Source organism: Pelophylax lessonae (genome assembly GCF_965119305.1).
Source record: "Pelophylax lessonae genome assembly, chromosome: 3".
Taxonomy (NCBI): Eukaryota; Metazoa; Chordata; class Amphibia; order Anura; family Ranidae; genus Pelophylax; species Pelophylax lessonae.
The window spans coordinates 633,744,136-633,888,314 of NC_138770.1; positions in this window are offsets into that span (position 1 = coordinate 633,744,136).

The window sequence follows — 144,179 nt, forward strand, 5'->3', positions numbered from 1 at the left end:
GGGGGGGGGGGGGTAATTGTACTGAGGGAACTTAATGATCTGGGCAGATGGGAGATTGTGACAAGGACTTGTGCTGGGAGGGGAGGATTTGAGGGAGGGGAAAACAATTTGCATTGAGAGGGGGATTTTGGGGGGGGGGGGATATGTACTGTGATGGGGATTTGGGGGGGGGGTGGGGGGGGGGGAATACCAAGATTTGCACTGGGTGTTGGGGGGGGTGTGCTAGTAGGGGATTTTGAGGGCAGCGAGACAAAAAATTGCACTGAGAGTGGGATTTGTAGTGAGAGAATTTGTGCTGGGGGGAATTGATTTGTACTGGGGGTGGGGGGGGGTTAAAGCAGATCGGGGAGATTTGTAATGGAAAGAGATTGGGGGGGAAGAGATTTGTGCTGGGAGGGGGATTTGGGGGAGCCCAATATTTATACTAGGCGGAGAGATGGGAGGGAGGGGGATTTTTGCATTTTCATTTCTGTAGCATTTTGGTCTGCAGAAGGTACTTGTGTTAGGGGGGTCAGAGAGCAAGCGGATTAGTGCTGGATTTTTTTGGGGGGAGGGGAGGTTTTTGAATTCTCCTGACCCCTGACTCCTGCTCTACCTTTTTTTTTACTCCTGACACCTACACTCTATCCATTACTTACACCTGACCCCTGCACTTTGTGCATTAGACAGTCCTGACTCTTGCATGAAACTACGTTACACACACCTAACCACTGCACTCTGTGTGTTACTCATTCCTGACCCCAGCAGTTTGTACGTTATGAACTCTTAAACCGGGCACTGATCCCTGCACCCTTTGTGTTATATACTCCTGACCCTTGCATCTTGTGCCTTACAGACTCCTGCATTCTATACACTATATTGTGCATTACATACTTCTGACCAAAGTATTCATTCGTTGTTTCAGAATTTGCTGATTGCCACATTATTACTCTCCTTGGGGTACACAAAGGTGCCCCAGGTCTTTTACAACCCCTAGCAACACCCCTACCCAGTGCAATTCTAGGATGAACAATTGATGCATTTCCACATTTTGACTGGATTTGTTGGACTTCAGTAGAACGAATATAAAACTTAAAGCGGAGTTCCGGGCACGAAAACGTTTTTTTCAATAAACATACCCCGGTACAGTCAGGGCTAGTACATTCCACAATGGCTAGCCTCTGATCTGTCCCGAGTTCGCACTTACCTGCAAGAAGAAATACTCACTTCAAATTTCTTCTCCAGCGTTAACATCTCTGTTGTGGGCAGCTGAAGCCGGCGCGATCCTCTTCTGCGTCCTATTCCGTGTCTTCTTCTCCCAGAATGCGCCTGCACCGGCCCCTCTCGTCACTTCCGGTGCGGCGCCGCATTCCTACACAGCTTCTGGGCATGCCCAGAAGCTGTTTAGCAGGGAATGCGGCGTGGCCCCGGAAGTGACGAGCGGAACAGGTGCCGTCGCATTGATTCCTGGGAGCGATGACGTTCAGCTCCCAGGAATCACTGCAAGACAGGAAGTGACGGCGGAGCCGCGGCACAGAGGGAGGAAGTGGAGAATAGGTGAGTATTTTCTATCTACAATTACAAGGTGAGTAAAAAAAAAATATACCTAACTATCCAATTCCTTTTCAGGTGAAGAAGATCCAGCGGATGGGCACAAAATCGATTAGGTCGATTTTGTGCCCGGAACTCCGCTTTAAGTATGATTTGCCATTAAAATTGTCATATACTGGAAATTAGGGATAGACAGATATGTTTTTTTCAGGGCCGATACCGATACCGATATTTTGGTCACAATGTATCGGTATCGGCCGATATGGGACGATATTTTGTACATTTAAAGTCTTGAAAAATAAAGACAATTTTTGACACGAATCTGGTACTGAACATGTTAATTTTTGTTTAATGGTTGATGGCTGGCTTGCTGCCACCCTGTGGTGGGTGGCTGGCTGGCACAGGGGCTGTGGCTGGCAGGTACAGGGCCTGTGGGTGTGGGTGGGTGTATGGCTGTGATACACTCCTGCGAGACTAGTCCGGACTTCAGACGAGGCTGTCTAAGGCGAGGGAGTAGGCAGAATAACGTCACAAAAATATCGGCAATAGCGGCCAGTTCAGTGGCCGATACCAATATATCAGGGAAAGTGCATGTCGGCCTTGCCGATAATCGGTCTATCAATACTGGAAATATTACTAATAAATAATTTATTGATTTTATTTTTGGTATGGTATATAATGCATGGGTTATTGATTTTTTTATGGTATATAATATATGTGTTATAGCTTTTTGAATTGACCCCAGTGAGCCTTCTTAGTTTTGGTCAGACTCAGTCTTTATTAAGGCCTTATATAGCGGTCTACAACCTGGACTAAATGGCTGCAATAATATTTAGCTGTAGCTGTACCAACAGTTCTGGGTGGACAGTTGGCCCAGGGACAAAAAGAAATGATTTACATGGCTTTGCCCACTATCCTAAAAGGGCGAATATATCTCCTATTTCATGGATTTATGATGAAAGTAAAACGTACACATACTGCACATTTTGTTCCAAGAAGACACTACTGTGCTCCATACTGGTTTGGTGGACGGCTTATTGGTTCCTTTTAGCCCACCTCACTATAACCTGTCTGCTTATGCTTTCCCTTTAATAAATCATATCATATTTTATGCTCTCTACTGGCCTGTCTGTCATTAAATACATTGAGATCATATCATCTGTTAGTTTGAAAATGTTCTCCAATGGAATGCATAACAGTGATGGACATTGATGGACGAGTATTACCTCATACAGCCAACACGAACATAAGTTAATCTGCTTCTATTTTTATCTAAATAACAGTCAGAACATCTGTTTATAAAATGATCTTATTATGGATATACCTTGAAACATTATTATATTTGATATAATTACTCTAATTTTTATTTACCATTAAATTATTTAACATAAATGTTCTGTACATATAATACATACAGTATATACTTTTAAAGCTTTTTTTCATTTTACAAAGAAAAGTCAGCTTTTTTTTTTTTTTACATCTGTGTCTCAATGGGGGTATTTCCCTTCACTCCCTGTTCTGCAGACTCAACAGCAGATAAAAGTAGAGTATATCTTTCAAATTTGAGGATAACCACCTGTTAGGCTGGGTATACAGTACAATAGTAGATTTTCGAACGAAAGGTTGTAAGAATATTCGTACATACCCTGGATTACAAATTAGGTTATCTCCTGTACTAACTAGCTCTAAACAGGAGGGAGGATGAAACAGAGGAAACAAAAAATATGTACGTACCAGAGTGTAAACAAAACTGTGCCTAGCCAGTTGCCTACCGCCCTATAGCACTTCTACTGCTACAGGCCGGCTGTGCTGTGCAGGATCCCATTCAACACTTATTGGTATTGGGCGCATTTGTTCGCCGCCGCCGGCTCACTACCGAATCACAGAGGGAGCTGGTCAGCGGGACCTGCAGACCGGATGTCCGCCAGCACCCACGGATCAATCTGTACACAGGCAGAACGGCGATCTGCCTACGTAAACAAGGCAGATCATCGTTCTTTCAGTAAGGAAGGCATGGATCCTGTGTTCCTGCAAAGCAGGGACAAGGATCTATGCCTTCCATTAGTAAAAGCACTTCCCCCACTATACTGAAACACCAGCTAGGGACATGGTTAACCCTTTGATTGGTCTGTTGTTAACCCCATCCCAGCCAGTGTCATTAGTACAGTGACAGTGCTTATTTTTAGCACTGATCTCTGTATTGGTGTCACTGGATCCTAAAAAAGTGTAAAACATGTCAGTTTTAGTGTCCCATTTGCCCACTGCCATATCGCAGTCCCGCTATAGGTTGCTGATTGCTGCCATTACTAGTAAAGAAAAAATAAATAAACAAATAAATAAAAAAAAATTCCATAAATATATCCCATTGTTTGTATACGCTATAACTTTTGTGCAAACCATCAATATGCGCTTATTGGGATTTTTTTTAATGAAAAATGTGTAGCAGATTACATACTGACCTGAATTGATGAAGAAATTATATTTTTTACATTTTTTTATTGCATATGTTTTATAGCAGAAAGTAAAAAATATTGTGTTTTTTTCAAAATTGTTGTGTTTTTTTTGTTTATAGAGCAAAAAATAAAAAAACTCAATGGTGATCAAATACACCAACAGAAAATTGTATTTTTGACTTACCGTAAAATCCATTTCTCTGATGTTCATTGATGGACACAGCTCCTTATCGTCTTGACCATTGGGTTATACTGCCCCTACAGGTGTAGGACATTAGGCAGGAAAAAGCTTGACTACGCCTATGGGGCAGTCTCAGGGAGGATACTCCCACTCTCAGCTATAGGCACTCAGTTTTGTTACAAGCAGTGTTAGAAGATAGCCATTTCCACATAGTGCTGTGTCCGTCAATGAACATCAGAGAAATGGAGTTTATGGTAAGTCAAAAAATCCCATTTTCTCTTTCGTTCATTGGCGGACACAGCTCCTTATCTTCTGGACCATTGGGACGTCCCAAAGCAGTGTTAAACATGAGGGGTGGGAACAGCAAGAAAAAATTCCCAAGGCTAATTCGTAGCCAACCAGGTTACATGGAGCTCAACCATAAACAACTGGAGCTCACCTGAAAAAAACAATACACCCTCAAAGAGGACCAGGTCCTCTAAACAGCAGCCGGCAAAACCTTGAGGCCAAAAGAAGCATCCGCAGATGGCAACACATCCACCTTGTAAAACTTTGTGAAAGTATGCCCAGACGACCAGGTGGCTGCCTTGCAAACCTGCATCACTGACGCCTAATGACGGAAGGGCAAGGAGGCACTAAGCGCCCGAGAAGAGAGTGCCTTAACAGGGAAAGGAGGAACCTGAACCCTAATTGAATTGGCCTGAATCACTGTCTGTCTGATCCTTCTGGAAATGGTCACAGCAGAAGTGGCCAACCCTTTTCAAGGTCCATCTGTGATCTGTGATCAAATAATGAGTCTGACTTCCTAAAAGACTCCGTAGCTGCCGAGTTCACCCTGATCGCCTGTACCACATCCAGGGAATGCAAGCCGATTTCCTTAGGATGTTTAGGCCTGGGACAGGCAACACAATGTCTTCATTCAAATGGAAATCAGAGGTGACCTTTGTATGGAACGATGAACAGGGACGAAGAATCACCTTATCTCTGTGAACCACCAGGTAAGGTGAACGACAAGACAACGCCGCCAGCTCCAACACCCTGCGCGTAGCAGTAATAGCCACCCACCAAAAAAGGCCACCTTCTGGGACAATGTAAGCAGGGGAACCTCACGAATATTTCCAATAGGAGATTTATGGATAACTGACAATCATATTGAGGTCCCACGGTGGCAATAGAGACCGCACTGGAGGAGCCATGTGTCAAACTCCCTGGATAAAGGTACACACCGAGGAACGTGTGGCCAATGGACGTTGAAAGAAATAACTGCCAAAGTCTAAACCTGGTCCTTGATGGAACTCAAGGCCAGGCGCTGCGGTTGGAGGAAAGCCAAGATCCGTGCCACCAAAAAGGAGCGACATTGAACCCCAAGAAACTCACACCATGCAATGTACGTCTTCCAAGTATGATGGTAGATCTTCCTTGAAGTAGATTTTCTAGTCTTTAACAGGGTAGGAATCACAGATTCAGACAAACCTCTATCCTTCAGCACCTGGCTTTCAACAGCCAAGCCGTTAAAGCCAGCAACTGTAAAGCAGGATGGAAGATTGGCCCTTGGGACAGCAGATCTTACTGGACAGGAAGTCTCCGAGGAGCATTGGCAACCAGCTGTACCAGATCGGCATACCAAGAACGGCAAGGCCTGTCTGGAGCCACTAGAATGACAGGAATCCGTTCTGCCTCGATCCTGCACAGGAGTTTTGGCAGATGTTTGAGAGGGGGAAGGCGTTAAACAATACTGACTCCAAGGAGCCACTAATGCATTTGGGACATCGGCCAAAGGATCCCGAGATCGTGCCACAATCCTCTGCACCTTCAACGGCAAAGTGGAGGAAATACCCCTGATGTAGGGAGACCACTACCATGCAAATAGACTCCATTCAGAACTTCTCTACCCGCACAAAGCAGTTTAGTGCCTTGAGGTCCAGAAGTGGACATACTTTTCCTTCCTTCCTGGGAACTGTAAAAAGGTTGTAAAGAGCTTTGAGTAAAATCCCTGAAAACATTCCGAAGTCGGAACTGAAACAATCACCCCTTGAAGTAACAAGTCTTGCACTGCCCCAAAGAGACCCCGTAAATGATTTAGGGACAAGTGCAGGTTGGAAGGGAAGAACCTTTTCAGGGGATAACTGGACTGAATGACTTTGTGGACCCACTTGTCCTGTACCAGGAAAGGTCCACAGATCTGGAAACCAGTGAAGACGTCCTCCCACCTCAGATATGGATGAGGGCGCCCCTCCATGCAGAGGAAGCCTTGTCCACAGGTCTGGAAGAGCCCATTCGTGGCTTGCCAGACCATGTCCTCTTGGAACCTCCGGTGGAGGCCCTGAATGGCTTTGATCCCTTGTCTTGAGACCCTGAGAGACTAAAAGGCCTCTTAGGAGCCGAGAAGGCTGGCCTACGTCTACGATGGGGCTCCTTGCCCTTGGTAGCCTGCGGAAGAAGAGTACTTTTCCCCCCTGTGAGACCCTTAATGATGTCATCCAAGGAAGCTCCAAACAAACAATCTCCTACAAGGGGGAGATCAGATAAGGCCTTCTTAGAAATTTGGTCCGCAGACCAGCATTTCAGTCAGATAATACGCCGAAGGACCACTGCTGATACAGGCAGCCTAGAAATCAAAGGAGCCGCATCCAAAGAGGCATCACAGATAAACTGTAGCCCCTGGACCAACTGATCTGCCAGCTCCGCAAAGGCAGGGGGAAGTTGTTTCCCCTCCAGGTCCTGGCGTAAAAGTTTAACCCACTTGGTCAGAGTTTGCGACAACATGGCAATAATAAATACTGGCCTAAGTGCCGAATCAGCCACAGGGAACAATATGGTGGGCCAGAGCTCATCTGAGCACTCAGGGTGCGTGGACGCAGACCCTAGTACGGTGACTCGCGTCCACATCACCTGAAACATATACAGGATTTGATGAGACATATGGGACAAATGAGATAGAAGAGACAGATGAGACAGGGGAGGGTGGGGGGCTCTATATACTAAGCTCACTTGGAAAAATAACAAGCAGGGGAGGGCCACGCAAAGGGGACACCAACCAAGGGCCCAGGAATGGACCACCTACTGGACCCCGCAAAAAAAAAACGAGGGGGGTCACCCTCTTAGCCCTATAATAGGAAAAAGCCCCCTTAAAAGGGGGCCGCCCCCGCACGGCGGACGCGCAGGCAGGGTACCCTGATGGGCCCGCAGCGCTAAAAAGGGGCAGGTGCCCTACACAATAATGGCGGAATGGCTGCCATCAAAAAAATAAACCGCCCCCACAGTGCCATTCCTCCAAGGGAGGCGCCAAGCAGGCCTCATTGCGTAGTAGGCTGCAAGCGGCCTACAATTTTGTCGAGGCCCAGCCGCAAGTTCATGGATCTCAGCCAGGCAGGGGGCTTTAACCTCCCTGGCGGTATCATTGTTTCCGATTTTAGGTGCTGAAAGCGGTACTATTATTTTGCTAGTAATTCTTAACCACTTAAGCCCCGGAAGATTTTACCCCCTTCCTGACCAGGGCCTATTTTGCGATTTGGCACTGCATGACTTTTGCAGTGCAATTGCGCGGTAATGCGACATTGTACCAAAACGAATTTGATGTCCTTTTTTTCTCACAAACAGAGCTTTCTTTTGGTGGTATTTGATCACCTGTGCGATTTTTTGATCATGCGCTATAAACAAAAAAAGAGCGTCAATTTTGCAAAAATAACAATATTTTTCACATTTTATATGAAATGCCCAAAAAAAATGTAAAAATCAAAATTTTTTAACATTTTAGGCCAATTTGTTTTATGCTACATATTTTTGGTAAAAAAAAATCGTAAAAAGCGTATTTTGATTGGTTTGCGCAAAAGTTATTGCGTTTACTAACTAAGGGAAAATTTTTTGTCATTATTGTTGTTTTTTTTTTTTTTTTACGTGTAATGGCGGCGATCTGCGATTTTTTTTGCGGGACTGCGACATTGCGGCGGACAGATCGGACCCTTGACTGACATTTTTGACACTTTTGGGGTTACCAGTGACATTACTACAGTAATCAGTGCTATACATATGCACTGTTACTGTAAAATTACACTGGCAGTGAAGGGGTTAACTTTTTTTGTGTGAGTCCCTAGGGGCGTGATTCTAACTGTGATTGGCTGTGGCTTGAGGTGTAGGAACAGTGATCAACGGTCCTACATAGTAGAACCATATGATCACTGTTCTTACACAGGGGAGAATGACAGGCGGCTTGTTTACATCAGCCGCCTGCCTTTCTCCCGCTCTAACGGACGATCGCGAGTGCCCGGCGGACATCAGGTCCGCCGGGCACACGCGCGGGGGGGTCCGTGACCGAACGGGAGCGGGAGCGCGCCTCCGGCGGCGCAAGCTCGCTCCCCAGAGCCTCACAGGCTAGTGACGTACCCATACAACACTTTGCCTGTGAGGGGCTGACCGCCGCAGTATGTGTACTTGCGGCGGTTCGGCAAGTGGTTAAGGACGAGCAGCCCAAACCAACTATTTACATATGATTTTTTTTTACTGTGCGTTCTTCTTTATAACATCTCGGATATGATAAAGTTTGAAACACAAAATCATAAATTATAATATAATAAATAACTATAAATAAGTATATATGTATGTGTGTGTATACATATATATATATATATAGATATACGTGTATATCTATCTATATATATCTGTATCTATATGTATATATATATATATATATACACAGTGCCTTGCGAAAGTATTTGGCCCCCTTGAACTTTGCGACCTTTTGCCACATTTCAGGCTTCAAACATAAAGATATAAAACTGTAATTTTTTGTGAAGAATCAACAACAAGTGGGACACAATCATGAAGTGGAATGAAATTTATTGGATATTTCAAACTTTTTTAACAAATAAAAAACTGAAAAATTGGGCGTGCAAAATTTTTCAGCCCCTTTACTTTCAGTGCTGCAAACTCTCTCCAGAAGTTCAGTGAGGATCTCTAAATGATCCAATGTTGACCCAAATGACTAATGATGATAAATAGAATCCACCTGTGTGTAATCAAGTCTCCATATAATGCACCTGCACTGTGATAGTCTCAGAGGTCCGTTTAAAGCGCAGAGAGCATCATGAAGAACAAGGAACACACCAGGCAGGTCCGAGATACTGTTGTGGAGAAGTTTAAAGCTGGATTTGGATACAAAAAGATTTCCCAAGCTTTAAACATCCCAAGGAGCACTGTGCAAGCGATGATATTGAAATGGAAGGAGTATCAGACCACTGCAAATCTACGAAGACCTGGCCGTCCCTCTAATCTTTAAGCTCATACAAGGAGAAGACTGATCAGAGATGCAGCCAAGAGGCCCATGATCACTCTGGATGAACTTCAGAGATCTACAGCTGAGGTGGGAGACAACAATCCATAGGACAACAATCAGTCGTATACTGCACAAATCTGGCCTTTATGGAAGAGTGGCAAGAATTAAGCCATTTCTTAAAGATATCCATAAAAAGTGTAGTTTAAAGTTTGCCACAAGCCACCTGGGAGACACACCAAACATGTGGAAGAAGGTGCTCTGGTCAGATGAAAACCAAAATCGAACTTTTTGGCAACAATGCACAACGTTATGTTTGGCATAAAAGCAACACAGCTCATCACCCTGAACACACCATCCCCACTGTCAAACATGGTGGTGGCAGCATTATGGTTTGGGCCTGCTTTTCTTCAGCAGGGACAGGGAAGAGGGTTAGAATTGATGGTAAGATGGATGGAGCCAAATAAAGGACCATTCTGGAAGAAAACCTGATGAGGTGTTCAAAAGACCTGAGACTGGGACGGAGATTTGTCTTCCAACAAGACAATGATCCAAAACATAAAGCAAAATCTACAATGGAATGGTTCACAAATAAACATACCCAGGTGTTAGAATGGCCAAGTCAAAGTCCAGACCTGAATCCAATCGAGAATCTGTGGAAAGAACTGAAAACTGCTATTCACAAACGCTCTCCATCCAACCTCACTAAGCTCGAGCTGTTTTGCAAGGAGGAATGGGCAAAAATTTCAGTCTCTCAATGTGCAAAACTGATACAATATATCAGTGTGTTTGTGTGTTTTACTTTTCAAATTTGCCACCGGTTCCACCCCCCTGCAAGCATCACGTCGCATGGGACGGAAGCCAGGGCTCACAGCATCGGGCAGAAGAGCTGTATGCTGCAGGGACACATTGCGGGATCCTGGGGACAAGGTAAGTAACCTCTACCAGGATCCAGCGTTGCTCCCTGGCGGTACCCCGAGTGTGGCTCGGGGTTACCACTAATGGCACTAAAATTCCACCCCGAGCCACACTCTGGAATACCGTTAAGGAGGTTTACTAACCTCACTGGGGCCACGCCCCAACGGAGGCCCCCTCGTATGGCCGCATGGCCTAGTAGGCCACAGGCCACGGCCCAAATTTTTGTGGACGCCCAGCCGCTTGGACGTGAGCCCCAGCAGAGCCAACCACCCAAGGGTAATGGAGGGGAGGGCGGATGCCCAAACGGAGGGCAGTGGCTTCAGCCACCCTCACTGGGGCTGTCCCACATAGCTCCCGACCAGTAGGCCGCAAAGCCGCGGCCTAAACTTTCAGCTGGATCCGGCAGCGTGAGGTGTGGAGCCGCGGATGCTAAACCATCTGCTTATTCAGCCCAACAACTGCATCAGGGAGCCAAAAGGACATCCTGGCCTAGTCACTAACCCTCAGGGTGGCGAGGAACCCTGCTCAACCCCCCATTGCGCACCAGAAAAAATCTGGTCAGCAGCAACTCCAACAAGCCCCCCTTAAAAGCATGTGACAAAAGCTGGAAGACCCACAGTGACTACCAAAATTTTAGAGGGGCTGAGGGGAAGAAGGGGAACCCAGGGGTCCCACCGTCCTAGGGAGAGGCCCATGTCCACCCCAAAACCCTCCAGGGGAAGAGGGGGGACAGCTACTTACCTTACCAGGAACAGGGTGGGCACCGCTCCTGACATACCACCTCTCCATCAGAATGAGGGTGGCTGTCGGGCAGGGGGAACGCTGCGACTCAGGCCAAGGCCAGGTCATATGCGCCCTCGCGGGACGTTTAACTCACATGCCAGCCCTCGTCCAGTGGGGCTATGTCGCGGCGCACACATGCTGACCAGACAGGGGAGACCCTCTGGATCTAGATTATCCAATCCGTCGCCCAGTCCAGCAGTTGATTAAAGATTCTCACAGGAACAAAATAGCAAAGATAGGAAAAAATTATATTTAAAAGGAAAAAAAAAATTGCCAGGACCAGAGATCCCAGCAAGGAACTAGGTCCTTACTCCTGACTAGGCAGGAAAAAAACTGAGTGCCTGTAGCCAAGAGTGGGAGTATACTCCCTGGGACTGCCCCATAGGCGTAGTCAAGCATTTTCCTGCCTTGTGTCCTACTCCTGTAGGGGGCAGTATAACCCAATGGTCAAGAAGATGAGGAGCTGTGTCCTTCAATAAACAAAAAAAAAAATGCTCTGTTTGTGGGAAAAAAATGACATACATTTTATTTGTATACAATGTCGCACAACTGCAAACTTGTCAGTTAAAGTAGCGCAGTGCTGTAAAAAAAAGCCTTGTCATGAAGGGGGGTATATCCTCCGGAGGTCAAGTGGCTAGAATGCGTGCTCTGTGTGCTCCCAGCATTGTTACCTACAGCTAACAGAAAGCTCCTGATCTCTACTTGTGATTGGGAGCTTTCTGATCATGTGATTGCTGTGACAGCCAATCACTGCGGTCACATGATCATAAACCCCCTCCTGCCTCCCGGCAACTGAAACCTCTTAAAGGGCTAGGAGGAGCTTACGTAACGAGGTTTAGTAGGACAATCTATGAGAGCAAAAAAAAAAAAAACATTGGTACCAAGAAGAAGAAAGCAATCCAGGGGCTTGTCCTGAAATTTGAAATATTAGTGCAAAAAAGTATCACAGGTAGGGACAGGTAGTGAATTTGTTCCTTGATTGAAGCAGTTATTTTTTATTTTTTGTTGTGGAGTGTCCTTTTAACTAGTAGTCCAGAGACCTGACACCAGGCATTGTAGGAGAAGTGCGGTTTAACCTTACTAAACTGGAAAGCAGTCCTCAAACACGGCAAGGGCTTAGCAACAACATCAACACTATAAACCTCCTGACATGTGATCAGCGGTGTACGGGCAAGGTTACTTAAATATAGCAGCACTAGGTATTAGGACGTTTCTGAGACTCAACATCAAACACAAGACAGATGCTCCTGATTAAGGGAAGGCTTTGGGCCTTTATTTTTATATGTTAATGCCCGGTTAAATTTATCCCACAGATTTATCCGGCATTCCTTATATCCACCAGTATTCCAGTTATGTATTAGGGGTCTAGACACACTTTAGACCCCTACAGTGTGAGACTTCATTAATCCGTGTTTACTTCTCACCTCTCAGAAGAAATAGGGAGCTGTCATTAGTCGCTGTCGCGCAACGCAGACCAAGATTTATGGTAGCTTCTAACTTAAAGGAGATTTGATATTAGTCTATGTTTACATCAACATGACATCTTTAAGCTAGCCATACACTAGCAGAAGTTCATTCAAAGTTTTTACTTGTAAGAACGTTCATTCAGTTTTGTGATCCTTAGTGGGGTCAAACTGATGTCGTTTTATTAACCACAATAGTGTGAAAATTTTTTGTTCCAAAAAAGTTTTTGGTCATTGGGAAGAAATCACCTTTTACAGATAGTTAAATGATCATTGGTGTCAGTAGTTACTCATCGAAGAGGCAGAAGCTGCCTATTGCTCAAGAAACCCCTAGCAACCTCTGGAAGAACCCTAGGGTTTACTTGTTGAGTAAGGCTGATCTACATAGGTGTGCACAGGGAAGGGGGGAGGGGGGGGGGCATGTGTGCCTGGGCACACCCTAATCTTTTTGTGTGGTGCCGACTCCCCTACTCTATCACAAAGGGGTTGATGCCGCTCCAGGTGAGAGATAAGTGGATCTTCACCGCATCTGAAAACCAAAAACGCTATTTAATTCATTTTTATTGTTCAAAGCAAACTCCCCCATCCATCCATCCATTCACGTCTCCATGCTTTATTTTGCTGAGAAATTACTTTGAAAATCACCCCTCTAGCATTTCTGACCGTGACCATCTTAAGTAAGGGCAAATGATTCATGTAGCATTTACTTCTTGCCCTTAGCTCAAGTATGCATACAAGAGAGAGTGCTTAGCTGAGAAACCCCTGCTCCATCCCCTCCCCTCCCCTCGTGAAGACTCCTGGGATGTATGACACCATTTGCCTAGGCAAGAAACCAGGAAGTAACTGAAGAAATGTAAAAAAAAAAAAGTTTTAAACAAATAAATAAAATATACTTTCCTATCTATTTACTAATGCTAGCAGCATGAGGATTAAAAATAATTTTTGGGAGATTGAAGTTCCACTTTTCAAAGTGTCTTTTTTGCCTTTAGTAAATCAACCCAATTGTGTTCATTCATAACAGAAGCATAGTAAACTACACTACAATGCTTCAGTTTGTGAATGAATAGGAAGTCACTCAGCACAGAGCACTTCCCATTCATTCACTGTCCAGTGCAGCTGAGGCTGCAGAGAAAGGCGTGTGTGTTTGAGCTTCAGGTGCACACTCTAATGCAATAGGCGGCGCACACCTATATTGATCTATATAATATTATATGAAACTGTATATATATTTCACCCGAGTGCTTAGCTGTTTGCCTGGAGTTCCAGATCAACATTAATGAAAAGTATTTGCTGGAGTTCTACTATAATATACCCCACATTCCATTTGGCTCACTCATCTCTAATCACATTCACATAATTATGAAATTAGAAATTACCCAGTAAAATAAAAGATGAATTAGTGCAGTGAAAACTGGATTTTTGACTTACTGTAAAATCCTTTTCTCTGAAGTCCATTGACAGACTCAGCTCCATATTCTTTTTGACCATTGGGTTATGCTGCCCCCCACAGGAGAAGGACACTAGGCAGAAAAAAATTTACCATGCCTATGGGGCAGTCCCTGCAGGCATACACCCACTCACTCTGCTATAGGATTCAGTTTTGTTGCAAGCAGTGTTTAGAAGAAAAAACCCCATCCCGCTCAGAAATAGAGGGGCGGATGCTGCGTCTGTCAATGAACTTCAGAGAAAAGGATTTACGGTAAGTCAAAAATCCAGTTTTCTCTATCGTTCATTGACAGACGCAGCTCTATATTCTTCTTGACCATTGGGATGTCCCATAGCAGTATTTGCATGATTGGTGGGAAAACAACGCAGAAAAGAACGTAATTCCCCAAAGGCTAAACCTTTGCCAACCAGTGAACATGTAACTCAACCAGGAACAACTGGAGCTGCTCACCTAGTGTGTGTTTGAGCTTTGAAGTGCACACTCTAATGCAATAGGCAGCGCACACCTATGTTGATCTATACAATATTTTATATGAAACTGTATATATATTTCACCCGTGTGCTTAGCTGTTTGCCTGGAGTTCCAGATCAACATTAATGAAAAGTATTTGCTGGAGTTCTACTATAATCTACCCCACATTCCATTTGGCTCACTCATCTCTAATCACATTCACATAATTATGAAATTAGAAATTACCCAGTAAAATAAAAGATGAATTAGTGCAGTGAAAACTGGATTTTTGACTTACTGTAAAATCCTTTTCTCTGAAGTCCATTGACAGACTCAGCTCCATATTCTTTTTGACCATTGGGTTTTTGCTGCCCCCTACAGGAGAAGGACACTAGGCAGAAAAACATTTACCATGCCTATGGGGCAGTCCCTGCAGGCATACACCCACTCACTCTGCTATAGGATTCAGTTTTGTTGCAAGCAGTGTTTAGAAGAAAAAACCCCATCCCGCTCAGAAATAGAGGGGCGGATGCTGCGTCTGTCAATGAACTTCAGAGAAAAGGATTTACGGTAAGTCAAAAATCCAGTTTTCTCTATCGTTCATTGACAGACGCAGCTCTATATTCTTCTTGACCATTGGGATGTCCCATAGCAGTATTTGCATGAGTGGTGGGAAAACAACGCAGAAAAGAACGTAATTCCCCAAAGGCTAAACCTTTGCCAACCAGTGAACATGTAACTCAACCAGGAACAACTGGAGCTGCTCACCTAGTGTGTGTTTGAGCTTTGAAGTGCACACTCTAATGCAATAGGCAGCGCACACCTATGTTGATCTATACAATATTTTATATGAAACTGTATATATATTTCACCCGTGTGCTTAGCTGTTTGCCTGGAGTTCCAGATCAAAATTAATGAAAAGTATTTGCTGGAGTTCTACTATAATATACCCCACATTCCATTTGGCTCACTCATCTCTAATCACATTCACATAATTATGATACAGTGTTTCCGTTAGTATTTCATGTCACATTATTGACTTGGCTTTTTGGCTTCTTTTCTGATTGAACACTGTCCCTACTAGCAATCAGTGACGTTCCCATTCCTGGCCGCTATCACAGGGACCTTTCATCTCACATCTGGCTTATCTCTCCGATGTATATGACATCACTGCTCATGATCGCTTCTTCTGTGACCGACATAATATCCACTTTCCATCTTCTTTCAGACTTCCTAGAGTAACGAAAATAGCGTGTGCCCGATTCTAAAAGCAAGATCATCTAAAATTAAATCTGTTCACAATCCAGACTAATGAGAAAAGTTATACAGTAAATGTTTCACAAGTGTTTGTTTCATCTGAAGGTAAAAACTACTGTTTACATTAATTTAGGCTTTTACAGCAGATGACATTAAAGCGGAGTTCCACCCAAAAGTGGAACTTCCGCTTTAGGGAGTCCTGACCCCCCGACATGCCACATTTGGCATGTCATTTTTTGGGGGGGGGAGCGGGTACCTAGTTTTGACAGGTACCCGCTCCCACTTCCGCTCGGAGCGCCGCGGCGCCCTGAGCGGAAGTTCTCCTCTCCCCCTCCCTCCCTGCAATCTTCTGGGACACGTCAGAGGTCCCAGAAGATTGCCGGCCAATCACGGCGCGCAGCACGACTCGCGCATGCGCAGTGGGTACCTGGCTGTGAAGCCGCAAACTGTAACAGCCAGGTGCCCACAGCAGTGATGCCGGCGCCGAGGGAGAGGATCGAGGCTTCCGGCGGCCGCATCGCTGGACCGTTGGACAGGTGAGTAAATGGCTGGAACTCCGCTTTAAGTCTCCATTCACACTAGTACGACTTGTCAGATGACTTGGTCAGCCTGACAAGTCATGCACCGTCGCGGTCCATAGTGTAGTATATGAACGGTTCTAATAGGAGCGACACAAGTCGCTCCGACTTAGAAAAAGGGTCCTGTACTACTTCGGGGCGACCTGGAGCGACTTGCATAGACATTCATTTTATGAAGTCCGTGCAAGTCGCGCTGCACGCAACTTCACAGGTCGCCCCCGAAGTCGTGCCGCTTCAGTGTGAATGCGGTCTAAGAGGTGTATTTACAGTATGAAAAAATCCACAAGTGAAATGCGTGTACATTCCTTCTATACGAATAGGCCAAAAAAGCAAATGGTGATATGCAATCTCCTGAGCTGGACAAATGTTTTTCATTAAAGGAGATGTTTGGGGTTATAAATAAAAAAAAAAAAAAAAACACATACTCACCTCTGTCCGTCGCTGGCTGCCCCCATTCACACCTCAGCGTTTTGTAGCTTGAAGCTCGAAGCTCCAAAACGCTGGAGGAGAAAAAAATCAATTATGGAGACAGTTCACATTTCCACGCCAAGTTGCCTGCAGCTCAAAAATGTTCTGGAGCTTTTTTTGTAGCTCGAATCGGGCAGATGTGAGTGTTTGTGGCACATTTTTATTCCCATAGAAGTTAATAAAAACACGCATTTTTTGCACGATTTTGTGCTCAAATGCAAACATTTTAAAATTAAATAATAACAATATATGAATAAATAAATGTAAAATAAATACACAAATAATTAAAATGGTCATAAATAAATAAAATAAATTAATAATATGCAATAATACATAAGTAAATAATAATTACCCCTAACCTTAAAAAAATATTAAATAAATGCCTATTATTATTATTATTATTATTATTATTATTAATAATAATAATAATAATTTATTACATTTTTTTGGGGTTAAGGTGTTAAGTTATTTATTATTATTTTATTTTTAAGGGTTAGAGGTTAAAGTTAGGGGTTAGTTATGTATTTATTTATTTATTATTACTTTGTATTCATTTATTGAGTTTATTTATCATTTATTTATGATTATTTTTATTTATTTGTAAATTTTTTTACATTTATTATTATTATTAGTAGTAGAAGTAGTAGTAGTAGTAGTAGTAGTAGTAGTAGTAGTAGTAATAACACTCTAACCGTAACAAAAAATAAAAATAACCATAACCCCTAATCCTAACCCCAAATCCTAATCCTAACCCTAATTTAACCTTAACTCTAACTCCTTCCCCTAACAAAAATAATAATAAATTAATGATAAAAAAATTAATAAATAAAAGCTAATGGAAATGCTAAAAAAGCTGAAACACCTAGCAACAAATGATGCAACAGATGATCGTTTTCTCTATTGGCTAATAAAAAAAAACGGCAAAGCTCAAAAATGCTGTATAATCTCGCGCATTAAAATGCACCAAAATCATGCATAAAAACGCACAAAAAAACGCCAGAAAAAAGTACAAACACTCTACACTCAGGTGTGAATGCAGCCTAACCCCGAGAACTGAGTGATTACATAACTGCTGATCATTCAGCTTTCAGTCCACTTTGAGCAGAGAGTAGTAACTGTCAGTCACCGATCTCCGCTCTGCTCTTGCAGCACTCACTGGAGCAACGGGCTGGAGAGGGGGCGAGAGCAGCTGGTTGAGAGGCTGAGCTAGCTGCTGACCAGGCATCTGAGTGGATCTCAACATTATTGTCAGGAACCTTCCAAAGCCTGGAGTGGCTCTGTCACATCAGCTGACAGTTGGCTTTAGCCCGCTGTCGGCTAATTCTGTGTCACAGGAGAGCACAAGTTAGTGCACTCTTTTGACCCACAAGGGATGTATGACCAAAAAAGATTTGGCCAAAATCTCTTTTCATTTAAAATGATAAATAACACACTTGGCCACTAGATAGGAATTCATAGAAATTTCATATGATACTTCCCGTGCCATCTAATGGCCAAATGTGGTATTTTCTATTGGCAGTTGCAGAGAATGTGTGTGCAGCACCAGGTCAACCTGTATGCTATGTTTAGCTTCTTGGTTACCCTTAGCCAGTACAACCTCATGTACCACCTGTATCTCATGTTCTTATAACACATAATAAAAGCACCAACATTTTCCAATTCTCTTCAGGAAGTTCCAGAGGCCTACTTTACTTACAGCTTCCCAGGTATAAGCAAGCAGTGCAAAATAAAGAGAGTCCGGTTAATTTGTTTTCTTATTTATTTGCTAAATATTGAGGAAAATTGGAACATCTTTAGTGCCAAGCATGCTTTTAATACAGATCACTGTAAGTCATCACATTGCCACTCATATTTTGGGTGATGCCCCCTCAGTTGCCCTAAAGTAGGGGTGCCTCTTCTCTTCTGTCTCCCAGTCTGAGCCCAAAGGGAAGGCGGGTGTTCTGGGTGATCCTTAACCAGGGAAAATCCTGTTCATAAAAGCCTACACTGAAACTATAACGTTTCCCAAAGGGGCCAACTTTTATTTTCCTACTTCCTACCTAGTAGTACCCTACTACCCCCTAGCCTACTATCAGTGTTGGGGTAGTTACTCAAAAAATATACAGCCCTATATATATATATATATATACCCTCCATTTGCAGGGAAAAGGGAGCCCTCTTGTGGCCACACAGGGAATTACAATGGGAGCCACTTAACCCCTTCCTATAAATGTATAATGAAGAGGTGGGAAGAAATTACACAGTAAAATAAAAGGTGAACTAGTGCAGTGAAAACTGGATTTTTGACTTACCGTAAAATCCTTTTCTCTGAAGTCCATTGACAGACTCAGCTCCATATTCTTTTTGACCATTGGGTTATGCTGCCCCCTACAGGAGAAGGACACTAGGCAGAAAAAAAATTACCATGCCTATGGGGCAGTCCCTGCAGGCATACACTCACTCACTCTGCTATAGGATTCAGTTTTGTTGCAAGCAGTGTTTAGAAGAAAAAACCCCATCCCGCTCAGAAATAGAGGGGCGGATGCTGCATCTGTCAATGAACTTCAGAGAAGAGGATTTTACGGTAAGTCAAAAATCCAGTTTTCTCTATCATTCATTGACAGACGCAGCTCTATATTCTTCTTGACCATTGAGATGCCCCACAGCAGTATTTGCAAGAGGGGTGGGAAAACAACGCAGAAAAGAACGTAATTCCCCAAAGGCTAAACCTTTGCCAACCAGTGCACATGTAACTCAACCAGGAACAACTGGAGCTCACCTAGAAAACAAACACCCGCAAAGAGAATATTTTCTCTTTTAAGCAGCAGCCTGCAAAACCTTGCGGTCAAAAGAAGCATCCGAGGATGCCAACACATCTACTTTGTAGAATTTAGTGAACGTGTGCACAGACGACCAGGTTGCCGCTTTGCAAACTTATATCACTGACGCCTGATGGCGAAAAGCCCAAGAGGCACTCGGTGCTCTAGTAGAATGCACCTTCACAGGGAAAGGTGGAACCTGACCCCTCAGTGAATAAGCCTGTACCACTGTTTGCCTGATCCATCCGGATATGGTCGCAGCAGACGTGGCCAATCCCTTTCGAGGTCCTTCCGTTAGGACAAAAAGAGAGTCTGATTTCCTGAAGGATTCAGTAGCCACCAGGTAAAACCTAATTGCCCGAACCACCTCCAAAGAATGCAAGGCAATTTTCTTGGGATGCTTGGGCTTAGGACAGAGTGAAGGCAGCACAATGTCTTCATTCGAATGGAAATCAGAAACCACCTTAGGAAGAAACGACTGATTAGGTCGAAGGAACACCTTATCTCTGTGGACCACCAGATAAGGTGAGCGCCAGGATAGCGCCGCCAATTCAGATACTCTGCGAGTAGAGGTAATAGCCACCAAAAAAGGCAACCTTCTGTGACAGTGTAAGCAGAGGAATCTCCCTAATGTTCTCAAAGGGAGGTTTTTGAAGAACAGACAGTACCAAGTTAAGATCCTACTGAGGTAACAGGGATCGTAATCGGAGGAGCCATATGGCGAACCCCTTGAATAAAAGTGCGAACCAAAGCATGTGTAGCTAAAAGGTGTTGGAAAAACGCAGCCAAAGCTGACACTTGGCCTTTAATAGCCTTTAAAATAAAAAAGACAAGCTAAGACCGAAGTCCCAGCCGGGAACTAGGTCCTTCTCCTAAAATAGGCAGAAACAAACAGAATCCTATAGCAGAGTGAGTGGGTGTATTCCCCACAGGAACTGCCCCATAGGTGTGGTAAAGATTTTTCCTGCCTAGTGTCCTACTCCTGTAGGGGGCAGCATAACCCAATGGTCAAGAAGAATATGGAGCTGCGTCTGTCAATGAACAATAGAGAAATTGGTAATTTTATACTTCAGATACGGTTTGAACCTGTTACTTCTACACATCTAAACATGTCTTAAGACATTCTATTTGGAGACTGCCAGCTCAGCTAACTATGTTAGTGGTATGTCTGTCCATTGTGTAGACGTTCCTCTGAGATGCATTGCGGTTACAGCACATATAGTAGAGTAGCAGGAAAGTGATGAAGGGGAATTCCTTGGTAACTTGCATTAGTGGTCAGCATATGCTCAGCTTCCTATTATAGCATCAGGGCAATGCAGTCTCATTATGAAAGGTACTTTTTAGATGGCATTTGTTGTGTTGCTCAACTTCCTTCACACTCGACCCACTGAAATGTGTTGAAGATGGCTTTACACAAATGCTACGTGCAGCACATTACTTGCTGATAATGACCTAGTTTCGTAAATGATCTTTAAATGTAAGAATTGTAGAATTGAAGGCGCTCACATTCACAAAAAATAAAAATATACTTATTTACAAAGAAACTCACACATTTCCAAAATCAATAGAAACTGGACGTTTTTATGACAATATTTTTTTAGCCATTGTGGATATGACAGGGGGTGGGGGGCGGGGGTTTCTGTTCAGTCATTACAGTCTTAAGCTCATTCACTTTTATAGGAGAAAGAGACACAAGGGGTTTGATTTATTAAAACTGGAGAGTACAAAACCTGGTGCAGCTGTGCATGGCAGCCAATCAGCTTTCATTTTTTTTTTTTTTTTTTGTCAAAGCCTTATGGGTAACTCCCCTTTCGTGGGGAAAAAAAATAGCAAATAAATAAAAAACAATATTGCGTATACATTGCGACACAAATTATATTGTAATTGAATGTTATTAAAAATTACCTTTCCTTTTCAATCTGCAGGTGCTGTAATTTTCTGAAAATACAATCCAATATGGCTACCTGGAGCTGTTCTGTACACAGAATGTATACTGACCACACCCCAGAAACATCACTTCCTGCTTGTGTGATTGGCTCATCAATTTTCCCAGAAGTCTGCCTAAGATACAAGTCAGATTTCTGGCATCCCCTGCAACAAAAATGTCATTTTTGGTAAGATACTCCCAAAAGGAACACGTCTAAAGGGATGCAGGCCCAGCAGCTTTCCTCATTAGTGCTCTGCAGCTTCCACAGCTGACAGATAATTATTATTATTATATAGGATTTATATAGCACCAACAGTTTACGCAGCGCTTTGCAACTTGAGGGTAGACAGTACAAATACAACACACCTTAATACAGTAGGAATCAGAGGGCACTGCTCGTTAGAGCTTACAATCTAAGATAATTATGAATCGCCTCCCATTAGACCCCGTTCAGACAGGGGCGACACGACTTGGTGGGGGCGACTTGCACGGACTTCATATCATTAAAGTCAATGCAAGTCGCCTCCAGGTCGCCCCAAAGTAGTACAGGACCCTTTTTCTAAGTCGGAGCGACTTGTGTCGCTCCTATTAGAACGGGTCCTGTACTATTCAATGGCGAGCGACCCACCGCGACTTGTCAGGCGACCAAGTCGCCTGACAAGTCGCGCTAGTGTGAATGGACCCTTAGACCCACTCAGCACAGAGGAACAAACAATGATTTCTTCAGAATAACAAAAGGTAGGAATCTGCAACAAAGTTTGTTACAATCCCTGCAATGTACAGAGATCACCCAGAGGGGAATGTTTTTTCTCAAAAAAAGTGGAGTTACACTTTAATTGAACAAGCTGAAGTTAGAAGCTGATTGGCTACTATGCATAGCTGAACCAGATTTTGCACTCTCCAGTTTTAGTAAATCAACCCCATGAGGTCTTTTTATAAAAATTTCACCCGCCCCCACGTCACGGCATTTGATTGAAAGCAGCAGGAGCCAATGGCTGCCGCTCTTATCAATGTGCCAAATGAGGTGGGAGACAGCGGTGAGAGCCACTGCTCGTCGCTGGTTTGAATCAGGCTCCTGCAGCACAGAAGTTTTTTTACCTTTGCATAAGGCCCCTTTCACACAGGCGGACCGTTCAGATCCACCTGTCCGTTTTTTTGGCGGATCTGACGGTCCCCCCATGCATCTCTATGGGGGATCGGATGTCAGCGGAGACATGTCCGCCGACATCCGATCCGATCCGTCAAATCTGGATGGATGGAAACCCTATTTTCCATCCGTCCAGTGGATCAGATCGGATGGGATTGGATGAGAACGGACCGAGGGTCCGTTCCCATCCGATTTCCCCCATAGAGATGTATGGGGAACTGTCATTCTCCTGCTCAGCGGGGGATCGGCGGCTCGATCCCCCGCTGAGAAAAACGGAATCGGATCGGACAAACGGATAGTGTAAAAGGGCCTTAAGGTGAAAAAAACCTTGAGGCTTCACAACAACTTTAATATGATAGTTGTTGCTACTCCTCATTTCAGTTTGTTCAAAAAAGCTTTGACAATAAGGCCTCATGCACACTGGTGTTTTTGGCTTCAGATATATTTGTATTCTGCAGCCAATAAACTCCCCAGCATGTTATCCTATGTGTCCATGCACACACAGGCTGTTATCAGCAGTTCTTGGAAGAGTCGTTTTCTGGCTGGAAAAAAACCCCCAGAACTAGTGAGTTTTGAGAAGAGTTTTTGAGGTATAAAAACGCTCTAACTCTGATAAAAGCTTAAAAATGCTGAAAAATGTAGCTATTCGGCATTTATTAGTGGTTTTGGGCCATAAGCTTTTGTGGGAGTAAAGTTTTGCAAAAAAAAAAAAGCTAAAAAACATTACTGCAAAAATGCTGAAAAACTCCTTCTACAGCTATAGCTTTTTACTGGCATTTTGAGAACATCCATGGTGCATGAGGCCTAAAACCTGGAAGCTGATTGGTTATTATGCACAGCTGCACCAGATCTTGCAGGCTCCAGTTTTAATAAATTACCCCCTAAGAGTCTATGACAGTCTATAACTATCCTCTAATATGTACATAGAAATAATACATTACATTTAAAGGGCAACTCCACTTTCGTGGGGAAAAAAAAATAGCAAATAAAGAAAAAACAATATAGCTTTTACAATTGCGACACAAATCACATTGTAATTGAATGTTATTAAAAATGACCTTTCCTTTTCAATCTGCAGGTGCTGTAATTTTCTGAAAATACAATCCAATATGGCTACCTGGAGCTGTTCTGTACACAGAATGTATACTGACCACACCCCAGAAACATCATTTCCTGCTTGTGTGATTGGCTCACCAATTTTCCCAGAAGTCTGCCTAAGATACAAGTCAGATTTCTGACATCCCCTGCAACAAAAATGCCATTTTTGGTAAGATATTCCCAATAGGAACACGTCTAAGTGCCGGTTCACACTTATGCGATGCGGGAAGGCTGCGAATTCGCAGCCTGTTCCCGCATCGCACACGCACCCCAGGCAGTTCACACTGCCATATGCGATACGCTGGGGGTGTCAATGTAATCTTAACGACACCCCCAGTTTGATCGCATATCGCAGTGCGATCGTGCAGTTCGCACAGGATCGGATCGCACAAGTGTGAACCGCTGTGCGATCCGATCCTGATGCGGCTGCAAAAATGCCTCCTGTGCGTGTTTGCTGCGGGTGCGATGCAAATTTAGCCATACAAACTGTATGGCTAAACTCGCACCGCACAGCCGATCGCATGTAATGTCGGAGCAGTGCGCTCCGACATTACATGCGAACCCCGCACACGCAGAAGTGTGAACCGGGGCTAAAGGGATGCAGGCCCAGCAGCTTTCCTCATTAGTGCTCTGCAGCTGCCACAGCTGATAGATAATTATGAAACCACTCCCATTTGGCCCACTCAGCACAGAGGCACAGAGGAACAAACAATGATTTCTTCAGAATAACAAAAGGTAGGAATCTGCAACAAAGGTTGTTAAAATTAGGGATCAACCGATTATCTGCAAAGCTGAGATATTGAGGGCCGATATGCACTTTCCCCGATATATCGGAATCGGCCCCGGAGGTTACTGATATTGCCGATATTTTGGGAAAGTGCTGTACCGGAGTGATGCCTGCAGCTAGAGGCTTCACCCCGGTACCGGCGTCCATAGCCGACGGTCGGCTGTCTTGTAATGACAACCGATGTGGCTGAGAAGAGGCTTGACTGTCATTACAGGGAGCGGAAGGGGACGTCCCCCCCTCCCGCCGCTTTCCACGGCTCGCCCGGGTCTCCCATACCACCGGGAGACCTGGGCAACCAGCCTGCATGGCTGTGGAAGAGAAGACCTGATCAAAGCCGCATTTGGCTCTGGGTCTCCATGTAAAAACCCGGAAGTGATATCATGACATCACTTTCGGGTATTCGGCTCCAGATTAAAAAAAAATGACAGCATTTAAAATAGCCAAACTTGGCATTTTGAATGCTTTTAAGTGCAGAGGAGGGGTTCGGGGTCTTTTAGACCCCCAGATCCCTCCACAAGAGTACCTGTCAAGTGCAAAAAAGAAAAAAAAATGTTTTAAATGTACAAAAATATCGGCCAATATCGGCCGATACCGATATTCAATGGCCAGAATATCGGTATCGGCAACGAAAATCCGATATCAGTCGATCACTAGTTAAAATCCTTGTAATTTAAATTGGGGACCCAGAGGGGAATGTTTTTTTCTCAACAAAGTGGAGTTACGCTTTAAAAAAGGACATACCTCCCAGGCATCTGTTATGTGAAAAGTTCTTCCTTGAGGTTTAGTACTCAACAGAAAAACTCGAAAAAGCATGCTGGTACTTGAAATAAACAGCATTTACGGTCATTCTACTTCTGATATAGACCAATGTGGCTCTGCTTCAGCAGTGCCGTCCAGGAAAGGGAATTAAAAGGCCTGTAAACCAAGAAAAGGTCACACTGATCAGATTCACATCCACAATAACATTGGAGTCTTTGTCTGCAGAGAAAATCCTGCCCAAAGCTAGCAAGAGTCAGCCAAGAGTGAACGGTACTTTTGCAATTTGGCACCTCTGGAATATTCTGCTGAGGCTCTGCGTACACTGACATTTGATGATGAAATACGTTCCTGGGTCTCTGTTGCCTATCATAAGCACATCATATATTAGGTAACGTGTTTACCGAAGAATGTCAATAGATTCAATGAAATGTTTGGTTAACAAAGTCAAGTTTAAATGGAGTTCGTCATGAGAATTTGCTGGCTTGCAGGTTGAATGCTCTGAATGAATAAAACAATCTATCCCAGCTGGCTGGGTTTAAATGCTGCATTCGGCTCCTTATGACCTTGGGAAGTTTTCTAAAGCTCCATTGGTCATCAAATGTATTTATTTCATGCATTTTTATACAAATGACGATATGCCTCCTTAAAAGAGAAGGCATTTACATGTCACCACTTCCAATTCAAATACAAAAAAAACAAACATTCCTCATTTTAGGAGAGTTGATACCCATCTAGGATCCTTTTTTTTTTTTTTTTTAATTTCTTTATTAATTTTCTCAAAAAAAAGTAAAAAAATTAACAGATACAAATCCTGTAAAAAAAAACATCTCGTTTCATATATTGTTACCACATTTGAATATCCCCCCCCCCCCCCAACCCTATTCCTACCCACCCATCTAGGATCCAAAACAATTGGTGTGTACCACCCAGATAGCCCAAATTTGCAAAACCATTCCATCTTGAATACAGTTGCTTTAGGCTAAGTGGTACTCATTGTTACAAGGAATAAAATATATGACTTCATTTGGGGCTTAGAAAGGGGTTTCCAAATACAATAGCTTCTAGTCATTTTGTAATAAGAAGTGACTAAAACTTTTCTCTGAGCAAAGAGCACTATATGGTCTGAAACTCCAGTAGGAACTCTCCATTGGGGATTTAAGAAAACTTAAAGCAGAGTTCCCCCAAAAGTGGAACTCCGCTTATAGGCTTCCCCCACCCCCCTCCAGTGACACATTTGGCACCTTTCAGGGGGGAACGGGTACCTGTTTTTGACAGGTAACCTTCCCCACTTCCGGGAAACAGTGCCACGGTGCTGTCCCTCGGAAGTTCACCAACCCCCTCCTTTTTCCTCCGCCGCTGAGGCAGTTACAAAGCGCAGCACGCTTTGTGCATGCGCAGTAGGGAACCAGCCGAAAGTCTATATTGCTTGGTTGACAAGTCCAACCCAAACAAGCCGCTCGGGTGAGGCTATAGATCAGGTGCGAGTCGAATCCGCAGTCCAGGCAACACTCCAAGTAAAGATAGTGACCGCACTCCAATGTTACTGAAAAGATAAAAGTTTTATTCATCACCAAGAATACCATACATGACTGACACAACAGGACGGGTACATAGGTTGACGCGTTTCACGACACTATGATCGCTTACTCATAACCATAGTTTGGTTATGAGTAAGCGATCATAGTGTCCTGAAACGCGTCGACCTATGTACCCGTCCTGTTGTGTCAGTCATGTATGGTATTTGTGGTGATGAATAAAACTTCTACGTTTTTATTTACATTGGAGTGTGGTTCATTGCCGGGTTCCCTTACCCTGGATGGCGGTGGCAGCCCCCAAGAGCTGATACGAAAATCAACTTTGGGTGCCGACATCACGGGCCACCTGGACAGGTAAGTTCCACCATTTAAAAGTCAGCAGGTACAGTATTTGTAGCTGCTGACTTTTAATTTTTTTCTTTTCATTTTTTTCATGGGGGGCGGAACTCAGCTTTAAAGTGGTTGTAAATCTCCGAAATGAAACATCAACAAAGCATATCCTTCCATAGTGTGTACTTGCTTCTATCCAAAGCCCCTAAAGATGAGTTAAAGCCTGTAAAAAAAATAAATAAATAAAAGTCAGCAGCTATAAATAATGTAGCTGCTGACTTTTAATATAAGAATACTTCCCTGTCCAGGGATCCAGCAATGTCGGCATCCCAAGCCGATCCATCTATCAGCTCCAGGTGCAGGCGCCAGCATTTTCACTACATGAAACAGGAAGTGAAGCCTAGGGACTTTACAGCTTGTTTCCTACTGCGCATGCGCTTTCTAATTGGTGCCACTGCCTTCTGGGATCTGTGTGTCTGTCAGAAGACAGTGAGGACGAAGGAGAAGGGGCGGGAAATATCATAGATCGCCATACAACAATTGCGCCGATCTTACCCGGGAAGATGGAGTAGATACCCCCCCGGTTGGAGCTGGAGCTCCACTTTAGAGTGATTGTAAAAGATCTCCTGGTAAAATAACCCATTTAGTTTACAAAAGAAATGGAATGCAAAACATATGTGTATAGATAAAAAAAATATATAAATACCCTTTTTCCATTTTTTTTATAAGTGATCACATTCCCTCTGTTCTCAGCTAGATAAGAGCTGGCAGGAGGAGAAGCAGCAGCAGCACACTGAGCTTCCCAGTGAATGGCTGTGCAGCGGGGCATGTCAGAACACGTCTAATCATTGGAGGACAGCAGGCTTATTTCCCAGCAGAGCTAGAGAACTGGCCATGCCGTGATCTCCTGCTTAGTGTGGTCAGTTTTTGATAGAAAAGCAGAGGGGCTGGCAGGAATACCAGGGATTTCACACAAAGGAAGCAATACAAACAAGATACTTTCTCATACAAGTACATGGTACACCAGACACATATCAGGAATATAAAGTGTTAAGGTAAGAAGCGCTTTAATTTCTGTCTCCTCTCTCATTCCTCTGCTTCTGCATGAGTCACTTCTGACAGTCTATGCTAACACCAAGTAATTCTGGGAGTCAACCCTGCTCCCCCTCCAGTGCAGAGCGAGTGATTGATAGCCTGAGCTGTGCATGTTTCCCTAAGAGACTGTGTAGAGGGGGTCTATCACCTCCACTTAGGTCTCAGATTACACTTAGCACTCTGTCCTATGCTGTGCAGTGGGTGACATGAGTACTCTACCACCTACCTTCTGAAGCACAGAAATGCTATATAAATTCTGGATTTTAAACTTATGTAGAGCACAGAGGGTTGCAGATATGCAGGTACAACCTACAGTATGTAGAAAGATTTTTTAAAGCAATCTAAAAGCTTTATGTTTTAATTAAAATAACAAACATGGTAAACTTACCTGCTCTGTGCAAGGGTTTTGTTTGCACAGAGCAGCCCAAATCCTCCTCTTCTGGGGTCCCCCCCCTCGCGCTCCAGGCTCCTCCTCTTTGCCAAGTGCCCCCATGAAAATCTGCTTTCCATGGGGGCACCAGTGTGGGCTCTCTGACCAGGCCATTTTATGCGATACAGCACTGCGTTGTTTTAACTGACAATTGCACTGGCGTGCGCCACTGGACCCAATTAAAGTTTATGTCCTTTTTTCCCCACAAATAGAACTTTATTTTGGTGGTATTTGATCACCTCTGCTGTTTAAATTTTTGCGCTATAATCAAAAAAAGATCGACAATTTTGAAAAAGAAAAAAAACAATACAGTATTTTTTACTTTCTGCTCTAAAACACAGTGTATATTGATTGGTTTGCGCAAAAGTTATAGTGTCTACAAACTATGGGATCATTTATTGATTTTACTAGTAATGGCCCCGATCAGCGATTTTTAGCGGGACTGCGACATTGTTGCAGAGAGATCGGACACTAACTGACACTTTTGACACTTTTTTGGAACCAGTGACATCAATACAGTGATCAGTGCTAAAAAAAAATGCAGTTACTGTACTAATGACACTGGCAGGGAAGGACTAACATCAGTAGTGATCAAAGGGTTAAGTGTGTCCCTAAGGGGTGCTTATTAACAGTGGGGGGGTTGCACTGAATGGGGGAAGACAGAGATCCGGGTTCCTGTTTAGCAGGAACACAAGATCTCCATCTTGTCCCCTTGCAGAACGGCGATCTGCCTTGTTTACATCCTCTCCCGGAGATGATCACGGGTGGCCCACAGAGATCAGGTCCGCCAGATCAATTGATTGACATCGCCGCTAGCCAATCATGGCGCAATCGTGCCTTCGGTGGCGCAATGGCACCATCTAGGGGCTATTGAACAAAACAACGTACAGGTACATTGTTTCGTGCAATAGTGCCCCTTTGCCACAGTATATACATGGCGGCTGGTCAGGAACTGTTTAAAAAATCAGAGTCATGCCATGCCTGTCATTACTGAATCTGTCCCATGTCTTGACAGTAGGTTCAGGTTAAAGGAGCTATAACTATTTTGAAACTGTTAAAATAATTTTTCAGGTGTGATAAGTGTGATAAAACTGTATACAAATTTGTATGCCAAACATGCCGTTTGTCCAGAGGAACTCTTAAAAATATGCTCAGGCCCAGGGGACACTGCTTAAAATATTTATGCCTACAGTTTGTGGTATAGTGGTGTGAAAGTAAAATTATAGAACTATTTATTTAAATAATATTGCATACCTAGCATATTTGACATCCTGGGCATAAAAATGTTCACACCCTGTAGAGGAACAATAGTGGTCAGTGTAGAAGTGGCTAGTAGGGTCACTGATAAGGAGGTGGCACCTGCCTTCCTGTGCAAGGTCCAGGCCCCATAAGTTCAACAGGGGGGCCCAGAGCAGCAGTACTGGGTGCAATTACCAGAGCAAATCCCAGTGTGGCCCTCCCTGTTTTTACAATGCTTTAGTCTGTAAATGAACAGGGAGCCTCTGTACAGAGTGCTTCCTGTTCATTCACTCTGCAGCTGAGGCTGAAGAGAAAGGATTGAGGATCTGTGTCCTCAATCTCTTTTTCTGTCTCAAAATTGAGACATTGAGTGTTTGTTTAGGCTCCTGATTTTTCCCCAACCTCCACAAGGCTGTTAAAAAATGTAAAAAAAAAAAAAAAGTAAAGGGCTCATTCTCTTGGGTATTTTGGTTGCATGGATAAGTGGTTAGTTCATGTGGTTGGAGCTGCCTGTTAGGCTTTGTTCACTGTTCCTGTCAGCTAGTCTGTATGTGGCCCCATGACTTCTAACAGGAGCCTTGGTGGCTAGTGTGGGTTGGAGATTAAATCCTGATTGACCACTGCTCAAGGAACACCTAGCAACCTCAGAGGAACCTTGGTTGAGAAAGGCTACTCTGGGGTAAGTTTGAGTAGAGGTCAATCAAGACTTAACTCCAGAAAAAGTGTTACATTAACAGTTGCATTGCAATAAAACACAGCATAAAGCAGTATGTATTTCAAGGTCTTGCTATAACTAATTGTAGTTTGTCAAAAGAAAAATTGGGTAGGGGAATAGTCCCGCCTCTCATCAAGCCAAGGGCTACAGAGGAGATGTCCGGGCACTACCCTACCAAAGAGATGGGACTTTAAGGCAAATATATGGTGGATGAAAAAATTGAATATGGACCAACAATAGATAAAATATTGAATTTTATTAACAATAACAAAACATGGTATAAAATCAAAGATGCAGCATATACATCAATTGGACAGAAGGTACACAAAGGAGCCATAAAATGTAGAAAAGGAGTCACAGGGGTCCTACATGTTTCGCCGAAAGAAATGGCTTCTTCAGGGACCAATAGTGTGAGTGACCTTTTTAATGGTTCTGAGTAATAACACATAACACAATTAATTGGTAAACTATTATGGAAGTCAAATAACCCAAGCACATAATTATGCATAGTGGTAAAGACTCCCATGCAAACACATATATCTATAACATCCTGCTTACCATTTGTTTAGATAGAAAAACATATATCCATTGACACCGACAAAGCCCTGCAATGGAGGGCAACCACAGGCGATAAAACGGCATGGGTCAGGATATGACAGAAAGCCAAAATGCTTCCAAATGGTTAAGCACTGGACCAGACCGGGGCCAGCAGCAAATATGCAGTATCCCACAGCGAGGACAGGGAATTAACATCCAAGCCTCTAAAAATCAAAAATTAACAAAAATGAGAAACATATTTTATCTATTGTTGGTCCATATTCAATTTTTTCATCCACCATATATCCTTGCCTTAAAGTCCCATCTCTTTGGTAGGGTAGTGCCCGGATATCTCCTCTGTAGCCCTTGGCTTGATGAGAGGCAGGACTATTCCCCTACCCAATTTTTCTTTTACTTGTACTTAGGGATGTGGCAATGATATGTGGTTCTTTGTGAACCAGTGTATCCTGTTGTTCTATAATTGTAGTTTGTCATATTTAATTGAACTTTCTCTGGTATACTGAAGACATTTCTCTACTCCAAGTAGTTATCCAGGTTCTAGTGAACTTCACAACATTACAATTGAGGAAGCTCCTTGGATGAGTAACAAAACATCCTCAACATTACAGAACACATTCAGAATGTAACTAACTACTACTTGCTAAAATATGGGGAACTGTATTACCTACGAAAGGATTTGTAATTTTGCCAGTCATATGATCCAGATACCCCTGCCAGATGGGGTAACTAGGTCTTACACCACTCTGTATACAACATTACAGAAATACATCCAATTCAGAACCTGCCTCAGCATGTGACTGGAAAGTGAAGACGCACCAGGTCATCCCTGTACTCCTTGTAAGCATGTCCCCTGTGTTAGACTGATAGCACTGTACAAAAGAAGATGGTCTTAATCCTTCCTCTCTCATGTTGACTGATCTTTGGTGGAGATTATAGGAAGCTGATCTCAGGACGTTGTATCTTTTTTGCATCATTTAATAATTAATATAGTGTTATAGTAGTTGTATAGTATCTTTATTTTATACCTTTTAATAAATGTTTATTTTTTTTTATATTATATGGTATATAAGTAAAGATGTCAAAGGAATACAAGCTAATAAAGTCAATAGAGTCCAAAACTTTACAAATATCTTCGCAAAAATTAGTACATATTTATATATGGTGAGCATAGAATTGGATCCACAACCTTGCAACTCTGTCCAGACTGGGACATTCTTAGAGACACTGATAAATGAATCTAGCGTACTGACACAGTGTAAAACCCTCTATAAATTTTCTTCAAATAAATGTTTTGTACTCACAAAAGTACTCAGTGTATATTCATATCTCATAAAATCCATGAGATCCAAGGTCTGTCAGACTAATAGACACAAATCTCCATCTTCCAAACCCTTACCCTCAATGGTACAAAAATGATTTGTGCGTTTGAAGGGAATACTTTGTTCATCAGCACTCTAATTTTATGACATGCTTTTTCCCCAGGAACTTTTGTGAGTACAAGACATTTATTTGAATACAATTTATTGAGTATTTTACACTATGCCAGTACATTCTCTGTTTGTTTTTCATTATATATTATATATCTTTGTATCTATTTGTATCTTAATGTAGAATGCTTATGTTATAATAATTATATGCGCTTTACAGTTGGCAATTTTTATTTCCTTAGCCCATATCTACCCAATTTTGAACTCTGATAGCATTTTCTTCATTTTAGCCTTAATGAAGGGGGATGTTTAGAGTCTACCTTACAACACAAGTTGGCCTTTTATCCACTTGCCGACAGCATAACGACGTTAAATGGTGGCAAAGTGGCTCTCCTGTGGCCGATCACGTACCTAGTATGTGATCCGGCACTTCTGGGTAGGGGGAGCACGGCTTCTACTGTGATTAGTCACCACAGAAACTGATCAACGGGTGCCAGCCAATGGATGTCTGCCGGCATCCTCTGATTGGCGAGGAGAATGACAGCATAGAGCTCTGCCTATGTAAACAAGGCAGAGCTCTGTCCTGTCAGTGGGGATGTGCTAGATTTTGTTTTCCTGCTAAGCAGGGAATAAAATCCAGCACATCCCTTAGTAAAAGCACATAGTAAACACAAAAACACTGGTTAGGCACACATTTAACCCTTTGATTGCCCTAGATGTTTAACCCATTCCCAGCCAATGTCATTAGTACAGTGACAGTGCATGTTTTTAGCACTGATCACTGTATTGGTGTCACTGTTTCCCACAAAGTGTCAAAAGTGTCAGATTGTCTGCCGCAATATTGCAATTCCACTGTAAGTCGCTGTTCGCCGCTATTACTAGTATATAAAAAATAAATAAATAAAAAATCCAATATATATCCAATATTTTGTAGATGCTATAACTTTTTGCACAAACCAATCAATACACGCTTAATGGGACTTTCTTTTACCAAAACACGTAGGAGAATACATATTGGCCTAAATTTATGAAGACATTTGAGTTTTTAAATATTGTTATTAGATATGTTTTATAGCAGAAAGTAAAAAAAAAATGTTTTTTGTTAGTTTTTTTCAAATTGATCAGTTTTTCTTATAGTTTATAGTGCAAAAAATTTAAAACCCAGTGGTGATCAAATACAATTATATGCGTTTCTCACACAATCTGCTTGTGGCATCCTCCTGCTTGCATATCTAGACTTTACTTGAGAATACTACTAGGAGATCTTTCTCTCCTCATTATGAGAAACTCAACTGGGAACATCTGTTGAAATACATGACCCAGCACTCCACACCTTATATAGGAAAAGGGAATGCATGAGGATACATTGCCCATATAGTCAACTGGTGTCCTTCATCCATTCTTTGCACAATAAGATATTAGAGAGCAAATATTAGGAACTTGTTTTTTTGGGCAATTTACCATTAAAATTTAAATTTTATTTAGACCACAGGTGGACACATAACCCATTTTTGCAGCAAAATTGAATAATGTCCCAGTGGTTCTTCAAGACTAAAGGTAATTATCTTCCAAGCATGCAGTCTAATAATTGCTTTTGTTTTCAAGCAGTTAACACAGAATTCCTTTGCGGAACCTTCAGTATTGTTGTTTTGCTATGACTCAGTTCCATAAAGCTTTCCTGTGTAAGCCATGCACACATTACTTAGACCCAGAGCTCGTCTCCCGGGAATCTGACCTCCATTAATAAAAAGGAGTTGGCATGTTGAGTGGATTGCTGAGACAATAAGGGAGTACAGTGTGAGGTGAGAGGGGAAAGCCGATCCATTTGAAATGTGCATTGTTGACATGTTTTAAATTTCAAAGGTTGACTTGAATAGGATATACTAAAATAAAACCAAGGAGTGGGTAGGGTAGAGAGGCCTAATGTAAACCTGTCAAAAACCAGGACAATTCAAGCTGGTTACATGGTACAAAAATATAAAGGCAGATATTATCTTTAGTGACGTGTCAAATTAATCAGTATTTAAGAAATATAGGAATCTGAAAAATGCAAATCTAGACTTTTCTGGGCAAGCTTGCTCTGGCAGATACTTATGAGGGTGGTCAGTGAGGTTTCCCATTGCATTAAAGTCCAACTAAACTTTCAGTTAAAATCAGCTATATCCCATGTTGCAAACACAAGGCCCAAGGTTAAAATCCTGCCTGCCAGGCCATTGCTTGTGCTTCTGCTGCTGCAACTCCCCCCCTCATCTCCGCTCCCACGTTGTCTCAGCAGTCAGCGGCAGAGAGGAGGACAGAAGTACAAAAGTCCTGTGCCAGATCCTGTGCTTCTCTGTGCAGCACCGGAGAGGTTTGTCTGTGCCCCCTCCCCCCATCTCAGCAGTTGGCAAAATATAAGAGGACAGAACACCTCCTATAGATTCTGCGCCTCTCTGTGCAGCAGCAGCCCCCTTCCTCTCTGACTCCCCCGGTCTAAGCATACAGCTGACTCCGGCAGCTGACTCCAGCACTCCCCTGGTCCTCCTTCAGACCTTGCACTTTCTGCTTTCCAGCTTTGCCCCCAGCTTCTTCCTGGCAGCAGCACAAGGTAAAGGTGGGGGGGGGGGGGTGCACAGTGATGTGTAAGGGAAGGTGCGGGACTCTTGACTTCGGATGGTGAGGGAGCTCTTGATATCTGATATAAGGAGGTGGTTGCTCTGCACATCTAGTCTTACATATACAACCAGCCCTTTTCCAACCATAATGCTGAAGCAGCCCGCAAGTTTGAAGCCCCTGAGCTATATGCACTCCAGGTGCATCAAAGCAAAAGGTGTGCAAAGTCTTAAGCCTAGTACACATGCAGCGATAATCGGCCGACCGATCGTCCGTCTTTTGTCCAGAGTTGTGTTTTGTTGGTTGGAATGTGCGTAGACTGCACACCAATTTTCTCGCCCGACAAAATTCTACTTCAGAAGTGATGTCATGTGTTGGCTTGCTTTCTTTGTGTTCTTTCTTCTCTGAGCATGCCCAGACTTGCTCATTCGATTTTTCCCTGTCGAAATCTGTACTGACTGCACGAAAATCGGCCGTGTTTTGACGGCGGACAAAAATTTTATAGTCTGCACACCAGATTTTTTTCGGCCGAAAAGTCGGAGTCGGTTGTCGGAAGCATCATACTAACAAGCCGAAAATCGGCAGATCGGTCGTCGGACGAAAATTTCCTTTCGATTTTCGACGCGTGTGTACGAGGCTTTAGGCTGGGTTGACACTGATGCGAATTGGAAGGAGGTTTCCCTCCATCCAATTCACATGACAGGAGACTGTGACCGGCTCTCAATGAAACGGGTTCACACAGCTCCGGGGCAGCCGTGGCCCACATTGGAAATGAGTCCTGTGCTCCTTTGGCTCTGTTTTAGGTGTGAATTCAGGAACAAATTCAGACCTGATTTGAACCTGAATCAGAGAACAGGGGCGTACTGGACCCCCTGCTGTGACCCGCGGCCGCATCAGTGTAAACCCAGCCTAATAGTTTGTTTTCTTTCTAAAGCAGCCACAGCCTGGGCAGAAAAGTCTGTCCCCTACCAGAATGATGCAGGGAAGGACCCTCGGTCTCTGCTCAGAATTGGTCAACAGAGGTCCGATACTACCCCTACTGAGACAGAGCTAGTTCTCCGATCATCAATAAGCTTGGGCTTTGCTATATGAAGCGTTATAGGTCTGACTCAGCAGGAGGTGTGCTGGACGTCTACAGAGAGACCACTGCTTTCATACATAGTCTTCTTATCAGTGCCATTTTAAGAGTATTAAAGGGCCCCGGGCAATGCAGTGCTTTGGGGCCCTGCCTACACAATCACCGACGAGAATAAAAATGCAAATTATGTATAAGGCGATATTTATTGGTACAGCAATGCAAGGCTAATGACAGCTTCCAAGTTCGGCGGCTGGGTCCGGTGAACACACACATGGACGGAAGTCAGACTCTACTGTCCTGTGTGTGCCTGTTCCTGTGGAGGAGGACAGGCATTCTTGCAGTTGTGGGCTCACCCTCCACGGCCCAAGTAGCCTGACAGCAGCGCAGGGCCAACAAGTGCTTGCCAGGTGCACACAGGAATTGGGACTAAAGCTTGGCTGGGGCGCTGGGCAGGTGGGGCCCCCGGGCAACTGCCCAGCATGCCCATTCGGTAAGATGGCCCTGCTTCTTCTACAGAATACTGGCAGGGGACAGAGGTTCTACTTTTTTAGTGTAAGAAACTGTTACCTTTGAAACAGGTAAGTGCAGATCCCTTGCATCTTCTCACCCATTTTGGGGCTAAGGTATTACTTTTGCTCTTTATTTTTCTCTGTATCCATAGTAATTCTATTCATTCTCAGCTGTTATAAATAAAAAACGTGCAGTATCTGTCATTTAGAATACTCTTCTCCTATGCTCGTTATACCAAAATTATTTTTAATGCATTCACAGTATAATGAGAAAAAAAAAGGTGAATTTATTAGCAGCTAAAGCCGTGTTTACTTGTTGGCTGTAATTGAAGCATTGAATGCTCCCCCAGAGGTGACATCATACCTCTTAATTCACATTGCTTTCTCTCTGCTTATAATTTACTTAAAATATTCGTAAGCAAATATCAGCTTGAAATCCCCAAACTACTCATTAGGAAACAAAACCATCTTTACGCCTTATTTGTGCAGCAAAGTATTTGAAAGCTGTATCTGAAATAAAGCAGAGTCCTTCAGTGAATTATAAATAAACAATTAGAGCCAGCCTTGTGTCTTTGACTCCTCTTATGAAATACTAATACAAGCATTGCTGTTATACCCCAGGGAGGAGAAATGACTGCTAATTGCTAAATATATTCTCTAATCAATACATGATTTGAAAAGAACAGGCAAATTAAGCCAGCATAATGCATTCCAACAAGGAGAATGCAAACAGATTTCAGGACTTTTATTATTATTAAACGTGACCATTATCAGATGTACATAATTACACACACTTATCTGCAGCAGCCAATGCAGAGATCATCAAGTTCTCATTGAACACTCGTATGATGTTCTTAATGATCGTTTGAGAAATAGTCATCTCATTGCAAATGTCAAATTTCTCTTTCTACCAATCAGTCTTGATAACAGCATATCCATATTGCTAATTTATAAATCTCTCATGGCTAATTTTGAGAGTTCATCCATGTAGGACGGCAGCACTACCTGCAGAGGAGCCGCTGGTTGTGTTGGGTTCTTCTGTCCTCAAGAGGTTGACTTGCTGACACACCTTTGCAATCAAATTTAATGTCCAAATGTTGCCCAGAAGACTGGATAACCATCATGCTAAGTACAGCAGATGGTGAGTTTCAATTTAACTAGGCAACTCTAAGGAACACTTATGAATTTATAATAATATAATATAATAATAATTTATTCATAAACGACCTAGAGGAGGGGATATCAAGCACAATCTCTGTATTTGCGGACGATACTAAGCTAAGCAGACTAATACAGTGCCTTGCGAAAGTATTCGGCCCCCTTGAACTTTGCAAACTTTTGCCACATTTCAGGCTTCAAACATAAAGATATAAAACTGTAATTTTTTTGTGAAGAATCAACAACAAGTGGGACACAATCATGAAGTGGAACGAAATTTATTGGATATTTCAAACTTTTTTAACAAATAAAAAACTGAAAAATCCATCTTCCCATCAATTTTAACCATCTTCCCTGTCCCTGCTGAAGAAAAGCAGCCCAAACCATGATGCTGCCACCACCATGTTTGACAGTGGGGATGGTGTGTTCAGGGTGATGAGCTGTGTTGCTTTTACGCCAAACAAAACATTTTGCATTGTTGCCAAAAAGTTCGATTTTGGTTTCATCTGACCAGAGCACCTTCATCCACATGTTTGGTGTGTCTCCCAGGTGGCTTGTGGCAAACTTTAAACAACACATTTTATGGATATTTTTAAGAAATGGACACTCTTCCATAAAGGCCAGATTTGTGCAGTATACGACTGATTGTTGTCCTATGGACAGAGTCTCCCACCTCAGCTGTAGATCTCTGCAGTTCATCCAGAGTGATCATGGGCCTCTTGGCTGCATCTCTGATCAGTCTTCTCCTTGTATGAGCTGAAAGTTTAGAGGGACGGCCAGGTTTTCGTAGATTTGCAGTGGTCTGATACTCCTTCCATTTCAATATTATCGCTTGCACAGTGCTCCTTGGGATGTTTAGTGCCGGTTCACACTTCCGCGTTTGCGAAGATCGCATGTAATTCGGAGCGCACTGCTCCTAATTACATGCGATCTGATGTGCGGATGCGAGTTCAGCCATACACTTTGGTGTGGATACAGTGTGAATTCAGCCATATAAACACGCACATGAGGCTTTTTTTGAGCCGCAGTAGAATCGGATCGCACAGTGGTTCACACTTGTGCTATCCGATTCTGTGCGTACTTGCAGATCGCACTGCGATATGCGATCGCAACTGGGGGTGTCGTTAACTTTTAATTGACACCCCCCCTTGCGTACCGCATATGGCAGTGTGTATGCCAGATGTGCGGATGCAATGTGGGAACACGCTGCATATTCGCAGCATTCCCGCATCGCTGAAGTGTGAACCGGTACTTAAAGCTTGGGAAATCTTTTTGTATCCAAACCCGGCTTTAAACTTCTCCACAACAGTATCTCGGACCTGCCTGGTGTGTTCCTTGTTCTTCATGATGCTCTCTGCGCTTTAAACGGACCTCTGAGACTATCACAGTGCAGGTGCATTTATCCGGAGACTTGATTACACATAGGTGGATTCTATTTATCATCATTAGTCATTTAGGTCAACATTGGATCATTCAGAGATCCTCACTGAACTTCTGGAGAGAGTTTGCTGCACTGAAAGTAAAGGGGCTGAATAATTTTGCACGCCCAATTTTTCAGTTTTTTATTTGTTAACAAAGTTTGAAATATCCAATAAATTTCGTTCCACTTCATGATTGTGTCCCACTTGTTGTTGATTCTTCACAAAAAATTACAGTTTTATATCTTTATGTTTAAAGCCTGAAATGTGGCAAAAGGTCGCAAAGTTCAAGGGGGCCGAATACTTTCGCAAGGCACTGTATCTTCTATGCAGGATATGGTAACCTAACAAGCAGACCTGAACAAAATAACGGAGTGGGCAACTACATGGCAGATGAGGTTTAATGTTGAAAATGTAGGGTAATGCACTTGGGTGTCAGAACTACGTGCGCAAGTTACTCGCTAGGGGGAACCTCTGGGAGAGTCTAAGATGGAAAAGGACCTGGGGGTCCTAGTGGACAACATGCTTGGCAGTGGCATGCAATGCCAAACCGCTGCAAGCAAAGCGAGCGGAATACTGGCATGTATAAAAAAGAGATTCACTCCAGAAATAAAGAGATTATTCTCCCACTTTAGAAGACTCTGGTCTGGCCACATCTTGAATATGCCGTCCAGTTCTGGGCACCGATCCTCAGAAGGGATGTGCTGGAACTGGAGAGAGTCCAGAGTAGGGCAACAAAGATAATTAGGGGGATGGAGGATATCCGCTATAAGGGAAAGACTACAAGCATTTAACTTATTCTCTCTGGGGAAGAGATGCTTGAGAGGGGATATGATATCAAATTACAGATACTGTTCTGGTGACCATAGCATAAGGAACAAACTTTTCAGAGTAAGGGAATTCAATAGGACACGGGGCCACACACTAAAACTAGAAGAAAAATAGTTTAACCCTAAACTACGTAAGGGGTTCTTTACTGTCAGAGCGGTGAGGATGTGGAATTCTCTTCCACAAGCAGTGGTATCAGCAGGGAGCATCGATAGTTTCAAAAAAACTATTGGATGAGCAGCTCAAGAAGAACAACATACAGGGGTATACAATGTACGGTTAGCAGCTAACACACACACACACCTTGTGGTTGAACTGAATGGACTGGTGTCCTTTTTCGACCTCACTAACTATAATGTAACTATGTAACACAGTTTACAAATACATGGTACTGCAAGTGTACTGAAATGCTGAGCAAGCTAAAACTAAACTGAGCGCAACTAGTATGAAAGCTTTCTCCCTCTAGCACTGTTAGGATACTATAGAGTCTGCTGATGTTGGGGCCCTAAGAAGTTGGAGTTCTCTCTCTCCAACTGGGGAGATTTGTAATCCAACAAGAAACCTTCTTTCTCCCAAGCAGAATACAATGGTTAGCAACTTGGGCAAATAACATGAAAACTGGGTTAGCCAACAGGTCTTTCACCACTCACTACTCACTAAATGATGCTTTCAGCTCTGAAGTGTGTTACTTGTGATGTTGCTATGCCATGATGTTGTGTTATCTTTAAAATAGAATATTGCCCTGGCGGTCTCTGCCTAGCATATATAGTTTCCTGGTGTTGGGGGTGACTCACCTGGCTGGAGGTGTGGTAGAGATACATTGCATTATATAGAAATGGACAAAGTAGCCAGTACTTGCCAACATCCCTTAAACTGTAGAAGTATGGAGAGAAACCCTCATAATGGGACTTTTAATGGCAACACATAGTTAAACATAAGGAGTTGTGATTTTGAGTCAACTGTTAAAATTATACAAAATCTTTATTGTTGTAACAAAAATATAAAAAAATATACATACATTACTCAATATTAAAATGATTTCTAGATATACTCTAGTACACTCGTATTTCCAATTGATAGCACCAAACAGGAAATTCAAGTGATTGACACCCAACATGTTTCGAAATGTAATTTCTTTTTCTTTTCTTCTTCAGGGGTGCATAAATATATTTAGGAAAAGAGATAACTAGACATTTATGTGAATAATAAAAAGTCCTGATAGAACAAGTATCATTGTAAATTATTCTCCAGACGTCAGGCAGGTGGGAAGAGCAGAGGCCGGTGTCTGACCTGTGATTCACTGGGGTCAGGCAAGTCACAGCAAGCACATGTGAACTTGGTGTTGAGTTGTTCACTTTAAGGTCAACACAGAGGACAAGGGGGCACTCTTTACGTCTGTAGGAAAACAGATTTCGTCTCCAAATACGGAAAGGTGTCTTCAATGTAAGAGCTATGAAAATGAGGAATAGACTCCCTCCAGAGGCGGTTCTGGCTAACTCACTAGATTGCTTTATAAAAAGGCCTTGATTCTTTCCTGGGTGTACTTAATATAAGTGGGAACTAATATTTATAGGTAAAGTTGATCCAGAGAATGTCCGATTGACTCTTGGGGGATCCCCTGCTGTAGCAAATTGTATCATGCTTTGCTGGGGGTTTTTCGCCTTCCTCTGGATCAACTGCGGGTAAAGGGTTGTGTATATGGGATTGTATGGTTGAGATTTCATTACTGTTTTTTTTGTTTTTTATTGGTTGAGCCAGATGGACTTGTGTCATTTTTCAACCTGACTAACTATGTAACATGTTGTGTGTTATAATAATGTAAATGCCTATGAGGTGCAAGCAGTTTTCCAGCATCACTGGTTTCACAAATATTTAAATGTAACAAATTTGAAGTAGGATTGAGTAGTCAAAAATGTCCTCATAGATAAGGATGATCGAACTTTTGAAAAGTTCGGTTCGGCCAGAACATTCGAACTTCCCGAAAGTTCGGCCCGGATTTCAGAACCCCATTGAAATCAATGGGACCCGAACTTCGGTAATCAAAAAACACAATTTTTAAGCCCTAAAACCCAATAAACGCCCCTAAAAAGTGCCCAGGGTTCCGGGTCATGCCCCATTAACTATTAATCACACAAAAAAAAGTTCTTAAAAATTGTAATTTTTGATAAAAAAAGCCAATTATTGAAAAAAAAAAAAAAAAAGAGAGATTTTTTTATTTTGACTTTGGATTTAGTATCTGGGGGGTCTAAAAGGTGTGCATGTAAAGTTTCAGCTCTGTAGCATGTCCAGAACCATGAAAAAAAAAAAAGATAATTTTTCAGTAGAACAGGGATGTGGGTCGGGACCCTCCTTTAACTTTAACACCTATATGATCTTTTTTTCTGGTTCTGGACATGCTACAGAGCTGAAACTTCACAGGTACACCTTTTAGACCCCCCAGACACAAAATCACACAAAAACAGTTCTTAAAAATTGTCATTTTTGATAAAAAAGCCAATTATTGAAAAAATTAAAAAAAAAAGAGAGATTTTTTTGATTTTTACTTTGAATTTAGTATCTGGGGGGTCTAAAAGGTGTGCATGTGAAGTTTCAGCTCTGTAGCATGTCCAGAACCAGAAAAAAAAGATTGTTTGTATTAGAACACTTTCTTTCAGGACAGGTAGTTAGTTTCTCTCCCGGTTTAATAGCAGGCATTTTTTGGGATTCTTTGCAGTCAGGAAAAACATCTGAACTTGTGTATAGTGGTACTGTGCACAAGTTCTGATGTTTTGCCTGCCTCCAAAACCCCCCAAAAAATGGCAGCAAAAACACACCTGGGCATTTTTTTTTTGGACACTAGCGTTTTTTTTGCCATTTTTTTGGGTTCTTTGCAGTCAGGAAAAACATCTGAACTTGTGTATAGTGGTACTGTGCACAAGTTCAGATGTTTTGCCTGCCTCAAAAGAACCCAAAAAAATGCCAAAAAAAAAGCTAGCGTCAAAAAAAAAATGCCCAGGTGCGTTTTTGCTGGCATTTTTTGGGAGTTTGCGAGCCCAAAAAGTTCGGAATTCGGCAACCAGAACCGCCCAAAATGCAATGCTTCAGGAAATGGGCTTTAAAAGCCCGTGATTGGACCAGAACCATGAGCAAAAGCCAATTGAGGGGGCAGGAGAATGCTAGGAATGTGATTGGAGTGACTAGGGGGTCCCTAGACCAATCATTAGTGAATACGCCCCCCAGTATATAAGATCGCCCCCGCCTTATTCCTAGCATTGTTATACAGGACATGGAAGAGAATGGAAGCAGTTCTGTTAATTTTACTTTAAAAGTGTCATTTAGCTATTTTTAGTGTGAGGAAAGGGATATCTAGTGTAGTGCTCATTTACACTTAAGTTAACTTCAAAAATTGAGTTTCTGTAGGGAAAGTGTTAAGTGTAAGGGGGCCGTAGTGTAGTGTAGGGTTAACTGACAGTGACTGCTATGGAAGGGTGACAAAACCCTTCCATAGCAGGATGACCGCTATAGAGAAATGATCATTTCTCTGAGTTGCTTCGGGACAGGAATATGGCTTCTCACCAGCAAGCATTTTTCATGCTGCAGGGGTTGCCACTGCCAGTGCTTTTTTGAGGACATGTTTGATGTCAGACATGACATCTGAACATGTGTATAGGGGGTATATATACACATATATGTCTGTATATATACCCCTAGACATATATAGGTGTACATACAAACAATCCTTTTTTTTTTCTGGTTCTGGACATGCTACAGAGCTGAAACTTCACAGGTACACCTTTTAGACCCCCCAGATACGAAATCACACAAAAAAAAGTTCTTAAAAATTGTCATTTTTGATAAAAAAAAGCCAATTATTGAAAAAATTAAAAAAAAAAAGAGTTTTTTTCATTTTTACTTTGGATTTCAGATCTGGGGGGTCTAAAAAGTGTACATGTGAAGTTTCAGCTCTGTAGCATGTCCAGAACCATAAAAAAAGATTGTTTGTATTAGAACACTTTCAGCTCAGGGGGTTGGCTTCTCTTCTCGGTTTTCACACCTTGTCGGTTTAATAGAAGGCATTTTTTTGGGTTCTTTGCAGTCAGGAAAAACATCTGAACTTGTGTATAGTGGTACTGTGCACAAGTTCTGATGTTTTGCCTGCCTCCAAAAACTCCCAAAAAATGCCAGCAAAAACACACCTGGGCATTTTTTTTTTTTGACGCTAGCGTTTTTTTTGGAATTTTTTGGGGTTCTTTTGAGGCAGGCAAAACATCTGAACTTGTGTATAGTGGTATATATACACACATAATTATATGTATATAGACACCTAGCCATATATAGGTGTGATAGTAGCAGAAATATATTACTGTAAATGATTTAATTAGCGCAAGCATATATTTCTGCTACTATCACACCTATATATGTCTAGGTGTGTATATAAATATATGTATGTGTGTATATACACCACTATACACAAGTTCAGATGTTTTGCCTGCCTCAAAAGAACCCCAAAAAATGCCAAAAAAAAGCTAGCGTCAAAAAAAAAATTCCCAGGTGTGTTTTTGCTGGCATTTTTTGGGGGTTTTTGGAGGCAGGCAAAACATCAGAACTTGTGCACAGTACCACTATACACAAGTTCAGATGTTTTTCCTGACTGCAAAGAACCCCAAAAAATGCCTGCTATTAAACCGGGAGCGAAACTAACTACCTCTCCTGAAAGAAAGTGTTCTAATACAAACAAACTTTTTTTTTTTCTGGTTCTGGACATGCTACAGAGCTGAAACTTCACATGTACACCTTTTGGACCCCCCAGATACGAAATCCAAAGTAAAAATCAAAAAATCTCTTTTTTTTTTTTTTTTTTTCAATAATTGGCTTTTTTATCAAAAATGACAATTTTTAAGAACTTTTTTTGTGTGATTTGGTGTCTGGGGGGTCTAAAATGTGTACCTGTAAAGTTTCAGCTCTGTAGCATGTCCAGAACCAGAAAAAAAAAAGGATTGTTTGTATTAGAACACTTTAAACACAGGTAGTTAGCTTCTCTCCCGGTTTAATAGCAGGCATTTTTTGGGGGTCTTTGCAGTCACGAAAAACATCTGAACTTGTGTATAGTGGTACTGTGCACAAGTTCTGATGTTTTGCCTGCCTCCAAAACCCCCCAAAAAATGCCAGCAAAAACACACCTGGGCATTTTTTTTTTGATGCTAGCGTTTTTTTGGCATTTTTTTGGGTTCTTTTGAGGCAGGCAAAACATCTGAACATGTGTATAGGGGGTATATATAGACATATATGTCTGAATATATACCCCTAGACATATATAGGTGTGATAGTAGCAGAAATATATTCCTGTAAATGATTTCATTAGCGCAAGCATTTATTTCTGCTACTATCACACCTATATATGTCTAGGGGTATATATTCAGACATATATGTCTATATATACCCCCTATACACATGTTCAGATGTCATGTCTGACATCAAACATGTCCTCAAAAAAGCACTGGCAGTGGCAGCCCCTGCAGCATAAAAAATGCTTGGCTGGTGAGAAGCCATATTCCAGTTACGAAGCTATTCAGAGAAATGATAATTTCTCTATAGCGGTCACCCTGCTATGGAAGGGTTTTGTCACCCTGCCATAGCAGTCACTGCCAGTTAACCCTACACTACACTACGGTCCCCTTACACTTAACACTTTCCCTACAGAAACTCAATTTTTGAAGTTAACTTAAGTGTAAATGAGCACTCTAACTACACTAGATATCCCTTTCCTCACACTAAAAATAGCTAAATGACACTTTTAAAGTAAAATTAACAGAACTGCTTCCATTCTCTTCCATGTCCTGTATAACAATGCTAGGAATAAGGCGGGGGCGATCTTATATACTGGGGGGCGTATTCACTAATGATTGGTCTAGGGACCCCCTAGTCACTCCAATCACATTCCTAGCATTCTCCTGCCCCCTCAATTGGCTTTTGCTAATGGTTCTGGTCCAATCACGGGCTTTTAAAGCCCATTTCCTGAAGCATTGCATTTTGGGCGGTTCTGGTTGCCGAATTCCGAACTTTTTGGGCAAAAAGTTCTAAATTCGGCCGAACCTCGAACACCCAATGTTCGGGTCGAACCAATGGTGGACCCGAACCGTTCGATCATCCCTACTCATAGATAGGAGCAGCAAGCAATCTGCTTGGGAGTAGGGATGATCGAACGGTTCGGGTCCACCATCGGTTCGGCCCGAACATTGGGTGTTCGAGGTTCGGCCGAATTTAGAATTTTTTGCCCAAAAAGTTCAGAATTTGGAAACCAGAACCGACCAAAATGCAATGCTTCAGGAAATGGCCTTTAAAAGCCCGTGATTGGACCAGAACCATTAGCAAAAGCCAATTGAGGGGGCAGGAGAATGCTAGGAATGTGATTGGAGTGACTAGGGGGTCCCTAGACCAATCATTAGTGAATACGCCCCCCAGTATATAAGATCGCCCCCACCAAATTCCTAGCATTCTTGTATGGGACATGGAAGAGAGTGGAATGCTGTTCTGTTCTAATGTGTTACAAAGTGTCATTTAGCATTTATTAGTGTGAGGAAAGGGATATCTAGTGTAGTTAGAGTGCTCCTTTACACTTAAGTTAGCTTCAAAAATTTAGTTTCTGTAGGGAAAGTGTTAAGTGTAAGGGGGCCGTAGTGTAGTGTAGGGTTAACTGACAGTGACTGCTATGGAAGGGTGACAAAACCCTTCCATAGCAGGGTGACCGCTATAGAGAAATGATCATTTCTCTGTGTTGCTTCGGGAAAGGAATATGGCTTCTCACCAGCAAGCATTTTTCATGCTGCAGGGGTTGCCACTGCCAGTGCTTTTTTGAGGACATGTTTGATGTCAGACATGACATCTGAACATGTGTATAGGGGGTATATATACACATATATGTCTGTATATATACCCCTAGACATATATAGGTGTACATACAAACAATCCTTTTTTTTTTCTGGTTCTGGACATGCTACAGAGCTGAAACTTCACAGGTACACCTTTTAGACCCCCCAGATACGAAATCACACAAAAAAAGTTCTTAAAAATTGTCATTTTTGATAAAAAAAAGCCAATTCTTGAAAAAATTAAAAAAAAAAAGAGTTTTTTTGATTTTTACTTTGGATTTCAGATCTGGGTGGTCTAAAAAGTGTACATGTGAAGTTTCAGCTCTGTAGCATGTCCAGAACCATAAAAAAAGATTGTTTGTATTAGAACACTTTCAGCTCAGGGGGTTGGCTTCTCTTCTCGGTTTTCACACCTTGTCGGTTTAATAGAAGGCATTTTTTTGTGTTCTTTGCAGTCAGGAAAAACATCTGAACTTGTGTATAGTGGTACTGTGCACAAGTTCTGATGTTTTGCCTGCCTCCAAAAACTCCCAAAAAATGCCAGCAAAAACACACCTGGGCATTTTTTTTTTTTTGACGCTAGCGTTTTTTTTGGCATTTTTTGGGGTTCTTTTGAGGCAGGCAAAACATCTGAACTTGTGTATAGTGGTATATATACACACATAATTATATGTATATAGACACCTAGCCATATATAGGTGTGATAGTAGCAGAAATATATTACTGTAAATGATTTCATTAGCGCAAGCATATATTTCTGCTACTATCACACCTATATATGTCTAGGTGTGTATATAAATATATGTATGTGTGTATATACACCACTATACACAAGTTCAGATGTTTTGCCTGCCTCAAAAGAACCCCAAAAAATGCCAAAAAAAGCTAGCGTCAAAAAAAAAAATGCCCAGGTGTGTTTTTGCTGGCATTTTTTGGGGGTTTTTGGAGGCAGGCAAAACATCAGAACTTGTGCACAGTACCACTATACACAAGTTCAGATGTTTTTCCTGACTGCAAAGAACCCAAAAAAATTCCTGCTATTAAACCGGCAAGGTGTGAAAACCGAGAAGAGAAGCCAACCCCCTGAGCTGAAAGTGTTCTAATACAAACAATCCTTTTTTTTATGGTTCTGGACATGCTACAGAGCTGAAACTTCACATGTACACTTTTTAGACCCCCCAGATACGAAATCCAAAGTCAAAATCAAAAAATTTCTCTCTTTTTTTTTTTTTTTTAATAATTGGCTTTTTTATCAAAAATGACAATTTTTAAGAACTTTTTTTTGTGTGATTAATAGTTAATGGGGCATGACCCAGAACCCTAGGGACTTTTTAGGGGCATTTATTGGGTTTTAGGGCTTAAAAATTGTGTTTTTTGATTACCGAAGTTCGGGTCCCATTGATTTCAATGGGGTTCTGAAATCCGAGCCGAACTTTTGGGAAGTTCGGATGTTCTGGCCGAACCAAACTTTTCAAAAGTTCGATCATCCCTACTTGGGAGTAGAGCCTCCACTATCTCAGGTCTAGGAAACAGTGTGTGTCGATTCCTGCAAGGTCAGATGGTAACATTTTTTGACTACTCACTCCTACTTCAACTTTGTTACATTTAAATATTTGAATCAAACAACATATATGGTATAATCCTCATTCCACTTAAAGGGACATACCCTAAGATTTAATAACAGTGAAACCAGTGATGCTGAAAAACTGCTTGCACTTCATAGGCATTTACATTGTTATAACACACAACATGTGCTTGCTGTGACTTGCCCGACCTAAGTGAATCACAGGTCAGACGCCAGCCTCTATCTGACGTCTGGAGAATAATTTACAATGATACTTGTCCTACCAGCACTTTTGATTAATCACAAAAATGTCTAGTTACCTCTACACAGAAGATAACCTTTTTTCTAAATATTTTTATGCACCCCTGAAGAAGAAAAGAAAAAGAATATAAAGTTTGAAACACATTGGGTGTCTATCGCTTGAATTTCCTGTTTGGTGCTATCAATTGGAAATCCGAGTGTACTAGAGTATATCTAGGAATTGTGCAATAATCATTTTAATATTGAGTAATGTATATATATTTGTTATACTTGCATTATATAGTGGTAATAAATCCCTGAGAAAGAATTTATATGCAAAAAGCTTGAAACGCGTTGGGTACCCACTGGCTGAATGGACCTTGCAGTTTAAACTTCCTGATTGTGTGGACCTGTAAAATCAGCCTTTGGGAAAACCACTATGATTATTGAGTATCATGTAAAGATGAAAATCCTTGTTTATCCATTGTTTTTATATTTTTGTACATTTTGTAAATACTGATGAATTCTTTTTTAACGATGTGGAAATAAAATATGAAATAGTTTAAATATATTAGCAGTTGTATGGTTGCTCTAAAATCCCACCACAAGGGGTTTACAATTTGACGGTCTTTGACCATTTTGGAGTCCTTGTTGATCTCTCTAAGTCCCGGTGAGTGTTCACACCTCATGTTCGGAACTCTCCTCTCTCAAACCATTGGTGAAGAGTCCTGCAGTCATCTCCTATCTTGGAGTCCCAAATGGCAGACTCTCTATCTTTACTTGGTTGTCTGGCCCATACAGCCTGGAACAGCCTGTCTCTGGTACAGAAGTTGGAAACAGCAACTCTGGAACTGTAGCTGACCTCTGGAAGCACACCCGTTTACATTGTCTACTATGGAGTAAGTGCAATTTTACTAATAAAGAGTTTTAACAGTATGACTTCACACAATGGGCGGTTTGTTCTTTTACTTATGTATCGCATATTGTTGGTGGGTGACTGTGGGAAATAACTCTGGTGTCCTGGTGATTTCTTGCCGCATGGTATAGAGAAATTGGTGAATGCCAAGGAGGATATGAATGCCAAGGAGGATATTCAGTATATATAAGCTCTATTGACCGCTCTTAATACGAAGGTCAGTAGCATCTGGTAAACCTCTCTTGAACACTGTGTGATTGTTATCTATAGCAAATCCTCATTTAAGGAGTTTTTGTGGGAATTTTCCCATTCATCATCATATTTTACTTGGATTGAACTACGTTACGGACTCTCTATTTGAGCACATTAACCACTTGCCGACCAGTCACTGGGACTGTACTGCGGCAAAGTGGCTCGATTCCATCCAGCGACGTAGACCTACGTCGCTGGACTCCTCCTTTTGTGGGCGGCGCTCGCGCACCGCCGGAGGCTCGCTCCCGCTGTTTTCAGTCACAGCGGGAGTCGGGCCAGGGGAGGAGTGGCGGCGATCGCCGCCGCTCTTCCCCGATCGTCGGGGAATCGAGTCTAGCTGAACATGCAATCTGTCCCTGTGTCACTCAGTCACCTCCCCCCACACATGTCAGTAAGCACCAGGCATACATTAACCCCTCCCTCTCCAATAAAATTAACCCCTTCCCTGCCAGTGTCATTTTTACAGTAACAGTGCATATTTATAGCACTGATTACTGTAGAAATGTCACTGGTACCCCCAAAAGTGTCAAAAATGTCAGTCAAGGGTCCGATCTGTCCTCCACAATGTCGCAGTCCCGCAAAGAAAATCGCAGATTGCCGCCATTACTCGTTAAAAAAAAAAACACCAAAAAAGACAGAAATCTTTCCCTTAGTTAGTAAACGCAATAACTTTTGCGCAAACCAATCAAAATACGCTTATTGTGATTTTTTTTTTACCAAACATAGGTAGCAGAAAACAAATTGACCAAAAATTTTAAAAAACTTTGTATTTTTACATTTTTTGGGGGGAATTTCATATAAAAAAAATGTGAAAAATATTGTTATTTTTTCAAAATTTCGCTCTTTTTTTTGTTTATAGCGCAAAAAGTAAAAATCGCACAGATGATCAAATACCACCAAAAGAAAGCTCTGTTTGTGGGGAAAAAAAGGACGTAAAGGTCATTTGGGTACCGCATCGCACGACCGTGCAATTGTCAGTTAAAGTCGCACAGTGCCGAATCGTAAAAAGTGGCCCAGACGTAAGACAGTAAAATCCTCCGGTGGTAAAGTGGTTAACTTCTTGACTATTCTTTTATTATATTTTTTGGTTAAATTCATTTAGAAGTTTATGAACTTTGAATATTTAACACCTATTGGACTCTTGATCACATATCGACATTTGTATAATATTTATTCATAAGGTATTTGGGTGATTGGGTGATCTTTTCTTAACATATGTCTTATATGTGGACATTGTGCTAGCAGCTACAGAGGAATTCATTTTGGAATTTTTTTGGGAGGAGATTAAGTGTGGGTTTTTCTGTCTTATTATCTTTACTCTGAGTTCACTAAACAGGGCCTGGATAGTACTGTGCACTGTGTGTGGAGTACTTAGATAAACGATAGAAAGATAGAAAAAATTCTCATTTTAGAAGCCACAGACTACAATTACTCAGTCTCCATTCTCTGGACCAGGCAGTAACTCTCCACCAAGAGTAGCCATGTGGTTCTGGGCAGCTGTGTAATGTAATTCCTCCACCCTCTCCAGCTGCACGTCTCTCCTCCTGTTTTGTGGCTAGGGGTGGCCTGACTGTTACTAAACCCACAACAGTACTTTAAATGCAGTAAAGCATGCACGTTATGCTCACTGTGGAACCTAAGGGGTTAATCCTCTGCATTGTGTAAAAAGGTTGTTTGATCCTGTCTTCTCTAATCCTCCCTTTCTCCCACTGTCCCCAATTCATCTCCTGATAAGACAGAGCCTTTGGAGTAACTCTGCACATGCTCATTTTGATCTGTATTGCTAGAGAGATTTTTTTTTCTTGGGAAGGTGCTTGTGATCTGCACAGGGCCAATCAGCACTGTCCAGACAGAGGGTCAGGGGTCCTGCAGCCTCATAGGACTGTCAGAGGAGAATAAAAACTCCTACAAGTTTTAATCAAACACTAATAGAGGTTACAAGACTGCTATATACTGCTGATGAAAAAAGGTATTTAGCAGTTTATATTTAATAAAATAATTGCATTTCCATGTTCTGTGTACTGTGGGAGACCAGATATATTGAAGGCAGGGTCCTGGGTGTAGTAACACTTTAAGGCTGCAACAACAGCCAATCTAAGTCTTTCTTGTGCTTGGTGCCTAAAACCAATGGATGTCTGCAGCCCCTCCATATTTGGGAACATTTTCACTTTTAACACTGTAGTGGCCAGGCCAATACAAAGTGTTGGAAATCCTCCCTGTTGCATGTTTGTATTTATTTTATACGGTATAATGTAATATGATGAATAGGGCCTGGTTCACACATATGCAAGTTGCAGTTGATTTATATTCTAGGTGCATTTTGTGTTTTTCAATACACATTTTTGATCCATTGAAGTCTATGGAACCAAAAAGACAACCTACTGGTTTCTGATCCTTTCCATAAAATTCACGTGAACGTGACCCATAGGAAACCATATTAGATGGACTGTAATATGTTTCTGAAAAACTGAAAACGCACTAAAAAATACATAGATGTGAACCAGGCCTTAGAGGAGATCAAATAAAAAGTCAGACAAGAATACTCAAAAACTCCCAGGTAGACTGGAACATAGATGATAAATATGGCAGGGAGATTTGAAGTTGAAGTATCCAAAACTTAAAAAAAGCCAGGGTCGACTAAGCCCAATAGGCGCCACCTGTAATTATAAAAGTAGTCAAACTCCCAAGAAAGAAGAAGACATGCGGCGCATCAATAACCCCGTGTTGGTGAGGTATAGCCAGTGGAACATACACAATTCAAAAGCATTCATAAAAGTTCATAAAGTGCAATATGATCAAAACCAAAAGATGCTTGATAACATCTGCCGTCCACCCAGGGCTGCTAATAGGGGGGGACCACCAGCCCTCTTGTAGGGGGCCTGAGCACACAGGGGGGGCCCACACAGAGAGGGGGATTAGTGATGGACAACAAATGCAGAAATCTTACTCCAGCATCTGAATCTGATCTGTCCCCCTCCCTGCTATCAGATTGTATCTGCTGAGAAAGAGACAGTCATTCCTTCACTAATCCTCCTCCCTGTGTGGGCCCCCTTCCCAGCATTGGCTCTAATGTTATCTCTACTCAGGAGTTTATTTGTAACTTTGTTTCTCTCTCTCTGTCTCTCTGATCACTGAGTTCCAACTGCCAAGCCTGTATATTTTTCTCATCTCATCTTCATTTTTATTTAACATTTTTTAGATTTAGCAGGAATTATGTGAGTTATGTTATATTTGTGTCTGCTAATAGTGATTTTGTTGTAATTTTAGCTAAATATACCTTTAATATTTTCTTGGGGGGGGGGGCCTGCCAGGTAGTCTGTACGGGGCCCCGCGATTTCTAACAGCAGCCCTGCGTCCACCACACCGCGTGAGATAGTGCCACCACTCCCTTAAGGTAGTACACTTACCAGAAATCTGGCAAACAAATGCGTGTCCAGCCCACCAATATAAGGGCTGTATCAATAGCTTTCTCCAGGTTAACAGCAGCTTAATGAGCATCCATATAAAAAACAGAAAATGGAAAAGACCATATAGTAATACCGCAATCACACAAATTTATTAAAAGGATAAAGGTTCCACTCACATGTTAAAATATACAAGAAAGCATTTCAGACATCCTCCAATAGCGGAGACTGGATGTAGGTAATGGAGGACCGCCAGAAAAGCCGTCTCTACCACACGGTTCGTCAGTCCAGGGACCACAACGTCACTTCTGGTCGGACATCTAGCGTGTGTGATCAGTTCTCGTTGCCGTACAGCCTACGTCCCCACCTGTAATTAAATGATTATTTATGAATAAAAAGACATAGCAGACATCTTTAAAAGGCATAGCAAATTGTGGCTAAGTTCTTCATTTCATTGATATAATATGTGTACATGTTTAAAAAAAGCTGTAAACCACTCAAAAAAAAACCCTGATCCCTGAAACCAAACTGTGACCCCTGCTGTATTTTTATAATTATTATTATTATATAGGATTTATATAGCGCCAACAGTTTGCACAGCGCTTTACAATGTGAATACAGGAGGAACTAGAGGGCCCTGCCGTTAGAGCTTACAATCTTCACAGTTGAACTCTAGTATCACTTGATCATGAATCCATTCAACTCAGTTCTCTTGTATTCTGTTGTCAGTAAAATGTTTTTTACTTGGTAGCTTGCAGTTGTATATATAACTTTTAGCAGAACTACTAGATTAGACTGTCAGTCAAAGATTGACCTTCCATAGTAAAGGCTAGTCTTTACTTTGATAGCAAAGGTCAGGCTTTTGACACTACGATTAGACAAACCATGAAATGGTATCAACAGTTCCTGCTCTCCTGCCCCATGAATGAGCAGACTGAAATGGTATATGTAACTGGCTAATTGTATCACTGGAAAGACTTTTGTAAGGGTTACACATGGCAAATGACAACATACAGTCACAGTTCTTTATAGGGACTGAGTGGGCAAAATATAAGAACACTTCTTCAAAAAGTTCACTAAGAAATATAATGCAAGAGAATAAAAGAGTTTCGAAAAGAAACGAAGTGTAGAGAAGGAAGGAGCAAATAGAAAGGGTCAGAAAAGGAGTTTCAGGGAAAGGGTATGGCTTGGGGCCAGGAAATGGAATGACACCACCTTGTACCTTTTCGTAGGTCAGCCAAAAGGCTAATTATAGTAATGTTTGTAAATAGGCCAACAGGAACCAGTCAAAAGTGCAAATAAATACTTTGCTATTGATTACTGATAAGACTTTAACCACTTGCCGACTGCCGCACGACTATTTACGTCGGCAGTCAGCCCCTCACAGGCAGAGCGACGTAGTACTACGTCGCTAGCCTGTGAGGGTCTATGGAGCGTGGTCACGGACCCCCCCCCCCCTCGCGTGTGACCTGCAGACGGGATGTCCGCCGGTCACTCGGCGATCGTCGGTGCACAGGGAGAAAGGCAGGCGGCTGATGTAAACAAGCCGCCTGTCATTCTCCCTTGTGTAGGAATAGTGATCATACGGTTCTACTATGTAGGACCGTTGATCACTGTTCCTACACCTCAAGCCACAGCCAATCACAGTTAGAATCACGCCCCTACAGTTAGAATCACGCCACACATAACCCCTCCCTCTCAAAAAAGTTAACCCCTTCACTGCCAGTGTAATTTTACAGTAACAGTGCATATGTATAGCACTGATTACTGTAGAAATGTCACTGGTAACCCCAAAAGTGTCAAAAATTTCAGTCAAGGGTCCGATCTGTCCGCTGCAATGTCGCAGTACTGCAAAAAAAATCGCAGATCGCCGCGATTACGCGTTAAAAAAAAAAACAACAAAAATGACAAAAATCTTTCCCTTTGTTAGTAAACGCTTTAGTATAACTTTTGCGCAAACCAATCAAAATACGCTTTTTGCGATTTTTTTGGGTACACCTTTGCACGACCGCGCAATTGTCCGTTAAAGTCACGCAGTGCTGAATCGCAAAATAGGCCTTGGTCAGGAAGGGGGTAAAATCTTCCGGGGCTTAAGTGGTTAATGCCCAGTACACACGACCTGAAAATCGGACGACGCTCCGTCCGTTTTTTTTTTTTTTGGTTGCTAGGAACTCAATTATATTCGCAAACAGGAGAGGTTACTTACGATACGAATTTTCTCGGACGATGATTCAAAAGCTTCCGGTATGCGTAACCACGCTGTAGCGTGTGAGGGGAAATGATGTCTACTGCTCAAGCGCTGTCTACTGCTCACCATTTTTTTCGGACGAACAACATACTGATAATACGATTATCGTACGATGTGTTATAATACGATCAAAATTTTTATGCTTGCACGACCGGATAATATCGGGCGAACTGTCGTGATCGCCTCTCGTAAGCTGTGTACTAACGATCAGATTATCGTCCGATCTTTTCACAAGTGTTATTTTTCGCCCGATTTTCGGATCGTGTGTACGGGCCATAAAGGTGGTTATAGATATAAAGGGGATTATTTACTAAAGCTTGAGAGTGCAAAATCTGGCTCACTTCTACATAGAACCCTATCAGCTAATAACCTCAGCTTGTTCAATTAGGCTTTGACAGACAAAAATGATTGGTTTCTATGCAGAAGTGAGCCTAATTTTCCATTCTCCAGCTTTAGTAAATAAACCCCAAGGACAACCTTGCAATCCAGTAGACTTGAAGACCAACTCTGGGAACAATAACCCTACCAGAGTTAAATCAGTTACATTTGGTAATGTATTGGTGAAGTTGGTGTGGGGTTGCACAATCCCAAGAACTTCTGACAAGGTTCTATTGCTGATTTTTGCCCCACTGGGGAGATCTCACTGTTTTGTCACCAAAGCAAGAAATGAGGTGAAGCTTCTACAACAACGAAAAAGAAGGCAATGAAAACCTGAGCTATATTCTAACCCTTTTCTACTTCAAACAAGACGTAAAAAAAAAACTTTGGCTGGAGTTTGGCTTTATGATCTATGGTGTGGTATCTTGATTCCCAAAATATTGTTAAAAATTGCTTTTACTGTTAAACTTAGAGTTTCCATTGCCTGCCATCCATTCCATTGCAGTATATTTATGCTGGGGTGGGAATTGGAGTTAAATATAGATGCAATATCCGGGAATTTTATTTGTGTACAGCTTGTTTGCATTAAAAAGATTTACCATAAATTGAATACATATGTTTAAGATAAAACTGGAAACTGGGAGACAGAAGCTGACCTCATAGGCTATATCTAATATAGTTCTCCAGAGGAATTCAATCCCATAGTGCCTTTGTGTATACTTGTGAAGTTTTTTTTTTTCTCATCCTTAGGCCCTAAATATTGTTCTTGTCATGTTGGTCAAGCTACAAGAATGTATTTTTTAAATGCATACAACTATTAGTATTTTTTTACCATTTCTTTTTTAAATATCATTATATGAATATATAAATATATTTGATGAAGTTCATTCTTCTATCGATATGCTGTATTCTTTATGTTATGAATCTGGTAAAATACTATCACGTTACTAAAACAATTCCATCCAGAACTCATAAAACGTATATTCTGGATGGGCACCAGTAGACTGTGTCCTGCTGTGTAATGTTATATTTCTTGGAGACGCTGTAGGCCCCTTATAGTAAGTATAGCTGATGCTTTAAGAACAAAAAAGTTAAGGTATATGTAAACCTGATCCATACAATCTCAATTAAGGTTTATCAGTTAATGTTTATTTAAGTCTTTAAATTTGCAGGTTTAAATAAAAGAATCCCAGGTAATCCTGCCATGAAGGACTTTGTATAAGGTCTTGCTATAGGGTGAAAACGCTCTGTCCCTGACTTATTATTCTGCTTTTCCATTGGCATCCTCTCATACAGGCTTCTAAAGGAAACTAAAGCCTCGAACACACAATCAGATTATCGGATTAATTTTCGTCCATTTTTTGTTGCATGCTAGTCTAATATTGAAAGTGAAGAGGTTACTTTCATACGAAAATTCTCATACTACAGAATTCAACTTCAGAAGTGATGTCATGTGTTGAATTGTTTTGTATGTATTCTTTTGTTTCTGAGCATGCCTAGTCTTGCTCCTACGATTTTTTGAAAACTGTACTGACTAACCACTTGCCGACCAGCCGCCGCAGTTATACGGCGGCAGGTAGGCAGGTTCCCGCAACCACCCAAATACCACTCAGCAGCGGGGAAGCCGATCCACAAGACTGGCGGCTGCGATTACCCCTGGGCACCCGCGATTGCTCCCCATGAAGAGAGAATGGCGGTCTGCTGTTGTAAACACAGCTGACCGTTGTTCTCTCTGGAATCAATGCAGGAATTTAGGAACACAGGTCTCTGTATTGATTTCACAAGCCCACCCACCCCCCCAGTTATAAAACACCCCTCCCTAGGCTCACATTTAACGCTTTGATCACCCCTTGGTTAACCCCTTCCCTACCATTGATATTATTACAGTAACAGTATATATTTTTAGCACTGATTACTGTAGTACTGTCACTGGTCCCCCCAAAAGTGTCAAAAATGTCAGTTAGGTGTCCAATCTTGCAGTCCCGCTAAAAATCGCAGATCGCCACCATTACTAATAAAAAAAAAAATCCATACATTTTTCACCCAGTTTGTAGACACAATAACTTTTGTGCAAACCAATCAAATATGCTTATTGGGATTTTCTTTACCAACAATCTGTAGCAGAATACAAATTAGCCTAAAATGATGAAAAAATTTTGATTTTTAAATTTTTTTTTGGGGGGGGGGGGTTTAATAGCAGAATGTGAAAAATATTGTTTTTTTTTTTTCAGAATTGTCAGACTTTTTTGTTTATAGCGCAAAAAATAAAAATCACACAGGTGATCAAATACCACCAAAAGAAAGCTCTATTTGTGGAGAAAAAAGGACACACTTGTATTTGGGTACAGCATCACACAACCACGCAATTGTCTGTTAAAATAATGCAGTGCCGAATTGTAAAAAATAGACTGGTCATTAGGGGGGAAAATCTTCTGGTCCAGGAGTGGTTAAACAAAAATCAGACGTTGTTTTCACGTACAATAAAAATGTTATAGCCTTCACATCTAGTTTTTGTTGTACAAAAATTTGTAATCGGATGTCGAAAGCACTATACTAACAATCTGAAAATCGTGAAGTCCTTCATCGGACGAAATTTTACTTCCGATTTTCTTATTGCGTGTAAGGGCCTTAATGGTACACTTACATAACTGTCTAATTATTGTGAAAGTCCATTACTCCATAATTCAATTTAAATTGTGACATTTCCAGTCTTTATATTCAAATAAACAATTTAAAAATCAAAACTGAATAAAATAAAAAATAAAATATAAAATTCCAGTGCAAATAACAACACGGTCATCTCTATTGATCACTCGGCCTGGCTCAGATGATCAGCCTTCTCCTCTCCTCCACAGATCCAAACTGTTCTCCAATCTCCAATGTAATAGTACCTCCCAAATAGATTACATTGAAACAAAAAGGCAGATACATAGTGTTTTACATTTTTCCTCCTTTACGCCAAGGGGGTAAAAATGGGAAGCACTATGTACAGTGTCTGCCTTTCTGTTTCATGTATTCTATTTGGGAGATACCATTACATTGGAGATTGGAGATCAGTTTGGATCTGTGGAGGAGACGAAAAGGCTGATCATCTGAGCCAGGCCAAATAGAGATGAGCATGTTGTTATTTGCTTAGGATGAGCAGGTTTTTCACCTGGTGTGTGTTTTTTTTTTGAATAAGCCCAAACTGTATATCATTGGTATAAATACCCACATCCCAATTAATTTAGAAAGAAAGAAGGGAGGAGAAGCACAGTTCAGTCACTCCATTCAAGTGTGGAGGAGGGGGATTTTTCAGGGTATAATAACCAAATATACGTAACTGTTACAGACATGTTAGACAGAAAAAAATAAATTTTATAATATAATCTTTATTTTCATCAAAAAAACATCAAACAAAACCTTCTAACCATGGTCTCCTATCCAGCTGACTGGCGATATATTAAGTGGATTTTGGGAAAGATTTGGACTTTATTCACCAACCCCATTTCTATTCCTTTGTATTTCATACTGGCTCCCCACACCCATGTGTGTTCCAAAAGTGCATCTCCCTTTGGATTTGTAGTGTCTGTGACTTGTTAAGGTAGTTATTATAGCACTATATATACATACCTTGATATATTATAGAAAATATGGCCCTTATAGGTGGCAATATATATTGATGAACCTATTATTATTCTACTTTAAATAGGCTCTATACATAAAGAAGTGTCTACCTTTTCCCCTCTGTCTGCCTGGGTGGGGATTGATAAGGCCTGGGATTGATCCTTCCATATATATGCTCTCACCATATATGTATTAGTAAGTTTATTTGATGATGTTGTATCCAGATATTTAGTGGTCGATTCATAAATATTGTGCCTCACATTTTTTCTATATCTTCTTAGAGTAATTGTTATACATTCTCCTGAAGAAGCAGTTATTTCGGCGAAACATGTCGAGAAATATCAATGCTCAGATGATGGAATGGCATACATGCAGATAATTGTGATAGGTTTGTCCATTCAATTGTGTAGGGATTTTTTTTACTCTGCATACATAAGTATGTGCAGATACGTTTTACACTTTAACTTATTGTTGTTTTGTTTGATGTTCTTTTGATGAAAATAAAGATTTTATTTTTATAAAATTTATTTTTTTCTGTCTAACATGTCTGTAACAATGACGTATATTTGGTTATTATACCCTGAATTCCTGAAAAATCCCCCTCCTCCACATTTGAATGGAGTGACTGAACTGTGGTTCTCCTCCCTTCTTTCTTTCTACCTGTGTGTTGGTGCGCTGATCACTGGATGGAAAGGAAAGGAAAAAGAAATAGAAGCTCACTGGTTTTCTAAGGGGAGCACTGGACTTTTGTATTTTATTTTATTCAGTTTTGATTTGTTTATTTGAATATAAAGACTGGAAATATCACAATTCAGATTGAATTATGGAGTAATGGTCTTTCACAATGACACAGTTATATTTTTGTGCACTAATTATAAGGTTTCGCTGCACTAATTCAGTTGTGGACTTATGTTATAAGGTGTGGCGAGATCACTATATAGTGTTTAACTAGCAATCTACTCACAGATTAGAAATGTATTTATACATATTTCGTTTAATTGGATGTAAACCGTGGTAGTGCTGATTGATAGCTAGATAATAAAAGTGCACTTACCCTTTCAACAATTTTTTTGTAATTACTTTATACATACCTTGCATCCTGCAGTTTTCTGGCTGGTCACAAGACATTATTGGCCCTTCCTCTCCACTTTTAGCAGTGGCAGTGGGCAGTAGCTATTCCTACTTGAAACACTGTGCATGTAGTAAGCAGCATACTGCGTATGTGATGACACAGTCACAGAGAGTATGTTTATTATAGCCTGGGGGTACCTGAATTGAGTTTATTGACATTGAGGGTTGATTTACTAAAATCTGGGGCAGATGAGCATGGTAGTCAATCAGCTTCTATCTTCATTTTGTTCAATCAAGATTTGACAATAAAAGCTGGAAGCTGATTGGTTTCTAGGCAGAGCAGATTTTGCCCATTTTCCAGTTTTAGTATGCAGCACCCTCCTAGATAGGTGCTAGGTTAACAGCATTGTTGCTCCATTCTGCTTATCAGGGGAGCCTGATCTGTTAGTTATGCCTGTTACATGTGTCCAGGTGTGAGTCATTTGGTCTGAGGGAGTGTCCCCACTGTATCCAATAGGGGAGCCTGTTGGACAGTTGAGGAAACCTGGCCAGTGACAAACAGGCTTTTGTGGCAGTCCCAGTGGGAAGGCACCACTGCAGTGCATCCTGGGCTTGACTATAAAAGCCCAGGGCACGCGTGACAGGGCGTCTTTGGCGGGAGTCCCAGGAGGAGGGTGACAGCTGTCTCTCCTCCTGTTTGCTGAGGAAGGTGGTCATTGACAGTCAGCCTAGTGGACCAGGTGTGGAGCTGAGCCTAAAGGATCCTAGAAAGCTGACGGTGGAGTTGCGGGCAGATTCCTGTGGGAAAAACAGTGTCCGTGAGTACCAGGGGGCTTGCCAAGGGGTCCGCCTAGGAAAGGGGACCACTCCGGGGAAGTCAGAGGACAGACGGTCAGCTCACACGGTTAGCAAGAGTAAAAGGGGGTGCCAAACGTGACCCTGATGACTAAGGGCAAAGGGGGTAACAAGCGGGGCCCTGTAGAGTGATTCACTGTATAGTTTGCTTATCTTATACTTCAGTACTGTGGCAAGGTGAAGCAACGGCCTTGCCCCATTCAGCATAGCTAGAAGTCCTCAAGTTGTGCATAGTTCATCTAGTTGGAGTATCCCACTCATCCTTTCTCCCATCCCAAGTTCTACAATAAACAACAAAAAAACAAATCCCCTAGACTGTTTTCTGACTGAGCCAGGAACCTAAAGTACTAAGGATTTGCATGTTGTTGCTATGGGTAACCCAGGGGAACCAGCTTCAAGCAGCTCCCAAGGAAGTAGTGGTACAAGTAAATCAACCCCTATCTGTCATTCAGCTCAGTAGAGTGTCTAGTGAACAAGCAGAGTTTCTGAGTACAGCACCAAAGAAAATTGAGCATTGCAGCATTTATTAATGCTGGGTACTTGATTTCTTTTTAAATTAAAGTTGGGCTTTATGAGCCTCAATATTTTACTCAAATTACAGAAGAACATTTAAAAAAAAGTTGCACATTTACTGCTTGGTAATTCTAATTTTCAAAGTCAAAACCCCAATCTACCATAGTCACAATACCTAATAAGTGAGGCAAACAGGCCCTCGTCTTCTGTATCTTTCCTATTTTGGTAGAAGCCGGATCTCACAATCCACTTTATTTCCCTCAATTGATTCCAACTAATTGAGCCAAAATGATTTTGTGCTGTAATTACTGAGCAATCAGGGAGACGATAATGCAATTTTGGACAAATATGTAGTGCAGACTTCCATTTGGTCTAATGATGATTAAATACACCATACATTCATTCAGCGTATAAGTATGTGGGAATTTTTTATAGATATGACTGGAATGTCTCTCAATCTTTTAGCTGAAATAACAATATAAAGCGTGTAGCAATAAAAATAATCTAAGTGTGTGGGTTGCACAATTTTTTTTTTTTTTTCGAAGTGTGTGTCAAGTTGTCTCTCAACCTCTGTTTAAACCATCCACACCCTGTCTCTCTCAGGCATCTTGTGTACAAGATGTAATGTGTTCACGTTTTTTTCTTCTTCTTTACATTGTGCTTTGTGTCTTTGAAGGGCCTGCTTCTGCACGGAAATCTCTTGGCTTCCTGCCGAAACATCTTGGGGATCAGCATCAATGTCATTTTATTAATATACAGTCTGTGGCTTCGGGACAACAGTTGAGTCACAATAACAAAGAACAGTCAGTGTGACCCTTTGCCCTTTTTCGTCGGATGGTTAACCCTTCATCTCCATCAATGAGCAGGCTTGCTCTAAACAGAGTCTTTTGACATTCTAGTTTCTGTTTAGATTCTAGAGATTAAAGTGAAACTTTAAAAAAACTGCAGTAAGCGAATCTTGGGGTGGGATGGTTGGAAAAACTTAAAATCAGTAACTATGGAAATCAATAGCAAGGATTAATTAAAGCGGAGTTCCACCCATTGAACTTTTTTTTAAATAAAAATACCCCCGGGACAGTCAGGGCTAGTGAATTCTACAATGGCTAGCCTCTGATCTGTCCCGGGTTGCACTTACCTTTTAGAAGAAATACTTACCTTGAAAATGTATTCTCCAGCGCTGCCATCTCAGGTGTGGGCAGCTTGAAGCCAGCGCGATCCTCTTCTGTGTCCTCTTCCGTCTTCTTCCGTCCCACAATGCACTGCACCGGCCCCGCTGTCACTTCCGGTGTCGCAGCATCATCCCTGCACAGCTTCTGGGCATGCCCAGAAGCTGTTTTGCAAGGAATGACGGCGCCTGCACCGGAACTGAAATGTAAAAATCTAATTTTTTTTTACATTTTAGGCCAATTTGTTTTCTGCTACATATTCTTGGTAAAAAAATCACAATAAGCGTATTTTGATTGCTTTGCGCAAAAGTTATTGCGTCTACTAACTACGGGAAAGATTTATGTCATTTTATTGTTTTTTTTTTCTTACTAGTAATGGTGGTGATCTGCAATTTTTTGCGGGACTGCGGAGGACAGATCAGATCCCTAACTCACATTTTTGACACTTTTGGGGGTACTAGTGACATTACTACAGTAATCAGTGCTAAAAATATGCACTGTAATACTGACACTGGCAGGGAAGGGATTAACAGTATACGTGATCAAGGGGTTAAATGGGACCCTAGGGGAGTGATTCTAACTGTGGGGGGGCGTGGCTTCTGAGATGACCACAGAGACATGTGATCCTATATAGAAGGATCACATGAGCTCTGTGATCATTTCAGGGAGAAGGACAGTCGGCTGTGTTTACAACATCGTGGTGTCAGGCGGCAATCGGAGCTGCCTGACACATGCCTTGGCTTCCCCGCTGATGATCGGGGGCGGGAGCGCGCCACCGGTGGCGCACGCTCGCCCCCTAGTTCCTCCCAGGCGAGCGACATAGACTTACGTCATTCTGCCTGTATGAGCCAGCCTGCCGCAGTAAATATACAGGAGCTGGTTGGGAACTGGTTAAAGTGAATTTATGCTTTGACCATGCAGGGAAATTCAACAGGCTAATTTTAATGTCCCCCTCTCCATCAACATATTCTTGACTAACTTCCTTTTTTTCCCCTGCTGCTTCATTCAGCTGCCAGGAGCAAAATAAGAAAGTCCTGTGGAGAATCCCTCTAGTCAAAGCTTACACAGGGTTGAAACTCCCTCTACACCCCCCATGTGACAGCATTGGGCCAATCTCCAAGCCCTGGCCTATACCATGAGAGAAGGGGAATGCGTCAAATGTTCCTTCATACTCAAAATAATAGAGTGGTGGGGAGTGAAGGAAAGGTATGTGGGAAAGCAAAATGTCTTATTAGTTAGCACTGTGATCTTGCATCATTAGGGTCCTCGATTAGAATCCAAACCAAGACTCAACAAGAAGTTTCCATGTTCTACCTGTGCTTGCATGGGTTTCTCCTGGGTTCTCTGGTTTATTCCCATACTCCAAAAATGTTCTGGAGGGTTAATTGGCCCTAGTGTTTCTGTATGTATGCATATGAGCTAGGGATCCTAAACTGGGTACATATGGGACAAGAATTGGCCTAAAACGGTTGGTTTGGCAGGAACCAACTGACTTTCACCCCATGTGTACAGCTGACAGAAGCCGGTTTTACATCTGACTTTTGTCCAACAAGCATGCTGGAAAAGCAGCATCTGATCAGTGCTCGCAGCCATTAGCTGCAAATGCTGATCACTGTCACGAACCGGCAGGACTGGTAGTGGATCCTCTGGACCAGAGAGGCGATGGCGCGGGTTGTACTAGAGGACCGGTTCTAAGCAGTTACTGGTCTTCACCAGAGCCCGCCGCAAGGCGGGATGGATTTGCTGCAGCGGTAACTACCAGGTCGTGTCCCCTAGTAACAACTCGATCTCTCTGGCAGCTGATATGGCGTGGTACACAGGGAGTAGGCAAGAGCGTAGTCAGATGTAGCAGAGGTCAGGGCAGGCGGCAGAGGTTCAAAGGCGAGATGTCGGTAGCAACGGGTTCGGCAACAGGCAAAGCAAACAAACACAGAAGGGAACACTTTCAAAGAGGCACAAGGCACAAAGATCCGGAAGGAAGCTGTGTGAGGAGAAGGTATTAATGGGCAGTGCACAGGTGAAGCCTAATTAAGTCAGCACTGCCTTTCACAAACCTTAACCCTTAATAACCAGTTTGGACCAGGCACCCATTACCTGTGCACTGGTCCTTTAGATCTGAGAGTCCCGGTGCGTGTGCGCCCTAGAGAGCGTGGACGCACACGCCGAGACGCAGGAGCGCCGCCTGGGGACACACGCTGTGAGCGCTCCGAGGCCAGCAGGGGGACCGGAGCGCTGAGCGTAACAGTACCCCCCCCTTTGGTCTCCCCCTCTTTTTGGAACCCAAGAACTCGCGGATGAGGCTGCGGTCCAGGATGTTCTCCTCCGGCTCCCAAGATCTCTCCTCAGGACCGCAGCCCTCCCAATCGACCAAAAAAAATTTTTTCCCCCGGATGACTTTGGTCGCTAGGACTTCTTTGACTGAAAAAATATCAGAGGTACCAGCGACAGAGGTGGGAGAAAGAAGTTTAGGAGAGAAGCGGTTAAAGATAGCAGGTTTGAGAAGAGAGACATGGAAAGAGTTATGGATTCGGAGAGAGGGTGGAAGATGGAGCTGGTAGGACACCTGGTTAATGCGGCTCTTGATTTTAAAGGGACCCAAGTAACGAGGGCCCAACTTGTAACTTGGGACCTTAAATCTGATGAATTTCGAGGAGAGCCACACTTTGTCACCGGGACGGAATTCCGGAGGAGCTCTGCGACTTTTATCGGCCTGGAACACACGGGACGAGGCCTTGAGGAGGGCTGAGTGGGTCTCTCGCCAAATAGAAGAGAAGTCCTGAAGGAGGTCCTCTACAGCTGGTACAGAAGAGGGAGCGGAGGTCCGAGGCAGAGGTGGCAGAGGATGACGACCATAGACCACAATAAATGGAGACTTATTGGAGGCAGAAGATTGCTTGAAATTGTAAGAAAACTCTGCCCAAGGGAGTAAATCCGACCAATCATCTTGACGGGAGGACACAAAATGGCGTAGATAATCTCCCAGAATCTGGTTCACCCGTTCTACTTGTCCATTGGACTGAGGGTGATACGAGGAAGAAAAGTCCAACTTGACTCCGAGCTGACCACAGAGAGCCCTCCAAAATCTGGAAACAAACTGCACCCCACGGTCCGAGACGATGTGTCTGGGAAGGCCGTGGAGGCGGAAGATGTGTAGAAAAAACTGTTTGGCCAACTGAGGCACGGACGGGAGACCAGGCAGGGACACAAAGTGAGCCATCTTCGAAAATCGGTCCACCACGACCCAGATGACCGTCATACCATGGGAGGAGGGAAGATCAGTGATAAAGTCCATGGCGATGTGCGACCAAGGGGTCTCAGGAACAGGAAGAGGCAGAAGAAGACCCGCAGGTTTCTGACGAGGAGTTTTGTCACGAGCGCAGATCACACAGGACTGGACGAATTCTGTGACGTCTCTCTCCAGAGAGGGCCACCAATATCTTTGGGAAATTAATTGAAGAGATTTTTTAATTCCAGGATGACCGGCAAAAAGGGAAGCGTGGCCCCACTTGAGAATCTGTAACCGCTGACGAGGAGGAACGTAGGTCTTGCCGGGGGGAAGAAGACGCAGGTCCACAGGAGCAACCGAGATGAGACATTCTGGGGGGATAATGTGTTGAGGAGTGGGTATGTCGCCCACCACATCTGAAGAGTGAGAAAGGGCATCTGCTCTGATGTTCTTAGCAGCTGGGCAGAAATGAATCTGGAAATTGAAGCGGGCGAAGAAGATGGACCAACGGGCTTGCCGGGGATTTAGTCTTTGAGCTGACTGGAGGTAGGCTAAGTTCTTGTGGTCCGTAAAGATGATCACAGGGTGAGGAGCACCCTCCAGAAGATGTCTCCATTCCTCCAAGGCTAATTTAATTGCCAGCAGTTCTCTGTCCCCAATAGAGTAATTCTTCTCGGCGGAGGAAAAGGTTTTAGAGAAGAAGCCACAAGTTATGGTCTTGCCTCTGGATGACTTCTGAGTTAGCACAGCTCCGGCTCCCACTGAGGATGCATCCACTTCCAGATAGAATGGCTTGGAAGAATCTGGCCGGGACAGAACAGGTGCAGAAGCAAAGGCGGCTTTCAGGAACTGGAAGGCCTCTTCAGCGTGAGGAGGCCAGGTTTTGGGATTAGCACCTTTTCTAGTCAAGGCCACGATGGGGGCCACCAGGGTGGAATAATGAGGAATAAATTGTCTGTAGTAGTTGGCGAAACCCAGGAACCTCTGTATGGCTCGGAGGCCAGAGGGGCGTGGCCAGTCCAGAACCGCTGAGAGCTTGGCAGGATCCATTTGAAGTCCTTGGGCAGAGATGATATACCCCAGGAAGGGCAAGGAGGAAAGCTCAAACAGACACTTCTCAATCTTGGCATAGAGGCGATTACTCCTGAGACGGGTGAGAACTTGTTGGACATGGACTCGGTGTTGCTCCAAATTAGAGGAAAAAATAAGGATATCATCCAGGTATACTACTACACAAGTGTAAAGAAGGTCCCGGAAGATGTCGTTCACGAACTCCTGGAAGACTGCAGGAGCGTTACAGAGCCCAAAGGGCATCACTAAGTATTCAAAATGACCGTCCCTGGTGTTAAAAGCGGTCTTCCACTCGTCTCCCTTTCGAATGCGGATCAGGTTGTAGGCCCGCGGAGATCCAGCTTGGTGAAAATCTTGGCTCCTCGGAGACGGTCAAATAACTCAGAGATTAGAGGCAGCGGGTAACGGTTTTTAATGGTAATTTTATTGAGTCCTCTATAGTCAATGCAGGGGCGGAGAGAACCATCCTTTTTAGACACAAAGAAAAAACCGGCTCCAGCAGGGGAAGAAGACTTCCTAATAAACCCTTTCTGTAAGTTCTCACGTACATAGTCTGACATGGCCTGAGTCTCTGGAGGTGAGAGCGGATAAATTCTGCCCCGAGGTGGAGTAGAGCCAGGTAACAGGTCAATAGGACAATCATAAGGCCTGTGAGGAGGAAGAGTCTCAGCTTGCTTTTTACAGAAGACATCCGCAAAACGGTAGTAAGGCTTGGGGAGACCTGGTGGCGGAGGAATTAGCGGGTCCCGTTTGATAGGAGCAGGCTTTAGACACCGGTCAGAGCAGGAGGAACCCCAACGCAAAATCTCACCGGTGGACCAATTCAGGACAGGACAATGGCGTTGCAACCACGGTAGACCCAGCAGGATTTCGGAAGAGCAAAAGGGAAGAACAAAAAATTCCAGAGTCTCTGTGTGAAACACCCCAATGTCCATCCGCAGAGGCTGGGTGCGGTATTGTACCGTAGCAGAGAGTCTCTCCCCGTTGACCGTAGAAATGAGGATCGGCTTGGGAAGACGGATTATAGAAATTCGGTACTTGACGACCAAGGAGGCGTGAATGAAATTGCCGGCTGAACCGGAGTCCAAGAAGGCTGCAGCAGAAAAGAAGGACTTGGACGACAGGAACAACTGCACGGGTATGATGAGACGTGGAGAGGAAGAATCCACACCTAGTAATGCCTCTCCCACATTCACTAGGTGCGAGCGTTTCCCGAACGTCCTTAAGGAAGTGCTCGGTACTAGCGCAGTACAAACACAGGTTCTCGTCTCTACGACGGCTTCGTTCTTGCGGGGTCAGGCGAGACCAGTCCACCTGCATGGCCTCCACAGTGGAAGACCCAGAGACAAGTTGAGGTGGACGCTGGAACACAGGGGCCAGACGAGGATAGCGTTTAGGACGAGCTCTTTCCTTTTCAAGATGGAGTTCCTCTTGTCTCTCTTAGAAACGTTTATCGATCCTGGTGGCCAGCAAGATGAGGTATTAATGGGCAGTGCACAGGTGAAGCCTAATTAAGTCAGCACTGCCTTTCACAAACCTTAACCCTTAATAACCAGTTTGGACCAGGCACCCATTACCTGTGCACTGGTCCTTTAGATCTGAGAGTCCCGGTGCGTGTGCACCCTAGAGAGCGTGGACGCACACGCCGAGACGCAGGAGCGCCGCCTGGGGACACACGCTGTGAGCGCTCCGAGGCCAGCAGGGGGACCGGAGCGCTGAGCATAACAATCACTGTGTTCTAGCGGGGGCAGTCCCCCTGTCAGAACATAATAGGTCAGTAGGGATATTGATGTATGTCATGTACCTGGTCAGAGGCCGAAGTGCTGAGAGGGCTTCCTTTGCGGCTGAGTGCAGGGCACCCCTGAAGGTGGTGACCGTGAGTGCTATGCCCAAAGAAGCAAAGGTTGCCAGCTGCAACAAGCTAAGTGATAAGGAGATGTCTGCTGGATGGCGGCTGGACAAGCAGGATACACTGCCGGACGGGTGTCCCTAAGACGTACCAGATGAGACTTGGCAGAAGGGAAAGCCAGAAGCAGGGTCAGGAGCCAGGCCAGTGGTCATACACAGAATGTCAGCTAGGAGTAAGGCAGAAAGCAGAGTCAGCAGTCCAAGAGCAAGCCAAAAGTCATACACAGATCATCAAACCGAAGCGGAGTCAATTGAGCAAGCCAAGGGTCAAAGCCAGGAATGGAGACAAAACAGGTCAAAAGCAGGCTGGGTAGGTAACAGGAAATACAATAATATCAGAAACACAGGCACACACGGGGGAAGCTGAAGATCATTCAGCAACTAATGGATCAAGCTGCTGGCTTCAAATAGGCCACTGGGCACCAGAATCTGTCACGCATTGCGTGCATCTTGGAGCATGCGCGTGCACAGTTGCGCATTGATCTTAGCAGCAGTTCGTGTCCGTGCGCGCATTCACATTTACATTGGCAAATTTCTATGTACAAATCTGCAATTCTGTTGGGCGTTAGCAGATGTGACAGTTCTTTTGCGAACGGTTCCCTGGTGCTGTACTAACATCGGATGTGTTAGTACAGTGATTTGTATGGTATTTTTTTCCATTTGGTCAGCTGGGTTAAACGAAAAAAACTTTCCTTGTGTATCTAGAATTAGCTTGTAAGCTTCTTGTTCCCAAGGACTGAGTTGAATGTACGATATGGAAAGCACTGGGTAAATTGCAGGCACTATATAAATACCTATAATAAATAACTGCGCTTTTTGAAAGGGAGGGTATGAATGCCTTGTCCTACATAAACAACATACAGGTCGATTTCAACCTAACAAAAGATAATATTCCCTTACTAATGTGACTCGTCTAAAACAAATTGTGAAAAGAAATTAACAAACTTTGAAAAATCAGTAACCTACCTGCCTTCAAAAAGCCTTAAAAAAAAGCATAACCATCACCAATGTCTATGGAGACCAATGGAATGCTGCAGAATGGCCCATTGCCCTTCTTCAATGGAATTTTGTTTCATGGGTGGCAGATTCTGTAGGATAAATTAGTTGGATTGACCATGGTAGTGGACCTGCACATATCTATAAGCAATGGGAATTCCAATCCATATGCTTTTTTTTTGCCGGGCTGGCATTAATGGGTTACCATTTTTCATATCATTTTAATTAGATGTTATTTTTTCATGCCACTGTTATATATTTTAAAGAAACCATGAAACATCTAGTCTGAATAATTTCATGCTATAAGAGAACAGTAATTACAACACTCTTGGCAGCCTTACAATATTTTCACAGATAGCCATGCAAAGAAAATATTTGAAATGGTTTAAATAGTTTTTTAAATTCATTTCTATTTGTGATTATTTGTCAAGATAAGCAAAGCACTTTGGTAACTTGTATAGCGTTTCATTATTTATTCCATTGTCATTTTCAGACATTTAAAAATGAACCACTTAAAGTAAGAAGTATGAATTGCCTTTGGCAGTTGTCTGCATGTACATTGTCTTGTCATAATTTGGTTCTGGAGCCCCTTGGTAACCTCTAAACCTGTGCATGGTGCATTATTTCACAATATTCTGGCAATTTCTCAGATGCATGACTATTGTACAGTTGTAGTGCCTGAACTCCTGGGGAGTGCTTGAATTGGATTATGGCAAGGTCATACTGTACACTGTAGCTTGAGATGCCACCTAACACAAAGTGGGGCAGTCCCTAATGAGGGGGCCATATTACTGAAAATTGAAAAGTACAATTTAAAGTCAAATAAAATATTTGAAGGTAAACCCTAGGCAAAAATGTACATGATAACTGCTTTACCTGCCAAATCTTTTATTTTTTTCTTACCATTTAGCCCTGCAGGTGAGTGATTTGTTACTCAGGGGAAGACTGGCCTAATGAGCAAACACCAACCAACTAGCCTGTTTCATGGTAGGGTCAGATTTCTCTGAGCTAAAGAGAGTGTACCACACCATACCACAATGCCGCATTGATGGGTGGGCATGACAATAGGCGGATGTTCAAGACATGGTTTATTACGATACCTTCTTGCATCTTTCAGCATCAGTTCCTTTGCAGTTCTCAGCATTCAGTAGGGTTCTCAGCATCCAAGAGCCGCTAAGAAAGATGGTGCTGCAAGGCTTCTCTCTGCCAGATGCTGTAATAGTAAGTTTGAATGGGTAGCAAGTAGCTACTGTATATCATGCCTAGTATGTGTCACTTCTGACTACAGATCCTACTTTGGTAAATTTCTGGTCAAGTATCCTCACTCAGGACCACCAGCCGAAAATATCAAATTAGTATTGGCACTGATGTATAGTCATCCCCTACTGCAGTAAAACCAATATAACTTGGTCATCTCCCTTCCCCTGCCTATGATTGGACAATGAAGGATCAACAGCAGACTGGTGAGGTCATCTCTCTCCTTCCACCTATCAGCATGCTCACAGTCAGCACATGTGTATCCTGAGAGCGCTGCCTCCCCCCCTTTAAACTTCTGATACTGACCTGCAGTTTGGTTATATTGTTTTTGTAATTATTTAGATTGTCCTTTTGAATGATTATTTATTAATTGGAAACACATTTTATGATGTAATGAAAATGAGGCCGTGCATATATTTGATCAAATCGAAGAATAATGCACTTGGTAAAAATTTGTGAGATACACACAAGAGCAGAAGATATTTTTGTTTGAGAGAAGCATTATATTGCGAAAGCCTTTCTTAACCTTTTTTTTATCCCTGAGGGACCCATGAAATAATTTTTCAGTTTTCTGGGGAACACCTGTTAAAAAGCTTCTACCTACAGCTCATGGTACATAAGCATGATCAATAAGAAAGTTTTAAATAAAAAGATACATAATGTGGAGCGCTTGGCATATTTGACACTCAGGGTAGTTCATTTTGAGTATTATTCTTGGAATAAATATAAGGTGCCGCAAAGAAAGGCAGGCGGTACAAATTGTGATAACAGCTAACATTAGTAGTCAGTGTAGACGTGACATCTTACATTGGTGGTTAGTAGAAAATTACCCCCTTGCGTTTCTCAAGGAGCCCATAGGAACCTTAGGAGGAACCCTAGGGTTCCAGAGAACCCTGGTTGAGAAACACTGTATCATGGTAAGGTAAAAAAGGATTGTAACGAAAAAAAAAAAAAAAAATGTATTTCAGTTCATAATTTGTGTTTTTTACAAATTAATTTGCATGTATCCCTAAGGCTCCATTCACACCTGGGCGTTTTCAGCTTTAAAAACGCTCAAAAGAAACACTTCCAAAACGCCCAACAAGTAAAACCCCATTCATTTAAATGGCCCCTGTTCACATCTGAGCGTTTTGCAAAACGCCTGTAGCTGAAAAAAGTACATGAGCTTCTTTTTGGGCTGATTACCAGCGTTTTTGATAGATGTCAATGAAAAACGCCTGAAAATATCGCGGTAAAATCGCGGTAAAAATCGCGGTAAAAATCGCGGTAAAATCGCGGTAAAAAATGCTACGCTCAAGTGTGAATGCAGCCTTACATTGAATTTCTTTTATTTGCTCTTTTTCCTTTTAAGTAAACCATGAAATGGGGTTGATTTACGGACACTGAAGTGTGCAAAATTTGGTGCAGCAGTGCATGGTAGCCAATCAGATTCTAACTTCAGCTTGTTTAATTAAGCTCTGACAAAAAAACTGGAAGTTGTTTGGTTTCTATGCAGAGCTGTACCAGATTTTGTCCTCTCCAGTTTTATTTAATCAACCCCAATGTCTTTTGTAATATCTCTTCAATAATATCTGTTGATCACATTAGAAGTCCAGCCCTGTCCTGCAGAGGCGGCTCTAGGCTCTATGAGGCCTAAGGCAAAACTTGGACATGAGGCCCCACTCACGCCCATAATAGGAAAAATAATCCAAGCGATAAAAATTAACTGTATACATTGCATATATTAAGAGCCTTAACCTTTGTCCTATGAATTCACAGTTTCTAGAATTTTCTCTAACCAATTCTTCTTTAATCAAAGATCATTAAACATCAGGTATGTATGTATATTATATATGTCTGCTCTTACATCACAGTCCCCAGCATTTCCCTATAGGTCATGATTCCCCGAGTCCCTCCTTACATCAGAGTTCAGTGTCCCCCCCTTACATAAGAGTTCTCCTTTAAAACAGATTCTCCCCAGCATTTCCTCCTTACAAAAGAGTCCACATAATTCCTCTTTACATTAGAAACCCCCTCTTAAATCAAATTTCACAGAGCCCGCTTTACATCAGAGTCTCCAGGGTTTCCCCCTTATACTGTAAGAGGGAACTCTGAAGACTCTGATGTAAGAGGAGTTCTGGGAACTCTGATTTAGGGGGAATGTTGGGGACTCTGAAGTAAGGGGAGTTCTGGGAACCCTGATTTGAGGGGGGAAGCTGGGGACTCTGGTGTAAAAGGTAACTCTGTGGTCACCAAAGCTCCCCCTTGCATCAGAGTTTCCAGAGTCCCCCTTACACTTCCCTTCCTCAGTCCGCCACAGTCTAGGGCATGACAAGTCCCACTGCAGAAGGCTGCCATACCTGAGTCCCCACAGAGGGCACTGTAAATTCCAGTATAGTGCGCTATGCTTGGACTTGTACTGCTCTCTGTAGGGGACTGAGGAACTACAGCCTGCTATGCTAAGACTTGTTGTGCCCTCTGTGGGGACTAAGGCATGGCAGCCTGCTATTCTGGAACTTGTAGTGCCCTCTGTGAGGGACTGAGGATTCCTTAGTCCTCCACATTCTAGGGCACTATAAGTCCCAGCATAGTGGGCTGTCATTCCTCAGTCTCTCACAGCTGGGGGGGAAAACAACACAGAGTTAAACATCTAAAGGACCACTCCAACCAAAACTACCAATAATGTACAGAGTCCATATGCTATATAACGTCACAGCCCCGCTACCCCTCACCTTCCACCTCAGGTGCTGTCATTGTGTAGGGCAAAGGGCTCCAGCTCCACCATGTTTGGCTTTGATATGAGATATGCAGGACTGGCACAGCTCCACTCTCTTCCATGGCAACTGACTCTGGCGTCACGGGGGGCCTCTCCCCCACCCCAGCCACCCAAGGGCCTTCTTTTTCTTCCCCAGCCACCCAGGGGCCCTCTCCTTCTTCCCCAGCCACCCAGGGGCCCCTCTTCTTTTCCTCCAGCCCCCCAGGGGCCCTCTCCTCCAGCCACCCAGGGGCCCTCTCCTTCAGCCACCCAGGGGCCCTCTCCTTCAGCCACCCAGGGGCCCTCTCCTCCCTTAGTCACCGAGGTACCCTCTCCTTTTCCTTCAGCCACTCAGGAGCCCTCTCCTCTTCCCCTAGCCACCCAGGGGGCCCTCTCCTCTTCCCTTAGCCACCCAGGGGCCCTCTCCTTTCCCCTAGCCACCCAGGGGCCCTCTCCTTTTCACCTAGCCACCCAGGGGCCCTCTCCTTTTCCCCTAGCCACCTAGGGACCCTCTCCTTTTCTTCCAGCCACCCTCTCCTCCCCCAGCCACCCAGGGCCCTCTTCTTCTCCTCCTCCTCCACAAACCATTCTAAGACCCTCTCAACTTCCCTGGGGCTACTCACCCCCTTTGCGTAGTAGACAGCACAAATCTATGACCAGCCTGCAGAGTGACAAGTCGGGGCCTGGTTACATCTATGTTCCCGAGCCAGGGCAGAGCTCTCCTCCCAGAGCAACAACTGATGATAGCAGAGTGAGCTGACCGGGCAGTCACTTCCTACTAATGCAGGTACACGCCCACCGATTCCTCCACATCTTAGGATTACATGATCAGACGGCCAATCCCCAGGCAGAGAAGGCAGGGTAAGTGTCAACGGACAACAGACACCTGGCAGCTGCAGAAAAGCGACTGCACTTTTATATCCGAGAATTTAAAGCAATCTTTTACTTGGGAGATTTTCCTGACTGCGCCCTTCTAAATGTAGTTGCTCCGCCACTGGCCGCGAGGCCCCTGTAGGTGCGAGGCCTTAGGCGACCGCCTAATTTGCCTAATTAGAGAGCCGCCTATGCTGTCCTGTGTCTTGTGCACTTTACAGCATTATTTCGCCCAATGTATATCAACCCTGTCCAGGTCATCTCTGTGAACTACAGAACACCTTTCATTCTTTGTAAAGGAGAACAGAAGAGGATGTTCTGAAGTCCTTACACACTTCCTTTCTTCGGGTGACTCTTCCTCTATAGATACAGAATAGAAAGTGAGTGTTGTCATCCTAGGAGATGTAGCACCCTCCTGGTTTAGAGTAGGATTATAGGTACATTTAGGCAGAGGCGTAACTAGAACCTTCAGGGCCCTGATGCAAAAAACCATGAAGGGCCCCCCAGACCCCTGGCCGGGGCCCTTACCTTCAAGCCCAGGGCTCTTCCCACTAATCCTGGGGCTCTTTACACTCGTTGCATGGCCTTTTATTACGGTCCCACAGCAGGATTCTTTCACAAGTTCTGCAGTGGGCCCCCTTCCTGCAATCTTGTGGGCCCCCTTCCTGCAATCTTGGGGCCTCCCCACAGTGGTGCAATGCCAGGGTCCGGTCGCAAGTGTGACCTTTGCGATCCTGGAAGTTCACCCACTGGTTTGCTACCGGGCCCCCTGGAGCATGGGGCCCGGTAGCGATTGCAACCCCTGCAACCCCTGTAGTTACGCCCCTGCATTTAGGCCAGCTCCTCTGTAAATAGTGACTGTTATACAGGCTGCCGTTCTGCTACTTTCCCCTGTCTTCCAGAGACTTCTAGAAGGATAGTGGGAGGGAGAGCAGGACAGGCAGCCTGAATATTTATGGAACTCCAGCCAATCCCTGGGAAAATGTGCTCCGAAGGTGGAGGGAATATTCCTTAGGCTGGGCAGCTATAGTTCAGAGTTCCTTAGTCCAGCCTTCAGGAGGAGACCCCTTTACTGAGGGCTCTGCCCCTGGGGCCGAAAGGGAGACAGAGAGGAAGTTCAGGAGCCTTTGAAGACATCAAGGTCTCTGCTACGCTTAGCTGGGGCGCCTACCAAAGAGAGACTTTTATAGAGAATGAGAAAAGCCAGAAGAGAGTTGGTGTAACGGAGTCCAACCATTCTGAGTGAGTAGATCCTGCTATACAGAGAAAATGTGACTGTGGGGTAGTTTTGATCTCACAAACCAGTGCAGTGCAGCCAGGAGTTGTGCAAGAAGCCAGGTACGTGCAATACTGCTGAAAGTGTGCTCAGTACAGCCAGAGTTGTGCAATACAGCCTGCATTACAGTCCAGAGCAGCAAGAAGCCTAGCAGTCCTCAAATATTGGATTTCCACAGTTCCTGGGTATCCCACGCTCCCCATCCCTATCTAAGTTCCTGTCCCTCAAAAACCCAAAATAAAGAAATCCCCTTGACTGATTCTTGAGCCAAAGGAAGAGAGCCAGAAAATGGAGTGTGCCTGGCTTTGCATGCTGTGAGTTTGGGAAATAGTCCCAAACAACCAGTGGCTCCTGTAGGGGTAGCACTAAAGATCCAAAGTATGTTACTGCAGGATTACAAGGTTAAAAAAAGGAAAAAGTCTTAAAGTGGTTGTAAAGTCAGAACTGAAGGTTTTTATTTTTCTTAATGCACTCTATGCATTAAGATAAAAAATAAAACCTTATTTGTGCAGCAGCCCCCTCAGTCCCCTAATACTTTCCTGAGCCCCACCTTCCTCCAGCGAAGTCCACGAGTTGCTTGGCCGTCCGGGACTCTCCTCCTGATTGGCTGAGACACAGCAGTGGAGCCATTGGCTCCCATTGCTGTCAATCAAAATCAGTTAACCAATCAGGAGAGAAATGGGGCTCCATGTCTGAATGGACACAGGGAGCTGTGACTCGGCTCAGGTGCTCCCATAGCAAGCTGCTTGTTGTGGGGGCACTCAACAGGAGGGAGGGGCCAGGAGCAGCGAAGAGGGACCTGAGAAGAAGAGGACCTGGGCTGCTCTGTGCAAAACCAACTGTACAGAGGAGGTAAGTATAACATGTTTGTTATTTTAAGAGAAAAAAAATGGGACTCATGAGCTCCATTAAAGTAGATTGTTAGGGTTTATACGTACGTTGCAATTTGCCTATTGTTCCTGCTGCTGATTTTCATGTTAGTACAAGACACAGTAGTGACATGGACAGTGCTGCTGTTAGAAATCACGGGGCCCCGTACAGCCTACCTGGCAGGGCCAGGGCAATTGCCCCCTGGGCCACCCTGATGCCCCGTAAAAAGGCTGCACTGCTTCTGCCACAAACATGTCTAAAGCCCCCCCGAGCATGGATGGTGTAAACTGTGGCCAGCCCCGACCGAGCTGTCTCAATAGGTCGGGAACCTGGATTCAGCCGGTAAGTAGAGAGTATTTGAAGCAGCGCTTCAGTTTGGAATGGGGGTCAGGAGAAGGACGGGAAGAATGAGAGAGGGAGGGGGGCTGAGTGGCTGCGCCATGGGCCTCTGGTTTGTACTTGCCCCCTGGGCCGAAAGTTGCCAGTCTGCCCCTGGGCAGCCCCCCCCCCCCCCCCCAAATATATCAAGACAATATTTTCACCAAAAATACACTAAAATCATGGACATGGGGATTGGCAGGAAGAACCAATGAGTGATGCAGGGGACATTGGATATCGACACACCCGGATGTGTCAGTTTCTCCGCAGACCCTCAGGGAAGACTCTGAACAGAAGACAGAAGAAGTACACATTCTCATTCTTTTTTCCAGGTACACGGATTGTTAAGTTTTTCCTTACGTGACAAGTTTGGTTTAAAGCTTTGTAAGCAGAGCCTAATGTGTAATAGATCACTCACTAAACTTCTTATAGTTAGGGAGTAATTCAATCTCCTATACAGTAAAGTCTGCCTGTTGGTGCAATGGAAGGTCATATTTTCAAAAAATGCAAAGCAGCAAATAATCTACCTTGAAACAGATCCAGAAAATCTTTTAACATGACTGCGTACATTTCTCAGTGCACGTAATAAATAGTTGTCTGTTATTTCTATAGCTGCATCCTGTGTGAGAGGAAATGAAGCGAGGATAAGCAAATCCCTATTATATCAAACATTCTGGATTTTACAAGTGCTGTGTCCAATCTTTCCTAACAGACTAGACCTTTCACCTGCCATTCCTATTGGCTGATCCTTCATTACAAGGGACCTGAAAGTCTACATTGTTTTATTACTTTGCTAAAAAGTTCACGGAATCCTGGGCAAGATTAAAGAACAACTCCGAATCATAGACTCATGGAGGAGGATATGGAAAAAAGACAGCCAATGACAGCCTTGTAGTTGGGGAGATATTGGACCTGTCAGCTACTCCAGGATCTTGCAGACACCTGGACACAGCCAAGGTGAATGCCCACCATCAAAAAGCTAGGTAGAAGTTTGAAAGCACCCACACATCATACAATTGCATCTACACTATATTGTCAAAAGTATTGGGACACCTGTCTTTACATGCACATGAACTTTAAAGGAATCCCAGGCTTAGTCCGTAGGGTTCAATATTGCGTTTGCCCACCCTTTGCAGCTATAACAGCTTCAACTCTTCTGGGAAGGCTTTCCACGAGGTTTAGGAGTGTGTCTATGGGAATGTTTGACCATTCTACCTGAAGCGCATTTGTGAGGTTAGGAACTGATTTTGGATGAGAGGGCCTGGCTCGCAATCTCCAATCTAATTCATCCTAAAGGCGTTCTATTGGGTTGAGGACTCTGTGCAGTCCAGTCAAGTTCCTCCTTCCCAAACTTGCTCATTCATGTCTTTATGGACCTTGGTATGCTTTAACTGTAACTAAAGAGGCCAAGCCCAACCCCTGAAAAACAACCCCACACCATAATCCCCCCTCCCCCCCCCCCCCCCGATGATTTGGACCAGTGCACAAAGCAAGGTCCATAAATACATTGATGAGCAAGTTCGGGGTGAAAGCATACCAAGAGATTTTGGACAATTTCATGCTCCAAACTTTGTGGGAATAGTTTGGGGATGGCCTCTTCCTGTTCCAACATGACTGCGCACCAGTGGACAAAACAAGGTCCATAAAGACATGGATGAGTGAGTTTGGGGTGGAGGAACTTGACTGGCCTGCACAGAGTCCTGACCTCAACCCAATAGAACACCTCTGGGATGAATTATATCGGACTGTGAGCCAGGCCTTCCCCCACTTGATCCAATATACTACCATGGCTCTCCTAGTGTAATCTACCATGTGGATCCCGCTCTGAGTATGAGAAGCACAAACTATTCCTGTATCAATGAAGCTTGCAAACACTGTTTGCAGATTATATACATAAATAAATTGTAACAAAATTGTTACAGAGCAATTTTCTTACTATCTGTATGCAAAACAAACAGTTGCAGTTTTTTTTTTTTTTTTAATAAAGTTGTACCCTTACTATTATCATAATAAGCTCTTATTGACTCCACCCTCCTCTTTTTTCCTTACCTTTTCATTTGCTGAACATTTTTAACATTATAAACATTTTCTTGGTCTTTTATTTTTTGAATTTTGTAGTGCCATATTCAAAAATACCTTTATAAATAAATTGATAATGCTTTGATATGATCACCTTTGAGGGGGGTGAACTTTGACATCCGAGCCAAAAATTTGTTCTCCAACACTAAACAGAGTAGGGGAGTTCTTCTGTCTTTACTGTCTTTGTCCAATTAGACCGTCTCTCTATGGAGCCAGTTAACATATCTACAAAGCAAATTGCACAGGAGTCCTGTGTGCATTCTGGTCCATTTGAGGTCCGAATTCATCCAAAAGTTCAGACTGAAATTGGACCTGAAATGGTGAACAGGGACGCACCGGACCCCTGCTGTGAGCAGCACAGTGCGGCAGTATGAACCCAGCCTTAGGCCCCTTTCACACAAGGGAGTCCGTCGGTGGACTCTATTTATCTCAGCAGGGGATTGATCAGCCGATCCCCCGGTGAGCAGGTGGATGGCACATCTGTCTCCGCGCTGTGTACGGAGACAGAGCTGTCAGGTCCCTGCTGTTCTCTATGGGGGAATTGGATGGGAACGGACCGCCTGTCCGTTCTCATCCAATCCCATCTGATCTGCTGGACGGATGGAAAATAGTTGAAAGTCAAATGGCTTTGTGTGCCATTGAGAAGGTGATTAGATACACCTGATTGAGTTTACAAGTCATTTTTAGGAGGGCGATGATCCTTTTCCCAACTCAGTGATTCTGTTTTTGATATTTTTAATTTTTTTCTGACATGTCGGTGTTATATTGTTCACTTGGATGTTATAAGTTGCACTGATTAAATACAGCTGGACAAAAACAAAAACTATGTTCTGTCTTCAATTTAGGCTGCAAAGCAAAAATAAAAATGATTATTTTAAAGGAGGGGTGATTCTTTTCGCTACCCACTGTAACTCTTCCTCCATGGGTGCTCAACCTGTGGCCCTCCAGCTGTTGCAGAACTACAAGTCCCATGAGGCCTTGCAAGTTGCTGACAGTTACAAGCATGACTCCCAAAGGCAGAGGCATTATGGGACTTGTAGCTCTGCAACAGCTGGAGGGCCACAGTTTGAGAAGCCATGCTCTATAGTAACTTTTCTTCTTTTTCATTGCAGATAAATAATAAATTCCATGTAGAAGCACTGTGCTGTCATTAACCACTTTACCACTAGAGGATTTTGCTGTCTTACGTCTGGGCCATTTTTTGCGATTCGGCGCTGTGCGACTTTAACTGACAATTGCGCGGTCGTGCGACGCCATACCCAAACGAAATTTACGTCCTTTTTTTCCCACAAACAGAGCTTTCTTTTGGTGGTATTTTATCACCTGTGCGATTTTTACTTTTTGTGCTATAAACAAAAAAAGAGCATAAATTTTGAAAAAACAACAATTTTTTTCACATTCTTTTATATGAAATTCCCCCCAAAAAAATGTAAAAATCTAAATTTTTTAAAATTCTTGGCCAATTTGTTTTCTGCTACCTATGTTTGGTAAAAAAATTCACAATAAGCGTATTTTGATTGGTTTGCGCAAAAGCTATTGCGTTTACTAACAAAGGGAAAGATTTCTGTCATTTTTGGTGTTTTTTTTTAACGCGTAATGGCGGCGATCTGCGATTTTTTTTGCAGGACTGCGACATTGCGGCGGACAGATCGGACCCTTGACTGACATTTTTGACACTTTTGGGGGTACCAGTGACATTACTGCAGTAATCAGTGCTATATATATGCACTGTTACTGTAAAAATGACACTGGCAGGGAAGGGGTTAATTTTATTGGAGAGGGAGGGGTTAATGTATGCTTGGTGCTTACTGACGTGTGTGGGGGGAGGTGACTATGTGACACAAGGACAGATCCAGGGTTCAGCTATGCCTGCCTGTCACTTGGGAGATCCGCCCGCTTGTGTTTACACAAGCAGGCGGATCTCCACACTAGATCCCCGACGATCGGGGAAGAGCGGCGGCGATCGCCGCTGCTCCTCCCGTGGCCCGACTCCCGCTGTGACTGAATACAGCGGGAGCAAGCCTCCGGTGGCGCGCGTGCGCCGCCGAGAAAGGGGAGTGTCTGACGACGTAGTATTACGTCGTCACACGATAACGAGCCACTTTGCCGCAGTAGTACTACGGTACTCAGACGGCAAGTGGTTAAGTTATTGATAAAGGAGAGGTGCACACTGTCTGACAATCACAGAACGCGAAAATGGATGCACAACACCACGGAAACCAATGAAGAAAAGTTCCTTTATTCACAAGGTACAGCAGGGTAGGACAGTAGACGCGTTTCACACGACTGCTACGTGCTTGTTCACTACTAGTGAACAAGCACGTAGCAGTCATGTGAAACGCGTCTACTGTCCTACCCTGTTGCACATTGTACCACTTATGTGAATAAAGGAGCTTTTCGTCATTGGATTCCATGGTGGTGTGCAACCATTTTCTTCTTTTATGCTTCTCCTGGTGGCGAGCCGAGGTTCAGCACCCACCTTGAATCGTGGACTTTGACTAGCCTGAGCGGTGTTATCTTTCTTCATTAGTCACAGAAGGCTACAGAATGATTACGAAGATGACACCATTGACAAGAGTCACCAGTGACAAGACATTGACCTATGTAATTCATTAAAAAAAAGTTATGCCTATTTTTGCATTACTTTTAGTACAGCCCTCAAATAATTATTGCCTAAAAACAGCTTTTCCATTTTAGACTCAGTGTCCCCAATGAAGCATAGTTCTCATTTTTCGGAACAGTCAAGCATCTTGCAGACACAGGCACTGCCCCATCGATTTGTTGATTCCTATGTGAAAAATCTGTGGGAAGAAGTCCTTAAGGAGCTGTAAAATGACGAAGAGCTTCACTTATTAATCTGTGATGAAAAACATGCTTGTGTTGACGCAGTGGAAAAATAAGATAGTCGTTTTTTTTTTCTGTTCAATAGTTGGCTCACAAGGAAAAGAAGCTGGATAAAGATTTTTCAGCCTCCAAGTCTGCCAGCTCCTACAAAGATGGAGTTATGTAATGTTCTTCTATCAGGAATCTGAGCTCAAAAAAAAAAAAAGAAGCTTCATGAAAGCTCATGCTGTTCATGGCGGAGTAATTGTTCAAATAATGAAAGGGCCTGTATCAGCTCAATTCAGCTGTCACACTTCTTTTGACACAGCTACAATATATTCTGGTTTTTATGACATTTCCTGCCCATACTTGTTAGAACGGCTTGTTAGAGTTTGTGAGGGCTGAAAAGTTGGAAGGCAATTTTTTTTTCATAAATGCTTGGTCCTATGTTCATTCTCAGCGGGTCGTCTTGCATCAGGGAGTGTAAGAAATAATATGCCGAATGCAAATATGTCATTCACTTTGAGGTTTGGATCTTTGTGAATGAACTTTGTAAACCATAAATTATTCAGCCCTACGTGGTTGAAACGCATATCTGGAACACTAGATAAAGGGCATGGGGTAAAGTCGGTTTGGGATACGCTTCTTTACGATCCTCTTTTTAAATTCTTCCTGTATTCAGTTACTTTAACCACTTGACGACCGCCCAGTGCAGATTTACTGCAGCAGGCAGCCACTCCTGGTGCAAACCAACGTAGTACTACGTCCCTCGATTAGGAGACTCTAGGGGGCGAGCTTTTTTACATTTTTCGATATTAAAAGAGGCGTTTTTTTAAATTTATACTTACCCCGGTGGATGCTGCATCTGTCCCCCGGTGCCTCTGCACCAGAGTTATATAAAGTACTCAAAACCCATACTTGAGTAAAAGTACAAGTGCTCGATCAAAAAGTGACTTGAGTAGAAGTGGAAGTGCTCGATCAAAAAGTGACTTGAGTAGAAGTACTAAAGTATTCAACATTTTTTGTACTTAAGTATTGCAAGTAGTTTTTTTTGAAATTTTGCTACTCAAGTACTGAAAGTAAAAGTACAAGTACTGTTTTATGTAGTTATTAAAGAAAGAAGTCAAAAGTTTGAACATCATATTGTTTTTTATTATTTCAAATGCAGCTTTTATTTATACATACAGTAGCATTTATTTTCTTATGCGCTGATAATACACATGTTTTGAGCTTCATGAAACCTGCCATCTACTGTTCTGGCAGTGGTAATTTTTATAATAGTAACGAGTAACTATGCAGCACAAAAAAAAAATATCGGAGTAGAAGTATTGAAATCATCGAAAAAATGTAGTGAAGTAAAAGTGGAAGTAGGAGAAAAAAATTCTACTCTAGGAAAGTACAGATACCGCCTTTCGGTACTTAAGTACAGTAGTGAAGTAGTTCTACTTAGTTACTATACATCTCTGCGACCGCCCACCGCAGATTTACTGCGGCAGGCAGCGGCTCCTGAGCAAACCGATGTAGTACTACGCTGCTCGCTCAGGAGACTCTAGGGGGCAGGCTCCCGCCCCCGCTCGTCAGCCGGGGAGCCAGTGCATGTGACAGGCAGCTCCGATGGCTGCCGGCCACTTGCGATCTCCCCCCGCTGACAGAGAAGGACAGGCGGCTGATGTAAACACAGCCGTCTGTCATTCTCCCTGAAGTGATCACAGAGGCTATGTGATCCTGCTATATAGGATCACATGTCTCTGTGATGACTTCACAAGCCACCCCCCCCCCCCACAGTTAGGATCACTCCCCTAGAGACACATTTAACCCCTTGATCACCCATACTGTTAACCCCTTCCCTGCCAGTGTCATTTTTTTACAGTAACAGTGCATATTTTTAGCACTGATTACTGTAGAAATGTCACTGGTACCCCCAAAAGTGTCAAACATGTCAGTTAGGGGTCCGATCTGTCCGCCGAAATGTCGCAGTCCCGCAAAAAATCGCAGATCGCCGCCATTACTAGTAAAAAAGAAAAAACAATAAAAATGACATAAATCTTTCCCGTAGTTAGTAAACGCAGCAACTTTTGCGCAAACCAATCAAAATACGCTTATTGCGATTTTTTTTTACCAAAAATATGTAGCAGAAAACAAATTGGCCTAAAATGTTAAAAAAAAATAGATTTTTACATTCTTTTTTTTGAGAATTTTATATAAAAGAATGTGAAAAATATTATTTTTTCAAAATCGTCGCTCTTTTTTTGTTTATAGCACAAAAAAATCGCACAGGTGATCAAATACCACCAAAAGAAAGCTCTATTTGTGGGGAAAAAAAGGACGTCAATTTCGTTTGGGTACAGCATCGCACGATCGCGCAATTGTCTGTTAAAGTCACGCAGTGCCGAATCTCAAAATAGGGCCTGGTCATTGAGCAGCCAAATCCTCCGGGGCTAAAGTGGTTAAACATACATAGTTGCTAAGGTTGAATAAAGATACCTGTGCCTCCAACTTGAACTAAGTGTGTGTGTGTGACTACAATTTTCCATATCAATGCGTTCACTAAGAAACACATCTAATAGTTTCTTTTTAACTACTTCCAGTCTGGACCTTTTCTGGCACTTTTTGTTTACATGTAACATTGTATTTTTTGTTAGAAAAAACATGGAACCCCCAAATCTTATATATTTTTTTAAAGCAGAGACCCTAGAAAATAATCTAATGGGTTTTGCAATTTTTTTACGTCACATGGTATTTGCGCAATGGTTTTTCAAACGCAATTTTTTTTTTTAAAGTTACGCCAAATAAATAGATACCAAATATGTCATGCTTTAAAATTACACATGCTCATGCAATGGTGACAAATGATATAAATTTACTATCTATAGGTGACACTTTAAAAGCCTTTACAGATTGCCACTTTAGATTTGCAGGGGAGGTCTGGTGCTAGAATTACTGCCCATGATCTCATGTTCGTGGCGATACCTCACATGTGTGGGCTGATTGCTGTTTGCGTGCATGCGGGACCAAAGCACACTTTCGCATTTGTGTGCAAGCACAGGAGGACGAGGCACTTACATTTTTTTTCTTTTTTAATATGAATTCATTTATTTATTATTATTTTTACACTGTTAGTCCCCGTTCACACTAAGGCGACCTGTGAGGCGACCTGGTCGCCTCACAGGTCGCCGTAGGTCGCCTCCCATAGGGAAGCTGTGGACCCGTTCTAATAGGAGCGACACAAGTCGCTCCGACTTAGAAAAAGGGTCTGGAGCTTCTTTGGGGCGACCAGGAGGCGACAGCCATAGACTTCAATGTTATGAAGTCCGTGGCGGCCGCTCCGAGGTCGCAGCGCGCTGCTCGCTTGTATGTGAACGGGGCCTTACTTTCATTTTCTTTATCGCTTTTATTGCTGCCACAAGGAATGTAAGCATCCTTGTGACAGCAATAGGCACGTGACAGGTAGTCTTTATGGAGTGATCTGGGGTCTATAGGACCTCAAATTTCTCCTCTGCACTTAAAAGCATTCAAAACACCTGGATTGGTGTTCTGAATGCTTTTGATTTCCAGAAAATGGCACAGGTGGTTTTGGAGTAAACTGGAAGTGATGGCATGTCATTGCTTCTGGGTTACTATTACAAACAGCCAATCAAAGCTGATTCTGGCTGGTCTCTCAGGTCTCCCGGTGGGATGGAAGAGCCTGAGAGAGCTGTGGTGTAGCAGAAGGGGGAGGACGAACGCCCCCACCCACTGCTTGTAATAGCATTCAAACAGCTGCAGGCATCTTTCCGGTATACCACCGAAAACAGTACGTCACTGGACGGGAAGTGGTTAATTTATCTACACTACCCACTGACACCACCAACTGTGGCAGAGAGTTCCACATCCTTACTGCTCTAACACTAAAGACCCCCTTACACAGAGTAAGATTGAATTGCTTCTCGTCCAGTTTCATTGTGTGTCTTCTTTAGAGGCCTAAGATTAGTTTCCTTCCAATGCTAGAGTCACCATTTAAAGATTTGTGTATTGCGACCATATTCCCACTTTAGCGTCTCGTCTCCAGGGAAAAAAAGTTTCATGTTCATAGTCGTTTCTCGTAACTGAGGTCCTCCAGTCCCCTCATTCGTTTTGTTGCCCTTCTCTGGCCTCTCTCCAGTTGCAGCACTTCCTTTTGTGAGGATTGGTGACCAGAACTGGACGGCATATTCAAGACGTGGCCTAACCAGAGTTTTGTAAAGTGGTAGAATTATAATGATGTTGAGTAAATCCACTTTTTTAATGCATACTAATAGTCTACAAGCCTTGTTTACTGCAGCTTGGCAGTGTATGCTATTGCTGAGATCTACTAGAACCCCCAGATCCTTTCCCATCCTCGATTCCCCCAATGGTTCTCCCCCCTAGCGAGTAACTTGCATTCATATTTTTAGCCCCCAAGTGGATTACTTTACATTTTTCGATATTAAAAGAGAAGTTTTTTTTTTTTTTTTAATTTATACTTACCCCAGTGGATGCTGCATCTGTCCCCCGGTGCCTCTGCACTGCCTATCGCTCGGTTCTGACAGCTCCTCGCTGACAGTCACCGCTCTCTGCTCTGCCCCCTCCTCGCTCTCTGGAGAGCTGGATGGGAAGTGGAGTTCTCAGCACCTCAATGAGAGGCTGACCCGGGTGTTGGTCCAGGCACTTGGCGAATCCTGAATCCGTGGTCATGCTGACTTCTAAGACGTCAGCAGACAGCGGACTTCAGCCCGCTCTCTGCTGAAAACAGGTCACAGGAGTGCAGAACCAACTGCACTCCTGTGATCCATAGGAGATGTACAGCCAAACGAGCAGGAGGACTCACAAACATCTTGCATTGGAAGGAATTTTGCATGGTGAAGTGGTGAAACATGTCACAGAGATGATGTCATGGGTCTAGTGAGCAATTATATACCTACAAGAAGTCATTTCCGCTAAAGGGGACAATACCAGCTTCTGAAATCAAAGTCCACTGTACACCATTACCTTTATTGATAGTTTTGTTGAATAAATGATTAAAAATTAATTTTTTTCAGTTCATTTTTTTGTGTAATAATTATTTTTATATCACCTTCATCTATACGCACTACTGTATTTAATAAATATCTTATGTTTGCACTATTCATTATGTTGAAAAACTCAACAATTCCTATGGGATGTGCTACATTTTTCAAATGACTGTATATTCCTTTCCAGAATGCTTTCACCATCATTGTTTAGGCATTGGAGTTGATTTATTAAAGCGGAGTTCCGGCCAAAAATACATTTTTAAGATAAAAATACCCCTCTAATCCTAACATATAGCCAATTACAGTAACACTATTCCCACATTACATTACAGTACAGTATTTGAATGTAGATAATATCTTACCTTTAAAATTGATTGCAGAGCGCAGCCATCTCTGGCGTGGGCGTCTGAAGCTGCTGTGTTCCCTGCTGTGTCCCTCTTCCTGGTTCCTGGCTACCCAGAATGCCGATCAATGGCCGGCAATCAGAGGAGTGGCCGGCCATGCCCATTGCCTCCTGAGATTGATGACACACATCTCCCAGGACGCAATGCAAAACCGGAAGTGACGTCTGGGGCCGCGGCCGCATAAGAAGTGGGACAAAGAATCTTCTAAAATAAGGTAAATGATCCAAAAAAATTCCAATTCATTCTTAAAATGCATATCCCTACTGGAATCCGTTAAAATGAAAATGAGGGTGGAACTCCGCTTTAACTGTGCATGGTAGCCAATCAGCTTCTGACTTTAGCTTGTTCAATTAAAGTGGTTGTAAACCCTAAGGCATCATGTACACGGAATGTTTGGAAACCTCGCCTGAACACTGGAACTTGACAGCTAGTAACTGACGGTTAAAAACATCCGTTTTGCCGAGTTTACATGCCACGTTTAGAAGCATTTTTACATTTTAAAATGGTCAGAAATGTATCCCCATTGAAAACCTCTATAAACAAAATGCTTAATAGCGCAGAATACCGCATTTGGAAGCATTTGCACGCTGATACAAGCATTTGGCGTTTCAAATGCTAATCTCTGAGAGCGGATTGGAGGGAAGGGACACACCCCCTTCACATAGCACACAGGAACAGGGCTGAGGCTGTCAATCAGCTGGAGATCCCTCCCCTGTCACCATTTTTCTCTCGGTGTCAGGAAAACGTGTCAGAAGTAACTCATGTTGATAGCAGAGGACCTAAGCGGTAGACAGAAATGACACTTAGGGGTCTGGATTGAGACAAGTACACACTATAGGGGGATATGCTTTGTTCACATTTCATGTCTGCGGTTTACATCTACTTTAAAGTGGTTGTAAAGGCAGAAGGTTTTTTTTTTATTTTATTCCATTATATGCATTAAAATATAAAATTAACTTCTGTGTGCAGCAGCCCACCTAATACTTACCTGAGCCTGATCAAGCGATGTTGCAGGAATGTCTCAGCTGCCCAGGACTCCTCTCCTCATTGGCTGAGAAAGCAGCGTGGCGCAATTGGCTCCTGCTGCTGTCAATCAAAGTCAGTCAGCCAATCAGGAGAGAGAGCGGGTGGGCAGTGGCTCCTTGTCTAAATGGAGAAGGAGCTGTAATTCGGCTCGGGTGTCCCCATAGCAAGCTGCTTACTGTGGAGGCACCCAACATAAGGGAGGGGCCAGGAGCACAGAAGAGGGACCCGAGAAGAGGAGAATCAGGGCTTTTCTGTGCAAAGCCAACTGCACAGAGGAGGTAAGTATAACATGTTTGTTATTTAACCACTTCTGGACAGTAAGAGTTTACCCCTTAATGACAAAGCTATTTTTTGTGATTCGGCACTGCGGTCGTGCGACTTTGTACCCAAATAAAATTGATGTAATTTTTTCCCCCACAAATAGAGCTTTCTTTTGGTGGTATTTGATCACCTGTTTGAGTTTTATTTTTTGCGCTATAAACAAAACAAAAAATGACAATTCTGAAAAAAATAAACAATATTTATCACTTTCTGCTATATAACACCAGCTGAATCATTGTTTGTAGATTTGGCAGGCACAGTCAGATTTTAGCAATGGCCCTTTGCAGGCAGGAACTCGAAGCCCATTGTTGTGTAGCAGATTACATTGATCAGCTTGTATTACACCTCCTGGGGCTACTGGTCTCAGCACCACCTCTTCAGGCACTGCCAACCAATCTGGCTGCGGCTGCCCCTTTCACTAGCCCTCCCGGCTAACTTTCCTCCACAGTCCTCCTGACTGTCTCTCACCAGCCCACCCAGCTGACTCTGCAGGAGATCTCCCAGGGAAGGGATGAAGACTTGGCACAGCGCGGCCTTCAGGCAGAACTGGCTACATGTGGCAGTCTACCCCCTTGTAAGTCCCCAGTAGTGCAGCTCTACTCCCACTGTCCTCTCTCTTGCTCCAATGCCTCCAGGAAAGGCTTCCTCCGTGTGTTGTGGCAGGGTCATTCCAGCACCCCGGCCCAAGTTAACCCCCCCAGACTAGGGGGTACTCCAGAGGGCTACCGGCAATCTCCAAAGCACTCCATCTCCATCTTCCACCCGACTGCCCCTGCTGGAATGACTCTTGCCTATTTATGAGGTAAGCCTTGCCCCCTGCCAGCCCTTTACTGGGGATTGGCTGAGGCTCCCATAAATATTCCAAACAGCCGCTCCCAACCTCCACCCACCAGTTTTAGAAGTTTCTACAAATTTCTAGACCAGGGGGAGGCACCAGAGGAGCTCTCAAGAAGAGTCACCCAGCCCTGATTCACAGCTCAGGCTTAGTCCTGAGCCAAACTAACTTTTCCTACACTAACAAACCTACACTACAAAATCTATCTTACATCCAGCACACATTAGAGGATGCTACAAATACATTTTTAAATTTGCTTTTAGATACACATTAAGTTTTTAGATACATATGTGAGCATGATGATGTGTCTGATAAAATCTGGGTATATTCATGTGAGGGCAATATTTAGGATAAATGATTACATTAAAATCTAAATGCTTCTGGGATATGCATCCTAATCTTTCAACTAACAAGTGCATCAACATAGAATCGAATATATATATCATGGCACACAAAAGAGCGCTTTCAGTGATTACATATTTGAGGTTATTGCTGTAAAATTTATCTGTAACTATTCTGCGTCACTTTCACCCCTTTGCACTTTTGCTATGATATCCTTTTCCATGTTTGCATTTCTTACACTGACAGGAAGGTGCTCCCTCTAGTGGTAGTTTGTATATTAGGCGGTGAGAGCCCTCTGATTCCTCCTGTATTGAATTGTACTGTAACTGTATTGTCTTCCCCACTTTGTAAAGCGCTGCACAAACTGTTGGAGCTATATAAATTCTGTATAATAATAATAATAGTACCTAAAGAAAAAAATGCTGAGATAAATACGTATAAGCTACATACGGATCCTATTGTTCTCAGTTAAGCTGGATACACACTATACAACTTTTGTTGTTAGATTTCCTTTAGATTTACCTTCAACTATGTAGTGGAAGGGCCTACCTGACTGCATACAAATTGAAAGTGTTTAGATTTGACCTCATATTATATGGTTTTGTGAAAATCTATAGGAAAAAATCTAAAGACAATTGTATAGTGTGTATGGCCCATAAGTCTGAGCAAACTAATAAACTGTCACTCAGATGAATGGAGCACAATCACTGTACAGCATTGCTAAGCAGAGCCTAAAATTAGAGATCGACCGATTATTGGCAAAGCCGATATATCAAGGGCCAATCTGAACTTTCCCCGATATATCGGAATCGGCCCAGGAGGTTACGATACTACCGATATTTCGGAAAGTGTTTGTTTACCGGAGTGATGCCTACAGCTAGAGGCATCACCCGGGTACCGGCATCCATAGCCGATGGTCGGCTGTCTTGTAATGACAACCGATGTGGCTAAGAAGAACTCGCCCGGGTCACGGCTGCCCAAGACCTGATCAAAGTCGCATTCGGGTCTGATCAGGTCTCGATGTAAAAACCCGGAAGTGATTTCATGACATCACTTCCGGGTACTCTGCGCCAGATTCAAATAATGACAGCATTCAAAACAGCCAAACTTGGCGTTTTGAATGCTTTTAGATGCAGAGGAGGGGTTTGGGGTCTTTTAGATCCCCAGATCCCTGCACAAGAGTACCTGTCAAAGAAAAAAAAAAGAAAAAAATGTTTTTAAATGTGCAAAAATATCAGCCCATATCGGCCGATACCGATATGCATTGACCAAAATATCGGTATCGTTATAGGAAAACCGATAGGTTGATCACTACCTAAAATCTGCAAAAGTAATGGGCATATAAAACTGTGCCCCTGCAGTTAAAAAAGTTAAAGCGTATATATGGCCAAAATGTAAAGTCATATTCATTTCCACATTGTATTTCAATTATTTCTAGCCTACTCCTATTAATCTTAACTATTTGGAAACTTACTTTATGAAGATCCCAACACATTTCTTTCCTTGAATACTGTGACACGTAGTCACTATGCCCTGTGGGTAGGCACTTCTCTGTCACCCATTTCACAGAGCCTGTCTTCTGAGCTACAGAGGAGCTGAGAGGAGGAGCTTCAGGAGGCGGAGTCAGTACAGGAATATTTGCTTGCAGGCAGCAAGGTACCATGGGATGTGTAGTCCTTAGAAACTGAAAGTAAACAGCAGAGGAGAAGCTGTAATGCAGGGAATCCAGGAAGTTGTGGAAAGAGATGGTCAACACAAAAGGAACATTTTCAAGTCAGCGCATATTAGATTGTGAGAAATGACTATTCCTTTGTATTGTTATTACAATGCCGATGTCAATAAATTAAAGTCTATGCTGTGACCATAGATCTCCTTTAAATTATACAGGAATTCTTTTTAAACCAATGATAGTCTTAAAAATTGTGCCTGTGGATTATCTTTAATTTGCCTTTTTTCATTATGTCATAGGGGTTAATGGTCATCATCTGTCTTGTATTAAAAATTAAATTGCAGTGTACATGAATTCATTTTTTAAACACCAAAATAATGATTATATTCCAAAGGACGTCATTCCTGACCCTAATTCCAGCAATGTAAACAAATTGTAAACATTTGCCATTCGTGCAAATTAAGGCTGAGCACGGTGTTCTAAATCCTCTCTCTTGCATATACAAAAATATATTATCTGTAAAACAGGAATGTTCATTTTCCAAACTATAACAAAAAATATTTAACACTTCTGAACTTTTTTCTGAGATTTGTTATTTTTAAAGATCAAATTTAAATTGGAAATAGGAAAAAAAGCATGCCAGATATGTTTTCATCAACCAAAACCAGCAAACTAGCAACATGAAAAATCTGCAGGCTCATTGTCCATTGGTGGGGACCTCACAGGATCCAGAAGACTCCATCACTGTGACGACATCATGAAAAAATACAACAACAAGACCAAACAAGACCAACTGGTGGTGGACCATCCTGCACTGGAAGATCCAGGTCCTCATTACTGGAAGTGATGATGCAGAGTGTCATAACACTCAACATGAGTGTTGGAGAATAGGTGGAAGCGGGGGGGGGGGGGGGGGTGAGGAGTGTGATTTGGATTTGGTGTTCCAGGAGATGGGTTTTGAGAATGAATTATTTGTGTTGGATTTTAAGCAACATAGTGTTGGATTTCAAGATGAATGAGGGTTCGGCAAGTGCTTAATGGAAAGGATAGTTTACAGCATGGGAATTTTTAGGAGGAGCCAAAGGATTTATCCTTGTGACTGGTCAAGACCTGTTATATTGCTTTGGGCGCCACTCAAAGTAGAGGTGAAAGCATGTCAATGTGGCCCAGAGCATGGCGTGCAGGTTTGTCCTGATACCATTCCAGAGGGCTAATAAATGTAAAGAGGAAAGGATCCCTGCTGTTTCTGACAAGCCCAGGTGAATAATGGATAAGGAGCGGTCTGGGCTTCCAAGTCTCCACCAAATCACACACCTCAATGCATTTCATCATGCCCCCAGGGGCTTAGACATAGGCCCTATGACTAACCCCTAGTGGGCAGAATGTAATGCATTAGGGTGTGTGGTTTGGAAGAGACATGTAGGCTGAGGCTGTTTCTTATCGGTTTTTTTCACCTGAGCTGGTCAGGAGTGGCGGCGATGCTTTCCTCTTACCAATGTCAATATTTAAAGCTGAAATCCAGCTGTTAGCCAAAATCTACCCTTGCAGTGGGGACCCCTGCACTGTTTAACTGCTCCTTATGTCTAGGGTTGTATAAATAAGAAGAAATATCTTATTCCCCAGTCTGGTAGGCTCCCTTAAATTGTTAACAGTCTAGCATTGTGTTCTTCTAATGCATTCTAGGCTGAGGTCACAATCCAACCCCCTTTATGTAAAATGCAGGGTTAACAGATCTGCATTGTACATGATGATGCTAAAGGGCTGCCAACAGGCCACAGCTTCAGGGGGACAGGAAGGACAATGCTGGAGCCAACTGTAGTTGGGGAAGGGTAAGCAATACAACATCTTCATCAGTGCTTTAAGTGGCCCAAAAGAGGTGCCGGTACTCTATTATAGCCTATAAATTCCCCCCCCCCCCCACCCCACATCAGGGTCCCCACAGAGCACACCCCCTGGCCTTGGCTGGGACTCCGGAGCAGGGGGACTCACTGGTGGGGACTGGTCTGGCTCTGGAGTGGGAAATATTCTTGGGGGGGCAATTGAGGGTGCAGATGTCCAAAATGAGCGTACTGGTACGCTAAGGTGCACGGAGAGGTGGCATAATGCTCAAGAGCCATATTTGGAAGTGGTGGTACTAAGTACCAGTGCATACTGGCCCACTTAAAGCACTGGTCTTCATCTCCCTCCTAGATTTAAGGACCACAAAAAAACACATTTAGAACATTACACAACTTAAACCTCTACTGCTAATAAAGGGCGTAACTACAGCCATAGCAGCCCATGCACCTTCAATGGGGTCCAAGGGCAGGAGGCCTCCAATGTACATCTGAAAATAATTTGTAAAATAAATCAATTTGATTATGTGACTATTTTCATTACTTTACCCTCTCCTTGAAAGGTTTGGCCAGCTTTGTTTGGGTTAACCACACTACTGCTCTTCTTAGATACACACTGGGGGAGATTAACTAAAACTGGAGCACTTAGAATCTGGTGCAGCTGTGCATGGTAGTCATTATCTTCTAACTTTAGCTTGTTCTATTAAGTTTTGGTAATAAAATTTGGAAGTCAATTGGTTTCTGTGCAGAATTGCACCAGATTTAGCACTCTCCAGTTTTAGTAAATGACCCTCACAGAATAGGCACATCAGAGCTAGTTTAAGCCCTGCTTGCCCCGCGATGACTACAAAGGGATCTATTTAAATGCCTGGAAGCTATGTAATTGGCAAGTTAAAGTAGCCACCATAGAATTTGAGTCCAGTAGGGGTGTAATATATGTTGCCAAACTCAAACTACCAGTGTTAAGGGGGTGCAATACAGACAACCTACCATTGGAGGGGGGCCCCATTAAACAAATGTGCATCCACACATGGCCAAATATGGCCAGTAAAAGTAATATCATATATTGTATATAGCAATTGTTATTACTCCTGGAAGGTGGGTAGATTAGTTCATACACTACAGCTGCACACTATCGACTTACATGTAGAGTGAGCCAGTGGAAAGCTGTTGGATTCTGAATTTCAGTGGAAAGTAATACTATCGAAATATTGACACGTCTGGATGCACCCCCTGTGCTTTGCCATGTTACATAACCAAGCACAGATATGCAGTGAGTCATTGAACCAGGGCCGGGAGAAGGGGCGGGCAGGAGGGGCGGTTGCCCTGGGTGCAATGGTTTATTGCAGGGATGGGGGGGTGGGCTCGACCCTAACCCTAAGGGAAGGGGGGGGGGCGCAGTTTGGCATTCTTTCCCTGGGCGCTGGATGACCTTGTCCCGGTACTGCATTGAACCCTGCACTGAGCTTGTAAAATCCCTGCAATGCTCTATGTACTCTATGTATCATCTTACTGCAGGGCAGTAAAAGGTTGGGGTGGTGGTACAGTAAGGGCATGAGGGGTATAAAAATAGTGATGGGTAAAATATTAAGGCTAAGTTCCTAGAGGAGCTGGTTGTAGCTGCCTCCATTCTGACTACACTGGCAGAATCTTCCTAGAAGGGGATTGGAGTTGTCATAGAACCATTGTCTGAGCATTGCTCCTACATTCAAGTCTACATGGCCTGGCAGGCTGAAACAATGCCCAACAAAGTGAACTGCTGTGGTACATATGCTATTTGGGACTTGGTGGCCCTAAGTCTTCTGACATCTGTATTGTCATTGGACATAGTTTGCACCAAACCCAAATTTTCTGTAGCTGACTATAACTCCACTTTATCTTATAGAGGAAGTTTTTCGGCCAAAAATAAGTCTATTCTTTTCTATGGAATGTCAGCATGGGTTACAGAAGGGTTAACAGGCAATGGATATTATTATATATTTTGATCTGTACCAGAGAGGCCATCAGACAGAGCGCAAATGTATTTTCACACTCACTTTAGTCTGTAGGAGTTGCTGAATGAAAATGGAAAGATGAGTTATTGAGAGCCAGCCTTCATTTCCGCTTGGAAATTGCATCCCTGTACATCAATGAATAGAGGCCTCTGTGCTGCTCTTGTTTTATTAATTCCATCCAGATACGCACTGCTCTCAGGGGTACCGAATGCGACTGATCCAAGTGACGGGCGATGTAACAGAGACAGATCATACTGTACTGAATACCTGAACACCTGCAGCCTCTGTCATTCTGATCATATCTGCAATGTCCCTTCACTGTGCAACACATTGGGCAATTAGTGTGCCGCATGTTTTCTACGATCCCCCCCACTCGCTGTAGAGATGCCAACTGTGTCTCACTATCTGGGACAAGGCTTTTACATGTTTCTCTGGGAGAAGATTGTTTCCGCTCCTTGAGCAAGATATTCTAGTATGACTTATTCAGTACTGTATAAACTTACTATCTGCTTCTATTCCATAGACATACAAAGGGAGGCTATACTATGTCTCCAGTTTGCTGAAATTCTGCTTTAATAATGTAAAAACTTGTGTCAGTTAATTTCTAAATAATACTTCTCATTGCTTGCTGTTACATATTTTGATATATATTGTGTTTTATATAAAGGGTTGGGAATGGCCCTTCTAGTGTTCTTATTTCATAAAGAAATTTGAATATCTATCCTACTTAAAGTTTACCTCCACTTTTGTAGAGAAAGAAACAATCCCCTCTGAGTAATCTCTGTATAGTGCAGGGATTTCAACAAACTTTTTTTGCGGATTCCTACCTTTTGTTGCTCTGAATTAACAGCTGTTTATTTCACAATGTCCTTTGCAGACTAATTCTGAATGGGAAGGTCTGGTTCATTATAATCACCTGGTGCAGTCTCTGATACTTGCCGTGAAGAAGGAGCGCGGCTGCCCTCCCCCAGGCAGCAAGCACACTCGGAAACGCGTCGCATGCAGATGACATCATCCAGGTTCGACTATCCACCAAGCCTCGCTGTCAAGCAAATACACCGAGCCTACTTCCTGGTTCTAACCTTGCCGTACAAGCCGGCCACGGCGAATGGATTTCGGCTCCATCAGGACGGATGTCCATGACCGGATGATGTACACTTCTCCACACTGGAACCTTGTTTTATGGGCATGAATATTTGCTTACTAACGTGAGTGCATAATTTTATTCATTAAACCTGTTGCATAAAGTCTACACTTAGAGGCGCCTCTGTCTGTCTTTGTTTTAGCCCTGTGGAACCCCTGGCTTTTGGTTTCTGGATGGCTGCCCTACATGGTGGACTTTTTCTCCCCCTGTGCCATTAATGACTTTTAACTCCATGGACTTTTGGTTCGATATGTGATCAAGCGCCTGTTAACATTGTGTATTTCTGGTGAGGAAAGTTGCAGAGTCTGCATCCCTTTAGAACATACCTACCAACTTTTTGAGATGGGAACGAGGGACACCAATTAGCAAAAGTATGTAGGCATAGGAATGTTTTGATAATCTGCCAAAGATCTGGGGATAAAGGCTCCACATCCCAAGAATAGTCAAAATACTTACTTATGAGATTTTTAACCGGTTAACAGATATACTGCGGCAGGCAGTCGCTCCCATGAAAATTGCCGTACATGTACGACGCTTGCTCTCGGGAGGCTAGGGAGCGAGCGAGCGCCGCCGGCAGCATGCTCCCGCCCCCGCTCGCCAGCGGGAAAGCCGATGCAGTGGGCAGACGGCTCCGATTGCCGCCTGACACCCGCGATGAGAGAGAAGAACTGCCGGTTGTTGTAAACACAGCTGACCTTTCTTCTCCCTGGAATGATCACAGAGCTCATGTGATACTTCTATATAGGATCACATGTCTCTATGGTCATTTCAGAAGCCACCCCCCCCCCCCCCCCCAGTTAGAATCACTCCCGTAGGCTCACATTTAACCCCTTGATCACCCATAGGGTTAACCCCTTCCCTGCCAGTGTCATTATTACAGTAACAGTGCATATTTTTAGCACTGATTACTGTAGTAATGTCACTGGTACCCCCAAAAATGTCAAAAATGTCAGTTAGGGGTCCAATCTGTCCAAGGCAATGTCGCAGTCCGGCAAAAAATCGCAGATCGCCGCCATTACTAGTAAAAAAAAAAAAAAAAAACAATAAAAATGACATAAATCTTTCCCGTAGTTAGTAGACATAATAACTTTTGCGCAAAAACCAATCAAAATACGCTTATTGTGATTTTGTTAACCAAAAGCATGTAGCAGAAAACAAATTGGCCTAAAATGTTAAAACATTTAGATTTTTACATTTTTTTTTTTGGAGAATGTCATATAGCAGAATGTGAAAAATATATATTTTTTTTTTTTCAAAATTGTTGCTCTTATTTTTGTTTATAGCGCAAAAAAAAAAAAAATCGCACAGGTGATGAAATACCACCAAAAGAAAGCTATATTTGTGGGGACAAAAGGACATCAATTTTATTTGGTGTACAGCGTAGCACGACCGCGCAATTGTCCATTAAAATAATGCAGTGCCGAATCGCAAAATAGGGCCTGGTCATTAAGGGGGCAAATCCTTCCAGTCTTAAAGTGATTAAGCTGCTGAACGAAGCAATATAACAAGATATTGAAATTGTAAAATATACCAAAAATAAAAACAACTTTAATCATAAAAACCATCATAATGAACTTCAGGCGGTGGTAACATGTGTACAGTAGTTTTACAGCTACAGAGCAGCTGCGCTGCGCAGGATCACCTATATATACTTGACTCTGCACTCCCGGGTAGCGGGTGCCAGTGCACGCAGCAGACGGCTCGCTCAAAAAAAGCAACGGGAGCCGATCAGCAGGTCCTGCGGACTCGATGTCCACCGGCACCCACCGATCGTTCGGTACACAGGAAGAATGGCAGTCTTACTAGTCGATCATTCCACTAGAAAAAGCACCTCCAACACTACACTAAAACACCAGCTAGGCACACAGTTAACCTTTTGGAGGTTAAGGGTTCGTCATCAGATACAGTGAGGTGCACTCTTAAATGCAGGATAAATGCAGTACGAAAACAGGGGGCAGATTTGGACAGCAGAATTATCAGTGTGGGGGAGGCATGTGTTACACAGGTACTAGCACATTTAGATACACTAACAAATTGAAGCCAAACTCCAGCTCACATTTTATAAGCAATTACAGCAGTTTTTGTTGTCTCTTGGGTTAAAGATTTTACATAAATAAATAAACGCTGAATATTGGAAGCACCCCTCTCAGTGGCAAATGGTTTGACTCATCCCTCTAACTGTTACATCTGCATGCCTCCTTGTTCTGTTAAAAAACAACAGACTTTGCAAAATGTAGTTGCACTCTGCAAGAACATTTGCTCCAGAACATAGTAAATGAGGGGAAGCTCTGCTGACTTCCATCATCCAATTATGTGCAAGCAAAATTTATGTTATTTTTTACATTTTCCTTGCAAGTGATTGGGTATTATTTGCAAGGTGAAGCTTTACCTCATTTACTAAGCTCTGGTGCAACTGCACTTTGCAAAGTGCACAGTCTATTTGCATTTAGTAAATCAACCCCATACTGTCTGGAGCGCCAGGTGAAAATAAAGGAAAGAAAGTCTAAAAAAAAGGAAAACTAATGCGGTCATCACATCTAAGGATCAGTAAGCTGCAATAAAATAAATATTTACATTTGGGTTCAATACCACATTAAGCCGTGTATAGCATCAAGTCAATTAAATTACTGGGATAATGGTCAGTTAAGCAGCAGAGGTGGTTGTTCATCAGTTTCAGCTGCTTTGGTGTTAATGACGTTAACAACAGGTGCACTAGATGGGCAACAATGAGACGACCTCCAAAACAGAAATGGTTTTGCAGGTGGAGGGCACTGACATTTTGTTTCCCTACACTTTTCTCACTGTTTTTCGCTAGTTTTGAATTTGGCTTGGCTCAGTGTCACATACTGGTAGCATGAGGCCAAACTTGGACCATATAGAGGTTGCACAGGCAGTCCAACTCCTCCAGGATGGCACATCAATACATCAATATGTGTCATTGCCAGAAGGTTTGCTGCGTCTCCCAGCACAATCTCAAGAGCATGGGGAAGATTCCAGGAGACAGGCAGTTATTCTAGGAGAGCTGGACAGGGCCGTAGAAGGTCCTTAACCCAACAGGACTGGTATCTGCTCCTTGTGTAACGAGGAACAGGATGAGCACTGGCAGAGCTCTACAAAATGACCTCCAGCAGGTCACTGGTGTGAATGTCTCTGACCAAACAATCAGAAACCGACTTCATGAGGGTGGCCTAACGGGTCCGACCTCCCCTATTGGGCTCTGTGCCCTCTGCCTGGCACTGTGGAGCTTGATTGGCATTTGCCATTGAACACCAGACTTGTCAGGTCCGCCACTGGCACCCTGTGCTTTTCACAGATGAAAGCAGATTTACCCTGAGCACATGAGACAGATGTAAAAGGGTTTGGAGAAGCCGCGGAGAACGTTCTGCTGCCTGTAACATCGTTCACCATGACCGGTTTGATGGTGGGTCAGTGATGGTCTGGGGAGGAATATCCATGGAGGGACGCACAGACCTCTACAGGCTAGACAATGGAACCCTGACAGCCATTAGATATCGGGATGAAATCCTTGGACCTGTTGTCAGACCCTACGCTGGTGCAGTGGGCCGGGTGCACTACGATTCCCGGCCTTATGTGGCGAGAGCATGGAGCCAGTTCCTGGAGGATGAAGAAATTGGTAACATTGAATGGCCCCCGCGCTGATCTAGATCCAATAGAACACCTCTGGGACATTATGTTTCGATCTATTTAACACCATCTGGTTGCATCTCAGTCTGTTCAGGAGCTCAGTGATGCCCTGGTCCAGATCTTGGAGGAATTACCCCAGGACACCATCCACCATCTCATTAGGAGCATGCCCTGATGTTGTCAGGCATGCATACAAGCACGTGGGGGCCATACAAACTACTGAGTACCATTTTGAGTTGCTACAATGAAATTTCAGCAATGCTGCCTGCTGCATCATTTTTTCACTTTGATTTTCAGGGTGTCTTTGAATTCAGCCCTCTGTAGGTTGATCATTTTCATTTCCATCAAACGATGTGGCATCCTTTCCTTCCTAACACATTACCCAGTCCATACCAGTATAGATCCTAACACATTACCCAGTCCATATCAGTATAGATCCTAACACATTACCCAGTCCATACCAGTATAGATCCTAACACATTACCCAGTCCATACCAGTATAGATCCTAACACATTACCCAGTCCATACCAGTATAGATCCTAACACATTACCCAGTCCATATCAGTATAGATCCTAACACATTACCCAGTCCATACCAGTATAGATCCTAACACATTACCCAGTCCATATTAGTAAGATATCTAGCATGATATATTTCCCCATTGAGATCCGATGTGTTTTCAAAGTGTTCCTTATTTTTTTGAGCAGTGTATATGTCTATATATGAAATACAGGAAAAGAAACCCAGGCTGAAGGTTTATTTTGTCTTGGTATTGCCTCAGTCTTTCAAAACTTGAGGGATTTCTTGAACCTCGGAGAGGAGAACAGTCAAGAGTCAACAGCTGTGTCCGTTAAACCATGAAAACCACACAGTCTGTGTGCATGTGTGTGTGTGTGTGTGTGCGCCACACTTCCCCAAGATAGAATTTAACGGCTCAGTGCAGACACAGACAGAAGACAAGTTTAACCGAAATGATAAAGTACAATGTGGGATCAAATGACTGTTAATTGTACCGGACAAATGTAATGTGAAGTTGCACCGAGGGATGACTCGGAATAAATTCTGCAATGTGCTGTATCTTGTTACTTCACAAAGTTTTGACACTTTTCATAAACAACTTTCCTTTGTAACACTAACAGCAGAGATGGACGGTGCACAGATACACTGGAGGGTGATAGGAACAGGACTAAAGTTAAAGTCACACTAAACGCTCTCCTTATTCTCCAAAGAGAATCCATACACGTCCACTTCTTAATGGCCCGGTGATCTATTTTTTATTTTTTTAAGTAGTTACTTACTGTGATTGTCTGTCTCCTTGTAACATCCTCGGTTTATATGGGAGAACCTCAGTAGGGGTTCTTGCGATTAGCTGCGAAAGGCACACCCATTGAAAGCAATAGAAGGCTGCTGGCTCCCGCAGCTAATTGCATGTAACCGCAATGCAGTGATCACCAGCAAATGATTGGCCCTGTACACAGACAGTCTGCATGGTAATTACATAGAAGTGGCTGTGATTAGCTGCGGGAGGCGGCATCCTTCTATTACTTTCAATGAGGCTGCCTCCTGCAGCTGATCGCAGGAAGCCCCGCTGGAGTTCTCGCATGTAAATGCTTTCAAGCCCATTAGCAGGTGTGAATGAGGCCTAAATACTGTAGTTGCTGACTTTTAAAAATCAGGTATTTACCAGTGCTTGGAGTCCAGAGCTGTCTTCCCGCAGCTGGTTCTTCTTACCACTGAAGGTTATCCCCATCTTGGATGTGGGAGCCGGCTGTGGCTTCCTGAACTCGCCACTGCACATGCGCTTTGTGGATAACCCTGCAGCCTGCTAGGGTATGTGATGCGTGTCAGTGGGCTGCGGGAGGGGAGGCAGTGAGGCAAGGAGCATTATCCTCACCTAGGTGAGGTTTGTGTAAGGGAGACCAAGTACAGAAAAAAAATTGGTACTTGCCCCCCCCCCCCCCGAAAATAAAAATAAAAACTTAAGTCTGGGGGGAGGGAGGAAGCCACCAGGAGGAGTTATCTTTTTGTGTGCAGTTCTATTTTAAGATAAGAACTTCCCAGCCATGCCCCCTAACCTCAATGACTAAGCCCCGGGACGTAGTAACAGGCATCAGGGCCATGGCTGGGGAGGAGCTGAGGCTGAGGTTGTTCCTGGCTATTCCTTGAGATCAAGCTGCTGGGAGTGCAGCGATCTCACACTTGCACATACGAGCACTTCTATACATGGCAGCATTAGGCTGAGGAATTTGGTGTCAGCTGTCCTGAATGTACATGCTGACAATGAGGGAATAGTAGTCTGATGGGGTGCATACTATTTGCCCAGGTCAGCTGAGTAATAAGAGTAAATCATTTGAAGAAATGGTTACCCTAGCCCCCTAGGAGGGTGAGCTAAGCAGCCATGTGATCAGTTCTTGTTAGATCTGTCAGTTCTGTGTAGGGAAAGATATGGTTTTACTTATTTATTTTTAATGTTGGCACTGCTACATGTCTCCCAAGTCAGTGTCCAGCTCTCCATGCCCTTTGTTTGACAATAGCTTGCCTATTTACCCTACAAATGGCCAGAATTAAATAACAAGATTTTCCTCCCATCATAGATTTTATCGATAAGAAAGGGAGGCCCGGAGAAAAAAATAGACAGAGGGCCGGCATTAGGGGTTAGGTGGGTTTTTTTGCAGTTTGAAAATAAATAGGCAGCAAAGCTTATCTGATTGGGCCAAGGTCAGGGACAGTGGAGCTTCAGGGGGTTGTCTGGCAGTTGGTCTGGGGAAGTCTTCAGTCAGAGATCTGCCGAGTTGGGGAAAACTTCCCACCCTCCCGCCCTGCATGTGTTGGCCTTTTGGAGTTGGGAAGTTTCTTTTGTTGTGGTTCTCTTTTGTCATGCAGAAGGCCGGGTACAAGGTTAAGTTTAGTTTTAAGTTAGTATGAGCATAAAGGTACGTTGTAGGGACCCGTCTGAGATACGGCTCCCGGTCGTTGAGATGTGTATCTGCGAGTTGTCTCCGAGTCAGTGGTCTTGCAGCTGGAGGCCTGATTAAGTGATACCCAGGTACTTTCTTTCTCTTGATGCCTAATAGGGTCTTGGGGCTCTATTTTTTTAAATTGTGTTAATATGGTATTTACCTATTATTTATGTATTTTGGTTAATAAAAGACTGATATGGTCATTTATATCTAGCTTGTTTTGGTGTGGTTATTCTATAGGAGGTAATATGGGGTGATGGTCAGAGCAGAATATAGACAAGCCATATTAAATGCCCTAGTCAAGAACCAGTCCAGAGCAGAGGCCAGGCAACAAAAAATGGTTCTGATAAAACATATCAGGAGAGACTTCACGTACTTAATATGACCAGTTTTGAGGAAAGAAAGGAAACATGAGTGAAATCTTTAAACACATGAAATGTGGGCTGTATTTTTAATATGAAGCCAAGATCAAGAACAGGAGGACATGACCCCAAACTGCTTGAAATAGACTTCAATGAGAGGCAGTGAGTCACTCAACAGTAAGTGGATTCCAACATGCTTGGGACAAACATAGATCTATGCTAAGTTGAAAATAAAATTTCAAAAAAAAATCTTAAAAAAATATACAATTGGGCAATGAATAAAGTTGATGGGACATATTTACAATAAGAAGACAAGATCAAAGCACAGGGACATGACCTCAAACTTACAGGAGGAAAGTATTCATTTACTAAAAGGGTAGTTGATACCTGGACTAGACTTCCAACAGGTATTGAGTCAGTCAACAGTAAGTGATTCAAACATGCTTGGAACAAACCTACAGTACTATATAGTCAGTTAAAAAAAAAAAATCTAAAAAAAAAAAAGAAGGAGCAGTTCATGGGCAGCATTTTTAACCACTTTAAGATCGGAAGGATTTGCCCCCTTAATGACCAGGCCCTATTTTGCGATTCGGCACTGCGTTATTTTAACGGACAATTGCACAGTCGTGCGACGCTGTACCCAAATAAAATTGATGTCCTTTTTTTCTCACAAATAGAGCTTTCTTTTGGTGGTATTTGATCACCTGTGCAATTTTTATTTGTTGCGCTATAAACAAAAGAAGAGCGACAATTTTGAAAAAAAAAAAAAAAAAACAATATTGTTCACATTCTGCTATATGACATTCTCAAAAAAAAAAAACATTTAAAAATCAAAATTTTTTAACATTTTAGGCCAATTTGTTTTCTGCTACATAGTTTTGGTAAAATAAAATCGCAATAAACGTATTTTGATTGGTTTGCACAAAAGTTATCGCGTCTACTAACTATGGGAAAGATTTATGTCATTTTTATCGATTTTTTGCAGGACTGCGACATTGCGGCAGACAGATCGGACCCCTAACTGACATTTTTTGAACTTTTGGGGGTACCAGTGACATTACTACAGTAATCAGTGCTAAAAATATGCACTGTTCCTGTAATAATGACACTGGCAGGAAAGGGGTTAACACTGTGGTGATCAAGGGGTTAAATGTGAGCCTAGGGGAGTGATTCTAACTGTGGGGGGGGGGCGTGGCTTTTGAAATGACCATAGAGACAGGTGATCCTATATAGAAGGATCACAGGGGCTCTATAACCATTTCAGGGAGAAGAACGGTCAGCTGTGTTTACAACAGCTGACCGTTCTTCTCTCTCAGCGGGGAGCGATCGTGGGTGTCAGGCAGCATTCGGAGCCAAAAAAGATAAGTGCTATACAGCACCCCCTTTCCTGCGCTCGGAACCTGGTCCTCAGGCTGCCTCAATCCCGGAACTCGTGCTGATATTAGGCATCCATGATGGCTAGGCTTTGCTGCCCCTTACGACCAGGGCGGTCGACCAGACACTGAAAATACAAAGCAAAAAAAAAAAAGGGCGCACCAGCCTAGCGCATTATCCTCAGCGAGTTTATTTGGATAAAAATTTTTAAAATCAAATACTCACAAACAAACTCTGAGGAAGAGGCACGGCCTCGAAACGCGTCAGCCCTCTGCTTCCAGTAAAGACGTTGATCCTCTGGCAGGAGGCAGGTGTATGGAATTGATGTGCCTGAACTTCATGTTTGTTTGTGAGTATTTGATTTTAAAAAATGTTATCCAAATAAACTCGCTGAGGATAATGCGCTAGGCTGGTGCGCCCTTTTTTTTTTTTTTGCTTTGCATTTTCAGCATTCGGAGCCACCTGACCCGTGCATCGGAGTCCCCGCTGACGATCACCCCCTAGCTGCCACCAAGTGACCGACGTACCCATACGTTGGTTTGCCTAGGAGAGCCACTCTGCCGCAGTATATACGCGGTAAGCGGTCGGCAAGTGGTTAATATGAAGGTCAAGGACAGGGACAATGACCTCATACTACAAGGAGGAAAGTTCAAATACTTAGGACAAACATGGTTCTTAATTAAAAAAATAAAAATAATAATTAAAAATCTAAAAAAAAAAGAAAAAAATGGGGCATATTCGATGGACCACTTTTTTGTTCTATTGTGCTATTTTTCTATTCAGCAAACAAATTCGTTCCTCACTAATGACCAACATAGCCCTGTCTACAAGAAAAAAAAAATAACCAGAAATTATTTTAATTACACCCTTTTTTTCTATAAAGATACATGTAGCCACTGAAAAGAATGGTGGGTTTAGGGAGACCAGCATTAAAGGGCCTATTGATGACACATTATGAAAATCCAACCCTCTGTCTCTTCTCAATTGTCTTAAAAAGCTTTCCTATCCAATCTAGGCTTTGTTGGTTGGGATCTAAGTGCTTTGCGTTTCTCTTTAGCTTCTAAATGCTTAAATGCTGAATATGGCATTTTAATGAAATGTGTAGTCCTGGAGTGCTACTGATAATGGAACCTGCTGAAATGAAGAGTGAGGTTACAAGCTCCAAAGGAATCATACCATAGAAGTTTAGGTTTAAATCCACCATTAGAGGTTCCTTTCTGAACCCATTATTTTCCTACTATGAATTTCATTACACAAGTTGAGAACCGATGGAACAAAGAAAGAGAATTCTCCAGCAAGGATTTGGAGTGTATGGGTATACAGTATACACATGTGCACCAACACAAAACACGACCACTATCACCCCACCCCAAAACACACAGTATAAACAATAAAGTTATAACCAGACATGTGAATGGGAAAAAAGTTTTGGTCATAGAACTTGTCCCCTTCTCAACAGAAAGGCCGCAAACCACATATCCAGATAGAACTTCATTGTGGGTTCACACCATGAATGGCACAGGAACGGGCTGATGTGATCTGGGTCCAGTGCAATTTCAAATCACGCTGGACTGCACCAAAAGAAGTGCATGCACTACTTTTAAAAACACACTGCAACCGGATCGCATGGTACCTCCAATGGCTAGAGGGGCGGCAGACGGACTGCACCATACACCCCCCCCTGGCCCCTACCAGTCCGCACACCAGGACCCCGGATCCCCCCAGGACCCAGGACTCCAGACCCCCCACCGCTCACTCAACCTCAGTGGCGGCGGCAGCTTTAGCTTTGGCTTCTTCCCCCTCAGTAGAAGCGTCTCCTCCCCCATACCCGATGGCATGGCTTCTACTTTTGGCCAATCAGGAAACAGGTCTCAGGACCCGCTTCCTGATTGGCCAGGAGGCGGATCCGTGTGACAATAGCGAATATTCATTCGCTATTGTCACACGTGGGTGGGTTCGGGGCGCAGTGCTCTGCGCCCCGAGCCCACCCTTTTTTTTAGCCTGTGAGAGCCTCTGGCTCTAGTCACATGGTTAAAAAAAAAGAAGCTCCATGCGTTTGGCGCCCCGCATGTAGATTAGGGGGCCGGTTGCATGGATGGGGGGGGGGTGCTGCCCCTGCGCCCCCAATACACCAGCCTCCACTGCATGGTACTACTATTCCATGTGATCTGGTGCAGGAAAATGCATTGTGTTTTCAACCTGTGTTTGGGGTGTTGGTAAAGCGGTTGTAGCCTCGGTTCACATTAGAATGCAGTGTGGGAAACCTGCGATCTGTGCGTGTTTCCTGCACTGCTTTTAAAATTCACTACAGTTGCAAATATAAAAACCCCAGTGGTGAATAAATACCACCAAAATAAATCTCTATTTGTGTGAAAAAAAATGATAAACATTTCAAATGGGTACAGTGTTGCATGACTGAGTAATTGTCATCCAAACTGAAAGTTGAAAATTGGCCTGGGCTGGAAAGGGGTGAAAGTGCCCGATATTGAAGTGGTTTGTGCTGCTGTTAGAAACCATGGGGCCCCATACAGCCAACCTGACACAGGGCCCCATACAGCCAACCTGACATGGGGCCCCATACAGCCAACCTGACACGGGGCCCTATACAGCCAATGCTTCAGTTATGAATGACCACAGTGAGCGATCGGTACAGATCATTTATTGTTTTTGATCAGGAAAGGAAGGGGCTTCCCCCACTCTCAATTTCAAAGGATCCTATTGTGTGCTTGCAGCATCCGGCGGGAAGGAGAGGAGGGAAGCCGGCAGCACTGTGGGGGGTAGGGGGGCACACAGGGGGGGCTGGGCAGCAGGGGCAAATGTTCAGTGTGGAGGAGGGGCAATTACTGAAATCAATCCTTTGCATGGCTCTCCCTGCAGCAGCTGAAAGCCTACGGGAGGGAGAGGAGAAGAAGCCAACTTTCAGCTGCTGCAGAGAAAGTAATTCAAAGGATCGGTTCCCGTAATTGCTCCTCTGCCGCACTGATCACCTTACCTGCCAAAATCCGATTTACCCTGCTGCCTGGCCCCGCTGATGGCCAGGGCCCTGTAATGGAGGACTTGTTTACGGCCCTAGAAGTGGTTAAAGGATGTTTGTTACCATCAAAAGTTTATAAAAATACTAGTGCCCCGCTTCCAATGCCATGCAGCCTCTTTGCAACCACTTCCTGTCTACATGCACTCTAGCAATGCCTGCATGGCACTTTAGTTTCCCACTGCTATAACAGTGGACCATGTGTGTGGAAAAGAAAAAGTAGTGAAGATCAGCGCAAAACCCCTAAAGAAGCTGCTAGCAAAATGAAGTGCACAAAACCTCAAATAGGATCAAAATATAAAATTGCAGCACTTATCAATAAGTTAGCCAAGTGTTAGGTGATCAAAAAAAGTTCAAAGTCCATGTGAGACCATAATAAAGGTCCACCAAAGCTCTAAAAAAAGCTCTAAAAAAATTATTATGTATAAAAATATGTCCACCAAATATTCAGTCCATCAAAGCATATGGAATCCTATGGATATATTTTCAAACAGGTACCTGATGGTACTGGGCTCCTCAGGTGAATAAGAAAAAAAGAAAAACATTTGCCCTGGTGGGACTTTGAGCCCCCATTCACACTGGGGCGACGCTACTTCGCACCGCGACCTCCGAGGTCGCGGTGCGAGCAGCGAGCCGCTACCTCGGAGCGGCCGCCACGGACTTCGTAACATTGAAGTCTATGGCGGTCGCCTCCTGGTCGCCCCAAAGAAGCTCCGGACCCTTTTTCTGAGTCGGAGCGACTTGTGTCGCTCCTATCAGAACGGGTCCGCAGCTTCCCTATGGGAGGCGACCTGCGGCGACCTGTGAGGCGACCAGGTCGCCTCACAGGTCGCCCCAGTGTGAACGGGGGCTAATTGAGGTGAACGAAATAGTCACTTTGATAAGTAAAACTTTATTGTAAAACAACATGCAAAAGAAAACATGAGCATACAACATGCATAAAGTACATGACTAATATAACATACAGGCATCATTGCATTGCATATAAAGCATGATGGCAGGATGAAAATACCAGCATAACATATAAATTGTCAAATATAAAGTTTTTGAACTTGACGCGTTTCGTGGGTCGAATGCCCACTCATTAGGAGTAATGATGCATGAACGTGTCTAAAAAATAAGTATATATCAGTATGGAATAATAACATAGTGCTAAACAATGAGTGCGGAAACTCAATAAAATATGTAACCCATGTGGGGAGATCCACACTCACATATTGTTAGGCAAACCGATGGGCATGACGCTGCCATAGGGCGGAGACACCAGGTCCAACCCGGGAGCCGAAAGGGCCAGAATCTGCAGCAACCCCCTTTTATTTTCTTTGGTTTCCAAACACTGGCGTTGTTACCTATATATACATATACAACTATACTCTTTCTGTTATCACTAATGTGATGCAGCATATATTATAATATATTAACATACATATATACAATTTCTTTCAGCCAGTTCTATGGAAACCAATATTATACCATACTCTTCACATGTATGTTCTCGCCTGTCCCCCATTGAGTTGCTGCAGATTCTGACCAGGTTGGACCTGGTGCCTCCGCCCTATGGCAGCGTCATGCCCATCGGTTTGCCTAACAATATGTGAGTGTGGATCTCCCCACATGGGTTACATATTTTATTGCGTTTCTGCACTCATTGTTTAGCACTATGTTATCATTCCATACTGATATATATTTATTTTTTAGACACGTTCATGCATCATTACTCCTGATGAGTGGGCATTCGATTCCACGAAACGCGTTGAGTTCAAAAACTATATATTTGACAATTTATATGTTATGCTGGTATTTTCATCCTGACATCATGCTTTATATGCAATGCAATGATGCCTGTATGTAATATTAGTCATTTACCTTATGCATGTTGTATGGTCATGTATTTTATGCATGTTGTTTTACAATAAACTTTTACTTATCAAAGTGACTATTTCCTTCACCTCAATTAAAGTCCCACCAGGGCAAATGTTTTTCTTTTTTTGTATACAGTTAGGGATGGAGGTGAACGCAATGACAATGTCAGACCATTTTTATTTATTTTTGTCCTCAGGTGAATAAGAGTTTCTCCAAAAGGATATTAACCATGGATCAATATGCAGGAAGAAATTAGAAAACCAATCATGGTGCAGTACCTATACACTGAGATGTAGGAGGGTATCGCCAGGTATATATGGGGAGGGTATCACCAGTGATGGAAATGACTAAACCTCAAATGTGCATGGTTCCTTCACCTCAAATGCAATGCAAACTCACCAGAGCATATAAGTTTCAATCATCATCAATGAGAGGAACTCAGGATGACATCAGTGCACACCCCAAAATATGGACCTGTATCTTCTCATAACTCCAATAAAGTCACCATCATCAATGTAAATGGAAAAATCATTTTATTAAACTGATATAGAACACATGAACAAACAAAGTAGTCACCCACATTATAGATCAAACTGTCCTTCCAAATGGCTGGTAGTAGCAATATCCTCAGTGTGCGACCCTGCCCAACATGTTTCCGGCTAATACCTTTCGTCTGGGGATTTTTTTAGAGCTTTGGTGGACATTTATTAGGGTCTCATATGGACTTTGAACTTTTTTTGATCACCTAACACTTGGCAAACTGATTGATAAGCGCTGCAATTTTATATTTTGATCATGTGTGTGGAAAAGCTTCCATTGGAAGCTTTTATGACATGGTGACATTGCATAAGCAAAACTGAAAGATGGTGACAGTGTGTTGTCACCCTAAAAAGAAGTGCCTAAAAGCATTATGGTATAAAAATTTCCACTGGTTGCTCCCCCCCATCCCCTCTCCCTAAATACTTACCTGTACTTAGCAGCACTGGTCCTCTCTCTCCCCTCACACAGGCTCAGGAGCCATTGGTTCCTGCTGGTGTGGGCCCAAGCCAGACTGTGTGTGTCAATAGACAAACACAGCCTAACTCAGGAGTGAGACCACCATAGAAAGCGGCTTCCTACGAAGGCGTACTGAAAAGAGGAGCCAAGAGTGTCGGCGGGGGACCCCAAAAGAGGAATTCAGGCTGCTATGTGCAACACTGTTGCAAAGAGCAGGTAAATATAGCATGCTTGCAATTTAAAAAAAAAATAAAATATATATACCTTCACAAGCACTTCAAGTGCCTTAGATTGCCAGTCAAAATACTGTACATTGTGGTAACATGTTTTAAAAAGTGCACATTACTGCAATGCATAAGGCTCTGTTCACATTGGTGCGAATGGAAGACATTGCATGTGATTCGCACCATACTGCTATGCAAATCAAATGCAATGTCTGTGCGGTGCGAATTCAGCCATACAGATTGTATGGCTGAATTTGGATTGCATTTGGACCAAGGTTGTGCAGGACCCTTTTTTTGGTCCACACCAGAATCAGATCGCATGGGTGTTCACACCTATGTGATCCGATTCCTGTCTGAATTGACAGTTCGCACTGCGATATGCAAACTGATCTTGGGGTGTCATTAACTTTGTATTGACATCCCCAGTGGTTCGCATATGGCAGTGTGAACTGCCTGCGAGTCGGGTGTGATGTGGGAACGCAATGGATTCACAGGGTTTCCTTCATCGCACCAATGTGAACCAAGCCTCAGTGTAAAGTCAGCTTAAAGATTACTTTTAACCACTAGCCGACTGTCGCATAGCACAATTACTGCTACAAGGCAGCCACACACACACATATATATGTATATATATATATATATATATATATATATATATATACACATATACACACAATATCTCACAAAAGTTAGTACACCCCTCACATTTTTGTAAATATGTTATCATATCTTTTCATGTGACAACGCTGAAGCAATGACACTTTGCTACAATGTAAAGTAGTGAGTGTACAGCTTGTATAACAGTGTGAATTTGCTGTCCCCTCAAAATAACTCAACACACAGCCATTCATGTCTAAACCTCTGCCAACAAAAGTGAGTACACCCCTAAGTGTAAATGTCCAAATTGGACTCAATTAGTAATTTTCTCTCCCCGATGTCATGTGACTTGTTAGTGTTACAAGGTCTCAGGTGTGAATGGGGAGCAGGTGTGTTAAATTTGGTATCACTCTCACTCTCTCATACTGGTCACTGGAAGTTCAACATGGCACCTCATGGCAAAGAACTCTCTGAGGATCTGAAAAAAGAGTTGTTGTTCTACATAAAGATGGCATAGGCTATAAGAAGATTGCCAAGACCCTGAAACTGAGCTGCAGCACAGTGACCAACATCATACAGTGGTTTAACAGGACAGGTTCCACTCAGAACAGGCCACGCCATGGTTGACCAAAGAGGTTGAGTGCATGTGCTCAGCATCATATCCAGAGGTTGTCTTTGGGAAATAGATGTATGAGTGCTGCCAGTATTGCTGCTAAGGTTGAAGGGGTCGGGGGTCAGCCTGTCAGTGCTCAGACCATGCTGCATCAAATTAGTGTGCATGGCTATCGTCCCAAAAGGATGCCTCCTCTAAAGATAATGCACAAGAAAGCCCGCAAATAGTTTGCTGAAGACAAGCAGACTAAGGAGATGAATTACTGTAACCATGTCCTGTGGCCTGATGAGACCAAGATAAATTTATTTGATTCAGATGGTGTCAAGCATGTGTGGCAGCAACCAGGTGAGGAGTACAAAGACAAGTGTGTCTTGCCTACAGTCAAGGTGGGAGGAGTGTCATGGTCTGGGGCTGCATGAGTGTTGCTGACACTGGGGTGCTACAGTTCATAGTGAACCATGAATGCCAACATGTTCTGTGACATATTGAAGCAGAGCATGATCCCCTCCCTTAGGAGACTGGGCCACAGGGCAGTATTCCAACATAACCACCCCAAACACACCTCCTAGACTACCACTGCCTTGCTAAAGAAGCTGACGGTAAAGGCGATGGACTGACCAAGCATGTCTCCAGACCTAAACCCTATTGAGCATCTGTGGGGCATACTCAACCGGAAGGTGGAGGAGTGCAAGGTCTCTAACATCCACCAGCTCTGTGATATCATCATGGAGGAGTGGAAGAGGACACCAGAGGTAACCTGTGAAGCTCTGGTGAACTCCATACCCAAGAGGGTTAAGGCAGTGCTGGAAAATAATGGTGGCCACACAAAATATTGACACTTTGGACCCATTGTCTTTATAATGGGGGATTTTAACTACTTCCGGCCCGCGCTATAGCCGAAAGACGCTCTAATTTCCGGGAGGCCATCTTTAAACGGCCTCCCAGTGACAGGCTCCCCGCACGCTCCAGCAAGCGCGCAACGGGGAAAATCTGTGTCGGCCGTGTCCCTTGGACACAGCCAATCACAGATCGTGGTAAATGGCCAATCACAGCGGCCATTTACCACGTGATCGGACCATGCAATGAGAGATGATCTCATATGTAAACATATGAGATCATCTCTCATCGCCAGCTCTCCTTCCTCACACAGAGACTGCAGTGTGAGGAAGGAGCAGAGCCGATCAGCGCTTAGGGGACAAAGAAAAATGTAATCAGGGCACTGATCACCAGTGCCCTGATTACAAAAGAGGTAAATAAAATAACACAAGTGCCCACCATCAGTGCCCACAGTGCCCACTATCAGTGCCCCCCATCAGTGCCCACAATCAGTGCCCATAGTGCTGCCAGTCAGTTCCCATCAGTGCCTGCTCATCTAGGCACTGATGGGCACTGACTAGCAGCACTATGGGCACTGAGTGTGGGAACTGATGGTACTGCCCATCAGTGCTCATCAGTGCCGCCCATCAGTGCTCATCAGTGCCACCAGTCAGTGTCCATCAGTGCCACCCATCAGTGTCCAGCAGTGCCACCTCTCAGTGCCCAGCAGTGCCACCTCTCAGTGCCAAGCAGTGCCACCTCTCAGTGCCCAGCAGTGCCACCTATCAGTGCTCATCAGTGCCGCCTATCAGTGCCACCTATCAGTGCTCATCAGTGCGGCATATTAGTACCTCCTCATCAGTGCCACCTCATCAGTGCCCATAAGTGTCACCTCATCAGTGCCCATAAGTGCCACCTCATCAGTGCCCATCAGTGCAGCCTATCAGTGCCCATCAGTGCCGCCTCATCAGTGAAGGAGAAAAATGTATTTATTTTCAAAATTTACTCGCAGAAAATAAGAAAAACTTTTTTTTTTTCAAAATTTTCTGTCTTTTTTCTTTTTTTTTTGTAAGAAATAAAAAACCCAGAGATGATCAAATACCACCAAAAGAAAGCTCTATTTGTGTGAAAAAAATGATAAAAATTTCATATGGGTATAGTGTAGCATGACCGCGCAATTGTCATTCAAAGCGTGAGAGCGCTGAAAGCTGAAAATTGGCCTGGGCAGGAAGGGGGTGAAAGTGCCTGGTAGGCAAGTGGTTAATTATCCAGATATAGACTGGGCAGAAGGAACTGCACATTCGTCTAAGGCTCACCATTTCCTAATTGTTTTGCAGGGCAATTTCATGGGTCAGATAGGGAACGCACCAATGAGAAACAATGCTTTACTAGACCTACTGATTACTAACAATACAGACCTGATCGCGGATGTAGAAATATGGGGCAACTTAGGAAACAGTGACCATAGGTCAATTCGTTTCAGTATAAACCACAGAAATACACAAGGGTAATACAAGGACACCGAATTTCAAAAGAGCTAACTTCCTTAAACTGCGCTCTTTGCTAGATGATATTAAATAGGATAGAATCCTAGGAACCAAGAACACTGAAGAAAAATGGGAGTGCTTTAAGAACATACTAAATAAAGGTATTGGCCAGTGCATTCCAACTGGGAATAAGTTTAAAAGAGCTAAAATAAACCCTGGCCTGGGGTGCTAAACTCCCATGTAAAAATGCATATAAAAAGGAAAGAAAAGATCAAAAAATATAAGGTTGAGGGGTCATTGGCAGCATTCCAACATTACAAAGAATGCAATAAGAAATATAAGAGCACAATCAAGGTGGCTAAGATAGAATACGAAAGGCACATAGTGAAAGAGAGCAAAAAAAAGAAATTCTTTAAGTATATAAACAGTAAGAAAATGAGGCTAGAACATATTGGCCCCATAAAGGATGATGAAGGGAATCTGGCTATAAAGGACAGAGAGAAGGCAAAGGTTCTGAATGAATTATTCTCCTTAGTCTTCACAAAAGATATGGGGGGGGGGATACAGTAACCTAGACTTTATTGTTAATGTTAGTAACACGTCACAGGAAGCACTCTCATGGTTAACAGAAGACAGACTCAAAACTAGATTTGAAAAACGTAACAAGTATTTTTTTTTAGTATTTGCGGACAATACTAAATTAAGCAGGGCAATAACTTCTTCACAGGATGTTGAAACCTTACAAGAAGACCTGAAAAAAAAATAACGGGGTAAGCATCTACATGGCAAATGAGGTTTAATGCTGGAAAATGTATTTGGGTGCCAGAAATGCAAATGCAAGTTACTCATTAGGGGGAGAACTTTTGGGGGAATCTAAGATGGAAAAGGACCTGGGGGTCCTAGTAGACGACAAGCTCAGCAATGGCATCAACAAAAAGGGTGACTAAAAAACATCTTAAAGGGACAGCCTTTGTAAATATTTTTGGTCAATGAGTATAACTAGTAGAACGGGCGGCACAGTGGTGTAGTGGTTAGCACTTTCACCTAGCAGCAAGAGGGTCACAGGTTCAAATCCCAACCACAACACTACCTGCCTGGAGTTTGCATGTACTCTCTGTGCCTGCGTGGGTTTCCTCCGGGTACTCCGGTTTCCTCCCACACTCCAAAGACATGCTGGAAGGTTAATTGGATCCCGTATAGAAAAAATTGGCCCTACTTTGTATGCATGTGAATTAGGGACCTTAGATTGTAAGATCTTTGAGGGCAGGGACTGATGTGAATGTACAATGTATATGTAAAGCGCTGCATAAATTGACAGCACTATATAAGTACCTGAAATAAATAAATAAAATATGCAAATAATTATTATATATTGTTTTTAAGGTAATTTACTATATTTTCAAAAACTGTACTCAAGCAGGTGGCTTAACGGACAAATTACTGAAGTTTGAAGTGATAACTTCAGGCCAGTAATTTCATAGTAAATAGATAAATAATACATTATTATGTTATAACATATAGCATAATTATATATTATTTTGGTTGATTAAAAAAATTACCATTTTAGCAGCAGCAGATTCTCTCTCTTAACTGTATGAGAAAAACATGGGAGTATGGGTCAACCTTAAACCCATAAACCCATGTTCTCTTCTTGTAGTTAAGAGGGCTGGGCTGGAAGGAAGCATTTATCTTTTAGACAAATGCCCTCTTTCTATGACACTGCAGTGAGAGGAGAGCCTCCACTGTAGCATTTCTATTGGACAACTTGGACTAATGGTGCTTTACCATTGGTCCAAGGCTCCAAGCTGTCTACTGAGCTCAGTGCTTCTGACAAAAAGTCTTCCTCTTTTGCCCCTTTCACACTTGTGCAACTTCAAAGTTGCACGATTTTACCGCGATTTTGACGCAACTTTTTGCCGTGATTTTGATGCGAGTTTGACTGGGATTATAATGTCTTTTACTCAAAACGCATCAAAATCATGCCACAAGTAGTGCAAGGACTACTTGGAAGTCGGTGCGACTTCAAGTCGCACAGATATGAATGGGGCTCATTGGAAATAATGGAGAGCGACGTGTCATGCGATTTTGCAGTCCCAAAATCGCACAAGTCGCACAAGTGTGAAAGGGGCCTTAGTCTGCTGCAAACAGCCTGTGCCGGCTTGTAACTGGCCAAGCTGTATGCAGATTCTGACAGGCTGTGCAAAAAGCCTCATATCTACAGAACCATAGGTGCTAGGAGCCCTAAATTGTAGTGGGGTAGGACTTTGGCTACCTACCCCCCAAATATGGAGTCTCTATGGTCCCAGATCGCCGAGCTATGACCCTCGAAGCTTGATAGTTTTTGTTTTTTTTCATAGCCTCACCTACCTCCCGTGTCTTCATGTCCTTGAAAGTGACTCATGCATAGCAATGAGAGTGGAGATAGAAAACACAATAGATGATTTAGATTGAGGCAAATACACACTATAGAAGGATATGCCTTGTTCATTTTTTTTTTTTTTTTTTTAGAGGTTTATAACTGTAGGACATTCACACCTTTTTTCTACCTAGACCCCTAGACCTCTTGATGTTTTGGTGTTTTTACCTGCAATCTTTTACGTTAGAGACAGGGACTCTTTAAAGCATATATAATATTTTAGTGGTTGGATTAGATCTGCTTTAAACCTGCACAGCATGTATGTTGCAGGTGAAAATTAAAAGGTGAATATGTGTTAAAAATAAAATGAAAAGGAGAGAACGTGGGAAAAATCAAAGATAAGAACTTTAATAAATGTGTCACGTTATCTACAAACAAATCATCTAGGAATATGAAAGCAATTTCAAACATTCTATTTTGTTGATCCTTTTTCACATACCGAGGTATAAAAATATATTTATTTGAACTTAGAAACAATCCTGTCCCCGATAAAAGGAAATCAGGCAATGCTCACGTCAAATCCAAAGTAGGAAATGTATAGAGGCAAAGTTTCCCTTGAAAAAATAAATAAAAAGAAAAAAAGCAAATAGCAACGGACACAAAAAAAAAAAAATACCAAAAGCAATGGATGTAAAAAAATAAGTAAAAAATGACAAAATAGCAACATCACAATAAAAGAATACAAATAGCAACATATTCAAAGGTAAATACAAATAGCAACGAACGCAAGGAAAAAAAAAATACAAAAAGCAATAAACGCAAAAAATAAATAAAAATTACAAACAGCAAAGGACGGAAGAAAAAAAAATCAAAAAGCAAGGAACGCAAAAAAAAAAAAATATTGATGCATCAAAAAATAAAGAGGATTACCAGGCGATGGTTTTTGTAACGGTTATTAGTGCTTCAAAGCGTAAAATGAAGTTTCCCATTTAGCCGAGGGGAATGGGGAAACGTAGCTTGGTTACAGAGACAGAAGTCTAAAATGTTCAAAGCACAACCACCTATGGAGAGAAGAAAAAAAAAGAAGCCAGAGATTCGTTCTTTGAATGCCAGAGATAGCCGCTGCGCCGCTCTTGCTGCAAAATACTGTTTAATTGCGTTTTCTTTAATTCTGAATTCTTTAAGTCATTATACAACTGTCCCAGTGATGGAAATGGGAATTCTGTCCCTTCTTCACAATGAGGGCCTAATACAGATCTTTAAAACTGTGCTCTGCAATGCATAATTAATCTGGCCTCATAGAGCTGCGGACAATGGGCCCCATTCAAAGCTCGGATCCTTCCCCCAGAGTTGGTGCATTTTTTTTTTTCTTTTCCTAAAAGCTCCTGCCAGCTGGGCTAAGGGAAACCTCAGTACTGTGGGAGAATGAGCGAACGGCGGGCCTCTGAGGGATTCCAAATAACTATCACAGCAAATTGGATTAGAATGTTGGCCATGCAACGGGGGTTCTTAAAACGTCTTAAAGATAATAAAATAGGGCACTGTACTAGAATTGGCACACAAGGTGGACGTGAAAGACATTCATTTATGGAAAAAACAAGTCCGACAAAAGTGTTGGGAAATGAAAGGAGATATAAACCCAATCACTGAAACCTCTTATAAGCCTAATATATCATTTCCGAAGTTTTTAAAATCTTTTTTTTAACCACCTTAGCTCCGGAAGATTTTACCCCTTTTGTTTACCCCCAATTTACCTGGCAATTGCGAGGGAATGCAATGCTGTATGATATTGTTTACACAAATAAAGTTTTCTTTTGGTGGTATGTGATCACCACTGGACTTTTTATTTTTTTGTGATATAAATATAAAAAGACAGAAAATTTGTAAAAAAAAAACCTATATTTTCTACTTTCAGTCATAAAACATATCCAATAACAAATTTTGGCCAAATTGCATTCTGCTATATGTCTTTGGTGAAAAAAAAAATCCCAGTATGTGTTTCATTAATTGGTTTGTGTGAAAGTTATAGAGTCTACAAACTATGGTATATACAGTGGGTAAAATGAGTAAAAAAACGATTTTTAGGCCCCTTTCACACATACGGTCCGTTCAGTTCATCAGTTCAGTCATGTCAAAATGTATCAGTTTTTCATCCATTTTTCATCCATTTGTCATCCGTTTTTCATCCATTTTTCGTCAGTTGTTATCTGTTTTTCATCCATTTTTCGTCAGTTGTCATCTGTTTTTCATCCTTTGTCATCCGTTTTATCCGTTTTCATCCATTGTCATCCGTTGCCATCCGTTGTCATCCATTGCCATCCGTTGCCATCCGTTGCCATCCGTTTTTCATCCGTTTTCATCCGTTTTTCATCCGTTGTCATCCGTTTTTCGTCCGATCCGTTTTTTTGACGGATGAAAAATAGGGCATTCATCTGTTCAAAAAAAACGGACATTGATGGAAGTGGATGAAAATGGATGTTAACGGATGATCATCCATTGTCATCCGTTTTTACATAGAGATAAATTGATGTCCGTTTTTCATTCGTCAACGGAACGGACCGTATGTGTGAAAGGGGCCTAAGGCCTCAAGAAATGAGAAATGAGGCCATCAGAACAGAACTGATCAGTTTTCAAATATATAAATGGAAGAAGGAAGAGCGCCTCTGAGTGCAAGTTAAAATGTATTGCAGAGATAAAAACATAGTAACTCACATTAAAGTAAGATATATTGCATGTGTCAGGGTCGTCAGCACTCAGCAGCTCTGACGACCCGGCCCTGAGCTGCTACCATCCATCTAAGGTACTGGTCTGGACCCCAACTATGGACTTCCTTACAGTTCCTTTTACGACTTTCATCATTGCCACATACCAGTGATATGCACACGGACTATTAATCCCCCCTGTGGGTCCTATCCCTTTGGTCCCCTGTATTTGTACAACCATAATTGCTGCTTTATCATTCACTTATATCCTTTAGCACCTATATACCATTGCCAGTTTTCAAATATACAGCAGGTAAAATAAGTATTCTAGGTAAATATATTTCTAAAGGTGCTTTTGACATGTCGGTAATAACCCATGCAATCATAACATACAAAGAAACCAAAACAAATATGTTCAGAAATTAAGTTATGTACAATAAAATGGAATGACATAGATAAAAAGTACTGAACACATGACGAAAGGGAGGTGGAAAAAGGCATGGAAAGCCAAGACACCAGTTGAAATCTATCAGTAATTAGAAAGGAATCCTGCCCCTTGTCAGTGCAAATAATATCAGCTGGTTCAGTCTCAACCGATGGCCTATAGAAAGGTGTCTCTATACCAAGGTGTCACACAAGAAACATCTCATGATGGGTAAAAGCAAAAAGCTCTCTCAAAAACTTTGCAAACCTTATTCTTGCAAAGCATACTAATGGCATTGGTTACAGAAGGGTTTCAAAACTTCTGAATGTTCCAGTGAGCACTGTTGGGGCCATAATTGTCATTTAACCCTAAGCCGGCCACGACCAGGTGCTCCTCGCTGGATTTCTGATAGAGGAGTGAAAAGATTTATCACAAGAGTTGTCCAAGAGCCAAGGATCACTTGTGGAGAGCCTCAGAAAGAAATGGAATTAGCAGGTATAATTGTTTCAAAGAAAACAATAAGTAATGCATGCAACTGCCATGGCCTGTATGCACGTTCACCACGCAAGACTCCATTGCTGAAGAAAAAGCATGTTGAAGCTCATTTAATGTTTGCTGCACGACATTTAGACAAGCCTGTGAAATACTGGGAGAATATTGTCCGGTCAGATGAGACCAAACTTTAACTCTTTGGATGCCATAACACACCATGTTTGGAGGTCAAATGGCGAAGTTTAGAGATGGGAATATCATGGTGTGGGGCTATTTTTCAGCATATGGTACTGGCAAACATCATTTCAATGAATGAAAGATGAATGGAAAAATGTACCAAGACATTCTTTATAAAAATCTGCTGCCATCTATCAGGATGATGAAAATCAAAGGATGGTGGACATTTTAGCAAGACAATGATCCCAAACACAAAGCCAAGGAAACTCTCAATTGGTTTCAAAAATAAAAACTAAAGGTGATAGAATAGCCCAGCCAATCACCTGACTTGAATCCAATAGAAAATCTATGGAAAGAACTAAAGATCAGAGCTCATAGAAGAGGCCCATGAAGCATTCAAGACTTGAAGACTGTTTGTGTGGAAGAATGGGCCAGAATCACACCAGAGCAATGCATGTGACTAGTTTCTCCATACAGGAGGAGTCTTGAAGCTGTCATTACCAACAAAGGATTTTGTAGGAAGTATTAAATAAATGTCAGTTGGACAGTGGAGGAAACCCAGCCAATGATTCGCTGGCTTTTGTTGCAGTCCCAGTGGGAAGGTACAACCGCAGTGCATCCTGGGATTGATCATAAAAGCCAGGGCACATGTAAGAGGGCGTCTTTGGGAAGAAAGCCAGGTCCCAGGAGGAGGGTGACGACTGTCTCTCCTCCTGTCAGCAAGGAAGTTGGTCATAGGCAGTGAGCCAGAGTGTGGTGCTGAGCCAGGAGGTCCAGGAAACTGACAGTGGAGTTGAAGGCAGAGTGACAAGAGGAAAAACAGTGTCCGTGAGTACCGGGAGCTTGCCAGGCGTCTGCCTAGGAAGGGGACCTCTCCGGTGGGGTCAGTGGACAGAAGCTAGCACACACAGCAAATGAGAAAGGGGGTGCCAAGTTAGACCCTGAAGAGTAACCTAAGGAATAGTTCACCTTTCAAATCTTCACTTCAGTGGCAAGGTGAAGCAGCGGCCTTGCCACACTCAATCCAGTTAGAAGTCCTCAAGATTTGTGCATAGTTGTCAAGTTGGAGTATCCCACTCATCCTTTCCCCCATCCCAATACTAAACACAAAAAAACAAATCCCCTGGACTTTTCATTGACTGAGCCAAGTACAAAGGGATAAGATTTTACAAACTGTTGCTATGGGTAACCCAGGGGAATCCACACTCAGAAGCTCCAAAAGGAGCAGTGCTACATTACAAAACTTAAATTATCTCACCACTGGTTTCTTGAACATGACAATGAGGTCACTGTACTCCAATGGCCTCCACACTCACCAGATCTCATCCAGTAGAGAGCCTTTGGGATGTGGTGGAATAGGGGATTGGCATCATGGATGTGCAGCCAACAAATCTGCAGAACTGCGTGATGCTGTCATGTCAATATGGACCAAAATCTCTGAGGAATGTTTCCAACATCTTGTTGAATCTATGCTAGGAAGAATGAAGGCAGTTCTGAAGGCAAAAGGGGGTTCAACCCTGTACTAGCAAGGTGTACCTAATAAAGTGTCCGGTGAGTGTATATTGCATAGACAGTGATAGACCCACTGACTGTACAAAGCAAACAAACCCGGAGTCCGTTACGGCTGTCTGTAAATACCTTTTCTTGGCTGAGTTTTTATTTAAATGTTAAAAATGGTTTTTATGCGTATTTAGAATTTTCCTACATCCTAAAATACAGTTTTTTGTCAGCATCCTAACCAGCCTCTGGAATTTAAATGATGTGTAATTGTGCAGAAAATACTACCATCTGTGTTTCCAGGGCATCCAAATTGTTTTGAAATCCATTTGAAAACCGTAGCACTTATGCAAAAGCAGCTTGTCTTTAAAGATGTAGCCCAGCTTTCCAGAAGTACGGGAAGACTAATAGAGGGCCGGGTGTCGGTGTGTTATATAACCGCCGGTTATTAGCAACCAAAACTGCTGATATTTAACCCCTTCTGGACCGGAAGATTTTCCCCCTTAATGACCAGGCCATACTTTGTGATTCCGCACTGCGTTATTTTAACAGACAATTGCGCGGTCGTGTGACGCTGTACCTAAATAAAATTGTCCTTTTTACCCACAAACAGAGCTTTCTTTTGCTGGTATTTTATCACCTGTGCGATTTTTATTTTTTGCGCTATAAACAAAAAAAGAGCGACAATTCTGAAAAAAAAAAACAATATTTTTCACATTCTGCTATATAACATTCTCAAAAAAAATTAAAATTTTTGAACATTTTAGGCCAATTTGTTTTCTGCTACATATTTTTGATTGGTTTGCGCAAAAGTTATCGCATCTACTAACTACGGGAAAGTTTTATGTAATTTTTTATTTTTTTATTGTTTTTTTTTTTACTAGTAATGGCGGCAATCTGCAATTTTTTGTGGGACTGCGACAATGCGGCAAACAGATCGGCCCCCTGACTGACATTTTTGACACTTTTGGGGGGACCAGTGACATTACTACAGTAATCAGTGCTAAAAATATGCACTGTTACTGTAATAATGACACTGGCAGGGAAGAGGCTAACATTGTGGGTGATCAAGGGGTAAATGTGAGCCTAGGGGAGTGAGTCTAACTGTGGGGGGTGTGGCTTCTGAAATGACCATAGAGACATGTGATCCTATATAGAAGGATCACATGGGCTCTATGATCATTCCAAGGAGAAGAACGGTCAGCTTTGTTTACAACAGCCAACCGTCCATCTCTCTTAGCGGGGAGCGATCACGGGAGTCAGGGGGCAATCGGAGCCGCCTGACCCGTGCATCAGCTTCCCCGCTGCCGACTGGGGGAGGAAGCATGCCGCCGGTGGCGCGCGCTCTCCCCCTAGCTCCCTGCTCGCGACCGACGTAGCCCTATGTCGGTTTGCCAGGGGGAGCCACACTGCCACAGTAAATACAAGGCCTGTGGTCGGCAACCGATTAAAGCAGTATTAAACCCAAATCCAAAAATGTAATATATTGCAGCTTTCTATTCATCATATGTGGTGGCTGCATTCGTTTTCTTTTTTTAGGCTTATGTCCCTTTGTTTTCACCTGGTGGTCTGGCCAGTAACACACCTCCTGTGTTAGTGATACACAACTCTGCATGAATGGGCACAGGACGTGCAGCGGACAGCAGCATTGTCAGTCTGGAGGGAAGGGAGTGTTAAATGTATTAGCAGCTTTAGATACACTAACACATTGAAGCCGAGTTCCAGCTCACACTTTATAATCAGTTACATTAAATAGTTATTTTTCCCTTTTGGGATAAAGGCTTTACATGAATAAACAAAAGCTGATCATTTTTTACACCCCTGTCAGTGTTAAGTGATTTGTCTTATGCATGTAAACTGATACATTCTGCTGGAGAGCCTGTGCTGTGAAAAACAATAGACTTGCTGGCTGGATCACCGGATGAAAAAAGAAGAAAGAAAGCCTTAAAATGGAAACAAATGCAGCCATCATATCTAAGAGTTGGTAAGCTGCAAAGCTGCAATGTAATAAATGTTTGCTTTTGGGTTTCATACTGCTTTAACTCAGCAATTTTAAGAACTGGTTTGTCCAATTGGTATCATTTGGCACCAAAGCTTCCTGAGACTGATATGGTAAGTATGGTCCTATAGGGTTTGACTTAACCATGTCAGTACCGGGCACTTTTACCCCCTTTCTGCCCAGGCCAATTTTTCAGCTTTCAGAGCTGTCACAATTTGAATGACAATTGCACACTGTACCCATAGGAAGTGAGCTGTGATTGGCCTGTCTGTACCATGTGTTCACTGTGACCAATCGCAGCTACCAACACAATTGTATACAATAGATGGCATGAAAGGAAGCCATCAATTGTTTACAATTGTCATGTGATCTGCTGTGATTGGTTACAGGAATCACATGACACTGGCAGCGGGCCGGTGCAGTGATCAATCATCTGCTGTGTCCGGCACATGAAGTCAGGCGAAAGGATATGATGATATAATGTAGCAGGAAATGGGGGGGAATAGGACTGTGAAAATGCCATTTGCTCAAAGGACAGACAAAGGAGCAACAGTTGTGCTGGAAGACTTTGGAGGCAATAGATGTTTGTGCAGGACTCTGAAGGAAGGAACCATGAAGAAGATTCCATCAATGGAAAGCCTACGTTAAGTAGCTGTTTAGTTTACGTATGCCTATCCCATACATTGTACATGCTTATTTGTTAGGAAGGACAGATAGTTTGTACATTGTAGGCATATTTTGTTATACTTTGCATCCTATGAATAGAGTTGGGCAGAACACCCCCAGGTTCAATTTATGGCAGAACTCTTGAACATCACAAAAGTTAGGACCCGTACCGTGAACCCTATTAAAGTCTATGGGACCCCGAACTTGAAAAATTAAAAGTGCCAATTTTGAAGACTTATATGAAAGTTATGGGCCATAAAAAGGGTATGGGGGCCCGGGTACTGTGTCAATCATGATGCCCGCGGCACCGCTGGCCCCGAAAAAAAAACAAAAAATTATCCGTGCGCGACAAAGGCTAACCACCAAAAGCCTGCTCCGCTGTTTCACAGTTCTTAAATAGGTAAGGGGGGGCACCTGGTAACATCTCTGACCGGTGCATGCTGGGTCAGTGACAGCACAAGGGGGTGGTGCTACCAGGGGAGGTCACCAAGTGGCCCAATCCCTCACCTATTTAAGAACTGTCAAACGGCATTCCGCGGTTAGCCTTCGTTGCAGGCGGAGCGTTTTTTTTTTTTTTACAGGTCCGGAGGTGCAGCGGGCGACGGGATTGACAATGGATCTACATCGATGACATTGTTTTTTTATTGTTTTAATAAAGGAATTGTCAAAAAAACTTTTTTGACCTTTTTTTGGGGGGTGAATGAGTGGGGGTACAATGTACCCTATACTCATTCACATGGGGGGGGCGGCATCTGGGGGCCCTCTTGTTAAAGGGAGGCTTCTAGATTCCGATAAGCCCCCTGCCCACAGACCCCCACAACCACCACCCAAGGTTGTCAGGAAGAGGGCCTTGTCCCCATCAACATGGGGACAAGGTCCTTTGGGGTGCCATGATGAGGGCATGTTACCTAGTATGGCATGTGGCTTAGTATGGTTTGCCCCCCCTTTCCTGACCTGCCGGGCTGCATGCTCAGATAAGGGTCTAGTATGGATTGGGGGGGGGGGGGGGCACGTTATTTTTTTCACTTTTTTTCTTTTTCTGGCAATGTTTTTTTCTTTCATTCAGCTGTCAGTGGGGTAGCCCGTTGACAGGTGTAGATTCATCTGTTGTTAAGGATGCAGCGGCAGGCGAACATCCCACTAAGCGACCAGCACATTCAGGTGTTCACTGACCGCTAAAAATATTTTTATTGGTAGATGAAAGGTTGCAGTGTTTGAAACCCCTCACATATACCCAGTGAAGTGAGTGGGATGATACACAGAGATTAAACAAATCAACCTATATGTATTGTACCAGTTTATTTGCAGCCCTCTCTTCAGTAGATAATTCTAAAAACACACAGATCAAAGGATTTATTCTCAGCTCTAGTGGTAAGGGGCGGGGTTCTGAAGTCTCACAGTGCAGATCTGAGAGCTCTGAGCCCTGATCGGAGTTCTGAGCCCTGCTTGGAGAGAAGGGACACACCCCCTTGTTACAGTACATGGAGAACATGCAGAGCTGTGGCTGTGAATCATGGACTATGTGCTGGAGCTCTCATCCTTGTCACCTTTTTATCTCTTGGTGTTAGGAAAACCTGTCGGAAGTGGCTCATGCTAATAACTGAGGAACAAGGTAGCAGTGAGAAATCACACCCAGTGCTTTGGATAGAGGCAAGTATACAGTATAGATAGATATGCTTAAGATATGCTTTGTTCCTATTTCATGTCTGAAGTGACCACCTTAAGGCTTGGTAGAAGAAGGTACACAAGCAAGAACAGAATCTGGTCATAGCCAGGGACAAAATGGCAAGCTGGGGCAGGGAATCAATAACTAATTTAGAAACACATAAAAAACACTATTTCTGAGAGAAGGTACACAACTAATGTTCAGGCAGTTCATTGCAAACTGGGAAGGCTTTTTGAAGGTTCACAGCCTAATAAAAGCAGATAATGAGCCAGAGCTCATTAGGCTTTTCTAAAACTACAGTACAGTCATCAGCTGTGGCTCACTGCATAAGTCAAACATTATTTAAACATAAACTCACATGAATGCTGATAAGCAAGTGCATTAACATTCTTTAATGAATACAGTCTTGACCAATAATAACACATCAAAATACATAATCTTCTTACTGGTTAAACTGACTGTAAATTATAGATAATTGTCTTGTTCAGCCTCCAGACTGAACAAAAGAAATATAACAAATTAAATTTCCTATTTGGAAATCTTCCCAGCCGGTTATTGTATTCTGACAGCTAATGGTAGCTAGGTCTTCGTGCTTCTCTATACAATGAAGGCAGATCATGGCTGGGGGTGGCAGGATTGTAGGCAGGGGTTTCTAACTCCTCCCCTGGGTGTGTAAGTGTGGGTGTAAGTGTGGGTTGGACTGTCTCTTTCCCTTAAATGTTGGGCCCGGGTGATGTAGTGTTAGAAGGTTGATGGGAAGCGGTAACCTGCTGTGAGCTACCATGTAAAGTTGAAGACTCTCACTGAGATGTAGCCTTTAGGGTAGGCCTGGAGCAGGAATGAAAGGAGAGCCCATTTCAGGGGAAAACCTAAAGAGGAATGGTGGTAGAGCTGGTTGGCACCCCGTTGTTCAAAATGGATCCACTATGTGTGGCCTGACTGAAGAGAACTTTTTACCCTTTTCGTGTTTGCAGTAAAACATTTCAAAAAGCTGATTGTGCAGACAATCTTTTATTTAGAGAAGCGGGCCTCAGACTGGGAGCACATGAGTAGCCAAAATAGCCGAGTTCATCCATAACCAAGGTTACCCATTATCCGTTCCATTACTGACTCTGGAGGATAATGGGAGATGTCGTGGAGCAGAATGGCTGTTGCTGGTGGCCAATGAGGAACCTGCTAAGAGGGTGCTGTACATAGCTTCCTGAAAACAACACAACACCCTGCCTTAGTACTTCTTTCAAGAGCCGTCAGCCATAATTTGACTGACTCATGGGAGAAGTTCTGCAAATAATGGGTTGATGGGCGGATGTCAGTCTGGAGAAGTGGGCATTCCAGAGCAGACTGCATTTGCATGCAGACCACTCTAGGTAACACCCAAATGTGATGCTGAGCCTCCAAAATTAAAAGAACTGAAATCTAATTAGTCAAAGGGGCTAGCCAGGGGCTGTCGGACTGAGCAGGAATGGGTTAGATGGATGTTCTCAAGCCAGGAGACGAGGTGGGCTCTTTCTTTAGATGGATGTCCTCCAGCCAGGAGATGAGATGGGCTCCTTCTTTAGATAGATGTCCTTTAACCAGGAGGTGAGGTGGGCTCTTTCTGACTTGATACAGCTTCCAATGCACACTATGGCTGCAGTCACTGTTCGGCCAACAATTTTCCAAGTGGCTCCTTTGGTTTCTGAAGTATGTCTGGCAAAGTTCTGCTGACAGGGCCACCCATGGCTTGAATTTTGACCAGCTCCTTATGAACCTGGCAATGTTAGAGTTGTGTATGTCCAGCCTAATTCTTCTCGCTTTGCAAGGATTCTTGTTGCATTGCTGTCATCGGTAGAGGTTGTTCACCAAAGTGTTTTTTGACATTGAGGCAAGCAAATATGTAACATTATATATATACATACATACATACAGAGCCGCCTGGTGGTGTGACACCTGCTTATGGAACAATAAAGCTTTATGTACAGGGCATCTTGGAGTGCGGCTTCTATTGGGTTGTAAAGGGTAGGACATGTCCTGATGTTTTCTAGTATGTTTTCTGGTAAGCCTAACACAGGAGTGCCTGGAGCCATGTGTATTTCTGTTGTGATATATACCATTGTACTTTAAAAAAGGTTCAATTTTTTTCCCTAAGTGGCCACATTTGATGCGTATACTTTATGGCTGAACGATAATCGATATGATATCGACTATCGTTCTGCGGGCATGGGCGATATTCATATCGCCGTAGACGCGATATTTAGCATAGGCAGGGAGGCAGGGAGAAGTCGGGACTCGGGGGGAGGAGGAGGACTCGCAGTGCTGGCAGCCGACACATCCGTTTTGCTTTCGGCTGTGATCGGAACTCCGCCCCTCCAGCCCGATGCAATCCAGCCCTCCCAGCTCTGCCTCTAGTCTCCAGCCGACCATTACTCCGCCCTGCTCCGCCCATTGTCTCTCCTGGCTGCATCGGGGGAGGGATCAGGCTGTAATGTATTGTAAATAGATTCAATGGAGAGACAATGGGCGGAGCAGGGCGGAGTAATGGTCGGCTGGAGACTAAGAGGCAGAGCTGGGAGGGCTGGATTGCATGGCGGCAGAGAGGCTGCAGAGCGCTACAGTGCAAAGCAGCAGGAGAGGGGGGAGAGACGTCCGGAGCATGGCGGAGGAGCACCGGGGAACAAAGGATGCTACCATACGACTGCACCGTAATACTGCTGGGGACACTTCACTCAGCCCGCTTCCTCTACACTCCGGCGGGAGAAGTTCTACAAGTGTGGCGGATCCCCTGGCGGAGAGCTGAGCTCTGCTCACTGATCCCTCCTCCGGAGACTGTCCGGGAGAAATATTGCGATATATATCGGTAAAAACCAAATATCGCAATGTACTTTTTTCCCCAATATCGTACTTTTTTCCCCAATATGATATCGACTATCTTTCTGCGGGCATGGGCGATATTCATATCGCCGTAGACGCGATATTTAGCATAGGCAGGGAGGCAGGGAGAAGTCGGGACTCGGGGGGAGGAGGAGGACTCGCAGTGCTGGCAGCCGACACATCCGTTTTGCTTTCGGCTGTGATCGGAACTCCGCCCCTCCAGCCCGATGCAATCCAGCCCTCCCAGCTCTGCCTCTAGTCTCCAGCCGACCATTACTCCGCCCTGCTCCGCCCATTGTCTCTCCTGGCTGCATCGGGGGAGGGATCAGGCTGTAATGTATTGTAAATAGATTCAATGGAGAGACAATGGGCGGAGCAGGGCGGAGTAATGGTCGGCTGGAGACTAAGAGGCAGAGCTGGGAGGGCTGGATTGCATGGCGGCAGAGAGGCTGCAGAGCGCTACAGTGCAAAGCAGCAGGAGAGGGGGGAGAGAAGTCCGGAGCATGGCGGAGGAGCACCGGGGAACAAAGGATGCTACCATACGACTGCACCGTAATACTGCTGGGGACACTTCACTCAGCCCGCTTCCTCTACACTCCGGCGGGAGAAGTTCTACAAGTGTGGCGGATCCCCTGGCGGAGAGCTGAGCTCTGCTCACTGATCCCTCCTCCGGAGACTGTCCGGGAGAAATATTGCGATATATATCGGTAAAAACCAAATATCGCAATGTACTTTTTTCCCCAATATCGTGCAGCCCTAGTATACTTTATTCAAAATACCAGAAAAAAATATTTTTTAATCCTACCAAATCAATAAAATTGAGTAATCCGTCAGACAAAGGTGGTGGGAGCCAGCAATCAGAAACGACTGCATCCATTTCACTAAATGTAGTTCAGCCTTGAGATGTCACGGTGATTAGGATTTTGCAATTCCCCCTTTTGCCTACATATTTTCCATATTTTCTTGGATCAATGGTTTTTAGGAAAGACTGTTCTGCTGTCTACACTACACAGAGTCATGATTTAATTGCATACACCCAACTCAGCACACTTTTATAGGAGTTTAGAAAACAATTTTCTATTTTGCCAAATGTCTTTTAACCTCCGGCTGAACTTGACATTACCCAGAATCCTCGGCTGCTTTAGAGACTCTATCCACAGATAATTATAGTCGTGTTTTTGAACCAGCGTAAGACGTGAAATCGCTGACAACAAGCCTTTTTTTTAATGCCGTCTCTCTGTAGGGCAATATTTCACTGTATTTTTTCCATCCTGAAACACGCTATAAGTTAAGTTGTGTTCCCAGCTTGTAATCATGATCAATTTCACCAGCCACACCCTCAGGAGACCGGAGGAGCTGACAGAAATGCCTGTGAGTGCATTAGTTATACTTGCCAAATATGTTTTTCATCTAAAATGTTTAACAAATGAATATACATACAAAACTCTATGCAAAGCTCCTCCTTGATCTTCAATGAGGTTACATAGGGAGGACAACCCAAGGGAGGAGAGGGGCTGCCTACAGGTAAGCCTTTCTCTCAATTTTTTCATTATTACTGTATATACCTTTATTTGGCTAAAGTATATGAACACGCCACAAAATTACTAAATTGGATGTTTTTAGTTAAGGGTACAGTATAATACAGCATACAAAAGACCAACCTTTGTCAAGCAGGGATATATGAAACCCCAGGGTTCCTCCAGAGGTTGTTAGGGGCTCCTTAAACAATCAACAATTTCTGACTCCTAGATAAGTAAAAACTGACACCATGATGTGTTTGACTGTCTGGAACCACTAATGCAAGGAACATTCTTCCCTCTGGCCACAAGTGTAAAGAGGGGCCCTTTTCCAACTGGCCAGCAATGTAAGGGGGCACATAAACCAACCAATAAAATTAAGGAACACTACAATTTTCACCATCTGTATTTATTTTCTAGCCATTATCATCATTTGTCTAACTTCATTATTATTGTTCAAAATAATTTTGATGTATAGAACAACCCTAGGTGTCAAATTAATGCCAAGTATGCCACATCCCTATTCTTTTATTTATTCTCATATACTGTATCAAAATACCACGAGCTATATACATATTAGTTATTTGCAGGGATTCCCTAAGACCTGGAATTTATTTTAAGTGTTAAAAAGTTTGAGAAAAGCTGTTTTAGACAATTGTGTCCTTCAAAAATTTTCGCAGTTTTGGGAAAGCCATTTTTTTGTTCCAGAATGACTGTAGGCAGAAAGCCAGCTCGAGGAAGACATGGGTATTACCACTGCTATTACCAATACTATGATAGCTTGCAATAGGTAAGGACAGAAGAAGGCTTGTTGGCCAACTTGTGGTCTCCCAGTGCTCTCCAGGGCTCCCATTCACATCCATAGGTTCCAGTGACAGCTTAACCTCGCTCAGCTCTTCGACATCTGGACAATTAATGGACAATCAGACCCATGTGAAGAGGAAGACCCACATGTTATACTGCTCCTAACCCTTTACTTCTTCACAGGTGCTGCAATCCCCCCAAGGAAGCTCATCCTGTTCTGTGAAGGTCAATCCCCGGAAGCTGACCTTGAATGACATTTCTATATGTATATGCCTGATATCACTACATTGTCTTGTAAGTTGCCAATTGTTGTGGGAATAAACATTCGGATGGACCCTCGGCTGTCCTTATCTGTTACCATAGAGAATCTTCAGTCTTTTGTAAGGTGCTACACCACAGTGCTCTACCTCCTCACCCAGATCCCCTAAGTCATCTCCCTCCAGTGTTTTGGCCACATACACCACTGCGCCATATCTCTCCATATATATGATAGCTTGCAGTCTTTAACCACTTAAGCCTCGGAAGATTTTACCCCCTTCCTGACCAGGGCCTATTTTGCGATTCGGCACTGCGTGAATTTAACGGACAATTGCGCGGTCGTGCGACGCTGTACCCAAACGAATTTGACGTATTTTTTTTCCCACAAACAGAGCTTTCTTTTGGTGGTATTTGATCACCTGTGCGATTTTTACTTTTTGCGCTATAAACAAAAAAACAGCGTCAATTTTGCAAAAATAACAATATTTTTCAAATTTTTTTTATATGAAATTCCCCCCAAAAAAATGTAAAAATCTAAATTTTTTAACATTTTCCGCCAATTTTATTTTTAATCATATGTTTGGTAAAAAAAATCGCAAAAAGCGTATTTTGATTGGTTTGCGCAAAAGTTATTGCATTTACTAACTAAGGGAAAGATTTTTGTCATTTTTGTTGTTTTTTTTTTTAACGCGTAATGGCGGCGATCTTGCGATTTTTTTTGCGGTACTGCGACATTGCGGCGGACAGATCAGACCCTTGACTGACATTTTTGACACTTTTGGGGTTACCAGTGACATTACTACAGTAATCAGTGCTATACATATGCACTGTTACTGTAAAATGACACTGGCAGTGAAGGGGTTAACTTTTTTTGAGAGGGAGGGGTTATGTGTGTCCCTAGGGGCTTGATTCTAACTGTGATTGGCTGTGGCTTGAGGTGTATGAACAGTGATCAACGGTCCTACATAGTAGAACCGTATGATCACCATTCATACACAGGGGAGAATGACAGGCGGCTTGTTTACATTAGCTGCCTGCCTTTCTCCAGCTCTAACGGACGATCGCGAGTGACCGGCGGACATCGGGTCTGCCGGTCACACGCGCGGGGGGGGGTCCGTGACCGCTCGGGAGCGGGAGCGCGCCTCTGGCGGCACGCACTCGCTCCCTAGACCCGTAGCCCTACGTCGCTCTGCCTGTGAGGGGCTGACTGCCGACGTAAATAGTCGTGCGGCAGTCGGAAAGTGGTTAATACACTTTAATCTTGGAGCCTTGCTTCCACCATCTAATTTCATCTGACTTGCCTTTTGTTAGGTTAATGTTCTGCTTTAAATCAGGGCTGCCTGTCATTTCCTGGATGTCATTCATCCACCATGTCCTTCTTAATCCTTTCCCATTCTTTGCCTTGCTCTCTTTCACAATTTTGCATAGGTCCTGTCCAACTGAGTCTCTTGTAATACGGCCAAACAATTGGCATTTTCTCTTTAACATTCCTTCCAACAGACATCATTATCATTGACATAACATTTGATTTTAAATATCTAAAGCTGCTGCTGCAAGGCTGTGCAAATGCTGCACAGGCAGCTCTTGTCTACCAGGCCTTGCCAGGTCATAACTAGGGATGGAGTGAACACCCCCCTGTTTGGTTCGCACCAGAACATCTCCAACAGGGAAAAAGTTCTAGCAAACATGCAAACTCTATTAAAGTCTATGGGACTCGAACATGAAAAATCAAAAGTCCTAATTTTAAAGGCTTATTTGCAAGTTATTGCCAAAAAAGTGTATTGGGACCCGGGTACTGCCCTGGGGGACATGTAGCAATGCAAAAATCTTTTTTTTTTTAATTATCGTTTTTAAAGGAGCAGTGATTTTAATGATGTGTAAAGCAGATTTCCACCCGTTTTTGTGTTTATTAAAACTCAGTAGCTACAAAAAGTGTAGCTGCTGACTTTTAATAAACACACACTCACCTGTCCCACAGTCTAGCGATGCGGCCGGTGGTAGCCTCGGTTCTCCCCCTCTTCTCCCCGCGGCCCCGGCATCTCTAGGGTGGGCACTTGGCTGTGACAGCTTGCAGCTTCACAGCCGGGTGCACACTGCACATGCGCGAGTCGCGCTGCGCGTCCTGAGTGGACAGGCAATCTTCTGAGACCTGTGACATGTCCCAGAAGATTGCAGGGAGGGAGGGGGAGAGGAGAACTTCCGCTCGAGCCACCTAGGCGGCCCAAGCAGAAGTGGGTACCTGTCAAATCTAGGTACCCCCCCCCCCCAAAAAAAAAATGACACGCCAAATGTGGCATGTCAGGGGGTCAGAAGGCCGAAGTCGAAGTTTCATTTTGGGTGGAACTCCGCTTTAAAGTGAAACAATAAAAATGAAAAATTCCTTTAAATATCATGCCTAGGGGGTCCCTTTAATGTGCCTGTAAAGTGGCGCATCTGTATGATGTATGGAGCGGACTGCAGCAATACTGACATTTCTAAAGGAAAAACTGTTATTTAAACTTGCCCGTGGCTGTAATATATTGCCAACTCCTGGCAATACAGATAAAAAAACAATGAAAAAAACAGTGTAGGCCCCTCCCCATGCCAAAATGTAAAAGAGAAATGGCGTGTGGTCCCCCCCAAAATCCATACCAGACCCTTATCCGAGCATGCAGTCTGGCAGGTCAAGAAAGGGGGGTGGACGAGCGCCCCCCTTCCTGAACCATACCAGGCCACATGCCCTCAACATGGGGGGTGGGTGCTTTGGGGCAGGGAGGGCTCTGCCCCCCCACCCCAAAGCACCTTGTACCCATGTTGAAGGGGACAAGGGCCTCTTCCCGACAACCCTGGGCTGTGGTTGTCGGGATCTGCGGGTGGGGGGGCTTATCGAAATCTGGAAGCCATCTTTAACAAGGGGGCCCCCAGATCCTGCCCCCCCCCCCATGTGAATGGGTATCAGGTACATTATACCCATACCCATTCACAAAAAAGTGTAAAAAAGTTAAAACCATAGAAAACAGTTTTCAACGAATCCTTTATTAAAAGGACAAAAAAAAAGTGTCCCTCGATTTAAATCCATCATCAATCACGATGCCCGCCGACCCGTAAAATAGAAAAACTGCAAAAAACGCTTTACCTCCTAAGAGGCTACACGCGGTTTACCCGCTCTTCAGCTTTGACAGTTCTTTTATAGGCAAAGGGCGGGGCCACCCAGCTATCTGGCGGGTGTCGTGATTAACGATGGATTTACATTGAGGGACACATTTTTTTTTTTTTACTTTTTCCTTTTTAATAAAGGACTCTGTGGTTTTTACTTTTTTACACTTTTTTGGTAAATGGGTAAGTTTTTTTTTTTTTGTTAAATTTTGGCATGGAGTTCCCCTTAAAATCTGGAGTTACCCAAAAGCCTGGTAACGATTATTTTTTAAAATCTGTCATAGTGTCCCCTTAACCACTTAAAAACAGGGCACTTTCATCCCCTTCCTGCCCAGACCAATTTTCAGCTTTCAGTGCTCATTGGCGTCTCTGTGAAATATTGGTCAGCTTGAGATGGCACAGCTCCCTGTCTTTAACCTTGGTGTCTATGGGAAATATTGGTCAGCTTGGCATAGCACTGCTCCCTTTCTTTAACATTGGTGTCTATGGGTAATCTTAGCCATCCTGACATGGCACTGCTCCCTGTCTTTAACATTGACATCTATGGGTAATCTTGGCCAGCTTGGCATGGCACTGCTCCTGAACCATAAGTGACAGGGACACCAAACTTTGGGAGCACCGAGAGGTGACCCAGGACTACATCAGATCCATACATTTTAAAACTTGGGTATGCCTGTACACTACACTGACTGGACTAAACTGACTGAACACACTATCCACTAACTACCTGCCTAATCTCTATTGTCACACACTATACATAGCTGCTATGTAAGTGGCAGCTTTATATAGTGTGGGGCATTGTCTTAGCCCCTGAGCCATGATTGGTTAAAGGCACTCTGCCTTTGGCCAATCATGGCTCTGACAGTACATTGTGCTGTGATTGGCCAAGGCATACAGGTCAGATGCATGCTTTGGTCAATTATCAGTAGTCAATGCACTACAAGAGCGGGGTCTTCCAGCCAAGCTCCCCATTTATTCGTATGTTCAGCCAACACATGAACAGCTGATGTTCGAGTCGAACCTACGTTTGAAAGCGTTTGAAAAATTGCTGCGCAAATACCATGTGACAAAAAAAATTCAACGACTGCCATTTTATTCCCTAGGGTCTCTGCTAAAATATAAATATGTGATGATTTTTATATGTAGGAGAGAAATTCCAGAATTGGCTTGGGTGGCAAGCGGTTAAGGGTTCGCATACCCTTCTAAAAGCTCTGAAATTCTGCAATGGCTATGTCAACAAAATATCTTCAATATGTTGCAGCCCATAATGTGAAAAATCATAACATGTCTAAGAACAGCTCTGCTATAAATTACCAGTGACAGCATCTAATTGTCTGAAGGGGGTAATCTTAGCTTTCGGGGAAAAATCCACCAACCAAATTCAGTGGTTGGGAATAGTTCAAGTCACAACAAACAAGTCCGTAGTCTTCAGTCGCACTCTCCCAGACAAGCCTGCTACTTTTGTTTTGATGCCTCGGGCAAATGGAGATAAAATGACTGGCCCAAGGTCATGACTTGGTCTAAAAGAGCCCCCCTCTCTCCCAGTACTCCCAGTGTTATTGTTTTCATTAACTTCCATTTTTCACCAAGTCACTCCCTAATCTTCCAAACAATCTCCTATAGCTCTCTGAAAAAACATCCTGCCCAAGTGGAAGTGATGGATTCTGAAAAGATTTTATTTGCTTACATTGTCAGGTTAAAACTAGAGCTAGGAAAAAATGTAAAGTGGAATTATGTGCAAAATAAAAAATGACATATATGATTCAGTCGGGCAATAGCAGATTTTCTTTTGGTCGGGTAAATCTTTTTTTTTTCTCCCTTCCATTTACAGACCAAGCAAAAGTAATGCCTGGTACACACATGAAATTATCGGATGATTGATGGTTACGAAAATTCTCGTAGGACAGAATAAAAATCATAGGTGTGCACAGCCTGTTGCATTAGGGTGTGCACCTCAAAGCTCAAATGCATGTGTGTATCTATACATATAATACACAGTATATATATATATATATATATATATACGGATTGTGTCAGTGGGGCAGTGGATGGTGTCCGTAGTTTTTATTTTTATTATTTTTTTTACAAATTGTTTAGGAGCCCTGTTAGGGGGCTTTGATTTAATATAAGGGGTTTAAACAGGAGGAATCTGCAACACACAGGGTGATTAGGGTGTGCCTGGGCACACCTGGCACACCCTGTGCGCACGCCTATGATAAAAATTGGGAAGTGGTGTAATGTGCTGTAGTGTATTTGTATTGTATTTTCAAACTAAACCTGTACTGAATAAATGAAAATCATACAATCTGGTATCCTATAAGAACTGTTTTCATGCTTGCCCCATCAGATAATATTGGATGAACTGTCGTAATCGGCTCTCAAAAGCTGCGTACTGATGTAGCACCCTCCTAGGTAGGTGCTAGGTAAAAGCATCTTATGCTCCTTCTGCTTATCAGGGGAGCCAGATCTATTAGACTGCCTGTTGCATGTTTCCAGGTGTGATTCACTGGGTCTAAGGGAGTGTCCCCACTGTATCCAATAGGGGAGCATGTTGGACAGTGGAGGAAACCTAGCCAGTGATACATTGGCTTTTGTGAGTCCCAGTGGGAGGGCACTCTTGCAGTGCATCCTGGGATTGCTCATAAAAGCCAAGGGGACTTGTGACAGGGCACAGAGTCCCAGGAGGAGGCTGACGGCTTGTCTCTCCTCCTATAGCAGTGATGGCGAACCTTGGCACCCCAGATGTTTTGGAACTACATTTTCCATGATGCTCAACTACACTGCAGAGTGCATGAGCATCATGGGAAATGTAGTTCCAAAACATCTGGATTGCCAAGGTTCACCATCACTGGCCTATAGCATGAGGAAGATGGTCATAGGCGGTCGGCCTAGTGAACCAGGTGTGGAGCTGAGTCGCAGAGGATCCTGTAAAGCTGACAGTGGAGCTGCTGGCAGAGTTTTCCGGGAAAAATAGTGTCCGTGAGTACCAGGGGACTTGCCAAAGGGTCTGCCCAGGAAGGGGACCACTTCAGTGAAGTCAGAGGATCAAGGGGCCAGCTCACACAGAGTGTCAGAGTAAAGGGGGTGCCGAATAGAACCCTGAAGAGTAGGGACAAAGGGGGTGCCGAGTGGGCACCCGCAATCATTCCCCGCTGATAGAAAAGGACGGTCAGCTGTTGTAAACACAGCTGACCGTTCTTCTCTCTGAAATGATCACAGAGCGCCTGTGATCCTTCTATATAGGAACACAGGTCTCTATGGTCATTTCACAAGCCCCTCTCCCCACAGTTAGTAAACACTCCTCTAGGCTCACATTTAACCCTTTCATCACCCACTAGGTTAGCCTCTTCCCTGCCAGTGTCATTATTACAGTAACAGTGCATATTTTTAGCACTGATTACTGTAGTAATGTCCCCCCAAAAGTGTTAAAAAGGTCAGTTAGGAGATCGATCTGTCCGCCTCAATGTCGCAGACTCGCAGTTCTGCTAAAAATCGCAGGTTGTCGCCATTACTAGTAAAAACAATAAATAAATAAATAAATAAATAAATAAAAATGACAAATCTTTCCCCTAGTTTTTAGACGCGATAACTTTTGCGCAAACCAATCAAAATACACTTATTGCAATGTTTTTTTTTACCAAAAATATATAGCAGAATACAAAAGGATGAAAAAAATTAGATTTTTTTTTTTGGGGGGGGGGGGGGGAATTATATATAGCAGAATGTGAAAAATGTTGTTTTTTTTTTTTTTTTTTTCAGAATTGTCTTTTTTTGTTTAAAGAGCAAAAAATCAATAATAACCATTTAAAAAAAACAAAAAAAAAACAAAATCACAGAGGTGATCAAATACCACCAAAAGAAAGCTCTATTTGTGGGGGAAAAAAAAGACATCAATTTTATTTTGTTACAGCGTTGCAATTTCCCATTGAAGAAACGCAGTGCTGAATCGCAAAAAAATTGCCTGGTCATTAAGGGGGCAGATCCTTTCGGTCCAGAACTGGTTAAAATGTAACACAGTCCAAAAGGTGAAGTTAGTTTCTCAAGTAGTATTGAACCCTCTGCATTGTTTTGCGCAGTGTTTCTCAACTGGGTTCCTGAAGAACCCTGGGGTGCCGTTTGGGTTTCCCCAGGGTGCCACAAGCATGAGACCCAGTTTGCCCTGAATTAGCTTCATGAGTTGCCATAGTGTGGGATGGTTGGCCACAAGCGCCATAACAACCAATGATGTTCTAGAGCTAGGATGCACAGCATCATGTGCTGCTATGGTGTTGGCAGCCGGCCCGCCCAAACCAAGCCGATGCATGACACCAATAAAAAGGCAGGTGGCATACAGGCCTGCCATCAGCATTCAGGACAGGGCGAAAGTCCGCTTTCTGCAGACCTGCTCCACCTCCTGCCCTCTGCTGCCCTCTGCTGTGCTGTTGTAGTGAAAAGGTTAGGCTCGGATGTGAAAGTGGACTATGTGATTGGAGGCCTCTCTGATGGAGGACTGTGCGATCATTATTATTATACAGGATTTATAAAGCACCAACAGTTTGCGCAGCGCTTTACAACATGAAGGCAGACATTACAGTTACAATACAGTTTGGTACAGGAGGAATTAGAGGGCCCTGCTCGTTAGAGCTTACAATTTAAGAGGGAGGGTCAATTGATACAAAAGAAAATAGCTGTGGGGGGGGGGGGGTGGGGGGGGGGATGAGCTGATGGAGAAAGTGAAAACACAGTATATTAGTTAGAAGCAGGATAGGCTTCTTTAAAGAGAAGGGTTTTCAGGGACCGTATAAAGATGTGTAGCACCCTACAGGTAGGTGCTAGGCAAATGTATAGTGGGCCTTGTCTGCCTAACAGCAGGGCCATGATTTATTTTTTTGCTAGGGTGTCATGGCTTCCAGGTGTGCCTGCTGAAGGGGGAGTCTCCTCACTAGTTCCTGTGAGAGGCTTCTCATAGGGCAGTGGAGGAAACCCAATCAGGGGACACATTCAGGTTCGTAACTACCCCAGAAGGCAGATTATTCCGCAAGGGATTCTGGGAGTGGGTATAAATTTGAGGAAAGCGCGTGACTCGGTGTCTTTGGCAGGAGCAGAGTCCCAGGAGGGAGAGAACGGCTGTCTCTCCTCCTGCCTGAGGAAGGTGGATGTCTCGGTGTGTCGTCTGAGAATCCAGACAGTGCTGAGTTGAGCTGAGGGGATCCGGTGTGCAGAGAACCTGCGGAGAGCGAGAGGTCCAGTCCCAGGAAAGCCTACACAGGTCGCAAGTACTGAGGATTGCCCCTGGGGGTCTGCCTGAAGTGTTAGAGGGGACCACTCCAGAGAAGGTTCTAGGATCAAGTCATCAACTAGCTGTAAAGGGGGTACCTAGGTTGAGGACCCTGAAGTGACAGAGGGGGTACCTAGTCAGAGGACCCTAAAGAGTTAAAGGGGGCACCTGCAGTTTGGGCCCTGAAGAGACAGTGTACAGTGTATTGGTTGAGAGTTGCAGCAGTACAGGAATTCATATCAATCTACCTCAAGCCAGTGCAAGGCTAGAGGAAGAAGTCAGTGACTTTGCAGTGCAGCAGTGTTAGAATTTCATTATTCTATAGTCCTGGATCTTCTGGACCCAAAGTTGGGGATTCAGCACTTCCTTCAAGTTTCAGTGTGTTCTGAGCGTCAGTGAGCGTTGACTGGTGTCAAGACAGCGTTCATAAACATTTTCCGAGAAAGTCCCAAGTTGTACTTAGTTGAGCCTAAAGGAGTATCCCACTCATTCCCTTCTCCCATCCCCTTAAATACAAAAAAAAAAAAACAAAACAAAGATGCCAGAGTTGTCGATGTCTCAGTTCTCACACCCAGGGTCGCAGCTCACATGGGCTGGAGAGGTAACCGGTAACAATGGCAGACCCACATCAGGCTCAATGCCTGGAAAACCTGCTACAGATGGATAGATTAGGAGACATTCGGATAGATTAGGGTAGGGAGTTCCAAAGGATGGGAGAAGCTCTGTGATAGGGGGGACTCTCGTATGATGAGTGGCATCTGTGATAGGGGCACTCTGTGGTAATGGGGGACTTTGATGTCATGGGGAGGCTCCCTGGTGATGGGTGGACTTGGATGTGATGAGTGGACTTTGTGATGGGGGGACTCTGTAGTGATGGGGTTACTCTGATGTGATGGGGAGATTCTGTGGGGATGGGGGGGGGGGGATGTTGATATAATGAGGAGACTCTGTGGTGATGGGGGGCTTGGATGTGATGAGTGGACCCTGTGATGGTATTGGTAAGACTCAATGGTGATGGGAGCTCTCAAGTAAAGAGTGCTTCTAATGCAAAGGAGAGACTCTTATGTGATTGGGAAATCTAATGTGATGGTGGACCTCTGATGAGAAGGGGGTACTCTTATGTGAAGGAGGACTCTGATGTGAATGGGACTTTGATATGACGTAGGGACCTCTGACATGATAAGGGGGCCTCCGACATGAAGGGGGACCTTTGATGTGAAGGGAGCTTTTTTATGTGATGGAGGGACTTCTGACATGATGGGAGAGCCTCTAATGTGAGGGGGTATAAAAGATATAAAGAAGGCCTTCTGATGTGCCATCAAGGCAGTTGTGTGCACCGACCAAGGCTCAGGTCTTCCTTTAATACGTAACATTTAAGTTTTTTAAATTTTAAACTCTGTGATGGAGAACTCTGTAGTGATGGGAGGCCTATGATGTATAAAGGGGATCTTTAAAGTGATGGGGGAATCTGACTTTTAGGGTTGACCTCTAATGTGATGGGGCAACTCTCAAATAGAGGGGTCCTCTGATGTGATGGGGAAATCTCTGTCATAAAAGGAGAACTCTGATGTCAAGGAGCGGGGTGGGGGGGGGCATGATGTGATGGGGTGCCATTAATGTCAAGGGGGGGGCATTGATGTGATTGAGGGACCTCCGACATGAAGGGAGGACCTCTGATGTGAGGGGGACCTCTGATTTAAAGGAGGCCTACATTTTAGTTGATTAGTAACATTTAAAGCGGAACTAAACCCTCCTATCTTTTTCAAGCCAAGGAAGCTGCCATCTTAGCCTCTTTTTTTTAGGGGGCCCCCAGGACATAGGGGGGCCTGAACAGAAAGGGGGATTACAGAAGGAAGCCTCGTGTGGCTCTCTGCAGCAGCTGAAAGCATGTTTCTCTCCCTACCACTGTCTTTCAGCTGCTGCAGGGAGAGACACAGACATAGGCCATTGTTCCTGTAATTGCTTCCCTGGCCTCTTCCCTGTTCTGCCTGTTTCTGATTACCCGTGTGCCCCCCTGTCAGTCTAAGGCCCCTTACACACTTTGACGCGATTTTGAAAGCAATGGCTATGGCTCAAAATGCAATCAAATTGTGGCAAAGTAGTGCAGGAACTACTTTGAAGTCGGTGCAAATTCAAAACGCACTGATATGAATGGGGCTCATTGAAAAAGTTGTAAAATAAAATAAAATAGGGGGAGGCAGTGGGGCCGGGGTATGGATATGACTGTTTGATTAATGCTCATAGATAGGGTGTAATCGATATATTACCAAGGCGGGGTGCTGCTGAGTGAGATATTTATAACATTGTATCATTGTACCTCTTCTTTTGTACGGTGAAGGTATACCTTGTTTCACTAAATTCATTTTAGTGTTTCACAAGTGTGAAATTCACGAGTTAATGTGTTTTTGTATTTTGTATTGTATTTATACAGCACAAATAAACGTATTTTCTATTTAAAAAAATAAAAATAAAAAAAATTAAATACAATAATTAAAAAAATAGTTGATCTGCCTTCCTTTTTAACTCAATTTTATTTTATTAGAAAAAAAAAGAACCTAAAATCAGCCTTTTTATGCAGTCGCTCGCAGTATAAAAAAGTAACGCTGCCAAGTTTGTAAGATCCCTCTGATTACATAACATATTATTACTGAGAGGTATTTACAGCGGTTTTGTGGTTTAACGTTGAACTCTGGGAATCTTTTTTCTCTTCCAGATGGTTTTAAATAAAGATCTTGTGTCCATTATTTTTTAAGCCAAGAAAAAAACATTCGAACCTGAACCGCGGAACTGCAGATGAATGCAAATAGCCCCCTTTTTTTTTTTTTTTTTGCAACCCTGGCCATATATATCCAAAAGTACCAAATTCTTTTCTCCAAAAGCACATAACATTCTCTAAGAGGCAGTGACATTTCACAGCTGGGTCAGTAGGATTCTGAAGTTTTTTTTTTTTTTTTTCACCCCCCCCCCCCCTAGTTATTTAGTTTCAAAGGAAAAAATCACCATGGCAACACGCCAAAGGGGACAGCCTATGCAAGTCTGTGAAATGTGAGGAG